Here is a 144,179-nt window from a genome sequence, read left to right as displayed (position 1 = left end):
GTAGGTATACGTAGGCGATTTCGTCAGGATGTGAGCTCTATTTATTTCGGCTCGGGGTACGAAAATGCGTGTACGAACATCCGTCACGACGAGCTCGAGAAAATGAACAGTATACTCGACCGGACAGACATTTTGAAAATTGCATAATATATTGTAAATAATGTATAATTACCACCGTCAGCTCATTGTATACAGTACGCGAGCAAGCGTGTGCCGACTTCGGCAGTGTATAAAAATAATTATATAGCTAATATATTCGTAAAGTACCTTATACCTACCGATTACCTATACAGTTCAATTTGCTCTCATAATATATTATACGATAAGCCGTGTTCGAGAGTACGGATTTATGAATACTTAATCAGACAGCTATACGTTTTATATATACAAATATGCGGCTGCGGTATAATACTTAATGTTATACTTTTGTTTAGGGAAATTACGGTTACGACCATTTTTTTTTGTATCGTTGATACGGTACCTAATCCGTGGGCGGAACCTTGTTACATGTGTACATCTAAATTCTATATCACTGCATCAAGCGAAAAAATTATTACTCCTTCTGCATATCATGCTATAATATTATAATACACCGCGGTTTTTACTATCTTTAAATGTACCTTTTTGAATATTTAGGTATACTAGTTTAAGTTAATAAAATATAATAACTATTTAATATCTAAATGTATATAATTTATTTTCAACAATGAATTGTTGAGGTCCCTAATTTATGTCTATCAAATTAGGTTTATTATCAATTATTGTTCATAGACTCAATTATTCAATGAGACGTAATGCATTTTTATATAAGTATTGCGAAAAATTGTAGTTGTAAATTGAAATTTTTTTTTTTTTTGTAAGAAAGATTAAATGTTTGTGTCACTGGTGCTATACTTTACAAATTAATAAAGAGGACAGTAACATTATAATAATATTTAATTAATATAATAATATATTAATTAATTTTAATTTTAATTTAAAATAAGTAATATACAAGTTGTTACTCAAAATATTATAATTCTAAAGACGAAATATTATTTTGTGTACCTATTATAGACGTAATAAAATAAAATACATAAATAAAATCATTTTTCTTTTTTGTACGCATTAAGTCATTAACTTTGTATATCAATATGGCAATATGCATAATACTTTAAGACCTATAAAAGTGTGATTTTAATGAATACTAATATATTATACAGCTTATTAAGCCTTAATTTTCTCAAGTATAATATTTTGGGAATATTGAAGTATTTTTTTTAAAGATTTAAAGGTTTGGCCTACACATAATTGAGAATTTATTATTTTTATATCGTATGAAAATTGTTTCATAAATATCCTATACTTAAAATAATAATTATTAATTTGAAATAAAAATATGCTTATAACATGTTAGATGGTGATATATTTATATAAATGCAATGCCATAAAAAGGGTAAGCAAGTGGGTACCGCTCTGCTGTATAGTATAGAGATGGAGAGTAGGTCATTATAATGGATGTGTTGAATTTGAATGCAATAACAGCCGACAGGTATCATTCAATGATAATCATTGAATACGAAAAACGATTCTGAACGGATATGATTTGTCAGTCTAGAATAATTAGTAGGATATTTTATATTATTACCTATATTTAAATTGTAATATATCGTTATTTTACGCGATTCTGTAAAAATTAAATTTCATACGATCATAAATTTTTTTCTATATTGATGCTTGAATTTTTTTTACAGTTATTTGAAGAAAAAGTTATGGAGAACCTCTTATTGGGTTTTTTAACCTTAGGTATAAATCACAAAAATGTTATGAATTTTCAACTTAACATTTCTTGCAAATGTTCGCAATTTTGAAATATTTTGTAAATATTTGAACTTTAAATGCTTATAAACAAAAATTGTGAGTAATGATTTTTGATTTTTTTTTTTTTTACTTCAATATTTACAACTTATAATAAACCTTGTATTAAATTTTAAAGATTTTTTGGATTGTCAATAGCTTAAAAAAAGTCAAAATATTTTGAAAATTTAATCGTAAATAGATAACTCTAATATAAATATTTGGTGAAAATTTCAAGTATTTACAATGGTTCGATTTTGAGTTACAGCAAAATAAATAGAAATCGATTTTATCGAAAATTGGTTATGCGTAAAAATTCCCGTTTTTCTGTTACTTTTTTTAGGGTTTTTCCTAACGCTTTTTTACTTTTGACCCCTCCCCCCCCAAGTACCAACTAGATTAATCGAAGCATTTTTACTACTCCAAAACGTGATGACAGACACAAAAAAAAAACCATACATTATTGTAAAATCGATACAACTTCATTCAGAATCTTAAATAAAACAGATTTATAAAAAGTTAGTAACTATTTATCAAAATAAATATATTTTTTTTGCACATTAATAGGTATTAACATTTTTAATTACATCTGCTTATATATAGGTATTTAAGTTAACTCATTTAAAATAATACAGTGAACAGTGCGATGTAAACAGTCTAATTGTCCAACTGAATGATAAAAATAATATAATAATTTATTATTTAATTGCACAGTAAATGCTTGAAATTTTCATTAGAATATTTATTCTTATACATTTTACAAAATAATTAAAAATGGTATATAATTGCTTTGAATACAAATATAGATATTAATAATTAAAGTAAGTAATTATAAACAATAAAAATCAATATTCCGAGTAAGTATAAATGAACATTTCAGAAGCAGACATCTTCATAATTATACCATGTTTTAATGACTCATTTGATAGAAGTTGAGGTCTGATACGAATTTGAATAGGTCCTCCATAGTTAAATGATTCTATCCTATCATTAAGGATATCAACTGTATAATAATTTAAGTTAGATAACATTCAAAATTATACCTTATAACTGTCAAATTCGTATTTGCAAATTTCTTCTAAAATATAATTTATTATTTAGTAAAAATACAAGTACAATACGCATATAACTAAAATATGCTTTATTGTCACTAGCTATTACAGTATACGCTAAAGAATATCGCACGATATTAAAATAATGTTCAGAACGTTTCACATTACCGTAATAACCGCTGGAAATTTGCTCAAAAATCTCTATAGTAGTTAAGCTCCTATTTACGCACAGGCTCGAGCACTCGTTTAAATATCACGTGCGTACACGGTACACGTATAATACATCGTTTTATGGTAATGGATAAAATATTACATATTATAAACAACTATCTATGCACTTTTAACTTTAACCATACCATTTACCGATGTCGCCAACGCTGTTTTATGTAGATAAATCACTGAATTTTGTGTGCCATAATGAATATGCAATATGCATGTTTTGTTATGATTACTATAAATTAATAAAAATAAATATAAATTATTCATTAGTCTTTTTATGCAATTAAGTATGTTTAAGCCAAATAGTAGTTCTTCGTGTACAGACATAACATAACAATGTTTTAATTATTTAGTTATGAATGACTTAAAAGTTTAATAATAATGAAAATTAATTATAAACAAGATGTCTATAAGCGAACAAAAACAAAGTAAGTACTTTTAATATTATATTAAGACATTAAGTTATCAGTGTATTCGATAATCTATGTTATAATACAGCTTGTCCTAAAACATTAATAAAAATAAACTAATTTCATCATAGTTGTGTATATTTTTTTTATAATTTTGAAAAACACGCCGAATGAAATATTAAATGCAGTCTTTGCGTAATAAGTAATAACTATTCAATTTTAAATAAAAACAACCAAATTAAGGAAAAACCAAGTCGGATTTTCTTTATCGCGAATGCCAGCCGAATGTCGTTGTCAACGCACATTTGGAACTCTATAAAATTCGATGTCATGTTTAAGTACGATTATTCGGATAGTAAATTCGAAAATCGGTGTTCTGACAGTCGCTTTCGATGTGCGGCACTAGCCATCGTTTTATACGCACACGTACGGGCTTGGATTAAGTGAAATGGTGGAAGATTGTTATCGACGAGGCGTTAGGTTAGGTTAGATTAGATCGTCACATTATTATCATTGCTGTTATTAGTGTTATTATACAGTCGTAAGTTCGAGAGATGACTATTTACAAGACACGTCAACACGATTTATTTCGTACGGTATCTTAAGAGCGATAAAGGCGCTTATATTATGGTGCGTATGCGTTGTACATATTATAAGCATACATCGAATCAAATATTTAAATATTGCGACAGTGTTCGGGTATTATGGTTGTAATACTGAGGAAAATCTTGTCGACACAGTACTTCACAAGAATTGTAGGTACGCGATAGGATTATATATAATATGTGTACTGTACTTATATGTACTATATATTATACGACCACGCACATATTATAAGTGACATATTTTTCGTGTGGAGACCGAGCAACGCACCATCATATAGGTCAATATTATTCAACAGAAAATTTAAATTTTTTTGACATAACTTATATGAGTGGTAAGCAGTTTCAGTCGTAAACATAGAGAGTGGTTTCTGGTGGAAAATTGGATCTAGCTTACTAGCTGTACTTGGAGGAAGGAGGAGATATCAAACTCTTTGTTCTATTTTTTAGTTTTTCTTTCTTTATTTATAATATAATACAGTTTTTGTTTGTGAATAAAGCTTATTGACAATTTAATACAAAATTGATTACTCGTAAGTTATTATCACTAACATTTTAAAATAAAGTTTAGAGTAGGTAAACTAGATCATTTATGATCGTGAAATTCCACATTTATAATATTGGATAATATTTAAAGGTATAATAATGATTTATTTAAAAGATATTGTAATATAAGTTTTTGATAAAGAGAAAGGGAAGTTTTAAGTTTTAACCAGATATATAAATGAAAAAAAAACTGCTCACTTTATTCGCCATTTGCGAGTTAATTTACAGTTACATTTTTATCTCAATACAATTACTATCTTGCAAAATTTTATTTATATTATCATTTATCTTAGGCACAAATAGGCAATACCCTATTTAATTTGGATAAAATGATATATTATATATAGCACCCACATCAATGTAGCCGGTATAGGTGTCATTTAAATATTTTTAATTACAAAATATACGAAATATATGTTTAAAATATCTACATAATATTTAATAAAAGTTTATATGTATTTGTTTTTATAATGTATAGTAATGACATATGCGATGTCTGGAACAGATTTTATTGGGTAGATAATGTTTTATTTTATTAGATATTTATGTGTGAAACTGTGAACATAAAATTTATCAATGTTCTAAAATTTAAATAATATAATTAATAATTATTCTATTTCTCTATAACGAATTTGCTTACATTCTATAGGTATATTGTGTGAAAGTTATTCAATAATGAGTTTTATAAGTTTAATAAAATATATATATTTTTTTTAATAATGCCTGATTTATAGTTATTACCGTTTTCTAAATCATATTTAAGTTGATAGAATTTGTAGTCCCCTTAATAATATTATGGATCGAAATCAATCGATCTTTAAAAAAATGTTTAAATGCAGTAATTGCTGCATATACTGTCCCCGTGTTCCCGCTTCTCTCCAGTAAACGCATTATTAATTTTATTATAAATTAATGTTACCAGTTATAACTTATACATTTTAGTTTATATTTTTATAACAATTATTTCTATGTATTTTATAGCTCTTACAAAATTTAAGTTTAAGCTCTTTGATCTATAAATATTGTAAAATTTGTGCTTAAAGTTACAATATACGGTAAAAATAGTATGCATATATAACAATTTTAATTTACCATACAAAATAATATTTTGTGATGATAAATAATATTATGATTGCCTTACATATTTTAAAAATATATGAAAATTCTAGTAGGTAAACCCGTAACAAATAATTTGAATATTTTATATAGACTATTGATTTTTTCTTAATTTTTTTTTTTTATTATAATTTAATTTATTGACAATGTTTAGGTTTAAATACCAAAAGTCACTTAAAAACTAAATGTGTTAATATCTTAATTGTATTTTTTATTATAAAATAAAAATCCGATTAATTTAGGTACCTATATGTTGTATTAAAAAAAAAAATTAATTAGAACTTGGAGCAAGTTGTGGTTTTATCACGCAGGGTGCTAATATATTTTTAAGTGTCATCACTTTGGGCAGATACCATCTATAACATACACATATAGCTAAAACACCGGATAATACTTTTTTTTTAGATTTTTAATTGCTTCATTTTACGAGTGAAAAACTAAACGAGATTAACGATATTAGATTTTATAGAATTAGTTTATGCCATTTATTACACAACAAATAATCCTGCAGCACAGTTGACACTAGACATAGATAATAACAAATAAATAAATATATATGTATTATATTATAAATAAATATATATGTATTATTTATGGCTATTATATTAATAGAAATATATATATTATTTTAAATTTAACTAACTACTAAATAGAAGAACAAAGTGATTTTATGTTTAATATATTATCTATTATAATAATTATTATACATTAGAAAAATTAACTATTTATCTATCTATAATTTTTTTATTTTATTAACTATTTCAAATTTGGCATAGGTAATTTTTAGCCTCGGGTCGAAATACTGGCTATTTTTAACCACATTTGCTCACGCTTATTTCACAGTTACTATGAATTTTTGTGAAATTAGAGAATCATATTATGGGTCATTACTTATTTATTGCTTAAATTTGGATTTTGTATAAGATATTTAAATATTCATGATATAATATAATAACATCATTTCATACTTTAACACTATAATATATACAAGAAAAAAACCGAAATTGTAAAATTAATGCATTTATCACTTTATTCAGAATTTAAAACAAGGAAAAACAGAAATTTTTACACAAAACCAGATTGTAATAGATTTTATTTTGTTTCAATTTATAAATAAATAAACGAAGGATTTGAAATAATTTATTATTACTTTAGAAATTATTAGCATTTATTAGATTTGGTATAATTTTTTTAAAAATTCTAAATATTTTTACTTTTTTGTGCTATTTAGGTATAGGAACTCTAATTTATTAAGTTTTTTCTATTTATATATGGTAAAATGTTTGTTTCGAATAATTAAATTTTATAAAATTGATTATTCAACACAAGTTACAATGGTAAGACTATCTTAGCACATTTAAAATATAATTAAAATATATTGTATAATTCATGCTATTAAATTTCATCAAAATCATGAAAATTTGCAAATTATTTTGTAGTTAAAAATTTATAAAATAATATAAATATTTTAAAACTAACATAACTTTAAGTAAAGCCAAACATTATATAAATTCAAACCGTGACTGATATATCCCCCATATGTTTTACTATACATAATTATTTTAATCAGACAACGTCCCGTATATGTGTATTTATACTATTTAGGTAACATGAACGAATAATGTGATAATTTTAACTTTAAAACAAGAAACGTAATTAATCGTATCGTATTTTAGACAATTTAATGTAGGTACGATATTATTAAATCGAAAAATCGTTATATTTATACTGATAAAAAAAACAAAAGATGTCCTATTCAGGACAAGTATGAAAACAAAAGCTATATTGGAGAAGGTGCCTACTTAAGTTTTTAATGGTTTTTTTTTTTTTGAACGAACTCATGCTTTAAATTTGTTTTGACTGTGAAATATGTTTATTGTGTATGGAATAATAGCATTATATACATATAACTATATAAGATATTATAATAATGATAAATTGTACCTATATGTTACATTTTTTTTTTAACTATTTTAATTTTTTTATTTTCGCAGTCGAGTATAGTTGTAGCGGTTAACGTATTATAAACAGTAATATAATACAATAATTATATATTTATATACCACAACACACACAAAAATATATATACTGCCACTTGCTACCCATAGCGGTTTTTCGACTATATATATATATTATATAGTATATAGTATAATATAATAATAATAATGCCATTTTTATTATGTTATTATATGTGTCGGGGAAAATTGGTCGATTTTGCGCGAAAACACGTCCACCTGCGCGTAATATATTCCAATTTCACAAATCATAATCATTATAATAATAATAATAATAATAATAATAATTGTAAACAAAAGACCTAACACTTGTTACACACATTCACGCCTAATAAATTTAATAGTCTGCCGGTGCTTACCGGCCATCACGCGAAACCTGCGAGAAACATAAAAAACATACACGAAAAACAAAAATTATTACACTACAACTATTTAACGATATTATATTCAGGTATAAAATATAAATTCATACGCGATTTGATATTTTGCGCCCTACGGACTGTAGTAAAAAACAATGTATATATTATATATGTGTGAATAATACCTGTATATATATAGGTACCTACGCCGTACAGCCTTAGCGCATATTAGGCGTGCACGAGGAAGCAGATCGGTGTTCACCGATTGCAGTTGGACGTGTGAAATTTATCGCACCCACCGGCGTTGTACTTAATGTGTGTATGGTGTTTCCATGGCTTCTGGGCCTATTTGTTTAAATGTATATATATATATATATGTATACAAAATTATTATAATGTCCAAGCGTCTCCTTTTGAGAATTGCGACTATATTATACTGCCTATATATTATACTATGATATGTAGGTACCTATATAATAGGTATATGGTATATATTATATGTTGAAAAGGTAGGTGCGGTGTAGTTGTCGACATTTATTTTTAATTTATAAATACAAATATATAGGTATATGTCAGGCACATCATACATATGAGTATATGTATGTATTTAATATATTATGTGGGTATCATATTATACTTGGGTAGGATTCGGAGTTCTGTTAAAGTATATATACTTTTCAAACATAATAATATATGTTTCCCTCGAAGAAAACATTTAAATTTTTTTCGACAACTTTTTAAGATTTAATAGAACAAAATAAAGATTGTATTTAATAATATAATATTATGTTTATTAAATTTTATTTAAAAAAATACCAATTATTATACAAAACGTTCTAATCAGTACCGTATAACTATCTATATAGAATTTACAATGATCTCGGAAAAATCAACGAGAAATATAATTAAAATAAACTAGAACTCGCTGTTCTATATTATAGTAAATGTCAAATGCACTTCGTTCATTATTAAGTATTTCATTAGCTGTAATTGATATGTCAAAATTGAACTCTGAGATGAATCGACATGATGAAAAACGACTCTGAAATGAGACGGTTTGTTTGCCTACCTATATAATTCTAAGGATATTTTATTAATATTTATTTTGGTATAGTATAATATTTCTATTAGTAATATAATAGATTAACCTAATACATTTGCCAAAAACAAATCATATACGTTACATAGTAATTATTACCATATTATTTCATATTTATGAGCAGCTGTTATTAACTTATATGTCGCAATACCGACATCATATAGTACCTATTACTATAGTGTACCACAAAACGGTGTAAATAGATTCGTGATATAATAGCTTGAAATTAGTCTAAATATTTTGAAAATTGAAATTAATATTGAGTATAGTAAATAATCATATAGTATACGTAGTAATAATAAAAAGTTTCAAGTCCTTACGAATAATATTTTTTGAATTACAAAACAATAACTTGTTGTTTAATATTAAAAAAATATTTATTCCATTATTGTAGGAATTTAAACTTCAATAAAATAATATACATTTTAAATAAAGTTAGTTTAATTATTTGCTTAAAGTAAGCCTAAATATTAAAAAAAAACTTTTTTTTAAAGGGTGATCGAATTTATGCAGCTCACCTCATATTACCCAATCATTTCCAATTATCATAAATAACTTTCCATAATGGAATGTCTAAAGCCATGGCATTTACAGAATTTTAAGTTATCTGATATAATTTTTACAGAGTGCGGTGAAGGGCAACTAATACATGTACACATTCAGAGTCAACCTCGGAAGCTCATTTGTGAGGTTAATTTAGAAGCCGGCTCATCATTGAAAAGCAGAGTGATTTTGACCGGCATGCGGATATAGTTATTGATAATAACTACATATCATGTTTGTCAAATGATCAAACGTGGCCTATTGGTTGTTGCCACCACCCGACCACCCATCACTGGTTTCAATTTTATAAATTAAAGTTCAACTGGATTTCGATTAGAATACAGGCTATAATATAGTTGTGTAAATTAAATTATCGAAATAATCGTAGATTATAGATTATTAGATAATATATTGATATATTAAGAATGTTGAGATATTTAAATATTTTCATACTTTTCAACTTGCTTAGTGTTTGAAGTATGTTGAAGTTTTACATAGATTTAATATATATAAAATACATATATAAGTCAAAGTGGATGATTAAAATTGGCCTATTTAAATGGGAATCAAAAGTGTGCGCTTACTTTTAAAAAAATGTACCCGTAATCTTCTTAAAAACACCCGTTTCAAATTTTATTTTATTCCGTAACAATACGATTAATACTATAAAATGAACTACTTTAATAATAGAGCAAATTCCGAGTACCTACTCGTTCGTCATAATATTGTGTAAGGACGATGAAAATGTGCTATTTCCTATCTAGGGCTTACACATACGATATACTTTGTGTAGTAAAATATCGGTAGGGTTAGCTACCATAATATTTTTAGACCAAAACCGGACATTAAAGTTTTGTTTTTGAGGGGGTTGGATAAGACCAAGGATATTGAATAAAGATTAAGGAGTTTCCATTAGAACAGTACATTGAAAAAAAAATTGTAAATAAACAATATTTTTATTTAATTTATAAGATTTTACTTAGATTTATGAATAAAATTCCATTAAACGAAGTATTAAATTAAATATATGTTACATGATTTTTATCAGTTTATCGAGAAAAACATTTAGGGATACTACTCGACACATCGTCGAGTGAATTATACGAGTCGTTATCCAGCGCTTTGTATTACATAATGTGAATAAATTATCACACGAACAGAAATAATAATATTAGTAAAATTACATTACAACTCATTTTGTGCCGACAACGATAATAATGGGTCGTTGCTGGTGACGTTCAAGGAAAAAATATGAACAAAAATAGAAATTATAAATTATTCATTTAAATACACAGTGTAACAGATCTGACATCTGACATAACTTTTTGCACCGATATGGCCATGTTTTTTATTGACTTTAGTAAAATACCGACATTTACCAAATTCTAGTAAACGAGAGGTGACAAAATTAATTAGTGCTTCCCTGATTAATTTTACTTAATGTTTTAATATTTTATAGTTTATGGAAAATGCCTGAGAATATAATCAACACAAAAAGTTAAATATGAGTAGTATAATGTATTTTTTATTTTTATTTTTTAAACTATTTTTAAAATTTATTATCTTAATTTTTATTTTATGTATAATTAATATTTGATTCAATTTATAATAAAAAGATTGGTTTTAATTTGAAAAAAAGAAATTTATTTAGTCACAGGATATTCTTTAATTAACAGTATATGAAATCTAAGTATTTGAAAAATACATAATCAGTTATGATTTTAAAAGTTCAAAACTCAGGATTTAATTAAATTTAATATCAAAGGAAAAAATAAGGATGAGCACCCTTGGTAAATTACCCTGTACCTATATAAAACATTACAATAATATAATAATAATATGTTGATGCACGGGTACCTACTAGATTTGTTAACTTTAGGTTGTTGTATACACATTATCTCTCGCTTTATAATATTTAAAACGATAATAAGATTAACTTACTGTCGCAGACAGGTACGCAATACTCTGCTGCAGTATTTTGTCTGCATTATTTTAAGTTGACAATGCTTATAATTACAAACCAACGTTTGTGATGCATTCAAGTTTATAAGTACCTAACAACACTGTCTGCAGTGTGTGATATTAGTAGCTATTATTTTTAAATGCAATTAGGAAATAAAAAAGTCGTAGAAACTAATGATGCATTATTTTAGTTACATAATATAGATATAGATTCCACATATAATTAGGTACGTAAATGCATTTGCCTATATATATGCATACTGTTTCGTCATTCATAGTTTTTTTTTTTAATTTTATTTATAACTGGTTTTCAGGGGTTAAATTTATGTTGTAATAATAAAAAAAAAAAAAATCTAATATATATTAAGTAATAGTAGCTAGTATTTATAATGCTAACTCAATAACAATAATAAAGAAATAAAATATTATCGCGTTCGGTTTACGCATATATTAGATGGAAATACATTTCCGGACATAAAAGATGTTCGATCAAAACTTGAAAGCTGTTTAAACTCACAAACAATACTGGAAATTTATATACTAGATCAAAAAAAAATTCAGTTGGATGGCAAGTTTGAAATAGAAACTAAGTATAATATTTAGTAAACTTTCCAATAATAATAATTAGTGCTGGTAAAGCAATACTCTAAAAATGTAGATTATTAATTTTTCCTCAAATTTTCGAATACATAAGTTTTAAAATAAAATATTTATAGTGGGGCGTACTATACTCAATTTTATTTGAAATCATTCAAGAATTTTGTTTGTTGTCTCCTTCAAAAGATTTTATGTATAGGAAATGATTTTGAATCCTTTGTTTTATCTAGAATCATTGTAAGATTTTTTCGATCTTATTTATTACATTAATGGTAGGTCACATTTCAGCATTCATTTTTTTAAACAGTTATACTGAGTTGTACGTTCGAGAAATTACTAAAATATATTGCAATATCACAATGATTCTTATTTTGTTTACAATTTTAAAACCCTAAAATTATCATCAATATGAAAAATGAATATTAAAATTAATCAGTTATAAAGTACGAAATAAAATTTCTTACTTTAAAAAAAAAAAATGTATATAACTATAACGGATTTGAAACAAATGAAAACCCCGTTTTTTACCGTAATTTATTTAGTGCATATTTTTTTTTAAATTTAGATGTACTCAACTAACAACTAAAAGTTCTATGGAGTAGTCAAAATGTTGTTTATTTGTACTAAGAACAGAAGTCTTAAAAATGATTAAAAAAATATAAAGCAGATGTAATATTACCAATTATTATTACCATATTGTATATTATATTAGGTACACTTGGACCTTGGACCATTTTTTTTTATAAACTATAAAAGTTCACAGAATAATATCAAATACTGAAATACTAAGACTTTCAAATCCTCATAGCCCATTTATTTTTTAAACCTATTATCGTGAATCTATGTATTCACCTTCTTATAATATGCAAATTTTGAGTACTCAAAAACTATCGATCGGATTTTGATTATGATAAGACAAAAAATGTCAGAAAAATTATCTGTTAAAGAATTTACAGTATACAGTTAACTCGTTCAGGGAACTGAAATGTTTTAAGAAATACATAATACAAATTATGTGGTTACACGTAAACTAAATATGTACATATTATGTATTGTAAATCATTATGCTCCAAAGAATCAGCTTTAATTGGATTAAGATAATAATTTTCTATTCATTTTTGACCTATTTCGTCTTATATTATTTGAGGTTGCAACGCCATCCAATTTTACGGAGAATCGAGAGTACTGAGTGTCTGAGTACTATATAAGGGGGCTTTCATTTGAATAACAGAAGTTGGTATCTTCACACACGATATCTATACTTTTTAATTAATACAAAAAAAATAATCTCAAAAATCATATATATTTAATAATAACGATTATTATTCAACTATTTTGCTCACACAATAAGCCGACGACATCCAAAATAAATTTTTCGTCTATTATTAATAGTCGAAGGAAGCCAAAACAATATTGATGTGAGACGGGTATTTGATATTGTGTCGGCCATAATGATATATATCATGTGGTTATATAAACGCCATTGAATGTCGTCAAGTTCTAGTGGCACTTATATAGGTAATTACGTCACGCAGACTTGACGCCGTTTTGCCATTTCGGTTTCACCTATAGCTCACCTAGCTCGCCGTCAACCCCCACGAACAGGTCAATTATGGCCGTTTGTTTTTGTTTACTTATTTATACCCTCGGGCCTCGGTACGAGTAATTACATAATGCTTAATTTTTTTATTTTATATCTATAATAAATAATAATATATAACTTTTTAATTATAAAATAAATCGTCAATTTGAAAATGTGACGTTTAACATTTGTACATATTTCTTTTAAATTTATTAGTATTATATAATGGTATAATACATTTATTTTTAACATTTTATTATTAATAATAATTATTATAATTTATTTATTTATGATATTGTCTATTATGTTATTTATGGCGAGGTGATAACAAACAAGTTCCAAAATTTCGTCAGATGATGTTTTTGTAATTTAAATATTAACAACGGTATTATCACACAAACTGGAGGGAACCTATGTTATTTTTTGACCATCACAACTTTTTTACGATTATTTGGCGAGTTCAATTTACCCATATTAGTGTATCGTTATAATTTATGTAATATTGTAACGCTATATAAGGTTTATGCACTATTTTATATATAGGCACTGTTGATTGGAGCGGCTTTTTACTGGAACTCATGGTCTCACTTGATGTTAATTTTGAATTTATTTATTTTATTACGTTTACATGATATACATTATACCATGTATAATTTATTGCCCACAATTGGAAACAAGCTTCGTATATGTTTTATTTCCCTTTTTGATACATGTCGGCAGCGTTGTCCGGTAGTTGTACTAATCGTAAGTGTGCATCTGTAGTTCGCAGGTTGTTCTTCTATATATCGCTTTACGCCCCCGAAGACAGTACCTACACACACGCCCGTACATATACCAATCCAACAGCTGTCTCGCCGCATGTGTATGTATATATATATATATATATATACCCATACGACTCTTCCCCTGCCAACCCTTTCGTTTGTTGTGGCTAAATAGACCGACACGGCGGGACGGTCGGCGTATCAAACACGATCTCAAAGTGGAAGAATTTACAGCGTTTAACGTTTACGAGAAATCCGCCCTTGTCCCGGGGGGATTTCACGAAATTATAATATGTTTAATAGAGCGTCGTCGCATGCAAATCGAACGAGTGTTTCCCGACAACGGAATATATTATTATGAACCACCACACGCGTCACCTTTCGTTATAAAACTACCATCATACGAGTATTATACGACACTGTATTATAATATTTCGGGATTTGCTCGCAATAAATTATTGTGTATACGATACATGCGAGCGGGTATTACCTATATAAATCGATCGTATATCATACTTATTGTATAATATTGCATAGTTTGGTTGCAGACGAGAATCGCGATTGCAAGCACGATTCACTCGATAGTATATATACCTGCATAAACATTAATAAATGCCTTGTACTTATATCCATTATATAATATAACATGATAAAACCAAAAACTTTGAAGGATTTGATTAGACTATAATTTTGGTAGAAATTCAGTGATGGCGAATAAGTGGCAGAGAGTTTTCGTTCAGCATTGGTCTTACCATTATTTTTATCGTACCTACTTATCATCGTTTCAATTGAAATAAATATTCAGGTTCAGGTACAATTTTAAAAGTGAATTTAACAGAATGTTGCGTTTTTCAACATTTTTAAAATCTTTATAACATCATAACATATCGTTAGAATACGCTATTCTTCAAGTCCTGAAACTACGAAATTGTCAATTTTACAGAGGAAATTTTAAACAAATAACATCAGAGGTATTACGTAATATTTTACCATTTAGATTAATAGTAGTTACGGTGATAGGTACACTATATTTTTCAATAATAATAATCATATTTATAATTTATATAGAATTTAAATATCTACAACATTTGATGCTATTATAATTATTTATAACTTAAAGCTGAATATATAATACTATCCAAATTAATAGGCAAACTAAATCATTCAACATTTATCTATGTTGAAAGCATTTCATTCGATAAGTCTATCAAAAATTACTGAATGTACTTATAGGGTGTCTCTATAATCTTAATCTACATCACAATTTATGTAGATACTCATACTCGCACGAAAAAAATAACTTACATAATTCTTGAAATAGATTTCACATACAACTCTTAAAGAAGGTTGAAAATAAATTTTCAAGAGGCGGTTTGAATTTTGCCAATAATGTTACTTATTTTCGTAAGAAACAATAAATATTTTCAAACATTTCTTGTTTTTTTCAAATTATTAAATTTATTTATAAATTGTAAATATATTTTTTTAATCAAAAAAAATGACAATTTGAAATATATATTATATACATATAACCGTCGTATTATTAAATCTTTAACTAATGGTAATGGAGTTATAAACATAACATATAACATGATGGTTGGTTAATGGTTTAAATGTATAAAATATTGTTGTTTGAATTCATATATCTGATACCTATGGAATATGGATGTTATCAAATTGTATTTAAATTGTCAATTTTTTTTTTTTTTATTCAATTGGTATATTTGATGAGTGATGACCGATGATGATTTAATTTGTCAAATGTAATATTCCTATTTTAGGATCAACAAACAATTAGATAATCAGTGTAAGTAAAAGCACTGTGGAAAAATGTAATTATAAAGGTGTCTCTCCATTACACGCTATACGATGTTAAATAATTATTCAGGGAACGTTAATTTTGTATAGGATTTCAAGTGTTCCACTTTTAGTTTTCCAGTCGTGAACTGCAGGGGGGTCGAAGTAGTTGCCTTCGTTTTTTTCTACGGCGGACATCCGCGCGCCTGCCCATAGTGCTTACCTATATTATATGCTATTATTATACACCTACGAATGTTTGGATTTTAATTGTTTTTATTGTTACATTTCCGTTTTGATAAAAAAAATAAATACAAACACATTTACGTAATATATACATATCTCTATATATACGGTTTAAAAATAGTCGGTATAAACAGTATAAATACCATATGTGTGTATAGTAAAAAAGATTGAACGAGGATATACCTAACACACAAAATAATAATAATAAAGAACCACTATACAATATTATAATATACGTAAGTATATTATGCGTAAATATAGATTTCCTCGACAAAAGTGGAACCGGTAACTACATATACACACTCACACACACACACGCACACACACACACACACACAAGCGCACACAAGCGCGCGCGCATATTCTTCCTCTGGACGATATAACGCTGCAAACGACGACGACGACGACGACGAAGACGATGAGAGGTCTCCTCTTGACAACCAGTAATTAGGCGGTGCGTTGTGTGTGGAACCCATAAATCTTGACGGTTGTTATACTATATTGTAATAGGCATTGGCGCGTAATTCATTTCTGGTGAATTGAGGGCCAAACACCGTCAGTTAGCTTTAATTTGTGTCGCATTGTTTCCGACGACCGGCCCCGGACACACACACACACACACACACACACACACACACACACACTCGCACGCACACAAAGTATGTAAGTATATCGCGGTGGAAGCGACAGAAATATAATATACGTATAATATTGTAATATATAATATAGTACACGACGTATGTCGCCGGCTAGATATATCGATATATACCTCTACCGAAATGAAAAATATATATAATATATATAACGTTATATTATGACAATGTTTTTACACAAACAAAAATGGACACACACACACACACACACACACACACGTCACAGGGAGCCACTAGTCTTCGTGCTCACACACACACACACACACACACACACAGACTAACGTACCTACTACACATGTGTAATTACACATTAACTACATGTACCTATATATTTGTCTATGTATATATATATATGTATATAGAGAGGTACACGAGAGAATTATTATTATTATTTTTTTGAATAGGTTTTAAAGCGTTTTCCAACAATACTCACGGTAGACTGTACAAAATTAACTGAGTCGAAAGCCGCTAAACAATCATGTCCTTAATTATATGGGCATATCGACGATAGCACGCATTTTGACACGTTATTATCGATGACCAAATGCGCGTGCGGCGTACGGGTGTTGCGCGGCGATGATCAGCTCTCACGGGTGGCTGATAATAATTATACAATTTTTTTGTTAATACGCTAGCTACGTATATTATGCAACGCACGCGCGTAGGACGCCTGTCCGACCGCCGGTAGTGCGTATTACCCGCGTGGCGTTTATTGGCGTCGCAGAGCGATGACCATCGCCCTCTGGCGAAAACGATGAGGTCGAGTATAGGATTGAGTTAATTGCGAGTATCGATAGTCACAGTAAATATTTAAACTGTAAAAGTTGTAGAGCAAAGAATTGTATTGGTAATAAGTAGAAACTTGTGGTAAAAAATGACTTTAACGAGTTATAAAAAAAATTACCGATTTACTAATATAATATTATCTAAAGCAGCTTTTCTGAATTTGAATCATCTATTGCAAATTGGCAATAACGTTGCCTTAGTTCGGTCACATTTGAACGACATTTTTCCTCGAATCAAAATTCTATGGCTGATAATCATAAAAATAATAATAATAATATAATAATATTAATATTATTAATCATAATCAAAATCGTTTCAATTCTCTGTCTACTCAGATGTCAAAAAATATTGATAATTTGATGAATACATTATTGAGAAATTTGCTGAAAGAATAGTCAATTAGTAATAATAGTATTATTTTTTGCGTTAATATAACAATATTAACAATTATATATATTTATTTTTGTTGGTGATAATATGGGGAGAGTGGTTTGGAGTACATGCAGCATCCCATATCACAAATATGTGTTAAAATAATATTTCCGCTCATTTTAATTAATTTCCGTTAATGGAACCACCGTGTAGCTTAAACGTTATATAGTAAGATTTTATCACTTGAAGAGCGTGACAAATTCGAGTCAAAAGTCAAAATATATTATTAAAAATAATAGAGTATTATGCGAACTTAATATTTTTTCTTATGGACTAATGAACTCAAAATAATTAATATAAAGCATATACCTACTATGGGCGACAAGCGAGGCGACATATTATATGTTTTTCCTCAAATTGTTATTGAACACATGCGCAACAATAATAATTGGAAAACAAATTTAAACGTGCATTATACACTATATATGTATACTCTTGTTCCGGAAAAATAATTATATCGACGAACGCTAGTTTTTAATAATATATTATACTGCTAGCTTAGTTTAAAAAAAAGTTGGAAGGTGTAGACATAATAGTGTGTAAGCACATACGATCTACCTAACCACAACATATTATTCTGTTCTATGTTATATACGCGTATAACAAATAGTGGTTTCCGCCTAAGTGGGAGCTGTTGGTGTGGTGTTTTTTTTTTATTGAATGATCTCCTCGTCATGACTTCATATATCTTATGTTTTCTACTGTTTCTTACTGTCATTCATGTTACATATTGTTTAAATAGATTAATATATTTTTAATTAAATAATAATAAAATGTTTCATATTTTTTCAACTATATAGGTATTTTGCGATAAATGAAATTGGTACGAAATAAAACGACGGTTTAAAATTGGGGGTTTTATTGGAAAATAATAAAAAGTTCACTGTTTTAAGTTTTAAATGTGATAATGAAAACGTCATTCTCATTAGTTGAACAGTTTTTAAGGATTAGTCTAGATTTTTATTGATATTGAGAGTATTCAAGTTCGATTGATAATTGAATTTGTCGCAAAAGATTGTTTTTGACATTTTATTACACAATAATTTTTTTTTTTGTTATGATGGCTCTAAACAAAGGGTGTTATAATAGTGCCTATCTTAAATGTGATATCTTAAAATGTGCCCTCCCCCTAGGTGGCATATTTGTTAACACGTTACTGGTTGCGGTGACCGCTGCAGTTGTTATTACCGCGATCGAAGCCGGGCGAGTGTATACATATACTATGTTACTATTATGTTAATAATATATCATACTATAATATAATTATCATACTGGCTAGTGCATATATAATCCCATCACGTGGCAATCGATTACTATTTTTCGGGTTTATATATTATATAGGTGCCCGCGTATAACTACGCGACGGAACGACGAACGGCGTTCACGACGGAATACACGCGGTCAAGTAGTTTACAATATAATATAATATATATATAATATGCGAACAAAAAAATAAAAAATAAAAAAATGGAAAAAGAATGCCACGTCGCCTTATTCGTTGGCCGACTCGGAGATTGCATATTATATTATTATTATTATATTTCGTCTTTCATTCTTCCATATATATATAATTCGACCGGGCCACACAATATATAATATAATATAACTATTACAATATAATAATAATAATAATATATATATATGTTATAATATTAGTAATATTACTCACAACACACACACACACACACACATACAACCACAAGTCATGTAAACGATATGCGCGTGCGTGCGTGCGTTTGACTGTGCGGATACCGAACAAAATTAACTGTCGGAACGCATATACTATTACGTGTATACCTATATGGGTACGCCGCGGCAGTCGTTGCACCTCGGCCGTGCTTGTGTGAAAGAACAACCGAAGCGTGCGCACATCAAAATACAGTAGCAGTCTGGTAGCAGTCCAGTCACCGCACCGTAGGAATGTCTTGTGCAAGGTAGTCGGCGGCGGCGGCGGCGGCGGCTGCGGCTGCGGCGGTGGCGGCGACTAGGAAAAACAAAACCTTCATAATATAATACATATTATAATAATATATTAAAATATTATATTTTTATCGAAACACGGATATTATCATACCCCTCGTGCACACACACACACACACACGTCACACGCACACAAACACGCGCGCGATCGAAGACTTAAAGGATACCATCGTATCGCGTTTACCCGCACCGGATCACCCGGATTCTCTCGCCCGCCCGTCGCCCGCCCGAAACGGTTTTTTTTTTTAAAAATATTTTTTTATACGTCGTTTTTTTCACGCAGATCTCTGCATACACGAGTAATATATATTTTTTTCTCCGACGGTTTCGGTTTCTCTCTCACTCTCTCTCTCTCTCTCTCTCTCTTCAATTTTCGGTAGCCGAAAATGGGTAAAAAAATATTGTCGATCACGCATCGTCGCGCTAAAACTAGTATATGTATACTTGCGGCCGCACACACAAAACGGCGTAAAACAACTAAAAATCAATATTATTATATCGCGTATACACACACACACACATTTTATATTATTATATAAAAGTGCGTATTTTTATGTTTATGTATAGGTACGGCTAAGCCGCTACCGGTCTGTAGCTGTCTGTGTAAAAAATAAAATGTGGTCGCCGAGGCGTCTAACTTCGCATTTGCCTCAGTCGTCAATCCACGGCTGTATGTATATATAATATTAATATTAAAGTATATTATACGTGTACGGTTGCCGACAAACTATACCGCCACCGTCGTCGCCGCATACGAATATTGTGTATATAATATCCGCGCATATACAGACGATACGTATAAATTCGTAGATACATTCTGAAGCAAAATAATATTTAAATATCCCAACAGTGGTCGCCGCTCGCTATTTCATGTGTGTGGTTCCTTTGACGACACGGTAGATATACCGAACGATGAACAAAAAAAAAAAAAACTCGTCTCGATCGACCATCGCCTTGCTGTTAATACGTACGTGCGGTCGTCTTGATAGATGTTTCGGAGGTCTTTTGAAGACACCGAAAGTCCGACACGTATATTAAATACGGCAGGTAGTATATATTATAATATATTTGTTTTTGACTTATAATATGATTAATAATAATATGTAAAACTGTGAAAGTGTGCAATGAATGATAATGTTTTATAGAATTCAATTCAAACCCCTATAATCGAGGACTACGGTCTATATGGTCGAACTATAGAACTGGAGATGTAACGGTGCACCAAAAAAATTAAAAAGTCCTCTTGAAGAAGACGATTGCTGCACACTGACATTTGTCGTTTCCGTCTCTATAAAAGTGAATTTATAGAGCAGTGTTTCTCAACCTTTGCATTATGGCGACACACTATTAAACATTGTCATACTTTGTGACACACGATAATAAAAAAAAATAAGAATAATACCTATTAATTGTTGTAAATATAGTGTCAACGAGGTTCGTGCATTCAATATTATTAGTACTTCCCGCGACACATTTGGACTTACCCGGCGACACACCGGTTGAGAAACACTGTTATGGAGTACCTATATTAAATTTATGTTCAGTATATAGTTTACGTTTAGTTTCGTTGGTTTTAATATTAGTGATATTTGTTTTGTTTGGTCTCGATTGGGGCTGTAAAACGGGTATAGTAATATGGAAACAATAAAAGCGGCGTTCTTTTAGCGCTCGAAATTTTAAAAATGGAATAATATATATTTTTAAATTAAAAAAAAAAATCGTTTAAAAACATTAAACAAGTTTGAAAAAGTGAGACTTTCTTACAATAATTAAATAAATATGGGTATACGTAGTTAATAGTTAAATTAATTTTAATATCTGAAGGTTAGGTTTTATTGTTTTAAAATCTATATTGCGCGATGTGGTTAATGTATCGATATTAATGTTTAATTATTTTATCGGAGTATATAGGTATACTTATATCAAGCGGCAGCCGAGCCGTCAACATAAATATTTTATCTATTTACGGTGTGAAAAATGTTATTTTTATACGCGTACACCTATAAATTGAAAGTAGATTAGCGTCCAAGACATGAATATTTCTGCTGAGCCCCGTGTATATATATAAAAAAAAAATAAACATTAAACTGTTTCACTAAAAAAAATAACTCCGTAGGTACATTTGTACAGTTATTAATAATTCATCCTAGTTGTGAATACAATATAATCTCGTTATCTGTCGACTGTTGTTATAACAGGGTATAATTGTATACCTTTTTCATTTTAAATTATATTTTATCTATACACCTGTTTATTATTGTATATAGTTTATGAAGGTATACAGTACTTACTTATTTATTCAATATTTTATCGTGAACGAATGTGTACCACGGTGTGTTATTATAGGCTAGAGTCCGGATTTGTATGATTTTTTTTTAGATTACGTTTATATTTTTATACAGTTTGAAGGGCTTTTAAGAAATGTAGACTATTAACATTGTTAAGCTAAGAATGCATGAAAATAAGTTCATAGTGCATATAAAAATATAAAATATAATTACATGTTTTAGCGACAAAGCGCGGTATTGCGACATACTTATAAAAGAATTATGTACTTGGCATATTTTGAAGAAGTTATTTTTTACGTCTGGATTTATTTATGTACTTGTATAATGTATATAAACAAAATATTTTGATTCGGCAACGCGACAAGTTGCTTATGAATAATGATAGTAATCCTATCTCTACCTAAACAGCTAATTATTAATTACGTATAATTATTATATTTTACATGTTAGACTATATCCAACTGATAAATGAATGTGGAACATGATGGATGAGGAGAATAAAACGACTACGTCTATATCATATAAATAGTTTGTCGAACATAAAACGGTCATGAAAATGAATTGGATCTTGCAAAAAAATTTGGGTTGTGAACCATATATAATATATATTCATATTATTTATAACTAATGGAGTTCATAGTACAAAATAAATAGATTGTAACATATATACGAGTTTAATGTAAACTAAATTTAGTTTAAAATGGATTTTTTTTTAAATTTTACTAAATTGTTTTTAAATACTGCTGGGAAAAGCGAAAAATTACCTTTGGGAAAACCGTGTATACCTAACCTAAAGGCTAAACAACATCATAGTAAATTTAATTAATAGATCAAAATCAAAAACGTCTTGTGCTCACAGAACTAACTAGATTTATAAATTTATAACGGCAATTTATAGTATAAGTTATTCAAGTATTATAGGAAAAGCAAAATTTTTTATGTTATTCTCCAAGCAAAATGTTATTTATACTACGTTTATATGCAGCAGTTAATGCGCATTAACGCAATGAGCATTGAGTTAGTCCGTGAGTTAGGCGCATATTATAAATGCATCTGTTATTTAATTCGATTCGTCAAATCGAATTAACTTTTACTCCGGGATTAAGAAATGCATGTAAACGCTTTAATGCGAATTCATATTTTAGCGAGAATTTTAAAATGTCAAATTATAATTATTTTGGTCAAGGAATCCAAATAGTATAAAACATGGATTAAAAAACATTCGCATTAACTTATAATTTTATTCAACATCTAATCTTGATATATTTTTAGAAGCATATAAACCCGTTCTCTAAGGCGAATCAATGGAATGCGCATTGAATTAATTCGCATTAACTGCTGCATATAAACGTATTAATTGATAATATTGATACTTATACCTAAATAATACTACAATATATTTAGTATATGATGGATGCTCATAATAATTATTAATTAATGGATTAATAAAGTTTTGATTTTATAAACGAGGTTCGATATTCGACTCGATTGAAAATATCACGTTTGAAGTAGGTAAAGTGTTAAATTTTAAATATTAACCTCTAATAATGTAGTATTAGAAAATTTCTAGGAACACATTAATGAAAAGTGTGACAAGAAAATATTTTCTAAATAAAAAAAAAATATTAACCGTGTTAAAATGAAAATGAAAACTACGAGTGTAGTGTATGAAAATTTAATGAAATATATAATTTTGAAATATTTCAATATTTTAATAAAATTTGTTTTTCTTTTTTAAATAAGTTTTTTTTTTACGAACATAATAAACGAAAACAAGACCGTAAATCGTAATATAGAAATTAGTATGTATCAATGATTAAAGCTATAACTTATTATTAATTTATTATCAATTAATAAATAATTATCATTAATATTTGTACATAAAAAAAAAATGTTTCATGTTTTTTGTGAAATATTTTAGACATTAAACACTAGTAAAGCATGATATTTCTATCTAACCATCAAAGAGTTTGCATAATGAATTTAAAAGTAGTGACATTTCAATTCTAACAATAAAAGACGTTATTTTAATGAAAGAAAATATTCACTATATTATGCTCAATCATTATATTTCAATCGAATTCACGGGAAAGTCGCAGATGAAAATAAAAATGCTTTACAATCATAAACCATAAAACCGTTATATGATTTAAAATTACTTCGATAACTCGATAATAGGTTTAAAATTATGTGTGATTATATATATATATATATTATATATATTGACGTTTTAAGATTGATGTCGTATTGATTTTTGGGCGACTAAACTTTCACACGTGGATAACTCTATTATGCTGAAGGGACTGAACTCAGACAACCAAAAAAATATTTGTTGGACTCAATTCCGACAACCCAAAAGTATATATTCAATTCGTTATCATACCGAACACGTCGTCTATACTTATGATACATTATAAATTATCATAATAATAATAATAATAATAATATGGCTATATGGATCCGCTATATAGTGCTATACCTACGAGTTAAATATATATATATACTAGCAGGTATGTGTGCGCTTATTACGTATATACCTACCTACATATGGGCTTACGCGTACACCTATATATACATATATACATATATAAAATATACATTTATAGGTATATATATATATATATTATAATTTATAGCCACGGTGGTATAAATATCAATCGCGCACAATCAGTGTGATGATTTCTAAACTCTCGACTACCGTCAATCACTGGTGATTATTATTATTATTATACGCCGTATGGCTTGTACAGCAGTCGAACCCGAGAGAGAAACCTCATAAGCATCATCACGGACGTCGTTATGATATAGGTAATAATATAAACGTATAGGATACGCATATTATATGATGGCAGTCGCGGGCACACACACATATGTGTACACGGTATATATGAGGTATATATACGGTATATACGGTATATAATATGTATATAATATCATCGCATATTATATTATTATTAATATGTGGGCACGCGGCGGCAGTGCGAGCTGCAGTCGTGTACATATAATATTATATATATTATATATGTCCACCGGGAGAATCTATCTGCCCTCTTGGTCCGCGACGTGCACCTGACAGCGTATTAACATTAATAATAACGACGGGCGCGCGTATAGGTATAAGTATATAGTATACCTACGCCGTGGTAACGTATAAGTACGCGCAACTGTGTTTATCGTTATTACTATTATTATGCATTTCGTATTGGAATTCGTTTGTTTGTATAGGTTTTTCTCTCTCTCTCTCTCTCACTCACTCTTTCCACACGACAGTAGTTAGTTACAAGTAGATCCAATGCACACACACACACACACACACACACATATATAATCGTATGTATAGTAGGCACGCATCTAGCTACATATGTATATATTATATTATTATCGAGTAATGTGCGGCGAGCGTAGATGGGTGAAGTCGGGTTAAACGTTTTTATTATTTTTTTTTTTTTTTTATATATGTAGAGCGAACTGAAAAATGATATACAACTCGCACGGACACCCTTATTAGGAGGTGATCGGTGATAAACTGCGGACCATCCGTCAATGTAAAATCAATTTGGAACGGCCCCGCGATTGACCGTTATTGGGCGACCACACCGTGCCCTCCATAAAATATTATCTATACGTATATATATATATATACTCAACAACACGGTATTGCAGGTATACATTATACACTATTATAATATAATCATATGTATAATATTATGCACAGGTCGAATAATACTAACTATAATATATAATAGGTAAACATGGATACGCGTTGTGATCATTGCAGTTAGAGGCATACGACGAAATCGGACGGCATTCCTACTTACACATTGCCGTGGTTATAATACAAATAGAAACTATTTTGCAAATGTTTGAGACGGCGTAGTCGTGGAAAAGAACTATTATATACTTACAAATGTGAGCGCGGACTTCATTGGCTGCAGAGTATTCAACTCAAACAATTGCACGGGCCTTGAAAATAATTTCGCCCTTGAAAAAATTGTATTGTGTAATAAAATCACAATTATTTATTGTCAATAAAATACAATATTTTTTTAGTTAGGTACTATATTAAAATAAAAAAAAATATATTTATTGATTAGCTCAAGACGTATTTTTACTAAAACACACGAGGGTTTTGAACTCGTCCATAACTAATTCAATAACCATATCTGCAGAGGAGACTATATTTTTAAAACAGAATTTTAAATCTATTGATATTGAGTTTTTTTAAGAAAATAAGTGTCTTTTACTCCTTTGAATCATGTCACAGGAATGTATAAATTACAAATATTTAAATATAGATATAATACCTTTATTATCATATACAACTCGTTCTATTAACTCGCATGTAATTTATGTTGTATTATTAATATTTAACATAATAATTAATAATATAAAGTACCTAAATAACTATTAAACTATCAGTAGTTTCAGTGTATAAAAAAATATTATAATAAATGGTATTTTTTTTCAAAGTTATAAATATTATGAGTAATAGGTAATTTCTGACTACTTAAATAAGCACGGTTATTGATTTAAAAATGCAATGTTAAATTATTTTGCTTCGATTAAGTTTTAATAATCTTAAATGTTATAACAATTATGTTATTATTATTAGTAATTTATTGATTCAAACCTTTTTTCTTAGCGAGTGGAATCTTTGTATTTTATTCAGTTGATGTTTCCATAGTATTTCATGTAAGTATGCCCACATGAAATTGTACATCTGTATATCACCTCAATTATCTGTAAGTACAATAAACCAACAAACAGAACAAAAAATAAAAACATAATAATAATAATTTATTGAAGACTATGATTGTTGCGTAAATTACTCGCTAAAAAAAATAAGCTGTCAATCAGTATGAGTAATATAAACACAATATAATACTAAAAAGAAAAAGAAAAATTATTCTCCGAAAAAAATAATTTTAATATTCTCTGGTTGGACGGTTCAATTATAGTAACTAGACGCGCCATGGTGATTTATGAAACAAGGACGAACCGTAAAAATTCAATACGTTATGGCTAGTTAACAGTCGCAGAAAGTTAATGCCCAAATTATTATATTATTACAATATTTACATTTTTTTGGCACTACTTTTTTGCATACTCAATAAGGGTAATCAGTATAGCTGGCATAGGAATAAAATAAACTAACTGTTAATTGTTGATAGTATATTATGCAGAATTGCAGACTAGTCCATTCACAATATAATACTAAAACTATTTGTGATTTAAACATTTTTATAAACATGCAATATTTTAAAATTCTTAGGCTGAAATATTTAAGGACTATCATCGTCCTTACAATGTTAGCGGTACAATAGTTATTTTAGATTGTAAACATAATGACATATGGCACATTAAAATTATTAAAAATTGTACAATAAATTTAAAAAAATATAACTGTATTATTAATTATTATTATTATATCAAATCAAATATAATGACAAGAATCACTACGAAACTATCTCTAACCACTAATGAGTGTTCTTATTGGTATCTAAATATATAACACACGCCAACCGCAAAAAGAAATTCAAAAACACTTTTAAATTATTTAATTGTATTTTTTTATTGTCAATTATATTAATAGATAACTTTGTCTAACGTTTAAAGAGACATTGGTGCTGCGACTCTTAGAAAATTAACTAACCAAAATAAAATATTAACCAATTAATAACATTTGTTGGTAGGGTTCTATTATTGGATGCCCTCCCTTTTTATTATTTTTTTTTTCAATTATACATATTGTTTTTGTTAAAATACGAAAATATTTTATTGCAGAACTCCAGCAACGTTAGCAACGTTAATAGGATGATGTTCAGAACAGGCATTATCACAGAAGACTTTAAAAGATCAATAATTGTTAAGGAAAGATTGAATGATAAGATAATAAGGATTAGGGAAAAATCAGAGTTTGTATGTAAATCAGTGTGCTATACATGATCGAGTATTACCCGAGTAACAAGTTATGAGATTTAAAGGTAACATCATGATGTTTTTTTAGTCAGTACAAGTACTGAGTACAAAAAATGTTTTTAAGTACATTATATTTAATTTCCGTCATTTCTGCATTCGCGTTTATTTTTATTTTTATTTTATAATTATTTTAGCGCGAGCATCACTAGAATATTCTTGTATTAAAAATCATAATATTTATCGAGGACGTATAATTTATTTAAAATTAATAATATTGTATTATAATAATTATAGTATGTAATTTGTTAATGATCGCATCTCCATAATATAATCAATGGACGATTCGAAAAAGGTAAGTAATACGCAACATTAAAGTATTTAATGTGTTGTAGGTGCTTAAAATACTTGTACGTACAGCATAATTATTATGAATGTCGATTCTGCACATTTAAATGATTCGTAGTGTACATAAGTATAGGAGTTTTGTATATGCACCGTATAGTGTCGCGTATATTATATACTTATTTTGCACCTATATATTATTATACGCGTACCTATTATTCATATGTTATTATGGTAGAACCAATCGAATGCTAAAGTGATGCCGGATGGAAAAATATGAACGGTTAATAAGTCAAAAAGTAACGTTCTTATTTCCGGTCCGTGAACACATAATATTATAGGTACACATGTATTACAGGCACTCAATATATAATGACCAGATACAACTGGCTCGTATATAATTAACATTATATTATATTAATATACTGATCATAATATTATGTATCAAGGTGAAGTAGGCTGCAGTCACGTCCCCGGCGGGCGAGTTTTGCATTGCTTGCTTGGGCGTTAACAATGATTAAAATTATTATAATAATTACAATACATAATTACATTATATTATAATGTACATATTAGAAAAACTATTACTTATCATAGCAATGTTTAGAGTAAACCTTTTCAATTTACGTATTATGTCTGTAACCAAATCATCTGACATCAACGATTGCATAAACCTGCTGCGACGACAAATAAAGGCATTGACAAAAAACAAATAAGTATAAAGAAGGAGCTTAAAGAATTTTCCAAAATTAACATAATGTAACGTGATTAATTTATAGAAAAGCATTAAGTAATGAATGCTATTATTAATTGAAATTTTTTCAAATCTCACCTATTAAAAATATTATTCTGAAAAAATATATTACACCTATATAAATCTTATTTAAATCTTGTATAAATGTATACCATAATGGCATAATGGTATGATAATAATACGATTAAACACGTTTTACTATTATTTTATTTTATTAATAAATAGGTACGTATATGCTTGTATGCTTATAATTATATTATTATTTTGGATTTTTCTTGACATAGTTGGTATGTACACCGTTTGCTTCTCTGCTTGTATTTATTAATTTTCAATCTAAAAATAAATAAATTTATTTTTATTATTTTTTGAATTAAATAGTTACATTTTACATTTATTTTACAGTATAATACAAAGCACGACCAGAAAGTAAGCAGCAGATTAATTTTTGACACCTGACTCGTAGAACTTTGCCACCACCTCCTTTGTCCACTTGTCGAAGGGAGCCTTCACCTTCTTGGGTGACATCTCAGACATCACTGTCTGTGGAAAATTATTTTCCATCTATATGTTTCTTTAAGGAAGTGAACAAATGATAATACGGGGGTGGGGGGGAGTTAAAAACATTCCATCCAAAGGAGTCCAACAGTTTCCAACTTGGTTTCAGACGTATACACTATACAGCGCACTGCAACCCAAGTTGCATCTTCAGAAACAATTGAGTTGAGAAAATTATCACCCACCAGTTAGGTAGTTAGGTTGGTCTTAGCGGCGACTCGATCGACATGTTTTAAGAGAAAAATTCCTGTGACCACAGTTTTCAACATACTGAACTCGTTATAGTCTTGTTCTAAAGAAGAGGAATAAAGCTATACATAGTAGTGTAGCGAACCATAGGCGTAAATTGGGGGGGGGGGCTTAAGGGGGATTAGCCCCCTACATTAATTAAAGTTTTTCAAGAAATTTAAGGTTATTTATTAGAGAAAATTATAAAATGTAAAATGCAATTCCTAATTAGGATATCTGATAAAGGTATGTGTTATATGTGAACATTTAAGCTTCATGCATGAATTTTGTATTGTAAATTTATAATAAAATTAAAATGATTGAGCTATTACACGTTATAATATTTTATAACGACAACGATAAAAAGTTATGTATTATACATTTATAAATAATTTTTAGAGTTTTTATATACATCTTATATAATAAATGTTACAATACAATTGTAAAATTGATATATAGGGGTATGGGCGAAACCCTCCGCGGGCATGTTCTATGTTTATAAATTTAGGCCCCTTCTAACTAGGCAAATTTACGCCTATGTAGCTATAATAAAAATATATTCCCTACAGTCGTGAGAGTCTTAATACACTTACTTCCTGGACATGTCTCATATAAACAGGAACCTTATCATCAAGGTGGTTTTTAAACGTATAATATTACTATTGAAATGACAATACTTATAATGAATTCCATGATACTTGAAAGTAATTTTAATTTACAAACGAATTTTTCAGTATCGAAGCCGAAGCTTAATACAATTATTGACAAGACGTAAAAAAAAAATATTTAAATAATATAATATTGTTATGCACACATTACCATATAATAAGTGACAACTATAGTATAAATATTAAAATCTATATCTTTTACTTATGAATGTAATGTTGATATTTTATACAGTTAATACAAGACATTAAAAGTTAAAATGCTATTTAAACAGACTATAGGTACATCGGAAGAAATGTCTAGGTACAATAATAACTGCAGAGTAATCATTTTTTTTCCAATATAAAATGTTATGGATACATCTACACGAGTATATAACAAAATCGTCTATATTATGCTTTACACGACTACTCACTGTTTAATGTGCATTAGATCGTTAACTGAACGTGTGGGCGCACTTGACTTGAATATAAAAAAAAAATACCTGTCGAAGCCGTACAAGTGTGGTTTTTACTAGGATCACGGGTGTATATATAGACAGTATATAGGTACATTACTCGTCGGTATGAGTTAAAAACGCTGCCACGGCAAGTGTCTAAGTAGCAATACGATATTATATTTTACGTCAGCTGAACAAACACGTATTTATATTCTATCATAAAATACGTTTTTCAGATGTTTACACTGCTGCACACAAGTACGTTTAATATTATCAAACCTATAGTCAAGATTTTACACCAATGCAATAGTGCAGTAAGTATATTTAAGTAACGACAGCTTAGTTAATTAACTCAGTTAAATTTTACATCAATTATCTTTTGTCAGAAGTTGTCAGGGATGCCGAGAACGCGTCTTATACACAAGAATCCTGAAATCGCGTATATTACCTAGCTACCCGTCATTTGCGATTACTTACGTTCTTCTCGTTTAGTTCATATATATATACCTACTATATGTACTATAATAATAGTATAATACGTCATATTGTGTGAGTTTGAACTAAGTAGGTCGAGGGTACCTATACCACCATATATACGTAAGTATATTAGTTCAGTCGCGGCCGATAGGTACATTATCGCGCGTAAACGGTTGATTAAACCGTGAACCGTTTTCACACAAAACGCATATATGTAGGTAAACCTAATAATGAAGTCAGAAAAGAGAAGAAAAAAAACGTTTAACCGCCATATTTTCCGTGTGTACGGGCCTACGGGGAGAACGTCGGAATGGGTTAATGGGTAAATTACACGTTTGGGACTGAAAACGATTTTTTCGTCCGTTTATATATTTTCTGGGGTATCCTTTTATTCGGATGAGATATTCGGTCCGCGTCTCTCACACGTCCGTCGACAACAACAACGCAACAACAGGCAATATAATACAACATCAGGAGCAGCAGCAAACAGCTATTCAAACAAACGCGACTCTCGGACACGATAAGTACCCGGGAATTAAATAATAATACGATACATTCGCCCCCGCGTGTCGGGCGTTCACTCCGAGGCGGAGGCGTCCCGCGGCCAAATCTACCGGGTACCTAACCTATATTATATACTCGATAATATATAACATGTGACGGGGCCCAAGGGCTGCTGGTCCGCCGACGGTATTTCCTATATATATATATATCGTGTGGGTACCTATAGTATGTATATTGTTCGAAAAACGAAAATAAATTTATAAACTATAACATAATGATAACGAGACAAGTCGGACGGAACGGTTTGTTCGGCGCGACTACGGCAACAACAATGTTTCGTGTTATACGACCCACCGTAGGTACCTATATAATATTATTATTATATATTGTATGTTCCGTGAGAGCGGTGCACATTAAATGCATATAAATACACACACACACACACACATCTGGTTATATATTTATGTGTGTGTGTGTGTAGTATATACATATAATAATATCGACGTCGTCGACGTTGTCGTTTCAAAGCACGCAATATTCCACCCGCTTGTCTGCGACCGCCGCGTGAATATGAACCGCCGTCGTCGTCGCACGGGAGATGATATCAATATATATATATATATATTATTATGTATAATAGGTACGCGTAATATATTATATTATTATACGAACGCCACGATAGCCGCGAGGAGGTATCCGCCGCCGCCGCGGTAGTTCTTCACACACACACGAAATTTCGTGGCTACCTGTATTACGGTCGGTTTTTTGGAATACCGGGGCAACACAAATTTATATGTCCAAACGGGTTATTTCATATTTAATATACGCGCTGCACCCGTGGCCGGTTAGGTGTACAGAACAGTCAATTCCGATTAGCCATACCTATTAAACGCGTGTTGAATTTTATAAATCGGTGAACAAATGAATATATAATAATATATTATACGTATAGGTAGGTGGTAGTATAATAAGGTACACACACACACACACGGCGATATGCGGCTACGCGCACACTATATAAATACGTATATATCGTATATAATATATGCATACACCCTATATAGTGTATGTATATATAGGTAGTGAGGTTCGAATGAGCGAGAGTATATTATTATTATTATTATTGTTTTCACGATCGTTATAATTATTTCTCCGACGGAACTCTAAATATATTATCATATTATATACGCGCGTATATACCGTACAAGTTGGGACGGTTAGGTCGACACGTGTTTTTCGTGTTATAGCCTATATATATATATTATTAGGCATACAATATAATAATGTCGTGTATCGTGTATTTTTGTGATGCGAGAAAATACGATGATCCGCCCTGCGCCCTGTTGTGTAGTGATATATGATAACGTCGTATTTATCATAACAAGCGTAATTAATAAAACTGTATGCTGGAAAAACTACCGCGGAACAGTGATCATCGATATCGTCTATACAAACGTATTAATTATATGCACACTGTCGTGGAACTTCCCGTCGAGGCGTCGACAATCGTCCCCGAACGGAGTCGTCTTACGTACTCGTCGACCGTGTTATATATTGGTGAAAAAAAATATACATTTGTCGATACGATTAATTTCAAATCAAATAGTTCTCATAGGTAAACAGTTTATTATACAGTGGTTAGCGAATGCTCAAAATAACGAAAACGTGAAACGTATTTACGAAACAGGAAAAAAAAGGTTTAATCAATTATTATGTTTTAAGAAGCTACCCGCAGAATCTTAGCTATTGGATGTAACATTGAAGTCGTTTATGTTTAATTTACGTTATTAATAGTATTTGCAAAAAACCTTTTGATTGACGAGATTCGTTCTAGATGTGAGTTATAGTGCAGTCTGCGAGAGGACGTAATTTGGTTCTGGGTTTATGCAGAAGATGCAACTTCTATGAAAGTTGGCCAAGAACTGCCAATCCGCTCATATTATACTTCTCAAAAGTTCTGCATTCAGTAAATATGTGTTTAACTGTCAGGGGGAAGCTTTCCATAGCTAATAAGAAGATTTTTATCATTTCATTAAGTGTCCGTGTGTCGTTTGTGAGAAGATTGAGCACTGAGGATTGGAGTTTAAGTTTGACAATCTTATATTTTTCTTTTATCCATATGCAATGATTTACTCAAATTTAACACATCCATTACAGTGACCAACCAATAATGAGATACAGTCGAAATTTACTTTACAGTAGAGCTACTACTATAGTTTTTATTTTATAATATATTATATTTTTGTAATATTCAACGATCTTACCTCTAAATAATATAACGTTAATTTGTTTTTATTCCTTCCGATAGCTTTTGTATATTATGCGTTAGCATCATTCTATTAATGTGTGGATTGGATATAATATAAGCACTCAAATTTCGAATTTCGGTCATCTTGATTATAGAATTAGAGTCACTTGCAAAATGTTGGTCCACTTTTCACTCTAAAGACATTATAAAGTCTAAACCTTAAACTGATATTAACCTCTAACCTAACCTAACCTAACTTAATTTTTAAAAATAAAAAGAATATTCTACTTGAAATAAAAAGTTAAAAATGTTTATTCTCATCAGTAAAAAAAAAACAAAAACTTTAAATAAAGGTAATAATAAAAAAATGTTATTTTGTGCCTATACCTAATTATCATAAATCATGTATACAATTTTTTTTCAAAAACGACAATACTTTTGTTGACTTCAATACTTATGCCTATTTACAAGTAAAAAATAAACCATAAAGAATCATTCCGCATGTTACCTATATATGTAATATATATAATACCACTACAGATAATCTAACCAGTAGCTAAAGTTGTTAAATTTAATTTAAAACGCACGATGAAATTAATGTAAAATTAATATTTACTTTAATCGTTTATGCATACCTACATGTAGGTATCTATATCGTGTATAGAAAAAAAATAGTTATAAAACCTTATTAGGTGTCCGTGATTAAATAATAGTAGGTATATAATATTATGTTATTAGACTATCGTGCGTGTTGTGTCTATAACAATATTATAGAATAGTAGAAGTTATACCTACTAAATATTTTGTCAATAATCTATATCATGCGCGTACATAATATATAAATTATATGAGATGTTAATAAATTATTAAAATATAGGTATTACCTATATAGATATAGTCAGTATAATAAAAGAGTAGGTAAATGTGGTTGGGCAACTTCTGTTTAATGGAAACACGACGATATCATGAACAATTTTCGAAATATACAATTAACATGTCGTTTAAATATTATAATCTTGTATAGGTTATTATCCATCAAAACTAAAAACGCACTTAATATTTAATTAAATAATTTTTTAGCTACTCGTATTATATTATAGACTATAGCTACTTGAAAATTGTTTTTAATTTAATGTTCAAAATAACATACATTATAAGACGAGGTTAATGTAGTTCTTTATTTAAATTTTAAACGAAAAATGGCAAAGCTATTTTCTTAAAAGCTAAATTGTTGTACATAACTGTCTCTATAAGATCCTTAATAGATTAAACATAATATACTAAAAGTGTGTAGCACGTGAACAATTAAAATGCTTATAATTATATTTTTTATTGATATACAGTATAATGTAATTTTGACATTTTTTTGAATAATTTATCCACTCGAAACCTACTGCATGTAGTACAGCATAGCGGTACCCACTGGCCTAACTGTTTTCTTACTATACTTATATAATATGTATATAATACTTTTCGTAAATTAATAGCACGCAGGAAAATAATTAGGTAATTTTTGGCACGAATAGTAATAAAAAAATGTTCCATCCCCGGTACTATATAGATAAATAATTTGGTATAGCAAACATTTACTATACACGGCGCGTACTTTCATATAAATCATTTATGTTTTGTGAGACTTAATCTCAAAATACTCAAATTTATGTTGTTTTATATCCCAATATACTCACTTTAATTTCTTGTCGAATGACAGTTATTGTCGGCAACGAATGTCAACATACGAGTAAAATGTTATGACTTATAATACACCGCAATAAATGTTTATTTTGACATTGACTTCATGAGTTGTGCCGCGATGCGTGATGTGGTTATAGCGTATTCTTATACTGTAAAGGTATATTATAATATTATATAAAACTCGTACGATGGGCTGATGTTATGCACACCGCGTGTCCGCGTACAACGAACACCGTTGAAAAGTAAACAGTAATAAAATAAAACACGCCGCCGGTAAGTTTACTTCGGTTGGATGGCGTGCATTTCAATGCGTGTTCTGCTGTACGTGATTTGTGTATAGTGTGTACGTCACATTATTATATTTTATGAGAAGAAAAATTAGCAGATAACTGTGCGGCCTACGGGCCCGCCGCGCACTGCTGTCTAAGTAGCGCTCGTTGCAAGGGTACGTCGTTTATAGCCGCGTGAGAAAACACCGATTAAACGAGCGTTATTATAATTGTGTGTATAAACGTAGTATTATCCCAACTACCGACAGCCACATAAACGCGCTACACGTTTTGTCAATAATAAATATACATAAACTAAAATTTGACGTTTTATTGATATTCATCGGGTCAAGAGGTTGAAATTGATATAATTTTGAATTTTGAATAATTGTGGGTATACCTATCTATATTCGATAGTATGCGCAAGACGATTTTCAAAGCACACTCACTCCCTTTTCTTCTTTTTCATAATACACAGTTATTCAAAATCTGATTTTTTAAAATTTTAAAATATACATCTTAAAAGATCATATTTTAAAAATTTTAAGATTTTTTGTATTAATTAAGAAATTTTCTATCGAAATAAAAGTTTCTAATTTTCTAATAAAAGACCCTTTTCGCAGTAAATTATTTAACAGACATTTTTCGGAAATTTTATGTCATATTGTATTTAAAATTCGAACAAGTTAATAATTAAGGATAATAAATTTATGTTAATGAGTTTGGAAGATATGAGGCTATGTGCATTTGAACATTTTAGTAATTAATATTTTTAATCAATCAATATTTTTTTATGATTTGTAAACATTTTTCAAGTATAATAATAATAATAATCTATACTAGATTCAATATTACATTTATTTTATATTTTTTTATTATCATGTTTAGGGATAAATATTATATTTATATTTTGATTACTGAGGAACTGTTGGAACTTTTTATTAGGTAAATCAAAATTTATGAGGGAGGTTCTTATTTTTGAAAAGCAGAAGTTTATATCGTTACAATAAAAATCAAGAATATTGTCTTAAACTATATTTAAAAATATCCAAATCATCCATAATTGAATAAATTCAGTATTGAAATACAAAGTGGAGGTAAAAACTAAAAACGCTTGATAAATTGTCTTATATATCACAATAAATGTAATATTATGTACTTAAATATATTATAACGAGTTGTGCGTTGAGTAATTTTTTATGTATTTTAATTTAATGTTTCCAACGATGTTTTGAGATTAACGGATAAATGATAATGAAATATGGCTATAGTCATATTATAATAGGTATAGTTTTAGGTAGGCAAATATATAAAAGTACAGTGTTCATTATGTATGTTTATTAGTTGTTTTTATTGTACGCGCGCATAATACCTATCTCGCGGTCATTAAGATAGAATTATTCGACTCAACGTCAAAAATGTTTGTGCTTATTATTTATACGTTTCGTATTATGCGCATAATAATAATAATATTGTACATCCACGTCATGCGTGTCCTAATGAATACGACGTATTAGGTATATTTATGTTTTACGTAAACATTTTACGCAATGTTTAAACAATTTCAAAATACTCCAAAGCTCGTTAAACCAGCCGATATATTATTATATTGTTATTTTTTTTGATTTTATTTCATGTCCACTTAAAAAGTAATTTTACGATATGAATTTTACAATTAAATATAATTCATTGGATTATTATAGAAAAGTTAAAAGTATTTAATCCTTTTAGTAAAAACATGCTCATCAGTAGGGTAATTTTAACACAAGAATATATATATATATATTTGAAGTCGTTTTTTATTTCGAATCGATTGACCTTAATCAAAGAATACGGGAAGCTAAAATGTGCACATGTTGTATGTACATCGCTTATAAGATTTTTCAAATTATATACGTATTACAACGTAAAATATTATGTATAATCGCTGCGGTTAAAAAGACTCTATTGTATATATCTATATCTACCGTAATATTTATTTATTTTTTCATAATTTGAATAAATTTTAAAATTATGAATATTAGGTAACCACGATAAAGCAATTTTATTATTTATTACAGAAATAATAAGTATTGTAACGATTTACTGTTTACCAAACACTATATAGAATTAAATACAAAGTTGTACCTATGTAGCCATGTAACAATAATTCCGTGCTAAAACCATAATTAACTGAAAACACGATTTATATATCATTATATACACACGCTTACCTGCAGACATAACAAGTTAGGTTACACTATTTTATACTATGTATTATAGATATAGATATAGTTATATAGTATAGTTTTTCTAGTAACAAGTCCAGTGGCGTTGAATCGTTTAGTGAATATTTTTAGACACCCACTCTGAAAAAATGTTCATTATAGCCACGACATTATGAAAAATAAGATAACTTACACGCGCGTGCAGTGTATAGTGCATAAATACATATTTATTTACATATATAAGCATATTATACTCGGGTATTTAGTTGGATACGTGTACATAGTATCCGACAAGGTCACAGAAACCACTATGTATAATATAGGAAATGGGGATGCGTGTTGAGCGCGACCACGGGCAAGAATACATTATAATGTCAGAGGATTTGATACATTCGATACACTTACACGAGTACACCTACATTAAATATGTTAATATGGATCCGTGTAAAATATTTCAATATACTGAGGCAGAGTTGATGACTATAACCACTAGCTATATGAACATTTCAAGTATATATTTATTATAGTATTATGTATACAGCGACTATATATAATACGAGTATATACACATTATAATTATATTGTATTAAAGCAATGTTGTATTAACGGGATTGGATGAGGGACCACAAATAGAGATTTATCTGCTCGCGGTTGGCCTTTGATTCAATGACCTACTTTCCGCTTAAATTTTGATCTCAAAGGTTATTTGGTAATTATAATTATAGGTACTGCTATAAGTATCATATAAATATGATAAACATTATAATTACTCAATACAATCGACATGTTAAAAAATTTCAAAAAGAAGTATATTTTTACCAGAATAAATTGCAAATATAATAAACACAGATTGTTTATGAAAATAAAAAAATAATTTATGTGTATTTGTGTATCATAATTGTATTGAATTATATTATAATTCATCTGTATGAATTCTCAATTGTAACATTGTAAATAATCTAAACGTATAAGGATGGTGTGGATTTTTTGTTCTATTCTTTCATTGTCGTCATTATTAATGTGAAGTGTATATTTTAATAATTTACAGTATTTATGAAACAAAATAAAACGTCGGTACTAAACTATAGTTGGTATATGGTATAATTTCAATGTTTTGTTGAATGTAAATATCTTTGATTTTGTAATACTACAATTGTGGGTCAGCAATTAGATTTCATCACAAAAGAATGAGAAAAAATACATGTACTTACCTATAATTTATAAATAATAATATCTACGTATTATACAGTTTTATATACATTTGAAATAGGCATCAAATACTCGTTATTACTTATTAGTCATTACTATCATTACTATTTACGATTGAGTGTATAATGAATATATATTTATTTATAACTAATATTAATCAATAGATATTGGTAAATTAATTTAAATAATAAATAAATAAATAATATGTACCTATTTTTTTTTTTTTTAGATTTAGAGCGGAACGAGAGAGTTAATGTGTTTATATCATCTGTATGTTATGTTGACTTTTAAGCATTAAACCGTCGTATTTCTTCTAAAATCTCTTGATAATTTCTTTAAAGCAGAAATAGACAATACGAATAACAAAGTTTCATGCACAAATTATTTGTATATTAAAATTTCAAATTGACTACAAATAACTGTAGGTGTAGTTGAAATTGAATTTAGACTAGTAATTTAATAATGTGGAAATGGACGTGTTTATTTAAGGTGTGATGCGACTTCGTTAATAACCCATTTCCCGAAAAAACTAATATTTATGAAATAAAATTAACTATTTAAATAATTGTGAAAAACATGCACTATAATCTTTGTCATGAACACGGAAATAAGAAAAAAGTAGATTTTAAAATATAACGATTAAGTTTTTTCAAAAATTATTTTTAAATGTATATTATTATGGCTAGTTATTAATATAAAATTACATAGTATGGAAAATATTACTTTTTAAAAACCTGTACTTTCCAATTCATCACGTCGTTTGATTTTTTAATGAAAACAATGAAGTTGCAAGGCTCCGAGTAGGTTCAACACTAAGTATAAAAAAATTGGCAATATAAGTTACGAAATTTTTATTACATAAATCTCTCCAGCCATTTTCAGTAAAATAATCACTGTATATCACTGTATATTTACGGGGCTAGGTAAATTGAGTCCACGATAATTGTTGTTCATTTTGAAAGCGGTAAGTTTAGTCCCAGGTATAAAAAAGTAGTAGTTAAGTTGGGTCCTAGTTATAAACCATTGGCGCAACTAAGTCTAAAATATTGAAAATTTAAAACTTACATTTTGTATTTATACAATTTACTTTTGAATAATTCTGTTTTGTGGATGAACTATTACAAGTATAGTATCAGACACATATTAAATTACAAAGTACAATAAAAAAAAAAAGGCTTGCCAAGTCAGAGATCGGCATGTAAACTTTCTTGATTTTCAATTATTAGAAATGTATTAATTGTATGCAATATATGTATTATGCATATATATAATGTATTTTATTTTCATTTTCATTTAGTGAGACGGATCTCCGAAACCAGAGAGCGGATTTAGTTGTTTGCGGTCTTGTTAGGTTCACATTGGCTAAAAAAAGTTCAGAACTTTATTTTTTATAGTTAATTCACTACATAGCTTCAAAAACAATTAAAACTCATTTTATTGGGCGATTTTTATGTTTTTCAGCTTTATAGCTTTGTAGTGAGTTAACGATTGAAGATAAAGTTCTGAAAATCTTCACAGCACTTCAAATAGCCATTGTGAATCTAATAAGACCCCAAATAATAAAGTCCGTTCTCCCGTTTTGGTAGTTTACCACGCTAAATGAAAATCTAGCAAAAAATAACTATTTTTTTAACTGTGAAAAATTAAATAATATTTTTGAAAATTTTTTATCTAATATTTCTTATCTAATTGATAATCCTTTTTTAATGAGCTATCGACCAACTTTTTAGCTATAATAGTTTTGGAGAAAAGTTAAAAAATAGAAATTTTGGGACTGTTCACGCCGACGTTTTTGTGGATTCAAATCGTTATACCACTTGGGTAGATGGGTGTGATATCGGATCTCTCTCATTAATATTTTATGTTAAAGCTAGCTTAATTATCCACCTACTCATTACAACTGAGTTACATTTTTATCATTTTATCATTATAAAGTTTTAAAAATTCAGACTTTTTTTAATTTCAATTACCAAAATATATGCTCGGTAAAGAAAAACAAATGACGAAATACTCGTATACTAATAATATTGTTAGATTAGAATTTATTAAATGTTTATCATTTAAGATTTTACCTAAAACATATAATGGTATTGATACGTATAGGTACTAATAACATTTTTTTCCAAGACTCAATTTTTAATTATTTATACCATATATTATTTATTTAGAACACGATGTTATAAAAACCACATAATATACCTTAATTTATATATATTTTTTCCGGTACTCAGCTAACCAACTACCTATTTTTTTCCGGGACCCAATTTACCAATCCCGATATTTACGTCTATATTATTATATTATATAGGTTAGCCAATTTAGACCTGAATAACTGTGAGGCTGTGATGTATGAAACACAATGTTTACTACGATATATTTTAAGCACAGTTTAATATAGATATACCTTTATCTATATAATTTAATCTAGTATATCTATTTATTATATGCACCCTAACTACTATACGTATCGAAGAAACTCGAAGAAATGTATATTACCCGAAAAACATCACTTCTCGACACACGCACACACATATAATAATATACACTCACGGCTATTCAATTACACATACATATTATAAACGTCCGGTGACACGGTCGACGATACGTATAAATGTTCATATCCTCGAGACCGGGTGTGACAAATCGGTTATTGAAGCATCCCATTGTCACGCATATTGAACTTTCTTCGTGTGTCTCGAACTGCTGAGCAAATAAACCGATCGGAAAACGAACCATTAAATCTCATTGACATACTCATTATCACGTTACGCCGCGTATGGGTGGACGAGGCAAAGCTTTTGTCACGAATTAGTCAGGATCCCTCGGATGGATAGACAAATAATAAAAATAATAATAATAATGTGAAAAAAGTAATGAAAAACAACACGCGTAGTCTCCCGCGGTTTTTTCTCACTGTGTGTGTACATATACACGTAAGTATATATAGGCAGGTAGGTGCCTCTGCACCTTTAATGGTTGAGTGGCGCCGAAGAAATGTTATACACTTGCAACGAGTTTTGACTTCGTGTGATTACGTTTTCTAAACACAATTGCGAATGATACAAACGCTTTTGTCTTAACACCAGTACACACAATGACGAATAATAATATACGCACTGCAGAGTCTATATATTATAGTATATGTATACCTATATGGCTTTATCACTATATAATGTATGTATAAACTATGAATATAGTTTACTACGTTGTGTATACCCATTGCCCACATCGGACTCGCGTGTATATTATATTTTTATAATACATATATAATCGTGTATGTAGGTATATTGTATACATTTGCAACTGCATCATGTGAAAACATATTGTTCTGTTTCGGACTAGTGCAGCACAATATAATGCATTTGTATGTATGCTCGATTGCTGTATGGTATATGTACATACATAATCTATAAATATACTTTTGACCGTCATAATATATAAGTTATCCGTACCGTATGTATACACACAACACACGTAAAATGTGACGAGGATAAAATATTGCGTTATCGTGGGAAACAGTTGTACATAAAATATATAATATGATAAATATAAATATTTCACTTTCCATAAATTTTGTTTTTGTGATTTCATTAAAATGATATATATATGTGCAATAAGTACATTATACATAAACATTTACCGCCAAACAGCTATTTTGAGTATTTTGACTTGTAAACTCTAATATTTTAAATCTACCTATATAATTTGCAATACATTAATTTCTATTCAATATTTTAAAATGATTATAATTTTATGCTAAAACATGTGATATATAAACAGAAAATGAAATATCCATTATAAAATAGCAATATAACTAAGTGACGACGTGACAGTCAGCTAACTTCAACTGCACTTATTTAAAACTATTTTCAACAAATATTTTTATCTTAAGAATTATATCTTTTTAATACTAAGAAATAATTTATAAAAAGTATAGTTTTAATATTTAATAGAAAAATTTCAATCGATAAAATATTTTACTTATATTACAATTTTGAAAATTATACAATATACTATATACATTATATGTACATATTAATATTTTTTAGGATAATAGTTTTTAAAATATAATTAATATCACTTTTAACGTGTAATATTAATTTAATTAAAAATACCCTTTTCTTGAAAGAATTTTTTCGACTTCATTACATTTAATATAATATAAATAGGTACGGTTATAATTTATAATAGATAATATAACATTTGGGTAGTATGCATACCAACTTTGTCGGATATTCTTTCGTGATATTGGTCAGTCGTGAATAATTAAATTATTACTACTATAATAGTTGCTATAAAATGGCCTATAAAATTAACGCTTCAACAATATAATATAGAAGATTCCGTAGTAGGTAAATAAAATCTCTTAACAAAAGAAAAAAAAATGTTTGTTGTAAATTCAATATAGTTTATACGGCACCTCTCAGTACACGCGTGTAGCACTTTTCAATATATCTATTTTATATTTTTAGTTTATAAATATTAATTAATTGATATAAATATGTACAATTATTTAAATTGTTTTCGCGCGTTTATATTCGTTTCCCGTAAAATAAAATATAAAAATCGTGATTTATTCTATATTCATATGTTTTATATGTATAGACCACCTGCATGTGCAAAATCGTTCGATATAATAATATATATTTTCTATTCCTATTTATTATTTATTGTTTTTTTAAGAATGCAATTTATTACTGGATCCAGAAATTCAGACATCCAGTGTTGTAATATACATATTACGATGAATAATATTATACATTTATCGGAAATAATTATATGCCACGTGCAATAAGCTAACTGAGAGCTCGTACAAAATGTTTTTTTACTCGTAACCGCGACGTGAACTAAATATAATCGATTTAGTAAGTTTTGGTAATAATGTATAAGTCATGAAACATATAAAAAAAACACTAACGAGGTTCCGGACTTCCGAAGTGCCATCGTTGAACTAACTAAATTGATATAATAATATGTTCCCCGTAAATCATTAAATATTATATAATGACGAATTTGAATATACCTAAATATCAAAATCCAGCCCTCTGAATTCGGTGACTAATTAATAAGTCGCGCGTGGACCCTAAAACAATCAATACATATACACTGGATCATATGGTACGACTGAGTCCCATACATAAACATCAGTCGAGTAGATGTTAATCAATCGGTTAATCGGTTGTCAGTCTGCAGCAGACATGATAACATAGCATTATACACATAATAATATTGTGCATATACATTTCCTCGCTTAAAATATTACGTATACAAAGTACGTAGATACTAAGTAGTAAATAGCCTTCTTACGATATAAAATTATTATACACAGAGGTACACGGCTTTATAATATTATATACGGATAGTCTAGATGTTATACATAATATTCCGAATGTACTTACGTAAAAGTAGAAGATCACCGGTGAAACGTAAGACGGTGGGTAACACCAAAAATCGAAACGCAGACACGATTTAATTATATTATTACGTAGGTACCTATATATACCTGTACAAAGATTACTTTACTTATATATCGATGGGATATCATACTATTATACGCAGTTGTATAAGTATATATATGTGTGTGTGTGTGTGTGTGTGTATTGAGTATATTGTGTATAATTTAAAATAATAATAATAATACGAAACGTTCGGGCTCCTGAAATTCTGTGCGCTCTCGGGGGTTAAGATGGGGAGAGTCGACGGTCACGCGAACATGTACGTGATGCGTGTGCTCCTGGGAACCCGTTACCGTTGCCGCCGCCGATGGTGAATCATGTCGTCCTGTGGAAGCCACCGCCGCCGGGTGCACGTCCAAGTGCGGTTTATTAAACCATCGTATATACAATATAATATAAATATAATAATATATAATATGTACAACTATAGAAGACAAGTGTATGTGTGTGTGTGTGTGTGTGTGTGCGTGAATGTGTGCGCACGTCGTATTTATGTGCCACTGTCTGTATATACCTCGGCAACTGCGCGGTTATATCATCCTGTCTGACTGCGCTAACGAACCGATGTCGACTTATGTAAGTGTGGCAGACGCCTCCGCCGCCCGCCGACGACGACGAGGATTATTAATAATAATATATAATAATATTATATAGGTATCCTACCTATATACAAAGTATACATATAATACAATACGACCATCGCGGCCGTGCGTGTGAGGTCCAACCTGCAGCATTATGATCGTGTGTGTGTATATATATATTATAATTTCACATGTATATATTATATTGCTAGGTATATATGTATATATAATATAATCGTATACCAAACACGTTTTGAGATTTGTTATTTTTTTTCAATACATATTATCGCGTATATATATATATATATATATAGATTTGTATAATATAATACATATATAATATTATGTATATTCGAATCTGCGCACCGCGGAGTCTGCGATCACCGCACGGCGAGGCGACGTCCGAATCGAATTCAGTACTCCGTCGAGCGTATAAAAATAATTAATCATTAATAATACACGCGAGTAATTGATGTGTATTATAGTGTTGTATATTATTATTAATTAAAACACGCGGTTATAATATTATGTGCAATCCAAACACGCGTGACCGACCGCAAATAAACGAATACTTATTTAGATGATTTCATATTTTCACAACAATATTATCATCATTATCATTGTGTTCCAATTACACTATATTTAGGTATATGTAGGCAATTGCAATATTTATAATTGGTACGATATTATGTACACGTGAACTATTTACATTATAAAATTTCACGTGTAAAATAGAAAAGTTCGTCGGTTGCCATCACACGGGTATAACTTCATCTTTTTCGCACGATCCAACAGTATTGTTATGCGATTGCGACGCGTTTAAAAATTCCGTACTACTATATAATATAATGCAAGTACCTATGTATTGAGAAAGTGATGAAAATCGTCATGTTATTATAATCATTTTCTCGTTAATATTTTCATAATCATATTATAATATGTACATGTTAGTAACTAATTAGGTAAAACGGTTCCGTCCCAATATATGCTTTTGAAACAATACTTAAAAACTATAGACTATATTATATAGACATATAGTCAATGTTTTTCTGATCTTATATTGAAATTTACTTAATATGTGTTGTAAATGATCCGAACTAGCATAGTGCAGACATCGCAGACAGTAAAAAATATTTTAATATTACAATGTTTCTCTTATGTTTGAGTACTGAGATGTAATATTTTACACTTTAGTACCTATAATAGCAAAACACTATGTCTTATTACTCTCATAATTCTCTTAAAAAATATGTAATTCGAAATTACTATAATATTATAGTGATTTCATAATAAATGTAATTAAATATAAATTAGACCAATTATTAGGTTACCTAGTAAATAATATACCAATTATAAAACGTTAATAAAAAAAATCATCAATAGTTATTAGATTGTAACGTTAATATTATATTATACACTAATATTTTAATTTTAAAATATTACTAATTTTTTGTTTCTGGACAGATATATTATTCAGTATTTCTTTTTTAGTACCTATCCATTACTCGAGAAACGATATCTACAATTTGAATAAAACTAATTTATATGGATGTATAATTCATATGATTTAAGATATTAATAGTTAACAGTTATTAACACAAGTAAAGACTATAGTTAAGTAATTGAAATTGCTTTTGCACAACCTTAAAAACTGTGAAAATCTATAACTCTATTAGGTTAAATAATAAGATCTATATTTTATAATAAACTAATAAAATAATACATTTTTGCAATAGGTAAGAAACTAAGAGATATATTAGTCTAACTATATGTTCATTAAATTAGTTTTTTAATATAGTGTAGAAAAAGTCATCTTAAGTAGTCAAAATATTATAACAAACATTATATACCTATACGTATATTATATTGTATTATTTATAACATAACATTATGAACATTAAATGGACCATGTTTCTTTGTATCTTGTCATCGTTTATTCATTCACATATGCTATAAGTAAGTATATACACATACCCAAGCTAATGATGCTGTGTTAATGATTTAATAATATATATATATATAAATAAATTGTTGTCGTCGTCCTGCTTTTATAAATGGTACAATGAACGATTTAATTACGAATTTATGATCATATTATAAACATAAGGTATTTTATTTTTCACATATTTACAAATAAAGTATATCTATCTAGGTATGTTATTTTTTCTATTCAAATTCATCTCATTAAAATTTAATGATTAAATGATACGTTCGATATCCATAATATATTTCAAATAATATTATTAATTAAAATTTACATTTTAAAAGATTAAATCAAAAATATAATTACCCAAGTCCAGTATATTATGTATTGGATTTTATTAATTAATTATATTTTTTGACAATCGCTTCAAGTGTTTGTGTTTACTTTTGTTACTTTATTAGTACATCATTTTCATATTGAATTTAATTTTATAATGTGCATTATTTTATATAAAAATAATACATCAACTTAATACACAGGTTTAAAATTTATCAAAAAAAAAAATTATGAAAACAATATTTTATTCAACATTTATTTGTAAAATTCTTTGTAGTGTTATTGAATAATTGAAATACATATTCTGAAAGATAAACTATCATAACCACTATGATTACACAGTTGCATAATTACATTTTCATTAATTGCAATATAATTTTACTATTTTAAAACCTGATAATATAATATAGTAGGTTGGTAATAAACTAATAAAATATTTATAAATTCAATCTTAAATGTAGAAAATTAAATACAATTTAGCGGAAGAGTAATCATTTTGGTTAAAAAAACTTAAAATTAAAACTATAGGGATAGATAGGGGATTAATTTATAAATAAAAAAATTAATTTGAATTAAAATTCCTTGATTATAAACAATTTTCAATTGGATGTACATATTTAAGTTTTTGTTATTAAGCTCAACATTTAAGTGTTTTTGCTTGTTTATTATTAGATATATATTTTTCCTTAGTTATGAATTTATATGACTAGTTAATTAGCTCACATATAATATTTATATGTAATTGAAAGTAGGAAACACACTGATTATTTATGGTAAAATTCTCAGTGTAAACCGGTTGATTTAAACCTACATGCACTATTATACACGTCACGCATTGAAACGTAATGTGTATTACACGGATTCCAAAACAATATATAAATGATATTATACATAAAGAAATGCACCTATATGTGAGTAAAAAAAGGTCAAATTATTATCGTCCTAAAAACTCGTTAAGCCCAATTGCCGTTTTGTATTCTCAAACAGCTTTCTAAACATCGAAAAGTGATTACCGGCTCATTGTTTTCAAATACGACGTATATAATAATATAATTATACTTCCGAAACTTACTACTAGTTGAACATTGTACTACCCATATATAATATTATCATAAAATATACTTTCCCCTCCACAATGATGTAGACCGATTTTAAATTACTTTTTGTTATTTGATTTTGTCTTTTCTAAGCATACAATTAAAACTATATTAGTATAGTTTTACATTTTATTTATTTTTTCAATAAAATTATAAAACGTGATTTATTTTTATTTAGTTTCCAAATATAAATAATTAAGTATAATTATTAAAAAAATGGACTTTTATTGAATGTTTGAATATAATTTAATGTTATCACTTAAGCGATATTGCAAAACACACTGATGTAATATGCGGTAATAATAATATTATTGTGTAGTATCTATATTCTATAGTTATAGTTATATAGTATATAACTGTAATTTCAATTACTGCTTCTTATTATATCTAACTAAATATTGTAGAACAATATATTCAATACGTAAATTATCTGAAGTAAAGACGCTTAAAAAAAACTATATATTTTTATACATTATACTCGTATTATACGTATATAATAGGTATATAATGCATAATAAAATGTATAATTCATTGTTTATGTAGATCGATGAACGACTGAAGTGGGAAAAATTTGTTATCGAAAACGACACTGTTTTGAAAAAGCTAAATAGATTTAGACAAAGAGAAAACATTTTTAAATTCAGTTATGGTAGATTTCCCGGAGGCGAACAATGGTTTTGGCCAAATTTTTTTTGTCATCATTAAATATACTAAAAATTATAATTAGGGCTTAAAAAAGGGTGATTGTCACAAAAGTCTCAGATTTTCTCCAAACAGTTAGCACTACTGTCGTTTCTGAATGTAGATGGACTAACATGTTTATAGGTAATTATACCAAATGTTGGATAACCAATGTTTTACTAGTCTGAACTTTGTTGTCCGTGATCAGTCATAACGGGTTATTTACAGTCTTTCTAGTTATTTTTTATAAGGTTCCTTTATACGTTATCTGTCTTTTATGGTATTGTGTTTTACATAATATATAGGTATATGTACCACGACGTAGGTATATGTACATATTTTAATTTACACATGTTCCAATGCCTAATAATTATTAATATTTAGCAGCCATTTAGTGGATGCACTATGTATATTATACATACGTATATATATATATGTTACTTTGATAAAATATCTGTTGAAAATTTGTATTTGTATTTATATAGTATTTATAATCATTAGTATAACCAGGGCACATCAAATAACGTAAAGTATCAATGGGGCCAAAAACATTAAATAAAATACTATATGCTGGCCGCACAAAAAAATTATCGAGAAAAACATTTTAAATATATTATTATAATTATCGCTGGGAAAGTATATAATATGTATTATTATTATAATAATTATTATTTATATTTTAAATTCTAAATTTTCTACATAATATATATGTAGGTACAACGAAATATATGTATTTTTCTGATATAGTTACGAGACAAAATAAAAATTGTATTTATTTATTTTTTCTCTTAATTTTCCAATGATCATATTACCGGACGATGGGCTGCAAAAAAAACAGAAATAGCAATCCAGTGAAACTTGTTTGCATGACTAATATAACACTATTCTGATCAAGGAATGATTTTTATCACCGTAAAATTGTCAAGATCGTAATTACTAAGTATGGTGTTGACGATTTTACTATAACCACCATACGATATATGATACATCAATAATAATATAGTTTGGTTTTAAAATTAAAAATAATGGTATACAGGTAATACTATATAAATGTTTTGCTCAGTGCTGAGCGAAGCGAAACCATTGAATAGTTTTATTGAAACCTAATGAGCAGTATGATTATTTTTGTTTTAAATTGGAAAAAAATTAAGTTTTGTGACTTAATAGTATTACCAAAACTCATATGTATAACGATTACCTCCCTTTTATAGTCTAAAGTTTTTATTTACATGGGTATTTATAAATTTAAAAATATACTATTCTATGTATGTATAGTACCTAGTATTAAATATCATGAATATTGTTGTATTTAAAATTATAAATAAATTATAAAAGTATGAACGTTATTAAGTTTACATAGGTATACTTGAATTTCAATTAAATTTTTTTGTAATTATTTTATAATAATGTAATGGACATTTTTTACTCTTATATTTTCCAAAAATACTAATTTACTTCCAGGAACACTAAAAGTTGAAACAAAAATTATTTTTACTGCAGAAAAATTTTAACTTGGGGTTTAAACACCGCTAGTCGAATTCCATACCCATGCCTCCTGACTCTCTCACCAGTAGCTCAACCAGGGTTTTTTCAAGGGGAGTGTTGCCAGTAGTGTATACAATAGTTTCCCAATAAATTTTCAAATTTGTTAGTATACTATGGACAAAAGTTACGGTTCAAGGGGGGTGTCCAGACTCCAGACACCCAAAACACCCCCCTTAGTTGCGCCACTGTCCTTCACTCAAATATCGGTTTTATTTATTGCCATTTGTAGTATTGTATTATACATTTATTTGTACAGATTATAAATTTTTTGTCTTAAATAAAAAAAATCAACCAATGTTTATAATATTACATGTAATTAAAACTGCAATAATGACAAAATAATTTATTATTCATTGATAAGATTCTGAATTAATTATTTAAATAAATATATAACACATGTACGTTACTATTATAATGAAATATAATAGGCGGTATGTGCGGCAATATTTTTCTATACTCATACTCAAAGTGACTATAAATGTCGTTTATAGTTATATAAACAAGTTAACAGTAGTAATTTAACTTAAAAATCTTAAAAAATAAACTTATTTTAATAATTAACATTAAACAATTATTTTTTTGGTAAAGTTAACTCTTTATTATTTTTTTCGTTTATAAGAATGAATTAAAAATCAACACAGAATACAGAAGTATATAGAGTTTGAATAATAAATGATATGTATATGTGATTAAAGGAAAGAAAACCATATATGTATAGGTATAAGAAATAAGCAATTATTATCTTCGATGATCGATATAGTGACAAATAAATTACCTATTAATATAATCAGCAACTAAATGTAGATATATTATATATAAAACGCAGTACGTAACATTGTAACAATTTATAAATGTATTTATTAAAATTAATAATGTTATAAAATACGTCAAAAAAAATTATTTAAATATGTTTTTATTTTTTAATCTAGCTACACCTTTAACATAAATCATAACTCATAAGTAAAACATATATATTATTAATCTTATTATATTATTATTTCATCACTATAATTCTTATTAATATATATTAATTAATTTATTATTATTTTAATTTATTATCATGAATATAGATACCTAGATACCTATAACCTATATAACAACTAAGGGTACCTACCTATTTTAAATTTGTCATAATGTTTAATTTTTTATTACTTATAAATACCCTATCTTTTTATTTTAATATTATATAATATAAATATATACGTATACGTATATCTATAACTAATGGCCCAGTCGCCGAAGCTAAATTGTATTCATATTATTCATAACCAGTAAAATTAAACATAAATCATATTATATCAATGTACAATTTATCCTTAGTGATTAATGATTAACATCATAATCACATTACCATCAATATTAAGTGATAACTATATATATAAAACGAATAAGAAATAATATAATATCTAATAGAACCTATTAAATTAGTAAACTGATTTAAAAATATAATTATGTTAACATTTTATATATTACCCATCTATAAAGTATGTATATATATAAATATACTTTGTATGAGGCTCATATATTTGGAAACTACAGAACCAATTAGTATGATATTTTGCATCCATATTCCTTAAAACTTCATCTTTTTACTCTTCTAGGCTATAGGACATTATGACTTATGAGCCATACATGTATTCGTATTGAATCAAAAAAATCGAATATTTTTTTTTGCTTATTTACAAGATTGCCGCATTAGTATATAATAATAAAATTGATTTAAAATAGCCGTATTATCACCAGCTGCTATCTTGATATGCATTGTTATGGATTTTTTTTATAAATAAAAGAAAATAATATTATTAATAAGGTGTTTGTTATTCAAATGCTCAACAAAAGGCAATATATTAAGACTTTAAGACTCGACCGATTTTTATAAGATTTTTGTGTTTGTTTTTGGAGATATTATAAAACTTTAAAAATTGCCTAGTTTTGAAATGCGTTTGAAAATAAACTAAGTTCTATATTTAATCCAATACAGACGAATTATTCATCTTAGTCGAATTAATTCACCGAAAAGAAACACCGATGCTTATTTTTCCATGAACTGAGATACCATATACGAGTATGTTCATTTTTTCCTGGGTCGGTACCTATTTAATATTTATACAAAATATTATTTAATTATCATATAACTTACCTTTAATAAAATATACTATATAGTTTAATAATAATCAGCCAAAACAAGTTTGGTGTGAATGATTTAATTGATGAATAAAATAATATGTGATTTTTGACTAAATGTGACAATAAATAATGTCTTAATATAATTACCTATACGTATAATTGGTATAGATTTCAATGACACATATTTTTAAGTTATCAATAGTTTTGATATTTTCAATATTTTAATTGGTCAATACCACGATTCGCCAATGTCTTATTTTATTGTTTTATCAACCTATTGCAGGGTATTGAAATATGTATATATTACGTCTATATCTTGTGATACTTTGTTTTAAATACTCGTATAGTCGTATAGAGGTAAATTTTTATATATATGATTATCATGATAATCATTTAAATTTCTCGCTTATATAGTACCTAAATCCAGCTAAATCTCCCCCGAAAGACACTTTTGAAGAATAAAAATGGATAAAACGTCAGCTATCGAGTGTCCGAAATTTAGAGGTTGCACTGTATATAATATATAATTAGTAATGACTACATGAGGGCATATGGCTATACGAAAAATGTAAACACGCGTGTATAATATTATTATAATAGATACCTACGATTTGTTGTTAAAATCGAACCAAATAAAAAAAACATTCCTTTTGATATATATATTTATATATAGGTACCTATTTACTCTAGTAGTCTTATGGTGTATATACCTACGCCGTAACACTTGAATGTAATCCAAAAAATAAACATAATATATTTACATCGTTTTTGGTACTTATATATCACGAATTAATGACGTTAAATAAAACCATATTATATATATGAAAAAAAAAACTAATCAAAAATCTATTTTACACACAAACACGCTTCGAGCGTTTATCATATTACAATATAATATGAATATTATATTATACTAAATAGGTATAAATTAGTATATAATAATATATTATACTTTTAAAAAATACAACAACAACAATGTGATATTGTGTTATTTGAATAATATTATTATTGTACACGATACGATTTAGGCTTATTATTAGACGAGCGCAAACAGGCGGCGAGCGGCGGACGGTCGACGGTTGTTTTGGTGGGGTGGTATAGTGAAAGGGTGCGCCCGCCGCCGCTTGGACTTTTTCGCGGGCGTCCGGTGGGCGGTCGGTCCGCGTCGGCCGGGGCGAGGTGGTCGGCGGCGGTGGGCAGACCGCGCAAGCGCGCGCACACGACGGGGACGGCCGATGGGCGGACGGTGGCCGATTAGCCGGGCCGGAAGGAGGAGGACACCTGTGCCCCGCGGGAAACGCCCGGGCGCGCGTTCGATCGACCGCCGCCGCCGCCCGCGTATACCTGTCGCGCGCGCGGATCATACCTGTTTTTTGTACAGCGTTATCGTATTAACGCGTGTGCGTGCGCGTGTATGTGCGTGTGCGTGTGTGTGTGTGTGTGTGCGCGCGCGCGTGTGTGTGAGTATACGTGTGTGTGCGAGTGCTTACCTATTCACACTTCGACCCGTCCGCTCCGCCGCCGCCTCCTCCACTGCCGCCGCCCCTTCTTCTCGCGCGTCTCTCTCCGCGTTCGATATCATACTCGAGACGCGGCGGTAGTCTATGTTTGACGAGCGGACGCGTTCGGTCGACGACCACGACCACGATCACGGTGACCGCGTTCATTCGTCAGTTTTCAAAATAATATATTACCTATATTATTGATATTGCGGGTGTTATATACAGATCGAGCGAGCATCGGTATACCGTTCCGTTTTCGTCGTCGTCGTTACCGAGAAATTTTTTCTCCTCCAGGTTTTTACGCCCCGTGACATCGCCGCCACCGCCGCCGCAGTAATAACCTCCGCTGCGGCTGAAGCCCAAATAATTAAATAGCTTTCACGCGCCAGTCGCGTATGGCCGTCGTCGTGATGCGTTATTGTGTTCCGTCGACGATCCGTTGGCGCGTCGATCGGAAATCGGAGTTCGCCGAGAAGACACGGTCGTAAGTCGAGTAAGTACCGAACTTAGTTTGATTGAGTATATAGGTATCTATACCCAGTGGCGCGCTGAACAGTCATTTTTTCAGGCAGTCGCCGCAAGGAAAAACTCCACATATTATGTTAAACTGTTATATAATCTTAAAATGGTTGATGTTTTTTCATAAGAATATGGCCTATTTTATCGTATAGATATCTTAAAAAAACATATTAATATTTATAATTTGTAATAATCGAAAAAAAAACAGCAAAAGAACTGATGGTAATGGGGTGGGTGGTCAAATTGTATGATTTGAAAAATGTTCAGCACGCCACTGTAATATCTGCCTACCGATGAACACTTCATTGAAGTACTACAAAATACATAGTACCTAATAAGTAATAGGTTGATATATATCATCGACGATGACGGTTGACGCTGCGGTGTCAGTTTTTTTATTTCGCGGAAAACCTAAGAACCGTAACCAATTTCATAAGTATTTGTGAAAATGAGTTTAATCCGTATGATTATCGCATCGCGAATTCGCGAGCAGTTAATATACTATATCGTACTATTGAACTAGGCGCGTTTAATAAATTGCTCGACAATCAACGAGTTCTCTCTTCCCTTCTCTCTCTATATATAAACTTAATATTTAACGGACATTTATATAAATATATAATCCGCCAAAAAAAAACAGTATTTTTCTTATTCTTTTTTTTTTTTTTACAAATCGAGCATATTATCGTTTAAGACGTGATGTCTTATTTTAGTACGATCATCTCATGATTATTGTTGTATAGTTTTTCATTTGGTTTAAGTGGGCTTTCTTTCAGTGCGACGTTTATTCATCAATATATAACGGCAGTACAATGGAAATATAAAAATATCTCATCATTGTGTAGGATTGACATAAAACCATTTATATCTTTGAATCTTTCCGTTGTTAGATTCCATCTATAGCATAAGATAGTATGTCATTAATTATCGATCGTTTCATTTAATTCAATAAAACGTCATCGCACATTTGGCCTATACCTAATATCATATTGGTGTATATGATATCTATATAACTATCTTTTTAAATTACAGTGTGTTTTTGAGAATTAAAGTTATTGAACATTAGCACCTATATAGATTTAACTTAATGATTTTGAAAAATGAGTATGTATCTTCATAATATACAACAAATACATTGAGAATACTTATATTTGTATGATGTTTTAATGAGAAATTTTTGAATTTAATATAATAATGTATATTATATTTCAATTATTTTTAGTTTTGATTATTTCTATAAAATTTAAGTATTGTGCCTTAAATACGTTTTTTAAATAAAAAAAAAAACATTGAATATGTTAAACTTATTATAAAATGTCGATGTCTATTCTTAAGATTAGTATATTATATATATACACTACCTATATACTAAGAGTATCGGATCCCTGTTCCTGATCCTGATCCATGTTAATTTTTCCATTTAAATATAATAAAATTTTACATTAACAGAAAGCTAAGATATCTCAAATTGTTATTAAGAAAAGTAGAAAAGTGTATCTTTATTAAAACGTCTTATCGTGCAGTTAATTTTCCATGTACGCATATTGTACATATATTGTATAATATATATTCTAATTTAAACACTTATACATTTTACATATTATCCACATACGCCCTTTTAACTCCTCTGTAAACCTCTCCGCAAATGGTGTAATTTTAATACTTCATTGTGCATGTTTTCCATGGTTAATACCTAATGCCTAATATTTTTTGTACATCATAATAATTACACGGTAAATATCACTAATGTAGTTTTTTTAACTATAATGAAAGTATAGTAATGTCAAACTTGTTCCGTCGAAATCCGTAAAGCCGTATCGACGTACCTATATATTATAATATGTAAACTTTAATCGTGAATTTATAATTATATTTTTATTATTTTTTATGAAATATATACCCATTTAAATATATTTTTAAACTTACTTAGATTAGATAGAATTTTTAGGTAAATTTTGATGAACAATACTTCTTAGTAAAGTTGATTGTCTGGACATTTGTCAATTGAACTTAAAAAAGTTATTATTTTCTAAACATTTCCTAAATAAGTTAGGAATATATTCTAAATGAAAAATGGACAAGTCGAACACGGAGGTAAATAATTTATATAAATGCATAAACACTATTTTTGAACTAAAATCCTGTAACAAACCCTGAAGCCCCTAATATGCTATTATTGTTTTTACGATTAATTTTTAAATTAGGTAACGTAATAACTAATAAATTCTTCTTTATCATTGATAAGTTTTAATATATAATCATTTTTTCCTAAGTTTGATCTGAATAGCATAAAACATGTTAATAAAATCTAAAATAGAATTAATGTAATAGAAAGAATGTATTAGTAACTATAACATTATTATATATAGATACAAAAATGTTTATCATAATATTGATAAAATTATGTTTTTTTGTTAGATGTTTATGATAATAGAACTATTTTTACATTATATACCGTAGGTAGGTTTTTAAAATATTATAGTTTTTAGTTTTGTAATTTGCGTTGTTTTATAAAATATATCAATTATAATTTTCTAAACATCATATCCACAGAAAAATTAAAAATAATTTTTATAATTTAAAAATAATATATTATGTACGATTATGATCAACGTACGAAACTATTATAGTATTATTTTTTTAAATAATATACTATAATGTTAGTTATGATGGTTTAATAGATATATCTAATAATCACTAACTCAATACATTTTTATTTGTTTAAATGCAAATTCAAATGTAAAGTGTATTATGTATAAAAAATTATAATTTGTAGACTTATAGTATTATTTAAAATGTTCATAATATACATGCATATTATATGTTACAAACTGCAGAATTATTTTGAAAGTATTTAAAATATAAAACTAATTAAATATATTATATTGTAATCATATATTTTTAATTTTTAGTTATACTTCTCCTCGAGAGAAAATTATAATAGTTGATACTCTATATACATTTTGGTTATTTACGTTTATTGAATGTATAATGATACCAATGAATTAACTTTATAGGTATAAGTGACCTATAGGGTAATAGGAATATAGGTTATCTATATATTGCTAAATTATCAAATATTAAAAATTTAAAACAAGTACTAATATTTTCGAACAAATAAGTTATTATTTTAAATATAATTTATAATTAATGTTGTAACGTATAATATTCAATTATGCCAAGTATCTATCTTAGTAGTCAACTATAATTTTAGTAAGTAGGTATATTTGAATTCGTCACGAAGATTATATAAAAACAATTTTTCCACTTTTTTTAACCTAAGAAACGATAGACAATTTCATTTTTAAATGTTAAATATTAAGAAATTTAAAATATTGATAATATTGAATTAAAATACACTATTAATGATCTTTCACCATATACATCTTAACACGAAACGTACTCACGCATATACTTGACCTATTGCCTATATTTAACTCCTTAAAAATGGTCAACATCAATTAATACCTTTAAATTTTGATAAAAATATATAAACTTAGTTTTAAAAAAACTTTTTTTTAAAACTGTATCATTAAATTAATATATGTATTTTTCTTTGAAGCTAGGTCTAGAGTGGGCACTTACCTTATCATTACTCTTTTTGCATTTAGAAACGATTATTTTACGTATATTATTAAATCATGGAATATATCATTTTTTTAACTGAATATATTTTTTTATAACCAGCTAACTATTGTATTATTAAAATGACTGTATGTATTATTCAAATTTTATATTTAATATAATTTTAATTATTTTATTTCAGAATATTTTGATTTTCAAGTGGTCACAATTATTAAAGTAATTCCTATATTAAAAATTGTGTGGCACCCACGAACAAAGCAGTGAACTAATTAGTTTCTTTATTAATCAATTTCAATTAAAAATAATAAAATTGAAAAAAATATGGCCAATTCTACGTCAGTGACTAAGTGTACTGATTTTTCCGTGTCCAGTCTATGTCGAGACATGAAGACTTCACCTCCTGATCCTGCAATCGTGGTCGGTGGAACCGGAACTAATATGAAATTAACACTGCCTCTAGCTGCTTGCGCACCGTTTTCATCCAATATAAATGGACCAACTGGTAAGTCTCATATGGTCATATTACTCCGTATATTCAAGCTTAGTTATGTAAAAACAATTAGATTTTTAAGAAAAAGTTCAATTCTAATAGACACTCGTAGAAAAAAAATAAAAGACATACAAAATTTGGTTAGATACATTATATAATTGTATGTATTTAAAGTTGTCTATTAGTCTTAATAAGCTTGATAATCAATAAATTAAATAATTAAATGACTTAGTCAGGGAAACTTAATAATAAAAATAAATAAATAAGCTTGATACATTTATACAAACCTAATTAAACTTGAATGTAATAAATATTTGTAGATAATTATTAATTCTAAAAATGGTTCCTATATTTTTCATTATTACTTTTGTTTTTATAGAATATGACATAATTTTGGCTAGTTTATATAAACATTTGGAGAATTGAATAAATTAATAACACAATTAAACAAACAAATAAAATAATAACAAATACAAGAATAGGGTAAATTAATTTTAAGTATTGGTTAAAGTAGCACCGAGTTCACAAACTACGAGTACGATCAAAACGTAACTATACTTTTTAACAATTTTACTATAGGTACCTATCCTAATATATAAGATAGTAGGTATCAATTGTAATTATCAAGGCTCGGGACTTAAAGCATTTGCTTATTTTTATGGATTGACTTAAAATATAGCAGAGTGCTATTATAGAAGTGTATGTCATGTTACAACCCGTTTAATTATGAAATTTGGAAATGATGCTTTTTTTTTATTTTTCAATGATTTTTTAAAAAGATGTTTATTTCAATATTTTCTGATTATTTTTTGGTTTTTTGACCAGTTTTTATACTTTTTATAGTTGTTTTCAGAAAATCCCTAGAAAAAATCTATAAACAATAAGGCAAAATGTTTCGAAAGTAAAGTTTGATTTTTTTTATAATATAAAGATTTATTTAGTTATTTTTTGATTTTTTAGTTAGAAACTTTTCCTAATCATTTTGTTTCAATATCTTTTGTAATCTTAAATTATATTATTATTATTATTATTATATTATTTTTATATTATTTTTATTATTTTTGTCTAGTACCTACTTTATCATGTAAAAAAAGTTTATTTTTTTATTTAATATTTTTGCTCAAATTTAAGATTTTTAAATGCTTATTTTAATGCTTATAATGATGTTTTTAAACGCTTATTTTAATGATTTTAAGTGCTATAAGTCCCGAGCCCTGGTTAATTATTAAGGTCTAAAAATATTAAAATTTTTTTGTGTTTTATACATACTTTAAAATTTATGAAATTTTGAATTGCCAAAATTAAATATTACAAATAATACTTTATAAAAAATCTAGCATTAGAAATCATGAAAAAACAATTTATTAATTTAAATCACCCGTATGGTATATTAGATATATCAAAAATCGGTATAATATTTCAATAGTGTAATTAATGATAATCAAGTACTGAAGAGCTGTGATACAAAAAAATAATAATAACTAAATATATTTTAACATAATTTATTATATGTTGGAATTAAAATATATCTAAGCAAATTGTTTATAATTGATATATTATAATAAACATCTCAATCTCATAAAAGTTATGTTAAACCACGTTTAAATCTTGAATTGTTAATACTTAAATTGAAAACTAATGTTTTTATTTTCTGCATGCATTACAACACTCATAAAATATTCACATATGACAATTCAAAACATTAATTCGTATACATGTAGTTTAAAAAAAAACTAAAATTTTACTAATTTTTATAATATAGTGAAAAATTATGCGTTGTTTGATGTAGGTATAATAAAATAAACATTGATAGCAGTTACATTATTTTTTGAGGAATGTAAAATCAAACTGGTTTTACTTGAAACACCATTTGGGCAATGAAACTATTATTTTACTCTAAATGCTACATTATATTAAACTATATAGTACATTTTTATTTCACTATAAAATTATTTTACTGTGAAAGTTATAATAAACACGCATTTCATAAAATAAATTGCTTATTATTAAAAATTCTATATTTAACATACGTAATATATATCCCTTTACATACTTTTTATTGAATTAGGTAAACGTATATAATATATAGTATATTATAGTATATATTATATACTTGAAAATTAAATCGTTACATAGTGTTTAGTATAATTCGTATATTACTATTACCGATAATTTATTATATTCATATAAAAATGATTAAATTGATGTTTATAAAATAAAAAGTTATATTCATTTGATTTTAATTAAAATATTCTATGTTGATAAAAATAAAATTGTACAAAATGAAATCATAAAAGAACATTGGCCGTATCTGAGTATTAAACTATTAACTGACAACTTAAAATTGTAAAGTTAATAGAAGTTTACTGAAATATTGACTATAATTGCTATATTGATACGTTAAATGTTAAATTAATTGCTAATCTATTTTTTTTATTTTATCGAATTTTAAATATTTTAAGTTAATATTTTAATAAACCTAATATTTTAGGTTTTTTTCTTTTCTTTTTGCTACATTATAGCATGTTCCTCATCAGTAAGTTTCAATAAGTGTGGCATAATTATTAAATGTATATTCAGGTAACTGAGGTAGACATTTGTAGTTAAATTGAATACGCTAGTGCTATACTATTATTGATACATACCACCTACTGTAATTGTAAACCTATATATATTTATGAATGTATATAATAATTTAAAACATTTAATTTTAAAGTTTTTTTCTTTAACAACTATACACTTAATTATTAATTTCATCTAATTTTAATCTAAAATATGGTAAATATTAAACAAAAATATTTTCTGATATACACATAATAATATTATTTATTTACTTCAAGTTGATAAGTATAGTTTTAATCTTTATTAAGCTAAATAAAATACAACTACATTATTTATTATTATCTTGCCATAACATTGGTTTAAAAAAATTATATTAACAACATACAATACGTGATGTATCTATCGTAACCTATGTGTTGAATTTTAATAAATCTATTTTTATAAAAATTCAATATTATCAATATCTTAGAATACTATGAGGTTTATAAATTCGCGATCATTAGGATTATATGTTATATGTAAGTACGTGATACAAGAAATCTAAAAAAAAGAAATACGTTCTATATATTATATGTATTAGGAGTATTAATTTCGTTTAGAACATACGCCAAGACTGAATGATGATACTCAAAGATCTAGATTCTACTACCTATTGCTAAAGTATATTTACTCAGTCAACCCGTAGGCGCCACTGTCTGACAGTGCAGTTCTCTCGTTAGATGACTGTAGAGATATTACAGCTGCATGAAACATTGAATTGTACTTCGAACACTTGACCGTAAATGTAAAAGGAAACAACGTTTTCAGAACATATTATAATCTTGAAACATTATACGTTATTTATACCAAGCTATACCTGTAATAGATATACATATATATGTACAAAAATAAAGTACGTCAAAATCATCTGTCAAAATCTATTGAGACATAGCGACAAGTTCAATACACGTGAGAAAACACATATCGAAATCGATTAACCCCTTCAAAATATAAAAACGCTAACATCTGTAAGATGGATGTAACATTTTAGTCACGAAAACTCTCAACAAAGTCGTGAGTATCTATTGAATCTCAATAGCGTACTGTGTAATATGCTCTGAATTCACAATTATTAATTGCATCGAATCGTTCTTATGGTATTTAATATATGATTATAATATATACATAATATAAAGATATGTTATGATATATGCATGAACGTTATCTATACAATCTGATTAATTTTGCACATACTATAAAGTCTCTTATCGGAACACGATTGTTCTCAATCCTCTAATAATAAAGAACAAAACTTATTTGTTTTTTATTTCCTTGTCGGACATCCATCATCCAGCGCAATAAAATCGTGGAATGAATTAACGATTTTTGCAGTAATACGTTTAATTTAAGCCGGGGCCGATGATGGAGATTGAAAAAATTAATTGTGCTTTGTTGGCGGCCTTTTGTGCCGACACAATATTATTTGAAAAATAACAATATGTCTACATTTCGCTTATTGATATGGTTATACATATTTTAAAACGTCCTCAAAAATCGTTTTTAAAACAATTTTAAACACTTTATACAGCTTAGCAGTGGGTATATTATGTACTATGTGGGTTCAGTAGTTGCTTAGGCCTCAACGCATATTATTATATCCTATAACCGTCAGATAAACACACACATTTTATATAAATTAAATATAATATACCATAAGAATAATATATACATTATAGATATAATATATTGACAATGAATCTCAAGGCGTTCGGGGTATCGCGGAACATGCTCATGAAACTCCGCTAATATCTCTGCGAGCCGATCGATTTGGCGTGGCTATACGCTATACGCTATAGCGTACACCATAAACATTATATTATGTATACAAGTTCCAAGCGGGACAACTACCTATATTATAAACAGTCGACGGCGGGTGAACATGTTAGCAACAGTGGCGGCGAGGGGAAGACGTAACATGCGCGCTGGTGCCGGATTAAGACATTTATTGATGCAAAAATTATTTTCTGCTCTTGCAACTAAATATCATCAGAAAAAATTAATTTCTCAGTTCCCCATTAAGTTCAAGTTCATATGAAACTTTGTCGTCATTATGGCGTGAAGCATTACGTATACAAATATAATATACTCATCATTATTTGGATTACATAAAAACGGTTACGAATTCAAACACAAAAATATATTTATATAAAATTAATTTTATCATAATATTTATTATGCATTTACGTACACAACAATAATAAAAATACAACGATATAATATTATATCGTCGGTCTACGTAAGATAGATATATAATACAAATTAAACGCAATTTATCATAGAAAATGGGAATAAAAACGGGACAACGAATTAAAAATATTGTAAAACATAAAAAGTAAAGTTTAATAATGTTAAAAATTATATAGACTACACTTACACCTGCGGATAACTGCCCTCTATATGCCTGCAGCCTTCCATTCATAATATGTTTCTTTATCTGAATTCATCGGATGTACCTGCCGATTGACAGACTAAATGGTTGAATATTATACACGATTCAGAGACGTATCAATAAATACGCGTTGGTCGTCGTCATCGTCATTATATACGGACATAATATATTATATATATAGTACCCGAAGGCTAAGACATTATATACCAATTCATAATAATATACGGTATATTCTCTAATGAAATAATTGTACATTTACACCTACCTATACGTATATAACATATTATATATATATATAATGGTATATTATTTATACATTTCTGTTTTATTTTTATTATATATCTCTGTCCCTTTCTCTAACTCGCTGTTTCTTCTTATCCGCGACTTACACACGCGTTTGATTTAACATGTCGTGTTATAAATGCTGTATTGACGTTATTATACATATATATACCTATATAGGTATATAGTATTATGTATTATACGCATTACACACACACTCACTCCGTAGGCAAGGTCGACCCGCGATCTTCGGCGGCGGCGGCGGCGTGCGTACAATATATTATTATACATATATATATATCTACTCTTTCGGTGGCGGCAGCGGGGTAACCTTCCTCCCCGGCAGACGTGGACGAAAGAATAAAACACATACCTGTTGTTGCGACGAAGACGTCGACGACGGTGTCAATGAAATTTGTAGGCGACAACTGGTCTTGTCAGATAATGGTACAACAGCCCCTTTGTATCCATACTATATTATATAGTGAGTGTTTACCATTTAATTTATTACCGTGTAACATACAATCCAGTTAATGTTTGTTTCAATTCAACGCCGTTCCTCCCGCCGCCCGCCACAAGCAGCCTGCCCCGTCGCCGTCCGCAACAGGCTCACAGCAACCGCCGCGCCGCCGTACAGGCATTATACGGCCGCGTGATTTGAATAGTTAAAAGAATACATCGAAACCGACTCAATTAAATTATACGATTTTTAAATTGACCCATCAACATGTCTCCGCCGTTTCTCTTATATATTATGTTACATTATGTGGTTGCGGCGGCGTGGCGGCAAGAGAGGACAAGTCCATGTTAATACCTACGTAAAACATTTATCAAAATAAAAACGAGGAAATTTGTTGTAGTTTATTTTGTTTTTACACTCTTCACCCGGCATAATAATAATAATATAATGAGTTTATAATTCTGTCTGTACACCACACACGCACGCATGCGCGCTGCGCTATACTATATACGTATTATGATAGGTAACGATGAGCAGGCCGCCGAATATTTAAATTTATATTAATATACTCATAGTATCGATGGACACGACTACACGAGCGCGGTATACCATATAGGTACGCGTATAATATATACGAATATACCTACTATATTATACCTATTATAATATTATAGGTACATTTGGTGTTTCGCGACCGATACCTGTTCGTTCCCCGTCGATGTGCTGTTGTTGTTGTTGTTATTATTATTATTATTATTATAATACACGTTTTGGATTCGTGTGTCCGAAGGCGCGGCCGATTTGCTCCGCGCGCGAGTCCCGCAGCGGTCGCTGTTAAAAAACAACGCATCGCCGTCGTCTCGCCGCAGACACCGACGGCGTGATTTACGTTTATACGTTTCTGCGGCCGGTGCCGATCGGTACGCGTTTATTCGCACGTTTATTGCGATGCTCGCGGGTATAGATAGGTGTATAATAAAATAAAATAAAAGCGATCTGCTACTATTCCAACCTGTGTCGATCTTGTCGCGTCGACGTGTGCAGACGCACGGGAACGGAAGACTAATTGATTTATTTTCCCTTATTGTTTGCACTCCGAGGCGAACACTTATGTAGGTTTTATCGCATAATTCGATGGTGATGACAATTTAATTGTATATTCGCTAATTTTTTCGTAAAAAAAAAATGATAAAATCTTTATAATAGAAATGTGATTTAATAGCGTTTATAATTGTATATTTGTATATCGTTAATTTTATTACTTTTAAAGTGCCTAAAGGTACCCATATAACAAAATTTTAGCTTATAAAATATTTTGACACATTTCGTTGCGAATTCCATTGCGCTATGAATAGTAAGAATACGTTATCATATTGTTATGCTATATAATATTATAGTAGTAGGTATCTCATAAATATATAAACTATAATTATTATCTTAAGAATGAAATAATACAATTTATAAAAATTTACAATGATAATATTAACAATTTAATGTAATATAATATTTATATTAGGTAAGCTAAACATACCACAATTTCAGATAAGTTGTGATGACATACTTTATTATACGGTATTTTCGAGAACTTGTGTATAGTATAAAACTATATGAAATTTTGCGTAATTTTGTAGATGTAATATGCAAAAGCTAATACTATTACTAAACATAATATAATAGCTTCACCGTTCCAAACTACATAAAAGGAAAAAAAGTATACAAAAACAATATTATACTACGTATCGTCTATTTTTCGGGTTAAAAAATGTATTAGATACATACTACATTGTATATAAAATACATTATGAACACGCGATTATATAATTTATAAATATATGGCTATACTTAGATCAATTTTATAAATATGCGATTGATTAACAACTCAACTGATATATTAAATTTTAAAATAAATACATAATCATTAATATTTATTAGCTAAGTAATTTATTTCTAGAACACAGAATATTCCATAATTATTAATTAGGTATTAATGAATTTTATATTTCGTATATTCTTACGTACACAAGAGTTATTTAGTTTACAAAAATTAAAATACATACATTTTAAAATTAAAATGTATATCATTATAGGCTTCTATACCTTACGAATATTTTATGTAGGTACATTTATAAGTACATTTAAACTACTGATTCAATTATTATATCTATATATAGAAATAATGTCTGCATTTTCTTGATTATTTGCGTTTTTTAAATTTTTGTTTCCTTAATAATTTTATCAATATGAAATTAAAATTTATGCACATCCAATCGGATAAAATATGGTTGCCAATCGGTACATTAGTGTTGCTTATCTTTAGCATATATTTTAATCTATAGTGTAGTAATAATTGTAAAAACAACTTCGTGATTCACTATAGATAAGAGTACACGATTCGGAAAAAGATCATTTAGCCGTTTTGATAAAATGTGAATAAATAAAAGTATTATTTATATAAATTCTAGATAAACCAAGTCTTATATTTTTTTTGTGCAAACGAGGAACTTTTTTTTTAAAAGACATTGTAATAAATCAATAATAAAATTTAGGTACTCAATAATATGCAAGAATGTATTTTTTTGGTGATACTTTTACAGTTTATACAACTTTTCTAAATTAAATTAGAACTTGAAAACTATATGCTTTTACTACAAATCCTTAATTAATTTATGAAATTGGATACTTAAATAATAGGTTTTCCTATAAAGGATTTAGTTGTATGGTAATTTTCATCGAGTATTTAAATTGAATTATACATACATACACAAGTGAATTTATTTAGTTTATTGGACATGCATGGAAATATTATAAGATATTTATATATTTTATATACTACTTTTATATTTAATAATTAAATATTCAAAGTGAAACATGATAGCATTTTGGTAGAGGAATTTAAAATATAGATATTTAATCTTAATAAAAGATAAAACTAGTCTACATAATATTATTAATATTTTCTCGATTGTAGTTATTAATCAAGAATATGCATAAAATTAATATTATATATTGTTTAACTAAAAAATACATAATATCATACTATAACATACTCGTATTATTATAAAATTAAGGTATTATAATGTATTATACTTTTATTGTTATATTATTAATTTTATATTAATATAAGTGCATTATAATATTTTTAATTTAAAAAGATCAAATTATATTAATAACCCTACAATCCGAAGTGCACTCAACTATAATCAAATAAATAATTATCATGATTAATAGTTTTAACTTTAATTCAAGAACATTAAGAAAAATAATAACATGATAATTCAAAATAGTATTAACAATAGTTTTATTATTAAATATTTTAAACAAATTACGTAACATAACCGGTTTTTTATCTGTATGTTTTAAATATATTTTAAATAAATTTAAAATACGGTATAAGGAACTAGAAAATTGAATAACATTACATTTATAATATACAATTTATCTCAATTGTATGTGTATTAAATTATTTTTAATGATTTCTTTAAGTTACTACCTATTTTCTATATATATAGATGAAATAAATGTTTATTATATTTCACTTTAAATTACCTACTTAAATAAATTATAAAACTAATTTATGTTCTCAGTGATAATATTAAATATTTTTTTAATAGTGTCTATTTTTAAATAAAATTTAGTTTTAATTTTGTAGGTATAAATATAATGTTATAGTTGTTAATTATTGTACTCATCATCAGTTATTAGTTATTTAATTTCAAATATGAAATTTTGAAATAAATTAATTTAAGTACTTATCTTTAATTTTGATTGCTTATCGTAATTCAATTTAATTAACAGTTGTATACATTTTGCATCATTATTAGTTAAACATTAAAGCAGTGTATTATATGGAACTATAATTTACTATTTTACATTTCATAATATAATATTATAATAACTAAGCTTGTTAATTATTAAAATGTATGTAATATGTATTATATATATATATATATATTACCACTTGGCACTCACGAGTTTTTTCCGTGAGAAGTCTATTTTTCAGTTACGATCAGTTGTATGTTGCGCTCATATTTAATAATTTTCTATTGTTTAATTAAATTTGTTTAAGCTTTCGGGGATTTAATAACTTGATATATTATTTAAAATAAACTGATGTTAGAACCGTGTTTTGAACGCTATATAAGTTTTGGTTTATAATAAATAGGTACGATTGGAATAATTAATTTGTAGCCCGATCGTCGGTGAATACGGTTTTATTTTATTTTTTATTTTCAACCATCGTGTCAGTTGGTCCTAATTTCCACACCCTATTTCCTCGTTTTAAAATGTACATAATATATACATATATACATACGTATATTGTATATGTGTATTCTATATTCTATATTTCTATGCACAAATTAAAACTTACTCTTTCCTGTTGGAAACCCATTCGTGCTGCATGCGATATGTGATATGATACACAATGTTTTGTATCATGCGATATTCACATTTATTATTTATCATCCTACAATAGTATGCATGTTTCTATAACCCTCCGAGGAACATGCTTACGTTATGTAGGTAGTGCTTTTCTTTTGCTGAAATATTCAAGCGGAAATTCTATTATAATTAGGTGAATACGCCCGAATGAAATTTTGTGACTACCTGAGGTCACGTATTTTCATCGAGTCGACGAATAAAATATTCAGACTATTGATTCTTCCGAGTTTATTGTTAGTATTATTTTATTTTTTAATTAGTTTTTTTATCTTGAAAACGTTTAAATAACACATATAACAATGTATCATTATTTAATAATTTAAATAACATTTACAACTATGTATTATAATAAGTATATGAATAGTATCTAATTTAAAAAAATATAACTGTCAAGTCAAATCGATTAAGTCCGTAATATTCATATTATTTTTTTGAAAATAATAAATTTGCTTATCTAATACAGGCATTTTAGTATTTTTTTATAAAATAAAAAAATGTTGAATTCCCATATTACTTGTATTAAATTGCTTATGTTACATCTAATAATAAATGCAGACTTTATATTTTTTATAAAATAAATACCTACTTATAATAAACATGCGCATACATAAAATACATTAAACTATAATAAATATTAGTGTAAATAAGTTAAAGTATTAAATACCAAAATATATTTATAGGTACCTTATAAATGTATAAGTATACTAAATATAATACTAACAATATTTTGTTGTCATGTTGTGTTAGAAAAATGTTTGATAATTTACACAGCCTTGTAAGTTTGAATAGCGAACGACAGACACATAGACACACACACACACACACACACACACACACACACACACACATATTCCACCGCAACAATTTTATGACAATAGCATTATACACAGCAATATCTATCACCAAGTGCACATACAATAAATAACCACCGTACCATAATGGACAGTAGTTGTCATAACTGCGTTTTTATAATAACATTGTTATATTTTATTACATTGACCTCGGTACATGTACGCATTAGAATTATCTCCTTATCTACTCTTGGACTCTATTATTATACTATTTTTTTCAATTAAGGGTATATCAGTTACACCTGTAATATACCTATGTCCGAAAAAACTCGATTATTCAAAACAACATCATCGCATTATTATTATGTAAGCTGCGTGAAGTACGTCGATATGATTATTACACAGGGTATAATGACAAAAACTTCCCGCTGCGTGTGAAATCTCTGACTTCCTACTTGGATTTCGTGCGGATGAAAACCCCGCCGAGCGATGATGTTCAGCCCCAATCGGACATTTATTTTATGATACATTTATACACTCGTTTCCTGAGTTTGATTTATCATGGGTTTCCGTTTTATATTTCTTTAACGTCTGTTTCAAGTGAGTGGTTAAACGTTTGGACGTAGCCATTAAAAATGAAACGGTTAGGTTAGGAAACGGGTGGATAGAATTGAAGGGATAAACCCGTTTTTAACTAAAAAAAATATATTACCAACTATAAAGCAATTCATACAGTGGAACAAAATATTGCTTGAATAAAATATTTCGAGTGATTACAATGTATAAAGTTTTGTATAAAATGTATAATTACTTATTCATTGTAAGAACAAAGTATGTTATTACCTATATGTTATGTACCTATCCTGTATCTTGACGAGGACTATAAATACCTAATTGGTACACAATATTAGGGAAATTCAAAAAACCACTGATAAATTGGTTATCGAAAATTAATTTTTCGGTTTAAAAGCTAAACAACTAATATAACAAGATTGCACTGGATATAAATGTGAAACAAAATATAATTAATAATTTGTAAATAAAATTAAGAACTGTTTATTTATTTTAATTAAATATGTGTATTTCGCACAGTTACAACAGTATACAATATTATAATACTTTAAAACACTTTAGGGTTTCAATTAAAGTTAGTATAAAAACCCATAAAACACGAATGCAAAAGAAAAAAGAAATATAATATGTATATAGTGTGTTATCTTAAAATATCATAAGTAACATAATAAATCTGCAGTTAAGTTTTACAATTCATAATTTAATTAGAGAAAATAGAGAAAAAGGGAACAAGTAACAACATTATAGCAATAGACATATGAGTACAGCGTACTTAGAATTCGTTCATATCATATTTCATTATAGACTAAAACATGAGTATAAGAATGATGCGACTTTCGGGAGAAACTTTAAAATATATGGATAAAAGATGAGTAAGGGAATGGCGCTGGAGATATGTTTTAATAAAAAATTAAAGTTAGAACCGTACTTCCCAGCTACTACCAGTTAAAAAGTCAAGGCCAAGCTTTTAAGAACAGGTGAGTTATCATAGGGGTAGGAGAATCTATGATCTTTCCTAATGGAGTAACTGGCGTACTTTAAAAATTTCCATTGAACACGTTCAAATAAAAAAACGTTCAGATCCCAAATAATAGAACAGTATTAATTGTTTCTCCGACGATAAAGCATTTAAGTGTTTTTAAAGGATATAGGTAGTAATTCAAACTCGGTCAGTACACTTTTGATGAACCCTAGTCTTGAGAAAGCCTCCCAACAATTAATACTTTCAATTTGTCGTAATTTAAGATTTGATGTGGGTCGTGGGACTAAATACGAAACTCAAGTTAGTAACATATTAAATTTATGAAGGAAGAAGTGTATATTTGTTCCATTTTTTTGTATTCATATAATGTTGTAACTTGTAGTTATTAAGACTGGTATAATTAACAAATATAATCCATGAAAAAAATGTATATTTTATATTTTTATTTTTCTTATTTTTATTAATATTACCTACCTATATACTTTTATTATTATTGCTTATTTGATCATGTTCCCCTTTGCTTTGTTCAATTTATAGTATTATCGAACTATGAACTTGATGACACGCAACACATCCAGCTTTTTACATTTAAATAATATTATATAGGAGCAAATTCTGTGATACGATATCTATCTATCTTTCTATCTATCTATCCATATATATATATATATATATATATATAAATATTTTAAATATATTATTATAATATACATTTAAATGAAAAACAAACATTACGGAAAATTATTCAAATAAATTTAAAGTATTTAATATGTTATACCGAATGGCGACTATAAATGTATTTACAATAAAAAAAAAACATAGATTGAAATTCGATATTTGCAAAAAGAATGTAGGATTCATATATTATTTATTTATACTAAATTATAGGTTCATAAATTCAAAACAATAATTAGAATAAAATATTATAAAAAGTTTTTTTTTTAAATGGAGTAGTCGATAAGTTGTAAAATAGGTTTTGAGTATTACTCATCATTCAGCATGACATTATAATATAGATTTGTTAAAATGAAAATTAACTGATAAATCATTGTATGTAAAGAAATGATTTTAACTTTTAAGTATACGAGTACACAGTGAAATTAATTTTTTATGGTAATACAATAAGTTGAACTAATTTTTTTAAAAATGAAAACACTGCATTTATTATATAAAAATTATTATTCCATATATTATTGTTATTGTACCTCGTAAATGCATATAATTTAATAATCATTTCAGTGGCATATAATGACGTTAATGTATTCTGAGATGTATAAATCTTTAAAAGTTTTCATTTTATTTTGTATCATAAATAAACAAATTACCGTAATTTTGGAATCCATTTATACCAATTTAATTTTCGTCAAAAGTGGGCCATGTAGGAAGCGTAATATGGTACACAAACGAATTTTAAAACCGTCAAAAATAACAAGAGTAATAATAATGACAATAATAGTAAATATGTATTATGCGTATTATATTATATTATATTATATATCTTCGCGAAGAACATCAGTGTTCCCGATACGTTGTTATCGTTATTACTATTAATGAAGTGTATTATTATATATTATTATTATTATTGTGGAAACATCGGTGACGACTGTTAGCATTCGCGATATACCTAATATATATATAATAAATACATATATATATATATATATATATATATATATATATATATATATATATACACACACATAATATAAATAAATATTTATAATAATAGGAGGTACCAATATAAGATGATAGTCGAGCAATTCTCTATTATTAGGTAGATACACGCGTGTAACACCTTTACGGTTTTTTGCGATCATTTGTTATTTTATTATATTATTTTATTATTATTACGTCTATATACATACATATTATACTTTATACATACAATATATTATTTTCGCATGTCGGTTGGATGAGAAATTCGCCTGAAAATTATCGTGAAATATCACAAATAAGCGCATAATAACGATATTGTACAATTCGAGGATTCATGTGTTTATCCTATTGTGTTTTCCCTTCATTATAATATATTATATCGCTTCAGAAAGAGACCGAGAGAGAGAGATAGAAAGAGAGAAAAGCGATTACTGCGTCCACATACACACGCGTAGAAAATCTATTGGACAAATATTTTACGTAGGTACGTCTATTATGGCGTGCACATTTGTTACCCACGGGGGCCATATTACGATAAATACCAAATCGAATGGCGCGAACGATGTCTTTTCCCCTACAATTGTCTACCCACACCTCTCCACCGGGACATAGGATGTTTTCAATAGAGCAGAGAAATACTTGCACGGTCTCTTATGGAGCGAGAAAAAACCACTCGTCGTATCCGTTTCGAATATATATGGAAAATCGATAATTGCGGCGGTTACGACGATCGTTGTTGTGCGTGTGTGTGTGCGGTTGCCATTTCCTCGTGTAATGGGCGAATCCGCGTTTGACGTACCGTACATAAATCTCCGCGTCAATTGGTCACCGCCGACTAGGGAAAAAAAACACCGCTCTCGGCTTTATAAACGCAATATAATATAATATTGTAGATAAAAGTGTGTATAGGACATATTATTATTATTATTGTATATACCTATTTACGATTAATATGACATTCGATCGCCGCCGTTTGCGGCATCGTATTATTATTTTTATTTTATTTTCGTGTGCGTGTGAGAATCGCGGGTTTTCGACATTCGCGTCAAAAAAAAAAAAAAAAACCGACCGTAAAAAAAAATATATGGATGACGATAATAGGTGGCGAATATAAAACACGACGACTCGTATTACAATAATAATGTTTATAAAATTATATATATTTTGTCTCGTTGGTAGATATAATATGTACCTGTACCTATGTATATATTTATATGTATGAGATATAACATTATAACCAATGAAAATATATCGTACAACAATGTCGCACAATATAATAATATAATATTTTATATTGTAATACGCCGCCGAACAGTTTTCGTTCAGCTCAAACATATCGAATTATATTATTATATTATATAGTCGCGTAATGACACATGCACACACGCACGCACATGAGAGTAAATAGGTACAGGTAGCGGGTACCGTCTCGGCGCAATGATTTGTATATCGTAGTAGGTATATATTATACCGGTTACGCGGTTTATATAGTGTTGCCGCCGTTGTATACTTGTATATATATATATATATATATACGTTTATTATAAATTATTATAATAATATAATATGCCGCGCAACTCTTCTCCGTCGCGTAATATAGCAGCCTCGTAGTCCGCGTTCAAATCCCGAACGAGACGTTCACTCCGGCTGCTGCAGGGTCGACCGTGTGGCCATAAACCGCCGCGATTTATTAATACGATATGCTAACTATGGATAGTCGTTTATACTGTTTATAGATGAGCAATATACGTTAATTAAAAGTAAAAGCGCGTGTGCCGAAAAAAATTAAGCAAACTATTCAATTTATACGCATAGTTCCTATAATGTTCATATACTTACGACCATGTGTAAATGTATAATTATATATGTCCCTAATAAAATTTTTGTGAATTGTTTTTAACGCGTGTGACACTTCATTTACCGACGGTTGGAATTTCGTAAAAAGTTTTCATTTCAGAACCAAAAATAGGTAAAACGATAATTATATTGTGTTTTATTTTAATATGATGAACACTATAACAATGTTATAAGTTATAACTATAAAATATGATGGGTGTAGTACATAATGCGTATAGCTACAATTACAAGGTAATTCACCAATCATGCTCATCCTTTTTTTAATTCAATGTTGCAGTTATTCAAAATTTGAATTTTAGAATTTTTAAGAATACACTAAAATCATCATATTTCCAAGTTTTTAAGATTTTTTGTACTACTTAAAAGCTGTCTTGTGTAGAGCATGGTTGGTAAATCACGTTGTATAATATAAAATAACGATGGAAAATGCCAAATTATTGAATATAAATGAAAACTATTATATAGGTACATTACACTGTGTAGTGTCCGTTTTTTTTAATATAATAAATATTAATTAGCATATATTGTTTGTAAGTAAAAAATATTATTGAAAAAAATTATTTGTATTCAATATTTATATTTATATTTGATAATGATGACGATAAATAAATCTATAATATAATATCAGTCTGGTCGTAAACATGACCAGGCCCTATTGTTGAGCAAATGTCTTATAATAGTTACCATCATTTTTTAATTTTCAATAACTAAATAGTGTTCCCACGTTAAGCTAGAGCTAGATAATAATATGATATTATATTGTGATATTATAAAATGCCGTATGCTATTTGTTTCAGTTATTAATTACTAACTAGTATAAAATAAACAGATGACATGTTAATTATAGTTTTTTTTCTTAGCAAAACTATCACACACGCTGTTTGTAATACAAAAATACTATGTTGTTTTGGCTTTTGATTGTCTAATATAAATTATAATACAAAATATTTAAGAATTATAAATTATAATGTTATTAATGAATACGTATAAGAGGTACATACATTATTTTAAAATTTCAAAGTAGTTTCCATTTTAAAAATCTTGAACAATAAATTTATAATACATCTAAAATTCCTAAAAAGTCGTTTTATTATAACTGTGGCTTTATATAAAGCTGTAATTAACAAATTAAATATTAAATAGTTTTACTTATTACAAGCCATCAGAAATAAATACTTCTTAGGCTTGTACTGAGAAGGTGAATGGAACAAGAGTACCTACATCAAATGCAATAACTATATGTATGTCAGTTGTATACTTTTCTTGTATCCTAAATAGGTAGTCTACTGTAAATGTATCTATTTGAAACTGTAACAACATTGCATATGTCACCAATTAATGATTTCCCAAAAGATCGATGTACATTTTTTTTTAATTGTAGGGTAGAGTTAAAATATAAGCCATAATATAGAAAGTTGTGTACACGGTACAGAAGGTAATAAAAAAATTAGTTCATAATATATTTGAAATTGTATACTTCAAGGTAAAAATCGTAAACGCTAATAAAAAAGTTCGGTTGATTCCCGATTAAAAAAAAAAAATGTCTATAAATATAATGTATATTATATATAGAGGCCATTGTAAATTATTATTATTATTATTATACAATACCACCCAATCGGGGAAGCACATCGCTCCAACGACGGAGGTGCATAATATATCGAATGTCATTTATAATTACGTGTACACGCGATCAAAACCGTATGCAAACATTGTACCTATATATAAAGGTCTCTCAGTGTGCGTGCCTATAAGCATAATATTATATTGTGTGTGCGCGTATATAAGGGTTATGTACTTCCGTCCAAACCAACATTTCCTATTTTTTTATTTTTTTGTCCAATAGTCTAAATTAATTTTGCGTCACGTGTCCGCATATAGTATAGGTAATATAAATAAATAATATAGTGTAAGTATATTATTTATAGTCTTCACTCTTCTTGCTATAGGTATGCTATGTGATTCTTTTATCAAAAAAAAACTTATTATTTTAAAAACTAGTAAGGATTTTTGAAAATGTTTTTTTTATATAATTTTAAGTTGTCACAAAACTAAATTTTTGAAACAAGAAATCATATTTTTATAATTTTTGTCGTTATTATTGTTTAAGTTGTCTTACTTTTTTCAGTATGACAACATATATTTTTAATTCCTGCTCATTCCAAAGTAGAATATTTAGAAACTTTGGACGAGTAATTTATTAGACAAGTATTATAGCGGAATAGAGTTGTATTAGGGTACCCCGCAAAACATTACCTAATCCATTAATCTTCTCATCAAAACTCCATATACTTGTAACTGTTATTAACTACACTTATAGCAAAAAGTCGATTTTCACACATTTATCGAAATTCTCTAAATAACAATAATGATAATTGCTTTGGAATAAAATAAAAAACTATTGAGTAGAAATTGTAAAATAATGGCTGGCCTGACATGATAATTATAATACCTATCAATAATTATGTATAATAGCTCTATAGCAGGGGTGTCAAAAACCCACATACAGTATACGCCAATATATATTATAAATATTATAAAATATATATTATATTATATTATCAATAGTGTACATATTATTAATTTAATATTTGTTCGTCTTATTTGTTTCGCCCGGTACAGCCATCACGACCGCAGTTGCCGGCAGACCGCCGCAGTCCACGTCGCCGTCGCCGTCACCGTCGCCAGCCACGCTGCGCGAACTGTACGCCATGGCGGCCAGCCAACAGCACCAACAGCATTCGCGACTGCTCGAGCTGTCCAACAGATATCGCGGGTACCCGGAAATCGCCCATCACGTGTTCAACCAACAAGGAGCCGTCACCAAGTTGCTAGGTAAGACTATACACAGCGCGCGGTCGCGTATTTACCGCGATAAACGTTAAGAATATTATCATTAATACGCGCGTATTATAACAATAAGTCGCAGTGTTCTACGTATTATAATAATAAAAATGGTTCCGGTGCCCGTGCGGTAGTGTTTATATGCACAGTCTTAGTGTATAGTTGTAAACGCAGCGTCCCCCCATCAGCCATCTCCGCGCGCCCACGTGGCAGGACGATCGCCGTCGCCCATCGAAAGCGCCCATGTCACAATATCACGATCACGACTGAGAATATAATATTATAAAAATATACGCGTAATAGGCCACCACTAGAACATTCGACGTTTGAGATAGATATTTTATTGCGTCGTGTTTGACGTCTTTTTTCTCTCTTTTTACAATCCATTCGCGGTTGTATTTTTTTCCACTATATATACCTCCTTTTTACATATTATTATTTACTCTAGATGTAACTTCAAATTCACGTTTATCATTGAGTGACAGTAATATGTATAAGGCGAAATTATTATTATAATACACGTACAGGTACACATACTGCAATTTGACGCGATGTGTTATAATTTATTCACTGCAAGTTCGATTCGCGCTAGGAAGGGTATTCGTTGTGCGATGTTTTGTCCGCTCGTGTCATCACAAGCATCATCGTTACTGATTATATTATCGTCATAACATAATAATATTGTGATATAAGTAATGTACACATACCGTAATTCAAGTATAAAAGTATGTAGGTAATATGGATATAATATTTTGATACGATGATGTATTATACGATCTACGAAAATAATATAATTATATTATCTGTTAGCGCGTTTGATTAAAACCAATAAGACTTTAAACAAAACAAAATTTATCGACTCATATTATTGTTGATGATTTGGCAATAACAAATTTATAAATCGTCGTTTTTTCTCGATTTTGATCTTTTGCAACACTATACGCCTACTTTTACGTCTACTCTAAGTTGTATGGCCACAAAAACTCTGTCTTTTCCTCTTTGGTAAATAATTATAAATGGAATATTGTTAAGACTTACATATTATATGCTATAGTAGCTATATGAAGTTACTTTTACAGCCATTTCTGAAAAATAATTTTGGACACTGTTTAGAAATCTTTCATATTTAAAGTTTAGCTTTAGTATATTATTCACTTTGAATAATTGTCATAACATAATTAATATTAAAGGTTTTTAAATATTATACTTCATAAAGTATAACGTAGATATAAGTATATGATGTCGGTTTTCATAAAAAGTAATTTAAGATCGAGAACAAAAATTTACGAAAAAGTGTTTTAAATAATTTCTCTCCAATTATTTTTGTTCTTAAATAATATTGATCTATTTTTAAACTATTTTGGTTAACAAATAAATTAAAGTTGGTTTACCGTATGTGGCGATGTAGTTGGTCGTAGCATTAAATTATGTAACAAAATTATATTTTAGAACGACCATCACATTCATATGAACAACATTATGTCTACTATACAGCTATATTAATTGTTTCTTCTGCAGTAGACCAACATAAAAGTGATATAAGAAAATCACGATACAAATTATAGCTATTTATATATTATATAATTAGGTGAATGTGCGTAACATAAAATATATCTGCAGATACTCAAAAATGTATAGGTAAACGCTGTTTTCAACACGGTTGACTCCGAAGTCTATACAGTACAATACAATTATTGCATGGCCATTAGACATAATTCTTATAAAGAAAAAAAATCGAGAAACGTCGTTTTATTTCACATTTCGATTCAGTATGAAATATGTCCATTTATCTTAATATTCTAACAAGACGTATGTATATAATATGTAGAAGGCGACCAGTTACGGTGTGTGATTGAATTCAGTATAGGCATACCGAAAATATGTTAATAATCGCATACGTACGTACTACGCATAGTGGTTCAATTATTATTCGCCGAGTATTTGTAACACGATAGGTATTACGTCGGGATGCTTCATTGCCGGTCGACTACTTTGTTACGCTGTTGGGCGCACACGTCCGTGAACGGTACAGCCTCTGCGGGTACAAAAGAAGCGAATAACAGAACGTGAGAAGTCTAACATGAGATTTAATTATTTCACGAAATTGAATTATTTCTGTTTGACTCGTACACGCAGCAGCGATTTTTTCCTCGGGGAACGCGGGCTTGCCGCATTTAACCAAAATGAAATTGTTAAAAAAAAAAAAAAGAAAAAAGAAAGTAGTCTAAGTAATAGTATAATATTATAATCAATACTTTTTAAGCCCATGACCACAACTACCGGTCTCATTTTGTAAATTTCACTCGATCATGCCCATTTACATTTTTGTAAGTCTTCAGTGGGCTTTGACAATCATTCATGAATGGGTACGATTTGTTCGATTAATAAGTATACATGATAGTGATACTCTACAATGTACAATTTCCATGAGGGGTCATAAAAAGCTTGTTAAAACAAACATCAGTAACTACAATATTACAATGTTTATTCACCGAGTATTTGAAAGAGAACATATCTATCTAAATATTTTGATTTTTAAAAGACTAACAGCAAGTTTTAACAGTTTTTTAAAAAGAAAATTATATAATAATAATAATAATAATAATAATATAATTTTAACATTCAAATAGTTAAAATTTGTAGACTAACCACTAACACGTAGATATTTGTACATTTTGTGAAATATACAATCACAAAACAATTTTAATAGCTAATATATTAAAATATATGATAAATTGACCTATCTATTATAAGGTAATGTTACTATAATGACATACAACATCAATATAATAAACTATTTATTTTAATTTATTTATTTTTTTTTATGAATTAACTTGATAAATCTAAAATATTGTTATTTCTATAACATACATAAACAATGGTTAGCTATATCTACTGAAATATTAAAGTTATATATAAAAGGTACTACTGTAGGTACTAGTAGGTATAATAATTTGCGATTTTCCTGATTTTTTTTCGAGGGAGTGCTTTAGTATTTTAATAGTACATTATTATACAATATTAATAGATACAACATTTACATTTGAATGTATATTGACATATTGAAAACTGAATAATATATTTTTATTATTTTATACTTTTTTTTGTTTGTCAAATATATACCTTCTGCAATTATAAATTTACCTAAACAGTAAACACAAATAGTTAAATAATTTGGACAAGATGTCGTGGTTGAAGATGATTATAGTAATTTGCGAGGATAAGAAAAAAATAGTAATAATAATCAACAAAAAAAAAAACCTGTTAGCTTGCGGCTGTCATGCAGAGTATTCATGCGTGTGAGTGCGTAGGTGCGAAAGCCAAATTGTCGCCAAATAATATATATATAAATACGAACGTATATATTTAATATAATAGTAAACTCATGTTTTGGTGGCGTCTTGTGTGTGTGTGTGTGTGTGTTAATTAGCCGTTGACACGAATTTAGTTTAACACGAGTCTTTAGATTTCGCCTGACTCGGCAGAGACCGGCTGCGTTTGACAACGGGCATGGCAAACGACGAGGGGAAAAAACAATACCAGAAGTCATTCGGAAGAGATTATTTTGTACAGGAAGTGCAGGTGGACGAAGCCGTTGATTTTTTTTTTTGCCTTTCTAAACTCCGAACAACCTTCCAACAAGGAGTAGAAAAACTTACTCGATAACCGTACACGATATGTCCATCGCGAATAAACTAATAAAAATAATAATACATTATTATACTATAGTATTTTGTTACTTTTTTTTCTTCTGCATTCGGAATAATAAGCTAGTAGTATGTATACCTAAACTCTATATGTACTTACGTAAATAGTATTTATGTGCAACGTATTGTTTTATTTTTTTATTGTACCGGGCGTAGTTCTATAACTACCCGCGTGTTTTTTTTTTTTTTTGAACGAAGAACAAATATTTTATTATGTAAATGTCCACTACAAATGTAATGATATCCATCTGTCGGAGTTTTTGTATTAAACGTTGCGAGCTGGAACAGTGTATGAAAAAAAAAATGATCTCTGAAAAAAAAACACATACCTACACCGACGGATATCTATGTATAATATACACACTCAGTTAAAACTGACGAATAAAAAGTCGAGTTCATGAATTATTTTAAGACGGTTGTTATTACGAGGAATTAAAATAATTACTAATTGTTGTCTAATTGTTTCGAAACGGTGTTTTTTTAATTTTACCTTTTTTTTATTGTCTACTGGGCATACATACAATAAAACGGTATTCGCTTTTTTTAGAACCTTCTATTTCCCCTACCGTTCTATACCGGACGTACTTTTATGAAATATTGTAATCTTATACATAATAATATCTCCTGCTTGAATAACGTATAAACACTTAGTTAATATAAAATTGTTCCTTTATACTTAACATATAACGCTATACAATTATGTATTATTTTTACTGGCGATCTCCTATACTTAATTCGAAAATATTTGTTTAATTAATCTTTTGTTAATCTAATTTTCCTATATAATTATTGTCTCATATTTTTTGTCAAAAATATCTTAATCAAATTATCAATTTTTTACAAATCACAAAAAAAAATATTTATACATTTTATTTGTGATTGTATATTTGTAAAATAATGTAGTTTTTAAAAATACATTTATTATTTATAGCAAAATACAAAAATCAATTCAATTTTCCATATTACAATATTTAAATATCTATTAACTATTTCTCTTTGCTATAATATCTCACACAATAGATATTAATTAATACATAACTTATTTCATGTGTATTATAGCACCCATATAAAATTATTTATTTTCATATTGTGTATGAACTGGTATATGACATAAAAAAAAAATATTTTATTAACTTATTTATCAACTCGATTTTCAATAATTGTATCTTTATAATAATATATTTATATACGTAATAGATATAGATATTATAATATTATGTTTGTGGCATTTATTTGATTTATCTATATCTCATATTCTCATTTAGAATAATTATTAAAGCTGATCCATTTTAATTATTTTAAATATATCATTGCTATTATTGATATATATATTTTTATCTTTCTATTTTTCAGCTTCATACATTTGCTTTCGATATTTTGCTATTTTTATGTTATATTTACTTGATTGATTTTACATACAGTTTTTATTTTTTAATTAATGTTATTGCGCTGTTATGAATATTTTCAATACTGTACCTTCTGGCATTTAATTTAAATAATATCTGTATATATTTAAGGGTAAAACGCTAAACTTATAATGATAGACTTTATTTAAAAATATATTTTAATATAATCATAAAAAAACTATACTTAAATATACACTTAAATGAGTTGTAAATGTTCACAGTAGCTAAAACATTCACGCACATTTAATGCAAATTAGCAAGTATAAAACTGTTCGATTTCTTTATAAAAATATACAATCTTTTTTTGAATGCAATAAAATCAAAGCTTATGACACGCACTTTATTTAACGGTAGGTACATGCCATATGATATTTCAACGCGTATATTAGTTTGATGATCAGATTAAAATTTAAGATTTTAAAATAAATTAAGGTGCAAAATTTTACTCTCGTAACTCTAATATTTCACATAATTTTATTTATCTTGTAAAATAGTTCTTAAAGTAAACACGGCATTATTTATCTTCTTTTATTTTGTTCTAGATAAATCAGATAAGCTATATGAATAGATGATGCACTTGTCTTAATGCAATTAAAATAATAATAATATTACGTAATGATATATTGAAATAATGAAATCGCGGTTATTACATTTTAACACGCGTTATTACTACTATAACATTTTTTTTTTTATAGGTAAACTTTTATAATTTCAACATTTTCAACTAACCAACTGAATAAATTAAAATTGTTCTTATTATTATATTAAAATTCTATTATATAGCTGCATAAATATGTAATAATTGGTATGTTTACTGTAAATTTATGACCTTATTTATTTTAATAAATGTTGCTAAAAATACAATATACCTACTATTTACAGTCTTACAGATAAGTAATGATAACTGAAAATATACGTATAATAATATTATGACATTAAGTCAGAATTTTTTTTTAATATTTTGCATCAATTGAAAAAAAACGTTTTTGATAAACAAACGTATTTTCATACATAAATTATTTATACCCTCTACATAAATCACTTTTGACGCTTTCTTATTATTAAAAAACGCGTATAGGTACAGTTCAACGATTTGACTAACAAACTAAGTTTGTTTTTCCCCGGAAATATACGTCACATCACGTTTCATTCAATGGTCAACCTCTAATGAGACACTTGGTCATTATATTATACACACATATGTACATTTCATATATAAACATTAATATGAGAATAAAAAAAATAGGAGCCGTTATTATATATTATATCCAGGACCAGATGCTCCTATTGTCAAGATGACCATACCTATTGAATATTGACTGTCTACCGCTTATTAAGTCTCACATTATTTAAATAGTACTCCTGCAGTATATTTAACTGTGTTACGAAACAATGTAACGTCGTTATGTGTACACGTATAATATACAGTATACACGCCTGGTGATCGGACCGTCCCTTATAGGTCCAGGTGTATGTTGATTTGTTGAATGGGCAGCGGTTCGAAGAATAACAAAAAATAAATTGTTCTTCGGTAATACGATATCGGATGACGTTGTAATCCATTATTTATGATTTTTTTTATTTCTCAAGACAAAAGACTAACGCGTAACATGTGAAACCTGTTCACATGTACAGCACGATAGGCGCAATAATAAGGACAAACGATTTGGATGGAAACCACCGGGAATCGGTATTATATAGATCACGAATTAAATATGTATAATATGGTATAATATATAGGTACCTATAAAGTAAAATAGTTAGATTATTAGCTTAATAATCAATAAAATAATATTATGGATTTGTCAAACTTTGTACTCAACCAATATTACCATTTTTCTAATATTTTTCTACTAATTATAATATTTGTTATTATTTATATATTTTATAATAAAAATATATATATTTTTTTAATTGAAAAATAATATCCTGTTGGCTAAATTTAAAATTAATAAAATTTATAGCGACTGAGTGTTAGTCTAATTGCAGCTATATGATTAAATACAGATCAATTTGTTGAATTTTTCGGTTTGATCTACAGTACCTATACTTTTTAATTAATTAGAAAAACTGTTTTTAATTCATCTATAACCTTAACGTACTTGTTTATTTCATCGTTCCTCCGTTTGCACGTGCACTTTTCTCATTGTATCATGAAATCAGAGCGGATACGTGGTACAACCGAATCATCGTTGTCGGAATTAAGCGGGTCATCCGTCTGCTCGAAATCCAATCGTGGTGTTTCGCGAAAAGCGACGAGTTTCGATTTAACGACGTGTGGTGGCGACGGCCCGAATTCCACAGAAACGTCAAACGAAATAGACCGGCACGCTGAGAAATCGCCCGCGGCCCAAACGAACCCACGGCGGTCGATCGATGACAACGTCAAATCCGAAAAACAGTCGGAAAACGCCTCGTTGAATGAAATGAACGGCAAAATGTATCTGATCGACAAGTTGTTGGGTTGCGAAGATCACTCGAAAACGAAATGTTCCATTGACGACCAGCTGCGGTCAACCGATGTGATGGTCGAGAACGATTCGGGATTCGATCGTTACGACGTAGAGGACTCTCAAAGTTTCAGCGGCGACCACCGTGACGGCGACACCGGATCGTTCTCGTCGTCTTGGCTGCTGGGCGCCGGCGATATAATTTCCGGTGGCCGTTATTTGTTCCCGGAAAAATTGGCCGGGACGGTAGCGGTAAAATTCAAAGGCCGGAAGAGGCACGGCCGTAAAAAAACGCTAGCGCGGCGGCAAGGGCGGTCAGAACGTCCGAAAAGCAGTCGGGGCTTGGAGAACGGAAACCCGTCAGAAGGACTGCCGTTGTCGCCACAGTTAATCGGGTTTGGCGAAGATTGCGGTAAGTATTTCGCGAATTCCTCCGCAGCGCCCAGCCGGCGAAAGAGGGAACAGCAGATCAAAGACGTATACGCGGCGACTGCGGGCGAAAACACTCGGGCGCCGGTGGCGATTGCCGGGCGGACGACCGACCGCAGTCACGAAGCGTCGTCTTTCATTAATCGCAAAATGAGGAGCCGAGAAATCACGCGCGTTAACAAAATAATCGCCGACAAGATATTGAATGTCCGGACGACCATACCGAAAACCAAAAAATAATCGATTACCGCACCTGCGAACGCACATCGTCATCATCATCATCATCGTCATTATCATCGCCCCGTTCGTTGAGTGCTTATTATTACTATACTATTATATTATAATGCGTGTGTGCTGCGGTATACTGTTTTTTCACCGGTATAAGATTTACGAAATATATTATGCATAAATATATTATATTTTATTCTTTTCGGCATAATGATAATAATAATAATAATAAATACCACGTGATATCGTATGTCACTTAAACTCATATTAGGTACCTATATGCGCCGTGTATATATAATCTATATACATATATATATATATACATATATAAATGAGTCTGAGCTAGAGATTGGCGAATATTACGCGTATATGACGTCGGAGACAATGTATAAGATCCAGCCGTGTTCGATTTCGTCGTCCAGGCTTCGTGCATTCGATGTCTTGTGCACGAGTCTGCAGTATCTTATAACCAAGTGTTTTCACGCAAAAACGAGCAAAAAAGCCTTCTTTGCTTAATCCTTTACGGCTCTCTCTCTCTCTCTCTCTCTCTCTCTCTATACAGAATGTACCAGGAGTATTAAACAAATATATATAGTAACATTTGTAATGCAAGTTTGTTAATTAGTCTTATTGTTACAACTTATATATATATATATATATATATAAATGTATTATAATATATCATATTAGTATAATTATTATGTACTTAAATTGTATATAATATATGATTAAAATATATATGTGTGTGCTTGCGAGTACACGTCATATTATAATAAAATAAATGTTGAGTAGGGCCGCTAAAACACATCATATGTAGGTACTTGCAGCTACAGTGTTTTGTTATTAACAATTAGATAGCCAGATAGATATATCAAAATATATAGAGCTTAATCCGGAAGTTCTATTGGCTATTTCTAAAAGATTGTTTTAGCATCACCTATATGCGTAAACAATTTATAAAATCTTCAATGACTGGCTTATATGCCGACATTATGTATACCATGATAAAATATTTATGCGTTAAGTATCTACTTGATATATGATTTATTAAATAGGGACGTCACTGTAGGTCCCCAGCTAGGTCATGCGAATACTGAAAAAAGTATCTTTTACTATGCACTATTTCACCCTATTTAAGGTCAGCGGTCTATAGATAAAGAAAAGTCGCGTGATGGTGGTTTAGATTTTAAAACATAGTTATATCTTTAGAATACTTAAAATATATTGGATCGTAGACATAATATAATAACGCTTAAATTGAAACATACAAACTAGTAATAATAATAATAATAGATAATGTTTAAAATAATACATATAAAATTATACGAGTATAGAAGTGACAGTATTAGATTAGAATTAAAAATGATATCTTTCACGTTTCCCATCATCAAATATGAACAGTGCAATGGGTTGTATATTAAGTGATGTTCATTAGTTATATGACTTATATGCGATTTAATCATGATTGACACATGAAAAAAACCTAATCCAATAAAACTGGGCTATTTTTCTCACTTCTTCCCCTAAATTCATAGATAGGTACATACGAGTACATTCAAAACAGTAATAAATAGGACATCGGGAAGTCCATAAACTAACTATATATACTATATATTATTGGTCTGAAAACTCTAAAACCACCAAAAAAATAAGGTGTTCGCGCGTGCTCCAAAAGCTTATAAATTACTTAAACATTCTCGAAACCCGTTATAGGTAATTTTTTTTCAAAAACACTTATTCAAGTCTATTAAACTATTAAAGCTATCTTATTGAGCTAATAGATAAGCTCATAAATAATTTGAAAAATATTTTAATAATCATCACCATTACCATACCATATTATTATAATTAATACTATATACACTTGAAAATAATAACTATGTTTGACATAGTTTAAATACGTAATACATTGTAAAAAAAAAATTATATTGAAACAATAAATATTACTTTCTTATATTACATAAAGTTATAAAGTCCGCACATATTTTAACCATATATTACATATATTATTATACATAATAACGATTTTAATTTCAATTTATTTAATTAATAATTTTATTTTAGTTGACAGACTTAATAAATTACTAATATTAAAGAGGTTAACACTTTACGTACATATATTATTATCACTTAATTTCTTATATTATATCCACACTGCAGTCATATTATATATCTAATAATATATAGTAAAATATCACAATAAAAAAATGCAAAACTGAATTTTTGTTAATCCCTTGAGAATATATTTTTTTACGTATATACTATATTCTGTTGTATAGACGTACCGTTGTCACGCATTTCAAATACCTAACTATATATAAGTTGTATAACGTATTATAAATGCGCGTTTCGTGCTCGCTCGTCGTTGGACGCGTTCGGCGGGAGTGTCAAAGGTCTGCCCGCGTGCACGCTAATAAAAATACATAGCATCCATTATAATAATGATAATGATAATAATAATGACGATGATAATATTAATAATAATAATAATATATTCGACAAAAGTTTGGGGCCATTGTTGTTGCAAAGCCAACCGACCGTGGCTTCGTTATACGTGTGCGAGTGACCGTGCGTGCGGGCGCGCACAAGCGTCGGGACGCACGTTATAATATTATTGCGTAATGGCGTATAGAGGTACCCGCCGCTTGTGCATACACGCACACACGAGCGCGCGCGCGCCGCTGCCGCCACCGGTAGGCGTATATTACGTACGCGGCCGGACGAGCAAGCGGCGGCGGCGGCGGCGGCGACCGAAGTCGACGGCACGTAACCGCAAAGCGGCGGATGGCGGCCACTACGGTGACTGCGGACGACGACGACGACGACGGCGACACGGCCGCCGGTCACAACAACGCGAGTGAGACCCGTCGCCATGGATACGTCCGAGCGGCCGCGCAATAACAACAATAACATTATTATTATACTATTATAATATTATAATATTATAAATACGTACAAACGAGCGCGCTCGCGCGCACCCATATGGCTCTCTCTCTATATATGTATATAACCTAGCCGCCGCGAACCCCTTTCGCGCAGCACACCCACCCACACACTAGTCGCACGCACGCACGCACGCCGCCGGTCACCCCTCCGCCGCCCCCCGACGACCCGGTCGCATGCTCGATGCTTTCCTGCATGGCTGCCCCCGAGCCCCGAAGGCCAGTGGTCGTCGCGTATATATAACGTATGATTATTATTATTATATACTGTCCTTTTTAGTTGTAAACAAACGCGAATATGTACGAGCCCATCTATATACGTATATTATATACCACTGCTATGCCCTCCCCCTCGTCGTCCCTCGTCCACCGAGCACACCATTAGCCCTGCGCTTACATACGCGATTATTAGAATATTGTTATATACATATATTATAATAGCCACCCGCCGCCGCGCGCGCTTACACGTCCCACGGGCGCCGCATACATTTCAGTAGCGGCCGGCGTGATATACGCCGCGGGTATATTATTATTATATTATTATCGTCATCACCGCTCGTTTACACGCGTTATATTATTACGACGGGTAGTGCGCGGCAGGCAGGTAGGACGAGATAATGTTTTAACGACCGCCGTAGATCAATCGTGTTGTCGTGTCTTTCCACACACACGCGCACGCGCACGTGAAATCAATTTTATTCGAACTCGTGAGGTGCTAAATTAATATAGGACGTCCGATATAAAATATTAATATTATAATATATTGTTCTGTGATGCGGAAGATAGTAGTAGGTACGCAAAAGTATTAAAAGCTATATACCGCAGATTACTGCACAATATAAACCAATACAACTGGACGTAGGGGACGTATATTATTATAATACCTATATAACGTGTACGGTATGACTCCGAAGATGTGTTCAGTGTCCTCCGAAAACAGCGATATAATAATATAATATTAAAAAATATATATCTTTTAAACGTATAAGACACTCATTATTTTGAAAACCACATATATTATATATTATTTACCTATTAATTTGTTTTTATAAAAATAGATTATTGATCAAAACTTAAAACTAATAGGAGACGTTTGACTCGTCACATATTATGTAGAAAACGAACATCAAGCATTACTCCTTATTCGTTGCAAAAAATGGAACGATATTTCTAAATTCGTACACAATTTAACTCGTACCTAATGATAATTATTATGGCTCGGATTTGAAAGCAATATAGATGATTATTTGGAATCTCTTATATGATAATATAAAATGATAATCCTTGTTCATAATAATCGCATTGTTGTACATCAATTTAAAAACTATTTGTAAATCAGGATAATTATTTATACATGATTATGCGGTATGCATAGCGGCAACCAATAACTGGTGGACGTTGATAGGTAATTTTTGATATATGAATAAAAATATTTTATATGTCTACGTTTTTCTAGAAAAAAAAACGTTAGAGAAAATAAATGTTTTTGTCAACATATAACCAATAAAATCCATAGAAAACCACGATAATTTGATACAATTTTTAGGTTCAGTTTTTTCACATTTTACATAATATATAAAAGGAGTTTTTCTGCAATTTCGAGTTGTTCTTTCGATCATTTATTTGCCTCGAATTCTGAACCCTAAAAACAATTATACATGCTATATATTCGTATCCACTAACCCCGACCACAAGCCTGTCAGCTCGTATTGCGCGCGCAGCAGATATTCGCATAACTACATAACTATAATGCTTCTATAACGCACGACCGCGCACCCCCGCAAATCGCATCACAATGATAATGGTAATATTATAATCGACGCGAATAATCGACTTGGCGGAGTGTACTGTAACGTCGCATTATGCAAGGTACGTGGGGATGAGGCACAGGCACAGAATATACATAGATACCTACCTATATTGTGTAGCGCAATATAACATTATTATACATGTATACGCAATACGCGCGCGTAATTGGACGCCCGAAGGGACACACACACCGATCGGCAGAATATTACGCGCGGACGGCCGACGCGTCGTATACGCGATATTATTATTATTAGTCGCGTCTTAATAATAATAATAATAATATATAATATTATGCGCACGAAGTCGTCGGCTCCCACGTTGAAAATTGCACCCTCCCCCCCACCAGTTAATTTTTTTCGCGTGATTTTCGCTCACCCGCTGACGCAGCAAGGCGCCATAGGTATCGGAAAGTCGTTATTTATGTGTGTATATATATTATAATATTATGTATACCTATTACCTATAGGTATACCTGTATTATATTATAATATGTATTATTATGCTGCGCAGCATCTCTGCCGCCGCCACCGCTGCGGGTGCACAATATATAATACACCTGCGGCAAAAACATCGGGTTCGTTTACTGAATTATTATTCATCCTCGAGATGTAGTATCGAGTATCTCCCGTTCAGCGTCTCGTGCGACTCCTCAATAAACTGTGTGCACTTGGAGGGTTCCTATAGTGTTATGACGTTATCATTATATTGGCTTGCGCGAAATATTGGGGCAAGCGTACACCCATCACGAGTATCGCGGATTTTACAAATTTCGCGGCACAAAATCTCAAAAATATAACGAGCTCACAAGAGGGAAAGAAAAACTACATAGATGTTTTTTTACGTCAAAATATTTATAATTTACAATAGTGCGACGTTTCACCTGCACGCGGTCTTATAATATACGTACAAACGTATAACATGGAAAATTTACGTTACGTTCAGCAGAACTAATTTTACGTTTTTAGTTGAAATATTAGTGTACTCTGGTCAATTACCAACCTTAAAGGTAAAAAAAATTATTAGTATTTATACAATGTTTGTTTTTACGTTGTTTTAATTTTTAAGTTAAGTTTTTTAGCTTTAAGTATCTATGTGAACTGTGAATCGTATTACAATACTTAAAAGTATTAATATCATAAAAAACCAACATATTCAAACAAAGATAATGTTCTTACCTTTAACTTATATGGTATGTAATTGGTCAGTTACTCTAATAGTAAAGCTAACAAAGTAACGAAATAAAATTAGTTCTGCTCAACACAAATTTCGTATGTAGTACATTTGTAATATGCAGACAACACACAAAGGTGTGACGTAGTCATCTTGATTTTTCTAATGCAACATAATTGTTATGAATCATAACTCATAGGTTCTTAGAATCAATTATATTTTTAAATAAATTGAAGATATTATTATTATTTTTTGTGGTATGAATTAGAAAATTTATAAAATAAAAAAGTTCCACTGCATGTATGATTATAATTCCGTGATTTAAAAAAAGTTAATCTACCTTCTTAACTTTCTATAGTCTACGATCTTCGTTGACTGCAAAATTAATATGTTATTCTAATTGATTTAGTAAGTTATATAATATGAGTATATTTTATTAATAAATTAAAAATATTAATTCCTATTAATGTTATTAATAATTGTAAACGTTATTTTTTATATAATACTATTTTATCAGAAAACGACAAAAACTATAATAGTATTATTATTACTACTTATTAAATTATTTTTAATTGTACACATACACAATAATTAAAAGTAACACTTCCAAAACGTTTTTAAATATTAACATGATTATTTTTAAACCAATTATTAAAAACGGGTATGATGTTATTTCAACATTAAATTAAGCTAGTTAAGTTCTTAGGTTAATGGTTAATTAGATAATTAACTACCTATACTTCTGTTAAAATGCTTTAATAATCAATTTTTTTTCCTAGTCTAAACTTTTTAACCAGTTAAAATGCCCACCTCTGACGATACCTACTTATTATTGTACCAATTTTTAACTATTATTACACATTCGTTATAGTATAGTTGCACGTGGTACATAATATTGACGCACTATTTCATGAATCCATATGGCTTCACGAGTATAATATTATATGTGCAATGTGAATGCGAACCATTGACATAGGTACACAATATCACGACAAACGGTCTGTTAAATTTAAACTGTTCATTAAAATTATATAACACACACATATATATATATATATAATATATATACTATAATAAATAGATAATAAGAAAAAAAAACTTATTACTCGTTCGTTTTTTTTTTTTTTTTTATGGAATGAGATTCAGAATCGCATTATATGATTTCAAAACATATCTCGGTGTCGGCTTTCATTTACAATATATTATGTGACGTGTGTGTGTGTGTGTGTGTACGCGCGGGCATTTTTTTTACACTCTAAAGCGCATTGATGGTTTTCTACGTCACAGTGATTTCAGAGAGCGCGCGATTCTACTTCAGCGTTATCGAATTTCGCTGCAAACGGTAGCCTTCTATGTAACCACCGGAGGAGCTGACATTTTTGTCCGGAGCTTAACATATGTTCGTGTGCAACGATCATGATTTGCGTTTTGTACTGTTGTCCCATACGCATATATAAATCATAAAATAATTTAATATATCTTATATATACCTACACGACTGCTTGTGGATATTTAAAATGGTAATGGCAATGAGTTATTGAACATATTATAATATTATAATCAAAATATATACCTACCGTTTTATTTTTTTTATTTTTTATTTATTTATAACTATAATTGTGTCACAATCATAACATTACAAATAATATTACGTAGTTATGGACGTAATATATATAAGGTGTAACAAGACTATTTGACAAACTTCGATTACAAATGTTACTATATTTATTAAATAAATCCGTTATACCCTGTGTATATAGACATTTTTTTTTATTCTACCTTTCACATCAAACATTGTGTTTGAACTTAAATACGTGATTACGATAATTAATTATTATAACATTTATAATACAATAAGTAGAAATCGGTTTTAATAAGCTATAGAAAAATTGAAATTATTTAAAAATGATTTTGTTGTAAACGATTTTTATATTTTCTTTTTGTACAATTAATTAATATTTAAATGACAGAAAAATATAATAATGTATATAAACGTATAGTGTATACGAAATAGCAGCCGTACAATTTAAATATAAACACAGATATTACTATGCTAGCTGCTATAATTAATTTAAATTTTATATTATTTTCAAAGTTATTTATATAGTTGTAGGTATTGGCTTGAAGTCTTGTACTTTTAAATTATTACGTATTTGCAATAAAGTATGTTGTAAGAACATTATCGAACGCAATTCAATAAATATAATTTAAACGTTTATTATTTTTGTTATATTGAAAATGTTTTAAATGTTTAACTATGATATCAAATTAAATTATGTTCGTTTTTTGACCTCTCATTGTTGATTATCTACAGGGACCCTAAGACCTCCCGGTTTGATTGGTGGAAGCAAACCCAAGGTTGCCACCCCAGCAGTCGTATCGAAAATTGAATTCTACAAACGAGAAAATCCAACGATATTCGCGTGGGAAATTCGCGAAAAGCTCATATCTGAAGGTAATAATATTATCGTATTATGTATAAGCTTATAATATAATATATTAACTATTTAATCGAGCTTAAAATTAATATAAGTCTCTTGTGGTTCATATAAATGGTTAGTTGATATATATCAATATACTTTTATTATTTTTTTATGTTTATTTAGATTATTATTTTAATAATCAAACGATTATAGGTATAGGTGAATAGGTGACGACGTAGGTGACTAAAACACAGTTACTATAATTATTACACAAATATAAACAGCTACTTTAATAATAATTTATTCGGGTCTTTAAGAAAACGTATACCTAATTATCAGTTAGCAGTTAGCACAGAAGATAGGTACGTTTCTTTTAATCAAACTATATGATATAAATGATAGATTGAGAAATTGAAGCCATAACAATTATATTAAAATAATAATACATACCAGTATCTACTTACAAGCTTTAACATTCACGATTATATTTGATACTCGTATAATTTTTAAAATATTTTTAATTGATCATTTTTTGTTATAATATAAATACTAACTCTTCTAGCGATCACTATAAGAATTGCTAAACACAAACAAGTATAAGTACCTATTTATATGGGTTTATTTACATAAAAATGTATTCAAATATGTTTTACACTTGGTAGGTACTTTCATTTAACTCGAATACTAAAATATTTTTTTTTTACAATAATTACACCTACAGACCAAAAGAGTAAAAATAAGAAGAGCACCAGACTAAAAATGAACCATCCTATTGTTAATTGCTATTTTGTCTGCGCCTATTCACGTACTTAATTTGAACCTCTTGTTAATAGTTTTAAATGTATACAAAACTACTAACACAGTTTTATACGTTTCATAAAGATGAATTTAAAGTAGTCGTACTCGTATGTATGTAACTCAAAAATAATATTGAAACTATTTTATTTAAAATTTACTACACACATACAGTTATCTTACATAAAAAATGAACTTAATATGTTAAATTAATTTTAATATAACTATAACTTAAGTTGGATTCATTTTTAATCAGTTATTCCAATATTATCTAGTTTTTTTGTGCGTAATTTAAAATATTAAATTACAATGATTCGATCTCGAACTTGACACACACACACATTTTAGGTGCATTATAGATACTATTTATCTTATAGTATCTTACGTTATCTTATAGAAATATTTCAAAAGTAGATTGAACGGAAAATATATTGTTATTACTTATTATAGGTACCTACATACACGTTAGACGTAAAATGTGAAGACATTATTAAAATATAAATGGTATAGGCAATAGAGTATGCAGTGTACTTACCTATACACAACTCAACGATAAATCGAAACAAATATGTATTGTAAAACATGGCGTTTATTATAACGTTGAAAAGAGAACAAATCAACTGCATGATTTATGAACGTTTGCGACCTACGTGTTTACGTGCATTCGCATTTGTCGACATTATTATTATATTAGCGGTCCGCAGACGTGTCACGATCGTCGAACGATATCATAGATGTTTAGGCACATAATATGTCCATAATCTAAGTATATTATTATATTATACCTGCCTATCTATATATAATAATAATATTGTATATTATTATTGTATATTTCTATAGTATGGTGTACCTACGTGACTCGCCAAGTCGACGTTTATCTTACGTTCACGTTGTTTCGTAACGAATCATTGAAACATATTATCGTTTTTAAAAACGACATCACACAGACGCAGGTTCGTAATTAAATTGGTCATGGGGATCATTGGGTGTTCGGCGTGTGTACAGCAATAGTATACGTACCCATATATACGTGTGTACGCGTTGTACATTGTACGCCTCCGACGGTAATTCGACGTGGGCTTGAAGGCGCATTTCTATCTCCTTTTCATCGTAATATTTTCTTTTACACATGGACTATGGACACATCGTGTACTCGGCAATAGTTGATGTGAATGTGTGTGTGTGTATATGTCATTTATACACAGAATACTTGTGTATAGTGGTTGTTCAACATTTATATTGTATTATTATTATTATTATTATTATTATTATTATTACCACTATTATTGTCGTCATCATTATCGCAGTCGTCAAATCGATCGGCGACGACAAATATATATAACAACGGGTAACGAATTTATCTTTTCCATTTTACCAATTATATGACGGCATAAAAGGATTATGTTTTTCGTGTGAACCGAACAGAATGAAAATTATTATATTGTGGTGTGCCGTGTGTCAGTCACGTCAGCGAACAAGCTACTTCTTGGGTGCTGCCGGTCGGAAAACGTTCACCTGAATGGATTTGAATCGTCAAAATCTTTTCTCGTCTCACTCGCTCAAACACTATTTCTCTCTTTCTCTCTCTCTTTTTCAATTGTGCTCGTTCGGTCCATTTCCTAATGACCGGGAGAATTATGAAAATGTAATAAGTATTACACGCTATATAATATATATATATTAAAAATAACGATAAATTGTGGATCAAAGAGAGATCGAGTTAGTGAAAATCCGATCGATTTGGTTTTAGCGACAACGGTGTAATAATATTTCTAATTTCTTATCTCTTTTAATCAGGTAAATTTTCACGTGACTATTATAATACCACAATTATCACAAAAACCACACTCTATATTACATGTTTAAAATGTTAATCAAAACAAATATATTAGTGTATAACAAAAAATTTAAATCATTAAATTAAGTTTCTTAAACATAATAAATACGAGAAACGATATTATGGTCACCAGATAATGATTATAGAATCAATATATATTGTTAGTAATTAAAATATATTTATCAATTATTTGTATATTTACTTACAAAATATAAATCGTAGTATTTATCTACAAATGGTATTCATCTATACCAAATAATAAAAGTTGCCGAAAAAAAGAACAAAATTAAAAAACTGAAATCCTTTAATACTTATACCGGTTTCACAACAACTGTCTCTTAAAATACAAATATTATTTCGGCTGTTTGGATAATGTCATACAATATTGTTTCCATTTTGTATTTCATATTTTTTACCGACTTTTAGGGAAAAAAAAATATTTCTGTTTTGTCAGTTTAATACACCAGTATAAAGTTGGTTACATACCCGTGTAAAGAAATTTGTTAATTTTACTAGGTATAGAAAATAATGTTGATTATTTATAATAATAATTTCGTATCTTTTATCAGTAATTTGTTTATTCTTGTTATTATTCTGGCAATTTCGTAAGATTTTTTTTAATAACTGTCAAAATAAATTTAAAAAACAGAACTTAAAATCTATTATAATATTACTTATCTTATTTGTAATATTTAATTAGTAATAACCATAAAACATTATAATAAACATTTACAAATATAATAAATATGAGATATTCCACGTATATACATATGTAAACTGTTGTTTATATAATTGTATTATATTCCAAACTTTTATTAGATTTTACTAGTAATGAAAGTGTTAAATTCAATCATGTATCTACCAACCTACCCTATCATTATATACAAAATATGATTCTGAGCAAAGATGTCCTGTCAACCTATACATTAATCAGTTTATTTAATAATGTATTGATATGATTGCTATTGGAATAATTTATTAATTAGTATTACCATAGGTTGATTTAAAACATTGAATTTATTTTATTATTAGTCAAAATAATAATAATAATAATATATATTTATACCATCATATTCGATTATTATTATTTACCTACATTTATTTTTGATTCAATACTACTTTACCGTAAATAGGTGCATATACTTTATAGTATAAATCTATGAATAAATAATATCTTCAAACCAATTTACATATTTTAAAAATGTCGTACCGTATACTAAAATTCATAATATGAGTAAAAGTTTTAAGTCCCCATAAAGAATATTTTTAAATTATTATAAACAAAATAATTAACAACGTTAAAATATGCAATTTCGTCTAAATTTGAATAAATATTTTTTAGGTATTTTTGCTTCAAGTATACAATATTCTTGAGGAATATTACATACAATTTTCAAATTATAGGCATGCATATCAAAAATTTATGACATTTTAACTAAAAAATAATTTGAAAATCTTAACGATTTTGACGGAGTTTGTTAAGATTCTATATAACTTAAATACAATTTTATGGTCAGGTTCAACTTTTTTTTATTTCTATAAATAACAACTTATGAGTAACCTTATATTAAATTTCAAGGAATTCTTTTGTTATTTAAATGTTGTTATATATTTATACTATCCAGTTATATATATTTTAACATGTATTATGTGTGTACTGGTTAAGTATAATACTATGTTATAGACACCTGTTATTCAATTTACCGTCACGCCTTTTCTGTCATCACAAATCTATATATTTTAATTTATTTATTACACCTACTTAACTGATTAATAATTCATTATTGATTCATCAACATAGCCAGTATTTGAAGTTAGGTTTAAAATATTGGGAAAATAGTATTTTCATTAAACTTGGAAAAATCAAATAAATTGACATATTGTGACATATTGAGTATTGACATACGGAATATTAGACTATAAATATGTCAATATTAATTGATAATAATAATAATAATATTATTTCATGCCTATAGAAACATTGATCTTTAGATGTTTACTTATAAATACAGAAACAATCTATAAGAATATAAATACCAAAATACACTTTAAATATATTAGTAAAATAAATATAAGACAAGTAATTACATTTTTATTAGCCACGTAGGTACCTATTTAATTTATCGTGATCTGTAGATATCTAGTTATTTATTATTAAAAATGTGTATTTGCAATGAAATATTGGTTTCAAATATATATATGATATATTTCTTTATTTGACGAATTTCAAATAATGTTTGAAAATATTGATGATAGAAACATCAAAATTGTAATGAAGACTTGCAATTATGCAAACCGTTAATAAACGGTAAAATGAAAATGTATAACTACTATATGATGATATTATAGATTTAAGTAAACATACAATTATAGGAATTCTTGGTATAAATGTGGAAAGTGGTCATTATAATAATAAATATTCTTTAGAAATTATTTGCTTATGAATTTATTTTGAAATATACATAATTTATGTAAATATTCATATATTTTATTATTTTATCATTTTCGTTTTTTAGAGTTTTTTTTTACTTTTAAGAATGAAATCATACATTTTCAATTCAATATTTCTAAATGAAAATTTTTCTGAATATTCCTATTTCCTACTTATAAAAAAGCATATTATAAGTAGTAATAATTGCTTAAAGCTTGATGAGCGGAATGTTATGGCACTGATTTAAACTTTAAATAGACGCCAATATCAATATTTATAACAAATCAGCTAATCGATGAATTCGACTTTTATACATCCAAATTCTCGAAAAATAAAATAAAGAAAAATATTTTTAAAAAAATAGCAATAAAAAATAGAATTCATTTTTTGTTATGAGTTTAAAATGTATAACAGAAATAGCTAGGTATATTTATACCAACACTTAACATTTTTAGTGATTATTACTGTTCAGCGTTCACTGTCGAAAGAATATTATCACCCATCTTATGATTTATTAACACTCCACGACAATAATACGCATAACATATTATCATTATATTATACGAAATCATTTAGATCGTGTGTGGGATCGATGCGGTGGCACATGTCAACCTAAACAATAGTATACCTATGTTGCGTATTACGTCGGCACATTATATTATAGGTACATACACCTGTAATGCGAAGGGAATAATTTGACTACCTATATATAGACAGTTGTTGAGCAGAATATAGATAGGTATATACGTAGATAAAATAATATGTAGGACATATCTACTCGAGTTGCACGACTGCAGCAGTCGGTTCCAAACATCTATGCTCAAGTGTTCCTTTGTGAGAGGCCCATCCTGAATATACAACCGATGCGTTTGGTCGGCATAAAATATTCCAAACCTAGTAATTTCAAACGCTGGCTGTAGTCGAAAAATAAAATTTACAAAATATTTTTAAAAATAATATTATATGTATATAAAAAAAAATATATATAAATAAATAAATATTTTAAGAAAATAAAACTCCTATACTAAATATTACCTATTTAATATGAATTTCAAAGAGGTTAACGAATATGGAGTAGTATACATACTTTTTGAGAATTTGAGCAGCTTACGCATTCTAAGAAATGAGAATATTCCAAGCCATTTGTGTATTTACAACTGCCCGTTTTAATTTAGAACTCAACCATAATGGTTAGAAGTGCCCCTTAGCGCGAGCTCTGCGACGGTGGTCACATCTCCTTATAATGGCTACAACATAGGGAAAAACAAATGAAATATATTCACTATCGTTTTTCCCTTTCGATAATTTTTTAAATGCCACTTCAACAATCGGAAAACGAAACACAAAGAGCGTATCGATAGTTAATCAAACAATGAACCGGTAAAAATGTTTTCTTCACGAAATCGCACATTATTACTAACTTAAGATTGAAATTATTAAAATAAAAAATAAACATATTTATCTGATAATAATATTCTAACTGTATATATTATGTAAATGTGGTATGACCGACTTGGACATGGACCCACTTGAGAAAAGTTCGTGGACCACCGGTTGAGTACCTACCACTGACGTACACTATATACGTATATCGTGTACATGGTTTCAGGATAATAAATAATATTATTATCGTTTGTCTGACTGGAGATGTTTTGTGCATGTTCGCAGGAGTGTGCACGAACGGCACGGCGCCATCGGTGAGCAGCATTAACCGGATACTGAGGAACAGGGCGGCGGAGAGGGCTGCGGCCGAGTTCGCCAGGGCTGCCGGGTACGGTCTGTACCAGGTGTCGCACCCGTACGCGTCGTTCCCGTGGCCGCCGCACCCGCACGGCATGTGGCCGGGTGTGGCCGCGGCTGTCTCGTCGTCCGGCGGACTTCCGTTGCACCACGGGCCAGGCGCGTCCAACAAGGCCACGCCACTGCAGCACATGATCAACGCCCATCAGCCTTGCGGCGTCATGTCGTCCAGAGATCTCATGCCCAGGCTCATAGGTGAGTGATGCGCCCTTTCTGTATATTATAATATGCCATATAGACCTTATTGCGCTATAGTTGACTGGCAGGTGATGCCGATAGACCTATGAGGACGTGTGGAGATTTTACCTTTGTAGGGCCTTTACTGTTGGTGGTTTTATTTTTTTTTATGAATCGTATTAAAAACAAATGCGATTATACGTCATAGTCTACAGAAGAAATAGTTCGGCACTGTTTTTTATTGATAAACACAAAAATGTCTCTTCTTCTTTTTTATTTAAATATTGCCGTTTTTTACACCATGGTGTATAGTTTCCTTCTGAGTCCGTGGAACGATGATGATTGCGGAACGAATCACTTTAAATTACAACTTTATATACTCTTTATAAACTATCGCTGGTTTATTAATTTATGGTCTATTGTCGATATTTAAGTTGCTTTTGTGTGGTGTAATAATTATTATGTTTTAACGTAATTTTAAGACATAGTCAAATATGTTATATGCGCTCGCTGGGAAGGGTCCAAATTTCATGATACTCGATTGGCATAATTTTTTTGAAAGTATTTACTCAATAAAGTATAGTCATATCTATATCATCACAACTCACAACAGATATTAACGTCTAGAAAATACCAGGGTTTTCGTATATAAGTACGAGATCATACTTGTAGATGGATGGGGAGATTAAGAGTTTGATTATCTACCCGTGAAAATGTATTCTGAGTACTACCTATTTTAGGTAATGGCATATACTATATTATCACGAATTACTAAATTAGTTATCGTCTACTCAATCCATTAGTATCGTTTAATTGTTATTAACATTTTTTATTTTTACTTTCGATGCAAATTTACTATCGAGTCCTTGCTAAGATTAATTTAACCATAAAGTATGATAACGACCGAGTTGGTACCTATATAAAAGAGCGGTGGCTTAATCGTTTTCACAGCCTCACTGTTATATAATTTCTAGATTCACCCATGTTTTGTTCATTGAATATGATGCCTACTACTTTTTTGTAGTGTAAAATTTAGAAGATCCTGCATTAATTGTTATTTACCGCATGTTTAAAATATATATCTATAGGTATATAGGTATTATAATATACGTAATGCACGTGGTCACAATATATTAGGCGGAACTCGGCATCGATTCCGAGGGGGGAGGATAAAAATGAATTGTGGTTTAGGAACCCAACGTTTGCTTCCCCCACGCCCACAATGTATTTCCTTCCGCACAATAACCAAAAACTTTCATTTTTAAGATAAAAGTAAAACCAAAATATTCATAGTGAAATTGCCAAATATATCCGTGGTAAAGCGTAGTCATATTATATTAGGCGGAACTCGGCATTGATTTCAAGGGGGAGGGCAAAAATGAATTGTGGTTTACGGACCCAACCTCTGCCTCTCCCCACTTACACAATTCATTTCCTTCCGCACAATGACCAAATACTTTCATTTTTAAAATAAAAGTAAAAACAAAAAATGTATAACAAAAATGACGAAAGTATTCAAATTTAGTTAAGAAGGTTCGAAAATCCTACAACGTTCAGTATCCACCGATATTCGTTATAATATATTATATCGTTTATATTATTTTTCTGTTATAATAAACGATAATAAACGTTAAATATTTTCATACTTTGACATTACCGGAGAATATAATGAGGAAGTGATTTGTATTAACCGTATTATACTAAAAAAATATGCGCTGTTTTTTAATATTTAGATTGGATATTGATAAATTATGTTTGTATTGACATTAGAATAAAAAGGACAAGGAATTAATTTCGGAATAAAATCTGAATAAAATATAATATATATATTTAAAAAGTGAATTATTAATTTTCATTAAGTGAAATCAAAAAATAAAATTAATTTAATTTAAACTGTATTGTATTATTATTGTATTATACAATACTTTAAATTGGTGATCACTTTCAATTTATTTTTTCAATAGTGATAAGAAAAGCATTAATTTACTCAACTTATCTCGCTTAATGCTATATATTTATTAACAAATATCAATATAAGCGTTTAATTTTTGACGCATTTTGTCAATTAATTTCTATCTTATGCGACATTATGAGAGAGTGGTACAATTTTATACGATATGAAACATTTTGATAATACTATTGAACATTGCGTTATATGAAAAGAAATCGAAAGTTATTGTCAAAATGAATTTAATATATTTTATTATTTTTAATCTTATTATTTTTTACTTATTAAATAATTAACTTTTTCATGCTATTTCGCTATTTGTTCTTATGCCTAGACTTTTTCACCGGATTTTTTCCATGAACTTTACATTATCTTTTTCCCAATTATAACATAACACTATATCAATATTCTTACGATTATGTTTTGATAATAATGCGTTTTATGAAATCATAACGATACTTTTGTAATAATTACTGTTGTAATTAATACCCATACTCCTGGGTTTGAATTTAAAATCCGATAACAATGAAAAGGTGGAACTTATACACATTACGTCCTGTTATTTGTCATCAATATATCCGTTGTAGCTATAGCTTACATAATACATAACGGGGGAATTATTTCAATCACTTGTTATATAGTAGTAGATATTATAGTGAGTTTTCTAACGATCTTGTAGTCTTTTACAAATAAATTGTAACAACAATGACCTGCAGGTATCGACCTTTTAAAATTTAAATATTTTACAATTGTTTTCATAAATATGTATAAACTAAAATAAGTTTTGTCAGTTTTCATTTAAAATCATCATTTCGATCGGTAAAATCTACTTTTGGTACAGTTATTGACTTATCGTATACAAAATTATAATAATGTCAGTGCTCTGCAGCTTTTGCATTACGTATAACCAAAAATAAAATACTCTCGCTGATTTTTCGTTTGCATTGGGTTTGCATTTTATTGTTGGGAAATCATACACGTGGTACTAAATAATGGCGTAAGTTGCATGTTTGCGGGTCACTATCGCATTATAGTAATCGTCAATAATAAAATATAATAATAATAACTACACTGTTGCATCCGATCGTGCAAATGAATACTGCATACAAGACCACGGCACATCGTAGGTACATTTATATTATATTATGTATGTAATAAGTATAAAACGTGTCTCGCGTCTGCAAGTATATATAATATTATACGCAGTGGTTCAAAAGGTGGTTCGTGCAACCGGTTGTTGACAAATTGAACGATTGCGGCGGGCAATTCAAGTATCTTTGAAATCCTACGGAGAAGAAAAAAATTCGTTTCGATTTACCTATCGTACGTGTTTTTACGTCGTTTTACAGCGCGGCACGAGTGAACCTATATATATATATATATTCATTTAAACAATATTATTACTATGGATGCGCTTTGCGAGATTACGTGTCAATCGTATAAAACGACAAAATGTACTATAAAGCTCTGAATTCTGCAAGCTCTGAGTATTATTCTTGTACCGAATATATTTATTACGTCTTATGAAATTCGATCGAAATTGGTAAATAATTAACCGTGTAAATGGTTGATTTATTTGTAATTATTCGAATTGTCGCCGTCATCGTTTAACTATAATACAAGTTACTTTATCAATATTCAATATTATTCATATTATTCCACTCCACGATTTATGATTATCATATTATATTGCAAATCTATTAAAAATAAATAATTCGTTATACGACATATTGGGTTCGACTAGCAGCCGCCGTGATATTTAGCCTATCACTGCAGGGCGATAGATAGCGATTTTCATCCTGAAAATCACTAATATAAGGAAACCCGTGAAGCAGTAGCTGATTTATCATCTGTGTGTTATAGTAATAAACACAACGAAATCGTATCTGTTGAAATTCCCATGAATAATAAAATCAGAAAATACCAGAAATGTTAGAATAACTTAAAAAAATAAAATAAAAAATACAATATTAATTAAATGCATGAATGATCATGAAAGAATCGTCCACCGTCTAGAATACCATCTGGATTTTAAACCAGTTTTCTACTCGGCATAATTCAATCTATTTTAATCTTTTTTTTTCTTACCATAAAATATAAATCCTCAGCTGATTTGAAATTAAAACCACGCGATTTTCAAAACTGTAATTCCATTAAAAACGAATTAGTCCACAATTGTATCATATTATGTATTATTTAAAAGTGCATAATTTAATCCGGCAAACTGGTTTCAAACATTCAAAATATTGTATTTAATTCACCATACTATGAACAGTATGAACGGCTCTACAATTAAATAGTCATTCATCGTGACTTATAATATTATACACAATAACCAGTTAATTATCTTATTAAAATTAATTTTAGATAATATATTATGAGATCCATTTCGTAATGTGTATAATGTATTAATGTTTTTCCTAATTAATTATTACACCATTCAAGTAATACAATTCGATTATAGTTTTTGTGTTCAATTAATATATTATTATACGTATTAATATTGCACGCTTTAATAGTTTAAAAAAAAAATATAAGCTATTTGTACATGATATTATTATAATTTTAAAACACTCGTAGTTCCTACTGTTTTTCCGGTAATGGATAATTAAATATTAATTAGGCGTAATTCTATACTATAATTTAAAGGTTAGGAAAGGTTAGTATTCGCAATTATTTGTGGTAGGTAATAATTTAGATCGAATAATACGAACCGGCTTATTATAATTTATTGTAAAAGTTTGAATATTTATTAATAGCTTAATGAAATATATTTTTTTAATTAGATATTATGACAGATCAATAGCTGACCCTATTGTACATGATTATATACCTAGGCCGTTTTAGTGACTGATTCGTGACGAAAAAAACTTGTTGATATTGTAACGTGGCCAGAGGGTGACTAGTTAAATACAAGATATCCAGGTAGAGCCGTGGGACCGTGCAGTAGATATAATTACCGTAGCCGGGAGCAGTCCGATATAAGGCTCTTAAATGCATTTAAATTACTAAAACTTAATTTAAGTTATTATTTGATTTTATTGCCTACTAAATACTTACAAATTAAGTAAATAGAGTTTTACAAGGTCGATAAGGTAGTTGTATCGAAGTCGTACGGAGTTCAGTAATATAAAATATGCCTATATGTCTTAAATGTGTACATTGAACTAACATTGTTCTTACATTGTGTGTTTACGATAGGCCTTATAGTTAATTGTGTGTGAATATATTATTGTATCGGTCAGTAGATAATCGTATTGTGATGCCTGTAATATATGTACGTAATTCAGAGTGAATAATATATACATATACATATAAGTGTCATGTAACATAATAGTTATAGTATACTCGACAGTCATAACACATACATATACGTATATAGCGTACTATTGCACTATAAATGTACTGGGGGTGATTTTTTTTTTTAGACAATACGTTTTTATAGATGTATGGGATCGTTTGTACGTATTGTCGTTTAGGATAAATAAATAAAATAGTAAATTTCTGTTTTAATTTTTTTTTTTTTTTTAAAGCGTGTATATATGGTTATTCAACATTATTTAAAACGTCCTCTATTGAAAATGAGTCATCCTGACACTCGTAAGTCATCATTATCAATTCATTCAGTTCTAACCAATTTCAGTTTTTTTATTCGATTTGTATCCATTTTTACCATCCTTAAAAAATGTGCACTTACTCCTTTCCCTTCGAGTTTTGACGAGAAATAGAATCTTCAATCCGAGTGACGCAACAACTTCATTTTGGCACTCGGAGTCTGGATTGTATACAATGCTTGTTTTTTTTGGCTTAAATGTAATAGCTTGATAAGTAAATGGTTTTAGGTGAATTTCTGCACGTAGAAAGTAACACTAAAAATGTAAACGGCAATTTTACGAAGAAAGAAGTAATAAATATAGTTGGAAATTTATTTAGTGTATTTATAGTTGTATCTACTGACTACTTTTAAATTTTAATATTATGGTCATAGATAATCTTATAAGGTATAAAAAACAAAAATTTATAATAAATAATAATATATTATAAATAAACCGGTTTAACTATAGAGCGTTTGAACTTACTTGTTTACATAAGACAACTCCACTTACACTTACATTTAGATCGCCATCGAAAACTTACTTGTGTATGTTTCATAGCGCTGATATACATGTGTGCTTGTAGAGCCACATTAAGTTTATTCTTATATTGTTAGGTTCCAGACAGTGGTGTTTAATTTTTCGCGGGTAGACATCCTATAGTTTGGGTTCATAGATCTACTTCCTTTTGGGAACTCCGTAAATACTTAGCTAGAGTACTGGACTCCCAGAGGCAAATGCATTTTTAGCGTACTTTGATATTTAAACTGTGCTGTATATTTGTCTAACATAACATGAAAAAAACATTAAAATATTTGATAATAAAATGATTCAAACAAACATGCAGTGATACGATAATAATATATGGTTTTATTATATAATATTATAATATATTGTTTAATGAGTGAAACCTCTGATCATGGACGCCCTTTCCCCACCATTAATTTAGCGGATACTCTTGAATTTTCCGGAAATAAAATACACGTGAGAACATAACCACATTTGAATTCCCTTTTATAGTTTCCGGCGTTTCCGCCATAAAGGATTTCCACTGCAATACTATTTTTCTAAACAGATTATATACGTATTTTATAGTATGTATTTCATATTATCTAATAAATACACGATTGAGGCGATACACTGCAGTCGCAATAGGGTGGTACTTTTACGTTACAATTTTTGTGCGATTTCGATTCATTAATTTTTAATCTGTTCAAGTTGAAAAATAATCATATTATATAACCAATTCAATTAAAATACTCGTATGGGTCTCGAGGGACGGCTCTATGTTTCGTCTATTCAAATAGTATATAGTATGTTATGCACTAACATCTATTGACACTACGGATCTCCCTGATTTTTCAACAAAACGATACGGCAATCGATTATCATAATATCCTGCTATTATGCAAATGCGCACAAATACGTTCAATTTGTATTACACACGTATATTTAGGTACTCGGTCACGGAATATAATATATATCGATAAACGGGCGCTTGCATACACTACTGCATATTATTATACGCATTATAATAATATATATTTTTGCATTCGTACTTTCTGCATAGTATAACGTGTACAATATTATAGTAGCGCCGATCGGTTCACACGCCGACCTGTTATGCTCGCTATATGTGTATACTTACCTATATAATCTATAGCGTATTAAACGAGAGCCTGTGGGTAATATTATTATGTAATGACAATAATATCATAATATTGCATGTTATACGCATTATACCGCTGACGGTACGTAAACAATATTCTGCAGTCTATATATATATAATATTATAATATTACATTATTATTATTATTATTATTATACTATCTCGGCAGTATCTGTTCCCGCGCGCGAGTTCCTCGACGACGATTTGCATTAGCGTTTCCAATTACGCGCGCGCACACCCGGTCGTCGGCCGATTATAATATAAAATATATATATATATATATATATATGCATATAAATATTATAAATTATATTATATTAAGTAGGTTAGCGTCTGCGCGTTAAAATTACACGTATATAAACACGTCCAGGACGCCGCATTAACGTAGTGCGTGCAGTAAACATCACGTGTGAGCGTAATAATATTATATAGCAATAATAATATAATACATGCGTATAATAATGGCATGGCTGCTAAGCGGTGTACGTAGGTAGGTAGGTATATATATGTATATTATATCCGATGTAGGTGCCGTGCAATTTCAATTATATATATATATATATATTATATACGAATAAAATAAAAGGAAACGTTGTGCAGGGTACCTGCGTTTTACAATTATATTTAATTTAATATATAATAACGATAATTATAATACTGCAAATATTATTATTATTATTATGTTGTGTTCCACCTACCTATAATAATAATACATATAGGTGTACGCGTTTAAATGACACGAAAAGCGTGTTTCTCGTATTTTTTCTCCCCTTTTGTTTTTACTCCAAAACTCTTTTGCGCGAAACACTGCCGTTGCATTCATCCCGGAACACGCGGTGGTTCGTGCAGCGCAAAACGATAACGATAATAATACGACTAATCAAATTGCACTTCCTGCCGCGTGTATACATAATATTGTTGTCGTCATTCGAGTCGGCCTATAATTATTATGTAATACAAACTCGGCCCTTATTATTAGTGCGAATTATACCCGCAAGTATAAGACATAAGTGCCTGTTAAAAACGCGTCTAGTCTAGTGACACAAGCGCCGACGATAATCTAATGTAATAGCATCGATAATTCACATAAAAAATTATTCTAGTCCTAATCTCAAAACGTCTACCCCGGATCTGATCACTAGATATAATGCATCATATAAAATAGCGTATAGTATTAAATTAGTAACTCATCAACCGTCTCGATCGCCATTTGTCAATGTCCTACATTATTTCACGTATTTTTGGATATTTTCAAGTCAAATTCAACCGGTTTTATAATTTGTTGTGATATTATATAATATGGTCACTTTAATCAAAAAACTGTGTATAAAAACTTATGAAAATAAGTCGTGTTTTTAAAATAACGTTACTTCCCTCCAAAAAAGCTTTTACAACAAAATCTCCGAGTATAACTAATTGATCACCATTGGTTATTTATTTAGAATTTCTTGTAAGGATGCTGGGTCTCATTGAAAAGTATCGTGTCCTGTGTGAGGGCCCCCGGGGTCATGAGTACTTATGATTTATGATGTTATTACCATACAACGTTAGTCACGAAAAGCCTGTCAGTTTTTTCGTATTAAAATAGTATTATATAATATATATCCACCACTATAATAACTTAAATAATTATGTTAGCGTTTCTGACCGTTTCCATTCTTTTGCATAGGCGACGGATCCGGAGGCGTCGACGGTTGCAAAGATGACATGGAAAGCGTAGGCAGCGGCAGCGGTTCCGAGCAACCAAAGTTCAGGCGCAACCGGACCACGTTCAGTCCGGACCAACTCGACGAATTGGAAAAGGAGTTCGACAAGAGCCACTATCCGTGCGTGAGCACTCGCGAACGGCTAGCTGCCAAGACCAGTTTGTCCGAAGCCAGAGTCCAAGTAAGTCGACTCAATATACTGTATTTGTTATAGTATATTATATAAATAAGAATACCCGTGTGGCCGTGTAGGTATAGAGACGAGTATGTATATACAGAGTGATCACAAAGTACGGCTCATCCTATTTTTCTTTAATTATTCAGTTATTTCACATTAGAATTTTTATAAATATACTATAAGATCATATATAATATGTTCAATTCTTGAATTTTTTTTATACCATTTAAGAAGTCCCTGATTAAATTTATTATCAAATAAAATAATTGGAGTTTGCAATATGGATGCTTGTTTAATCACCACAGAATACCAAATTATAACTAAGTATACCTACATATATTATATAATTAATATGTTCACATAATTCGAACTATAACTAAAAGTGTACACGACGTGCGCGATAAGTCATAACCGCAAGGCCGTGAACTATTATAATACATTCGTGTGTGATTTTTTTTTTATTTCATGATGTATGAACTCATAGTTCCATCAATCGAGTTCGGGCGTAATACGTTTCGCATAGCTCATTTAATGCGTGTGTGAAAATGTATTTTGCATATTTTTGCATATTTTAAATTTTAAGCGCATACAATATACCGACTGCATATTTTGTGTATTTAAATAATTGATTGTTTTTAATTTTTTTTTTTTAACAAACTTGCAGTCGTGATTAGCCTCTAGAGTTATTTAAAAAATATATACGTATATCTTTAGTGAATTTGATAATAGTTTGACTTTTTTTTGAAAATAGAATATGTTTTAGATTATATACTAGCTAGTACTGCAAATAATGATTACAACTATTTAATGAGACCACTCAAAAATCCGTTTTCTTCGTCTTAAAGACATAATATATAAGTTATAACCGTTACATAAAATGCCGTTGGATTAGATCTATCCGTCACCAATTTTCATTCACGACGATGAAGAATTAAAAAACATATAGATAGACCATTAATCAAAAATTCTTCATTATTTTTCGAAATATTAAGGTGGACCGGCCACATAGAGACAAAAAAATTAAAACTAAATTATGTTTTTCTATTTTTAAAAAAACAGCACAATCAAAAAAGATCAAATCACCGTATAGACGTACTAGCTATAGCAGGGGTGGCCGAACCGCGCGTCATAGACTTTTGTGGCTTGCTAGCCGCTTATCGTATATAACATTTTTACAAAAAAAATATCATTAATATGAATTTGTATATATTTATATTTATGTATGACCTTTTTTTTATTTTTACATTTTGGCTCTTCGATATATTTTATTAATATACTTGGTGGCTCGCGAGTCTCTTCTCGCTGGCCACCCCGTGAGCTATAGTATTACAAGTATATTATATTGTGTACATACATACGTCTCAATAATTGTTTTATATTATTATATTATTTTGATTTCAATAACTTTTATAATGCATTAAGGTAGGTACACACGTAGAGGAAATCCTCAAGGCTTGGACTGCGCAGTCCAAACCTTGAGGATTTCCTCTACGTGTATAGGGTCAGCCTTGAGGCCCATGTCGGCCCGCACAGTCCAAAAATCCTTTTCGAAATTTCAAAAGGAAAAACTGCGCGGGCCGGACTGTACAGTTAAAAGTTATTCGTGTGGTGGCACACTTGCGGTCTGCCTTGAGGATTAGTGCGATATCATTATTCATTATTATTACTTTGTTATTAATTATTGTTATCACTTATCATAATGCTCCGATTTTTGATTTCAGCCCCTCTTTGAATAGGAAATTGAATCTAGTTGGTACTTTAGGGGGGGTCAAAATTAAAATTTTCAAATAGTTTTCAAAAAAATCGAGAAAAACAAAAAAAAAATGACAGAAAAATGGCAATTTTACGGAAAAACCACGTTTCGACAAAATCGATTTTTTGATTTTGCTGTAACTCAAAAACGAATCATTGTAAATACTTGAAATTTTCACCAAATGTTTATATTATGGTTATCTCTTTACAGTTAAATTTTCAAAACATTTCGACCATTTTTAAGCTACTAATAGACAATTGAAATTTTCGACTTTTCTAAGTTTTTTTTTTCTTCAAATGCCGATAAAAAAGTTTTGGGTGGCTAGAAAATCTTGAAAATTTAATACAAGGTTTCTTATAAGTTGTTCTTAAAGTGGTAAAAAAAAATCCGAAATCGTTAGTCACGATTTTTTTTTATAAGTGCTTAAAGTTCGAATTTATACGAAATATGTCAAAATTGCGAAAATTGGCAAGTAATTTTGTGGTCGAAAAATCGTAAAAATTTTTTCTTTTATAACTAAGATTTGAAAATTTGGTACAAGGTTCTCCATAAATTTTTCTTCAACTATCTGCAAAAAAAACTCTACCGGACTAAGACAAAAAAATTTTATGAGTGATTGAAATTTAAATTTTTACAAAACCGCGTTAAATAACAATTTAGCCTCAAACGATTTTTGATATTTGTTGTTATTCAAATAGTATAAGTCGTAAATACTTGAAAATTTTACCAGTTATTTAGATTGCCATTTTCTTTACGTGATTTGATTTTCAAAATATTTTGACTTTTTTGAGCTATTTATAGACAAATGAAATTTTCAATTTTTTTTTATTTTTTTTTTATAAATGTTGATTAAAAAAATTTAGCTGGGACAAATTACTTGAAAATTTAATTGAAGGGTCCACATAACTTGTTCTAACTTTCATTCAAAAATTATAAAAATTTTTTTTTATTAGCATTTGAAATTCAAATATTGACAAAAATTCGTCAAAATCATGAATATTTTTCACTATTTGGTATTTAAAAATTTATAAATATTTTACTATCAAAAGCTAAGAATTGAAAATTTAATACTATGCTGTCCATAAGTTAAGCTTAAAATAATTATAAAAAAGTTTGAGGATTATTCAATTTAAAAAATTTTCCGAGTGTTTAAAGTTATAATTTTAATTTGAAATCAAAAATACATGTGTAAAATAACGTTTTACTAATAAATAATTTTCGATTTTTGTTATTTTTAAAAAATTACTTCACGTAAGATCTTGAAACTTTTATACTTAAATTTTTGAATTTGTTTCAAAATAGAATAAATGACAATATTTAAGTATAATATATCCTAGACTGACAAATCATCTCCGTTCAGAATCGTTTTTCGTATACAATGATACCTATCATTGCATTCAAATTTAACCATCCTTAAATAATTTTGCCAGTCTTTAGGGCAAATTCTGAGCTCATTTATCAGGTTGACATGTGAGTATTGTGCTCTTTTTGACAACCATTCCTTCACCCATACACTTCTTTCCATCTTTTTCACGCGTGTTTTTTTCAAGCAATTAACTGCTACCAAGCAACCAATAGTGGCCATTATATCATCATCTGATTTTTCCATGACGAATAAACGTATACAATAATATGCAACACAATATACGATTATACGAATTAATAAACTAAATTATATTAAATTAATAAATTAAATTAATATATATTAAAATAATAAACAATAAACTGTTGTAGGGTGAGTAGTATGTACGATGACTAAAAAAAAAAAAAAATAAAATAACATCAAAACAAATAAAATCCTCGATTAATTCCCGCGCGTGTGGCTGCGAGGCATTTCCTTGAGGAATGGCATTGAGGATTTGTACTCGAGGATTTCCTCTACGTGTGTACCTACCTTTACAATAACATATAGTATACATATTATTATATATATAAATAATGTATTCGGAAGGGACATTCATAACAATGATGTATTTCGCAGGTGTGGTTCTCGAACCGAAGGGCCAAGTGGCGGCGGCACCAGCGCATGAACAAATCGCGTCGGTCGGGCGTGGCGGCCGCGTCGACCGTGTCGGGCGGCAGCAGCGGTTCGGCAGCGGGTACGCCCACGCCGCCGGTCGTGTCGCCGGTCGCGGGGGCGATCGGCGGTTCGTCCGGTGTACCGGACGGCGTCGGCGGCCCCCCGTGCCCGGCCACAGTGGCCAGGTGTCTGGGCGGTGGCGAGAACAGCGCGTTCCGGTCGCTCATGCCGCAACAGCACTTGCACCGACAGCTCGTCCAGCAGAGTTACGCGGCGTCCGAGTCGTCCGAAGAGATAAACGTGACGACGGACGACGAAGACGACGACGGCGGTCGCGTCGGTGGCGCCGGTGGCGAAGAACCGATGGACGACGCAGACGGTTCCAATTCGTCTTCGTACAACGCCCATAACGACAACAACAATAACGACGGCGGCGGCGGCGGTGGCGGAGATGGCGACGATGTCGGTGACGGCGACGGCGACGGCGGAAAGACGTCGGCGGCCACCGCTCTGGCACCTCATCATCATCATCATCACCATCACAATAACAATCACCCGTCCCGTCCGCGATTCGGCGCCGACCGACTTCCGTACTTCGGTCACATTATGCATCCGGCCGACGTGAAACGAACGGTCGACAGCCCGAACAACAATCATCACCACCTGAACCACCTAAACCAACACCCTCACAACAACAACAACAACAACCACCACAGCAACAACAACATTCACCACCACAACAGCGTGCTGTCCACGATCGCTTCGTGGCGCGAAATGGCCGCCTTTACCGCCTTACACCACCGGGCCCTCGAACAGGGCGCGGCCAAAGCGGCGGCGGCGGCTGCGGCTGCGCAACCGCTGCAGTTAACCAAGTACGACAAGGACAGAGCGTAGGCGCAGGTGTTACGGTTTACGACCAAAAGTCCGATTCAAAAGTCTCCGTCCGATTATCGATATATTAATCGGTTGCAAATCGTATCAGGTAAACGCGATCAATATCAAGACACGACGTAACATTGTATATTATATATTTAGAGACAAGTAAGACGGTCTATATAGTATTAAGTTTAATTTTCGTCGCCACACTGTCATAACGTGGTGTGTCGTGTTAAATATAAATTATGAGAATATTATATTATAATGTCGAGATGGACGGAAAAAATAATATTGAATACGGTGGTACAGTGGTGACAGTGATGGAGGTTATATTGTACGTTTGTAATGCACTACAGCATAGATCAGCGCTCGATCAAAGACTTTTGAATCGCTCTGTATCATAATATATAAACATAGCGATAGACGATAGTATAATAATAGTATATTAATAAAGTATGACACAATAATAATGTCATCGCGTGTTTGCACGGGTAGGAATAGTCCGATGGCAGTTTCCGGTTTTTTTTTTTCATTTTTCTGCCTTTTTCTCCCAGATTATACCCCCATCTCTCGTCGTTATAATTTTTTGGAGGTTAATTTAATTTAACGCCGTCGAACCGATTCTCGTGTAGTCGACGGTAATAAAGAGTAATAATAAAGTACCCCTCTCGTCCTTCGGGGGAGCGTTTATACTTAGTACGGTTTATTTGCATTTGCAGGGCGTAGGTACGCAGGACGAGTTTATTTCCAATTAACGTCGTTTCGCATGCCGAACGGTCTCGTGACTACATACACTCATCGAATACAAGGACTTGAGGTGTTGCTTTAGGAAGAGGGATACAATATTTCCCCGAACACTCGAATATCGCATTGAGCTGGGCCGAGGTGAGAGCGTTTATTATTATTTTTTAATGACAACAGGGACCCATCGTTTCTGGCACATTAGGTAGATACATAACATTACACTAAAATCGGGAAATCGGGAGAAATATTTCCGGGGGACACTCTTCATCGCCAGACGACCGTCCATACTGCTGCTATTTTAGATTTTAGGTTATTTATTCCTCTTTTCGTTTTAATTATGACGTTTTCGTAACTGCGTGTGTGTTGTACACCATTTGTTAATGTATATTAATCGCGATTACTTATGTATAGTATTTCATGTAAGACGTGTATCCAGTAGGCAGTAAGTAGTTAATTTAAATCAATTATATTAATATTGTAATGTTGTATAATATGTTTAGTTCATGTTGGTCGGTTCAACGATCGGTATGATCATAATATTATATGTTTGTATATATATTACTGTGGTGTATAATAATAGTTTATGGTGTTCGAAATGTACAACATAGTCAATGGAACAAAAAATATGAAACATAGCTATACATACTTGTACCTAATAATTTAATAATAGGATGATGTAGGTGTAAAATAATATATATATATAATAATAATAATATAATAAAGACGAGTTTGATGTGACGTCTATTTTTTGTGTTTTTTTCGCCTATCGACACGGTTTACACCGTTTTGATTACATTTTTTATGTATATAAAATATAAATAGAGTGGCTATTGAAACACATAATATATGTACATTCAAATAGTTTAGGTAAGCAAGTGTGTTTTTATTTATTTATTATTTATTTTTATTTATTTTTTTTTTTTTGTAAATAACTATTGTAGACGATTTACAAGTACCGCGTTGAATGGAAGCGTTGTAAATCCATACCGTTTCGCGGATATTGCATTTATTTTATTCAAGTGCTGCAGATATCGATAAAACAATATTTTCATTACTTATTCACAATAATATAATAATATTATAGATACATAAAAAATAACATAAATATGAATTAAATAATATCCACCTCGTGGCTTACAAATGTTCAAACCCGTATTAAAGGCATAGGACCACAATGAATCGTGTACACTGAATTTTATAGAATTTTTCTGTACAAGTTGTAACCCGTTTGCAGCATTGTGTGGTGCTAAAGATTTATTGCATACAAATCATAATGTTAATATAATTTAATATTGTAATATATTTTATCAATCTCTGCAGAGACCATCGAATCATGATTTGAAATCTGTACGTATTTTATAACGAAACCCAATCGATGTATAATTGTATTTGTTTTTGGTAAAGGTTTCGGTGTATGATAATAAAATCGTCGATATCTTTTTATGTCATTTTCGGTCTCTATGCGTGTAAAATTGGGTTACTCTCATCCCCGACGTCTTTGAGTTTATATTTCCAACGATATCCGTACCACAGTGCTATGCGTACTATAAAATATACACGACAGGAGTGTTTTGAACCACAAAATCCTAAAACGCATACTTATTGAAGACCGACGTGTACAAATTATAATGTTCTGTGGACACGCAAACCACGCTCACCGCTAAGACCATTTTCTCGGATGTCTTTGTACATGACTTTTTTGTTTGTCGAATCACGCGTGCACTTATTTTTAATTGTTTTTCTTTTACTCGAACATAACTTAAGGTACACTACACTTTGGATTTAATTTTTGGAGGGACATCAAATTCTGTACGATTCTTAAACTTTAGGTTTACGTAATAATATTAAATATATATAGCTAAGATTGCAGTGATGTACATATTAACATAAATATATTTATTAAATGTCAAATTAGACACATTTATTTTAGTCTGGGAAGGTGAAATCTACGTGGGCGGTGCTAAAAGTTCATTGACATTAGACTGGAAATTAGATGTCCAACTGAAGTTTGATTGGGTCGGGGAGGGGGGCAATATCCCCTATTTCCTGCACCCCCAAGTCCACCTACGAGTACACATATCGTGCTTGACCGGAGTTAATAACAAAACGAGCGGGTGCGTTCAAATTCGTTTGTAAAGTAGTTCGAAATTTATTGATTTCGGCCCCGGTAGGTGTGAATAATGATATTGTCACCTTTGCCCGGGGAAAGAACTTCGACACCAGCAACGTATTCAGGTGTTGGAACCATATGTGTATCGCGTCACACGAATCGTGTTTATTTAATGCTTATGAACACATTTACTTAAGCGCTTTCGATCGAAAATAGATGTACAGTGTCGCGTTATATGATATATTATGTATATGTTTTGATATAACATTATACACACATAAAATATTTTTACAATGTAAACGTATTATAGTTCATAAGGTGTAAACATTTATTTTTAAACGGACATTTAGATTACATAGACAATTTTAGGAACAAACGCTGAGCATCACTGTCGATTTGAACAAATTATAATGCATTGTGTTGAGTTTATACATAATATATATAATTATGGTTCGCTTATTTTTTAATTATAATTTCAGTGTTATATTAATTTTTTTTTTTTTTTATATTTTATAACGACTTATCTGTGATATAGCCTAATTATTACAAGTTTAATTATTTTTCTCTTTTTTTTTTTTTTAATATATAAAATATATAACAATACAAACTATTACTGAATTTGTACACTTGTTAGCATTATATTTAAAGCGTGTAATATTGTATTTATTAATTGCACAATAAACTATATATTTCGAACAACTCGGCAATGATTGTACACATTTTTTATCACCATACTCTCTGTAAATATAATTTTATGTATAACTCGTGTTGTTTAAAGTCAAAATATAAGTCAGAAATACATTAAAATCAGAAAAAGTAATTTGGAATACAAATAAGACAAAACAAAATATGAAACATTAAACATTATTCAGGGTCATCGACATCAATATCGAAACACAAATTTAATGTATGAATATTCCTGTTAAAATATTCGAAAATTATATTAAAAGCACGACAGATAATTCGCAGAGTATTCGTTGTGTCAAAATGAAATCTAAAAAGCTTAAGGTAAGTAAACTTTAAAAATATAGGTATTGATTTCATATTATCTATTATTAACCGAAAAAAATATTTTATCTAGAGGAGTAATACAATTTTTATTATCGAACTATAATATAATTACTTATATTATAATTTTATAAGAATCCTATAAAAAAAATATAATAGTATACGTAACAATATTAAAACGTGTGTGGATAATACGCCTAGTTTGATCGGTTACAAAAACGATCTTTTTATGTTAATGAAAAGACAAGTATTTCCAATGGGTACTTGAATTTAATGTTGGCGCGATGTCATTAGTTGTATAATAGTTATAATTTATATTCAGTTTTGAATACCTATTTAAAATTTCTTAAGAATGTCAACAAACATATTCTATTTAGACGCCGTCCCATAAATCACAATCTAACATTAGCTATAGTCCATCTCAGGATGGACTAAACTCATTTATCACTCACATACACACATCTAATAATTATTCACGTCGTTAATTATACATAAACTTGTACATGAGTATACTTATATAAGTAGTTGAAAGCTTGATGGAAATTAATAATTTATATCTTTAAAGTACAAAGCTCTATACCATCTCAAATATTATTGACACAAAATATTGAAATTACTTAGTTTAAGTTGAAGTCAAACGAAATAAAAATTTATTCAAATTTATAATAAACGTAACTCCTTAAAAAAAGTGGTAATTTTTAAAAATATTTATTAAAATGGACGTCATTGATTTAGACAAACAACAAACGAAACGTTGTACTGTGTTTCAAAAGATTCCGTTTGTATTTTGCGAATGATTCATGAACGTCACTAAAATAATATATTAAATAGATTACGTGAACAAAATTCATATTTTTAAGGAACTTCGACGATTTTCTTCTCATAAATATGTATTTTTTAATTTTCTAATAGTTATCTAGTTACTTTCTTGCATTTATTACAGTATACATCATTTATATTTGATTATTATAATATATTTTATACTCATAAATTATAATTAAATACTTATTTGGTATTTATTTTTAATTATTTGTTACCTATGTGTAATTTATAATTATAATTCACTAAAATATACCCCTATATAAAAGGGACGATTATGACTTAACAAATTAAATTTTCAATCAGAATTTTTTTTTAATAATATATTTAACATTATATGAGTATTTATTGATTTTGCTTTGATTTGAATAAAAAATTTAATTTCAGTAAAGATATTTAATTTATTAATATGGTTATATGATTGTATAGCTACTATTAGATATTTATTAAAAAAAGCTTTTTTAAAAATATTTATTTCTCTTCTCAAAAGATTTATGAAGTAATAGTTAAAGTGAATGACCATATTAATCGTATATCTTAAATATTTTCAATTATATTATTTTTATTTTTATAATAATCCTAAATCTGTGAACACAATTTCTAATTTTTCAAAACAATTATTTGTTTATTTGGATTGAAATTTATTCCAGATGACTTACTCCAGTTGAAATTGAGTATACATTTTTAAATTTAAAAGAATTAGAATTAAGTTTTGAATAAAAACTTATAAAACTTCTGTTTTCCTCAAGTTGGGCAATAGTGGTAGTTGTTTTTCAAACGACTCATTATTGTTGTATGACTGCGCCTCTCTTGAATAAATTGTTGATCCACGGCAAAGCCATACATAATTCCAAACACAACACACGACGACGGTTTGGAAATATTACAACCGGATTGTATTTTCATTAATCGATTAAAATAAATGGTTCAAAATCTCGTTCTGTTAACTGTTTATTAAAACTTATCAAACACAGGTACACATCTTGGAGTGAATTTAATTAAGTTAACAGTTCTGAAGTAGTTAAATAATATTACACAATTCAATTGCTTAACTTTTTGTAAATAATCTGTTGTTATTTGTATTTTCTTGTAATTATAATGTGTATTTTGAAATAAGCTTAGTGAGGTACACTAGCTATATTAAATTGTAAGGAAAATTCAATTTTTTCTATTTAATTCGTAACTTTAATTCGCCTATAGTATAAATACCTTCTTCTAAAAAAACATCGTTAACGTAGTTATGTGTATAATATTATATTATGATCCAAACGCATATCAAAATCCACCGATCATTACTACACCTATATATTATAGTTTCTTTTTAGGTAATTCATTCAATTTATTAAATCAGTTTTGTAATTTTATTATACTCAAATACTACGATTAAGTAAATAAATAAAAATACTATTTTAAGTTCAGTAATACTTAAAAAAATATACTATTTAAATTAACTTTTAAAAGTAGAATCAATGAGGACTTTAATATATATACCTACCGGCTACTATATAATTTTTCTTTTAACTTCTCTACATTTTATAAGAGTACACAATTTGCTGTTTCTGTCTTAGGTCAGGAACTTGTATAAATTTAAATACTACCTCTGCACGTCATAGCAAATTTACGCAGTTCACGTTTAATTTCGTATGTTTTAATATTAGAAAAAAATTACAATCAATATAGCATATATATATTAACTTAAAGGTAATAAAACTGTGTATGTTAAGTCGATTTTCGATTAGTTGTAACATTTTATGTTTGCAATGAATATGACGTTAATAGTATATTATACTATACATTTGTGTAATAACATAATATAATATTAATTGTATATTTACATATCAAGTTTATAAATAAAGTCACTAGTAAGTTCCTATAGTATTTATGCGCGCATTTAATTACTAATTCAAAATACTGATTACTATAATCGAAATTTGTGTTTATCTATAATGAGGTATTGTATAGGCAGTTATTATGTTTAAAATTAAAAAAAAAAAAGATTATTGCACAACACCGAGAGTTAAATGATACACACCATTCGGTGCAAAAATAGACCATTGTAGCTACGATAAAGATTAAAGACACACTGCAAAGATTATTATATTAACGATATTTCATAGTATATAATATAAGTATATAATAGAATATTATGACGATAATACACGTCAATACGCCCGTATGTGCGTAACGAGCGCGTGTTGATGATATTTATCGCCTTGAAATAGGTTCGAATTAAAGACGAATTAGTCCAGAAAACGTAATGCGAAGATATAATAATGATAAAATACCATACGCGTCACTATTTTTCTATTTATTATTATTTTTTAATAGTTCCGATTCATCGTATAATAGGAACGCGTGCGCACCTACCAATATAACGTAATCCTGTACGTGCACATATATATATATAAAATATAAGCGTACCAATACTCGCCTGTTTTATTATAGTGTACTTTCATGCGATCGTCGCAAGGCGTTGCAATGCCTACACCACAATGTTATAATATGATAATAATATAATATGCTATGTCAGTACACGACAGATATACAGAGTGATTCGCTAAACGTATTCATTTTATCAGCCACCCCCCCCCCGGCATTTTTATTTTAATAATTTGTTTTATTCGACAGCTCTAATGTTTGCCATTTTTATGTTAACAAAAATAGTAGAATGTCATATTATGTTTGATTACTTATTAGATTGTGTATACTGCTAGAAGGAGTCCGTGGCGATACAAACTTTTATTTTTCACATAGAACCATTATTTTTTGCTATAAATTATTTATCCGATTTGATAGAAATTGTTATAAACTTGTCTAAATTTAAATTCTAATAAATAGTTTCTGAGTTATCAAGTATTATTTACCAAAAATAATAGCCAATGCTGATTAGTTAAATATACGAGGACTTTAATTTTATGGAGATTTTAGTAATAGTTATTAATTAATACTATATAATATATAACAATAACTTATAACTTTTTAAAGTTGTCCAAGTGTAGTATAACTAATATAAGTACTAGATTTAATTTTACACATATTTTATACTTTAAGGACTATATTATTATCCATATAACATAAACCTTTTAATAATTCAGAAACTGTTCGTTGAAATTAAGATTGAGATCTATAAAAATTTTCAAAAAAATATCCTCTTGACCGATTACATTATTAAAAGAAAGGTTTTTATTTTAAAAACAGAAGTTTATATTACCACATAATAATGGTGCTTAGTGATTTGTTACAAAAAGTCCAAGTATTTAAAAATATGGATTTTAAGCATATCTGAAGATTCCAAAAATCAGAATTTGAATAAATACTTTATTAAAATAAAACGGGGTTAGCGTGTTCGGATAACCTCTCCGCATATAAGAGTATACTAATAACGTGCACGAGTTTGACTTTGATCTAGGCCGTGAATATGTCGTAAAAAGTTCCATTGATGTGATGGTCGACCGATTTACGATTATCCAGGAAAGTACACGATATTATACCACGGAATATAATATTATTAGATCGCGTAAGTATGTGTATTTAATCGTTTTTCATTTTTTCGTTCGCCTACCATATATAGGTAAGTATTATTATATACATTGCGACGTTTCAGTCGTTATTAAATTCGATTTCCCACTATAGGCCATAATTATATTATTATACTCGTATTATATATAAATATATTAATAATTATTATTTATTATTACAGTGCGTATAATAATATATACGTATATATAATATCATTACACGACGGTGCTGCAGTGGGAACATTACGTTTGTTTAGGCGTTGCTGTGTGTGTGTGTGTGTGTGTGTGTGTACATTTGACGTCGATCGACCTGCAGCACGTGTGAAATTAGTTTTGGACGATTTAAGAAGAATAAAAACGCCCGTTATTGACTGTTACACTAAAGGTGAGTGTGTGTGTGTGTGTGTGTGTGTACGCGTGTACGTGAAAAGATTACCCGGCCCGATAATAATTAACGTTTCCAGGTTCGGGTGAAACACGCTCTTTGTACGCGATGCAGTGTATCTATACATTATATGTGTGTGTGTGTGCGTACGAATATGATATTGTGTATTATATATATATATATATATATATATATATATAGGTATGTGAATGGCGACGGGTGGGCGAACCGTCGTAACGAAAGACGATTGATGTACGACGAATGACTTGTCACAATAATATAACGACAAAAACATTAGGAACGAAGCGCTGCCTATACAAATTAATAATGACGATGATGATAATAATAATAATATTGCAAAACCGCGTGTATCGTAATATTAATATACAGGTACCTATATATATGTATATATATATTATCGTTGTTTATGTGCGGTCGTATCCCCAGACACCGTTTCCCGCTGCGATCCGCGTCAAAACGAAACGCCGGCGATGGTGCGTATAATATATAATATTCTGTAAGTGTTTCTCGCACCTTGCAACGGCGGCGGCGGCGGCGGCGGTTAAACGGCGGTAGCCGACGTACACAATGCAACTACCTGTTTTACCCTCGATTTCACAGGTAGCCAGTGAAATAATTCACTCATTCCGATCGACTGCGAAGAGGATAGGCGCAGTTTGTTCGTCATCGTCGTCGTCGTCGTTATATAATATTATATGCTCGTCCGGCCACAAATCGAGGGGGCGCCTGTATAGAGTACCCACTCGAGCACCCTCTAAAACCTGCAAACGATTATAATTTATTCGTTTTTACGTGGCTCTTAAATTGATTGATTAATTTTCTTCGTATTATTTCCCAATCGATATTACACTCGCCGCCGTGTACCGATCTCGCTTTGAATAGACTATATATAGATGGGTGCAACGCCTTGTCTGTACGCGTGTAGAGATCGCGACGAGACCTTAAGGGATTATTAAAATGTGTTTTGCCGAAAGCGCGAGGGAAAACACTGTCGCCAAAACTGCGGTTATTATTAGACCCCGTCGAGGAAACGCGAACGGTCTTGACCCGAACTCCGCAGCGGGAATCGTTACTCGAATCCGACTATATATAATAATATATACTCCTCTTACTTACTGTTATTGCGTTCGAATTCATTTTTTTATGACGACAACGACCAGCCATTTCCCGGCGCCCGGGTGAGCGAACCGAGACGAGCGCACAATATATTATACCCCGTCTAATTATTATCCGTCCTGCTTTTGTTTCTCAGACATCCGCCATCGGTTCCCGGACGCCTTCATATCGCGTGAAATCTACGCCTACACACCGAGACTCATCGCTACGATTCTCGGACGTGAACGTTTTGTTTGTGTACGTCTTCGGCGCGCTGTCAAAAAAGGGGTTTATTTCCATGTTTTGATCGCTCCGCGTTCTTATATATTTATAGCAGTGTAACAGTGTCTTGATTAGTATATATATATATATATATATATATAAAAAGAAGCACATTACAATAATTCAGTAGTCGTATACAGTTGAACACACGACCTGTCGAAATGTAGAGCAAACAGATTTAAACGTGGTATTTTAGCGTGTTGTTATTAGGGTTCCAAATTTGAAATATTTCACTATATTTTTTCTTTTTTTAAATGTGTTGTGTTCGGTTATAGTTGATTAGAAATACCTAATATATTGATTATATACAGAAAATATTGACAGTAAATATGCAAAAATATGCACTGTACATTTTTGATATTTATCACTTGTATTATTTTTTTTTTTTTTTTATTAAAGCCGCAACAACTAAGGTTATTGGCATAGTATACAATATGAACATTAAGTTAGATGCTGACTAGCATTATGAATATTAAATACAATGTAGATAATTTACGTAGGTATATAACGTTAAAAAATATGAGTACAACATAGGTAGTGAGAAAAATAAAAAATAAAAATGTTAGATGAGGTTATACAATTTAGTTATTTTGAGAAACTTTATGATTTTGATAGTGTTTTCGTGATCGGGTCCGAGTGCTTCGTAAAGATGCTACTTGTATTATTAATTGGATCTTTAATGGTTATTATTATTATTTAGTATACATATTTTCTTTGTTTCATACAATATACACCAACTTTTGAAAATTTTCACTTGCGAGTTGACGTGATTATAAACTTTAAGACATAATAATTTATATTTTATTTTTCATTGCAATGAAATATTTCAAGAAAATAAATTTCATGAAATTTTAAAACCCTAGTTGTTATATATCGAAACGCTTTCGGGGGCAATATTATATATTCTCTACGAGAATCGGAGATTGCGTTTTGTACAGTATTTTTCAAATGCGGTGTTCTGTAACGTTAAAACGAGAATCGTATCGTTGAACTTCGGATGTGAGCGGCGGTAAGGAATTTCGCCGCAGTCCGTCATAGGCGAAAAAACAGTATAATGATCGTGAGAGCAGGCATTTTTGTGTAACCTTGCACAGGGTATTATTGACAAATTGATTATTGCGGAGATTATTTAAATGTACGATAATAATTTTTGGGGTGAAGGTTGCTGCGTAGGTCGTATATAATTTGAAAAAAAAAAACCATAATATATTATAGTATGAAATCGATGTAATATATCAAATTATTTTAACAATACTTACGTAAAAATATTATGCTGCTGTTAAAAGACATATTTTATATTATGCAATGTATTAGATTTTTAATCAACTTTTAGTGTGCTTATAGACCTTATATAGTAGAATTTCAAACCAAAGAGAAAACTATTATTCTCTTATTATAAATTCAAAATGATTTTTAAACGATATATTATATCGGTACAATTCAGATGATCCTTCCGAATTTCGGAAATTTTTAAATTTTTACATTATAAGTATAATGACTATAGTGAATTTATTTATTAAATTGTATAGTTGTAACTTATGTAAATAAGGGTGATTCTTTTATCATTAAACATTTAATACGCCTATTTTACGTATTTTTTTTTTAACCTCGCGGGACTAACACGTTCAATATTAACTGCCAGGTCACTGCATGTATACACTTTTTCATCGTTTGTGATTATTATTATTATTATTATTCGTATTTCCGTTTAAATTGTACATCATATGCGATGCGCGCGTGTGTATTATGTATAAAGATATGCATACAACGTAGTTGTTTTAAAATATCATCACTTTAATTCGAAACACAAAAAAAAAATGCACAAAATGAGTATCGTTCCGTTTTCGTTATTATTATTATTATTATTATTATATCTAGGTACGTGATATTTGAGTGGGCGTGCGCGCTCGCATTTCACCATTATATCTATTCGGTTGCGCGAATCGTATAATGACGGGTGTGCGTGTGTGGTGGGCGGTGGTCGCAAACGGTTTTCGTACTTGTTATTATATTATCGTTATTGTTATTATTACGATCATTATTGAGGCTGTTGAGGTCGAACCGTTTAATGATATAGGTACCCGTCCGCGATGTAGGTATAGCAAAAATCGACGTTAATGCTAATAATAACAATTTGTACATTTTGCAATCGCAACGCGTCAACCACGTCATCGCTATATATGCATATTTTTTTTTATATTTTACGCGATCGTCAAACATGTATGTTGTCTGGGTGAAATCCGTTCGTGGTGACTTTAACGCCGTCGAATCGCTTACCGCTCGGTTGACTGTACCGCAGTGATATATACACATTTGGTATACTACACAAATAATAGGCATATAACTATTATAGCCGTACTTTTCCGTCATTTGCCTACCATGTGTACCGTGTACAATGTACACCTACTGTTTTAATTTTTATCGCCGATATGATGAAGACTACTCGTCTATAACATGAAAATCGCAACTCATTTTTATTAAATATATATATATATAAGTGTGTACCTAATTCAATTTTATAAAGGTTGAAAGCATATTATGAATAATTATATACTTGTTTATTATGCAAAGTCAGTCGATTTGAATAATAAAAAAAAAACCATCGTTTGATATTATTTATAACACAAACTCAGATCTTCGGACGACCATCTACCAACAATAACGTCCATATTTTAATGTACGCGCCTAAAAAACCTAAAATTGTACTATATTATTTGTATTTTTATATAACTGCCGTATTTTTAATGGTTAATCTGCATCTTGAACGGTGTCAGAAATTATTATCATGTAACGTAATATGAAAACGAAAATTATAAGTAATTTAAACGTTTCCCCCTCATCCGGCACGCAGCCACGATATTCATTTGGCGCAACCTATCCCGACAACGAAACTAAAAAAATGGAATAATACGATGAGCGATAAGTTGATATAATATATACGTACATGATAGGTAATATAAGTGTGTATGTATCATCGGATATAGGTACATTTAATCTTAAAAAAAACACGTGCGTGATCATTTCTATACACTCGTTTGTGGAGTTCTATAAAGTATCGCATTTTTAATGTACATACTTAAAAATAAATTACCATCGTACATAATATAATACTATATGTCTTGCGTGAATGATTTTAATTTTTATTCCAAAGCCTCGTGGATTAAATTAATACCACAAAACAAACAAATCCCGTTAAATGTCTTCAATTACTAAAATTGTTCCCAGTCGAGTGTACGTATATGTATATTTTTGCTTGGCCGCAAACACATCATACTATAATACATTATAGTCTTATATTATTATCGCGCTCATAGAAGTGTAATTATTTACAAAAATAAAAATTGAAAAAACTACCTACTTGTGGGTACATAAATTCATTTACTCGTCGAATGTCGTGTTTGTAACTTCCGTTTCATTTGCTTCAGTGAAATAATTAAATAACCTGTTACAGTATTTATAAATATAATATTTATATAGGTACATAATATGAGTTGCCACATTATTATTACAAACGTTAAGTATTCAATGCGTGGCGAAACTAGGTGAACGTTTTCCAACGGAAGTGAATAGTTATTATGATAATATTTTATAAAACAAAATATTCAAAATTTAATCAACTCGCGTGGTCGTTATAAATTATTATGCCGTTGCATGATGTATAGGTATACTCGTAAAAATAAACGATGCATATAACAATGGTTTTTATAATAATATGGTATATTAAGAAAACAAAATGAAATATATTTTATTGATTTTTCACGAATCAAAAATATATAATATTGTTATTTTATTTGATTGTTGATAATTAATTATTTAATATTTTTTATTCATATTATCACAAGGTCATATCAAATAATTATTAGGTATTGTTACACGATTCACGATATCAAGTAATTTACACGAGTTTTATTCAACGAGGTAAAAAAGTTGTAGATGATAAAATTGCGAGATGTGCACAAAAATAATTTAATACACATTCAAAATAATTGGATATGTACAAATCAAAATTTTACGTGAGCCAAATAAATGCAAAAAAAAAACGATTTGTTATATTAACAAGTATTAAATTGTAATAATGTATGATATAAATTGATAGGTAGTTAGTGCTTAAATATTTATATAAATTATATTTAATATAAACGAATATTTCTCCGTTCAAAATTTAATAGACGTAATAAAATAAACGATAATATTTTCAATTAACAAAAAAAAAAATTAAACCCTTAAAATTTAGTTGATGGATAAAACAAAAATAAAATTAATGATAAAAAGCGGTGAGCCTAAATATTATCTTAGAATGTAATGTAATAAACTTTGATAAGTAAATGAGATTATACCATCATCTATCTCCGATTTTTATTTTAATATTATTATTTACAATATTATAACTACACTTCCATTGGAAAACATACACCTAGTTCTTAAAAATGCGTGAATATAAATTTTAAAAGAAAATTGTTGAAATATAAAAAAAAAACATATTTATTCTTTAACGATTATGACTTAAATTTATAGCATTGATAGTTCTAAAATGGAGAATATTTATCTGCTCTAGTAATTTTTCTTACAATTTATTTTTGATATTTAAACATTATTTTTGTAAAATTATTACACCTATACCCTGTGTGCAAAAAAGATTCTCAGAGATGTCATATAACAGTTATTATATATATACATAATATTTCAATAAATTACATTCAAAACATTTTTTTAATGTTTATTGGATAATTTTCACGTTTTACCAAAAAATGAAACGTTATAAACATATTAAATGACAAAAAATTGTTCAACACACGTTTTTGTCCCCGAATGACAATCATTCTAAGTTGTTAATTTTTTTTCGGATGGGTAAAAAAAAGTATACAGATTCTAAGGGTATTTCAGTCTTGTCAATTAAGGCATTGCACAATATACAGACAACAATATATGTAGTTTTATCTAATAATAAAATATTGAAAATAAGTTTAGTCCGTTTAATATAGTGTTTAAATAATATTTATTAACTAAAAATATAATTATTATTATTCCATTATTTATACCTGTGTAATGTAACGTATTGTAACTGTCGCCAGTGCACAATTCAATTCAATCTCGGTTGACGGTTTAGCACATAAAGTCACACACAGTTGCTGTAGGAATATAATTTATTATATTATGATACAGACTAATCACTTGACTTAATATTATATTAAATCGTTTACTCTAACATAGTGTTTTGGCGAATTGAACAATTTAATTGAATAAAAACATATTATATTATGTATAGGCAGTATCATACGTCATGAAGAAGCATAAATAATAACGAACCCACAACGGTGGTGTACCTGATTTGCCTATCTATAACGCCGCGTGCCAACATCGTATCAATAAAGTGATAGCCCGTAGGATAATAATATGCCGTAGGTCGTTTAAAAGTCTTTGGGTTTGTTTAACGTACCTATTTCACGCAAATTTAGTCTTATAATTTCTCAAAAATCTAGATCCTAATTATCAAAACCTTATATTTTGATATAATATTTAAAAATAGTTATTATCTTTTAAATATATTCACGAATCAATCAATTTAACTTTGTGGTTTTTGAAAGTCATCAACAGACTTAATTTGCATAATATTAAGTTAAATGACTTCAGCGAAACACTGAAAACAACAATGCACAACTCGGTTTAAACTAAAATTTTTATGAATATTATTAATTCGACACTTTTAGTTGAATTTATATTAGAGTATTTTCTTTGTAAATATAAGCTGCGATTCTGTGTAATATAATAAAAAAATAATTATTAGACAGTTGATAAAATATTTTAAATTTAAAAAGTAAGTAAAACAAAAAGTGCATTTCCCTTCTTTTTTCTATAGTCAAATACAAATCATTTTTCTTTAAATAATGTCTTAGCACAGTAAGCTATATTATATTTAAAATTTAGTTTTTATATTCTTTAACCAGGCATAGTCTATGTAACATATACGATATACATTATAATAAATATTAAATACTTCATTGTAAAATATTATCAAATTGTATCTGTTGAACATTTTAAAATATATGCATCATCTAAAACAAAAAATAGACTATAACCATCAGACGAGATCAGTTTTAAGAATTCAATTTCAAGAGAACATTTTTAATTTATTATTGCAATTTGATAAAAAAAAAAAAAAACGATTAGCTTTCAAACTCACAAAGACGATCATTTAAACAGACTACGATTTAAACACGGTATACACATATCGAGTGTCCCGTTCGATTACGCAGTATGCACATAATCTGTTTCAAGTGTATATAGAAAGTATAGCATCAGCTGCAGTTATCTGTCATATTATTACAGACTTAAATTTTTCATATCTAGTCATCACGTGTTATTTGGATTCAAAACTAAAAGGTGGAAATGTGAACTTTCGCATTATTGGACGATGGAAACCAAGCAAGTGTGTCATTAAAAAAACATTTATGTGGAGTAATTAACTAACTTGTAAATAAACAGGTACGACTGGTACGAGTTAAATATTACGCATAAATAACGTATTGCGATATAGGTATTAGGTTGAATCAATGAATTATTACCGACAAAATATCGCCGGTAAAATATAGCAGCAACTTTATTATAATCAGTGGCGGATTAAGCTATTTTCCAGTGTCTCAAATTATAATATAATATGTTATAAATATTTTTATTTTTTAAGTGCGCCAAATTTGCCGCTCCAATCACCTGATTGTTTTGCCTGTAGGGTAACCCGACGCTGATTATAATATAATACATAAAATTCAAATATAGACAATTTTGTATATTTCAAAACCCATTATATAATATTGTTATATTATTAGATAGTAGTAGGTATTGTTAAAAACGATAAAAACATGTATACTAATTAATGTATAAATAGATATTTAATGCAATACCGTGTTCGAATGTACACGAAGCAATACAAAAAGTGACTGTGGGATAACAAAAAAACAACATAATATATGTGAAGGGTTCAACAATAGATTTGCTCATTATTACATTCTGTTCGACGTCCTTCAATTAATTTATAAACGGTTCGAGAGACGTCAATCAAACCCAATTGAAATTAAAATAAGTCAATTATAGTAGGGAATTCAAATACGCGAAGGAATAAAAAGAATAAGCAGTCAGTTGGACTGAAAGAGTAAAAAAACTAGTCGGAAATCATCCATATCTTGAGGGTTTATAAACTGTTTTCGATGTGTTGCGTTTAATATCTACTTACATACTAATTACTAATTAGTAGGTACAAATATTTTATTTTCACTACTTAACACTCATATCAATTGTATTAGGTATATTATATATTTACATATTTTCATCATTTTTATCAATACTACTTTATATTAATAGAACAATATTATATGCTATGAAATATATAAAATTGTTTATTTGAGTCTTATACATATAATATCATGGTTAAATTGACGCGATGTTTTATACCGACGTTATTTTTATTCCGTGTGGTATACTGGTATATTGGTTCCGCGATATTTTAGTTTGCAATATTTTGGTCTCGTGATATTTTACCGGCGATTTTTTGTCGGCATATCTAAATAATTAGTGTTTCAATAGCCATAAATAATATTCTCATAAATTTACAAAAGTAACCAATTTTTTATAAAATAAAACAATTATTTTCAAATTGAATATTAATAGCCATATAGTTATTATTTCTTTTAATACGCGGTATTTAGTTCTTGGTTTAGCCTTTAAATAATAGCCCTTTTTATAATAAATTATAATAATTCGTACTAAAGATATGTATGCAAACTACAATACCACGTAACTATTATATGGTTAAGTATCAATAATTGTGATTCTTAAACGCGTAGGAATACAATATACGTATTTAAAAACAAACATAATAATTAAACAAATAATTTATAAATAGATATTATAATAATAGTTCCATTGATTTTCCTTTTTATAGTCTAAACATAAATCATATCTTATACTACCAAGCTACGCGGAAAAAAAATAGTTATTTTCACTATTTTTTGTTTAATTTAATCATAATTTATAGTCATATATGTGACATCTATAAATATAGTTAAAATAATTTTTTTTTTTTTTTAATAAGATAATTATTGTTATACATTTATGGTAAGTTAGAGTTAATTTGAATAATTTGATTCACTTATAAAATGTTAACTCAATTTTCAAAAAGAAACTATTAATTGTACAGAGAAATTAAAAGATTCTAATATACTATGATTATATTACGATAGTCAGAGAATAATTTTTGACCAAAAATTCATCTTACCAAATCCTTTCATAGTCGATTCGTATATCACTCAATATTTATTTATTTTTATTTTTATTTATTCTTCAAGAAGATAATGGGCCTCACTGAACATGTTTTAATATAATACATTAAATAATATATTAAGAATATTATTTATTACATTCTAATAATTACTCTTAAAATCATTTACTTTAATCCGAATACAATTTAGTTAACAAAGAATATATCATTTATTTTATTTTTAGAATTTTTTATAATTTCAGCAATAGGGACATATGTATTTGCTTTTGGAGAAATTTAAGTCCATCCCACGTACATTCGAAAATTGCACTCGCACATCATCATTCATCATATTTTAACATATTAAACATTTTTTCCAATGTTTTCTGAAAACCTATTAACTACGTTTAATGTTATATAATAATATTATATATTATTATATTTATATATGTACATATAATCGATCAAAAATGTTAATTTTTCGAAACTTGTATAAATTTGTAAAATTATTATTATAATTTCGTGAAATTTCTCAATCGATCAAACAACATTAATTATACAGTTCTAAAAATAAGTGTAATACAGAAATTATCTTGTAGCTGATACTTCCGGTCTTCGATTTTTCACTGATTATATTACCTCTTCACACGCGTACACACTTATTTAACTTTGTATCATATTATAATAGGTGTTCGTTTTGCGATATAATTATTATTGCATGATAATGTGCAAACATTCTACTTTTTTCACTTCCTTTACTTAACTATAATATATTTAAATAATAATAATTGGCAATAATAGTATTAACAATAATAATAATAGGTCTCTAGTTTTCAGTTTATTAACATGTCTAAGTTATTATTATTGCTGTACAATTCATGATGCCATCGACATTTTAATCTCCAATACAGTAGTAAAATTAAAAACTATGAATATAATATTATATACTTAACGAAAATTAAGTCTCTCTAACTACATTCAAAAATTGCACTTATACATCATAATATAAAATATTGAACAATTCTTTTTAATATTTTCTGGAAACCTATTACCTACGTTCATCGGTATATATTATTATTATATTATAGCTGACTATTTTATGAAATAGAATCGACTTTTCTACATCTCGTGAAAGGCAAAATTACTATCACAAAAATGAATTATACGGTATAATTGGTGTATTTTTTTCACGATGTAGTTAATAAATAATTATTTATACTTTTTGTACTCGAATAAAATATTAAACACACAAATCTATAATTTATTATTATTTATGATATTATATTTAATAGCATACATTTATAGAATAGAATCAAAAACAACTGGACCGTTTTAAATATATATAAGTTAAATCAATAGATTCCTTGAAATTCGGGGAAGGAAAATTGTATACAGTGACTCATACATGAATTTCGTTTCAACTCACAAAAGTTGAATAATTTTTTTTATTGAATAAGATGCAATTGGTTATAGACAATTAAATAAATGGTTACGTATAATTGCTATATTATATTCTATATTTATATCCTGTAATTTAGGCTAATAAAGATGTTCTATACAAACGTAAAATTGAGTGACACCTATTATATATATTATAGAGACAAAGTGTTTGGTTGAAGTTTATATATACTAAACAAATACTCGACCAATTTTGTAAAACAAAAAATACTACTGAAATAAAACAAAAACGATAAAAAGATACATTATAATTTATAATAAATAGTCTGTTAATATATTTATATATATATATATTATTATTATTATTTATTAATCGTGTTATATTTAAATTACGCATATTTGTAAATTCACAGTTGTTAACTGATTGGCAAAAATATTGTTTTAGACACCCGATGGATGATAAAACCGTAAATGTATTAGAATATAAGACAATGGCAACAACTATTACATTTAAAAGGCGAAGTATATGACTAAGTCTTAGGTATATAATAAGTAAAATAAAATAATTCTCTTTCGATTTGAACGATACGAGAAAGATCCAGATAATAGTTTGAACCAGGTATTTTAGTGTGGCCAATCCATTTTTAATAATATTAAAATCATAACCACGTTTACGTTTATTTCTGCTTGCAACTTGCAATTGGTATAATTAAAAAAAAAAAAGTTACTTATTACTATAAAGTAAAGCAATAAGTACTAAAATTATTAGTTATTACTATCTTCTGCAGATAGGTTTTATCTAATAACATTTATATCCGATTACGACGGTATACTAACTGGTAATGATTATACAATATACAGTTAAGTTTACGAAGATGTATACGTAAATACTATAAAAGTAATTTTAAATTTAAATAACAAAAAAAATTATTGAAGTTTGTTCAAGTCGGAAAAAACTTTTCATATCACCAGGTAGTATAGGCCATTCTATATAATTATGTAAAGCATTATTTGGTTGTGATATTATGATTGTATCAACAAAATTAAATTTACCACTAGAAGTGTTTAAACAAATAACGACAGAAAGACTGAAGAAATTCGCAACCAATTTTAGAGGGAAATTCAAGAACAACCAAATCTACAACTTATTAACATACTGCAGAAATGTATTTTACTAAAGTTATCTAAAGATCTTAACATTTACACAAACAAATGAAAATTTAAAACAAATTTCCCTTAAATATATGTAATTGAAAAGTTTTGTTACAAAATAAATAATAATTATCGTAAACTTAATGAAAAACATATTTTATTATAACACTAACATATTATTCAATATTCGTATTGCTTTACTCAGTGCGCAAAACATTAAATCATAATAATAAATAGTATAATTACATAGTATAATATCGATCCTTATTAGTCATTATATTAAATACATTTTTAATAAAATGTAATAAATCATATTTGCTATAATAATGCGATGCATAATGATAACGAAGAAAACTTGGATGGTTTAATACTATTATCTATAGGTATTGTTTGATTATATTTTATAACGTTTAAACTATCAATAACAAATGTAGGAAACAATCACTTTAGGCAAAAATGATTATATCACGATTTTCAATTGGTTTCATTTTTTCTATTACAGTATTAATCATTAAAAGTAATTAATCAATTGTCAATTAATTGATTAAATCGATTATTAAAGATAGTGACTAAACAATTGATTGGTGACTATAATAGATTTAGTAAATTATTAATCGAAGTTCATCAAAAAATCAAATATATAGTTAACCATATAGTTCACAATGCCATTACGTTTTTTTTTTATATAATCATGCTTAAACTATTTATTTATAAAGAATGTTTAAAATGTTTAAATGATCTATTTATAAAAAATGTCTCCGAACCATAAAAAGAATTGTCGAAGTACCTACCGAAGGAATATAAGACAAATTATTAATAATCTCTTTTGAATTGTATTTTCAGGCTATAACTATATTTTAACTAAGATTTTGGACAGCTGTAAATACGGGTATTGTTTAAAATTCTCAATCATCAATACATTTTCGGGCTTCTTTAAATCTCAAGGTATTTGAACTATAAATATAGAACACAATGATTTGTTTTTAAATTATTATCGAATTATAAAATAAATTTAAAAATAATGAGATGCCTATAATATATTATATTTATTATAATAATATATACCTTGTTGATAGAAATTATTATTCCTTTGGTAAAAATGCTTAAAATGTTAATACACGGTTCCTCGTGAGTTTTTTTTATTTATCAACTAAAAATATAGAAAATTTATAAGTCTCAGTATTTTTTTATAAACGTATAAGAGTAAGAATTTCGAAAAAATTTATCAAAATCTTGTAAAATTACAATTTATTTTAGTTTAAAATTTTCATTTTATATCGAAGATTCGAAAATTTCTCATTCATTTTTTATCTAAAACAAAAATAAAAAATTATAAGATTGTCATTTTCGTTGTTTATAAAAGTTTGAAGTTAACATAGCCATAAAACCATAAAGGCATACAATAACTATTTCTTCACAAAAGATTATTGGTTTTTGTTGTAATTAAAAAACAAATAGTCAAAATTACTTGAAATTCTCACAAAATGTTTATATTTAGATTTCCTACTCAAAGTGCAATTATCTAGATACTTTTAATTTTTATGAGTTATTATTAAAAACATTTGATATTTGAATTTTTTTATACATTTCTTTTTCCATAAATGACGATAAACAAATATCATCGGATCAAAACTTTTAAATTTAATATAAGGTAAGTTAAAATATTTATAGCTTCTACCAAATATTATTTAACATAAACGCATATTCTTATTTTTTTATAATTATTTCAAGTTAATTTGTAAAATTTTTCAAATACTCGAATATTTTTAGTTAAAAACGTATAAGTTGTATTATAGCTAATAAGGTTTGAAACTTTAATACACGATTTCTCACATAGTAACAAACAAATATATAAACACAGTTTTTTTATAGACATTTTAAACTTTGACAAAATATACAACTAGATATTTAACGGAGCATGAGGATTTTAGTTATTCTATATTTTATTGTAATTTAAAAATATTATTCTTATAGGTATTTATAACGTTTATTCTGTAAAATATTAGAAATGCAAAATCAAAATAGCCGATGATCGTAAAAAAATTTTAAAAAAAAATGATCCTATAAATGCATAAAAATTACGAAAGTACCGAAATACGGTGTTGTCGATGCATTATATTATAATATAGTGGTCCGGTCATCGGCCCCGTTCACTATATTTCTCTCCGATAACGCGAACATTTGCAAGGTCGTACACATTTTAAAAATTGTCGTACAAATTCATATCGTACGTAGAATATACGTACGTACTGTAAACACGAAAATTTCGCAATATCGCTAACGCGCGGGCGATGTGCGTTTTTTATTCGCTATTATATCGTGCACATGTGTTACGGGACGGTGTACGGCATCGTCTTATCGTTTTTCGCCGCGTTACAAATAACACAAAATAATCAAAATATTATTACGCGCCTATGTGAGATTGGACAAAAAAAATAAATTTAAAAAAAAGTAACATCGTCATTGTGCGCGCGTCCATCGAAACACGCGGCGCTGTACGTGTAGTATATAATATGCATAATATGCGTCGGCGTCTAAGCATCGCATCGCACACGCGCCGGTCATAATATCATCATCATTTATGATGCGTTGACGAAAATTTAATTACACACACACACGCGCGCGTACTATATAATATTTTGGCTGCTATAAAACATAATATATTATTACACGTTTTCGGCCGACCGCGTGCGGGTTTCTTCTCTCTCTCTTCTCATTAACGGGTGGACAATTTTTAAATCATTATTTATTATATTTTTTTTTATGATATTATTATAATCAATGCTATAGCCGTACAGCGCGCCATCATCACCGCCGACGGTATAATATTACTAATCATATAATATACGTATTATATATAAGTACGCGGTGCACAGTTCATGTAATTTTATCATTATTATAATAATAATACGATATAATATATGTACTATATATATATATATATATTGTTGCAAGGTTAAAGTCATTCGTGTGTACCTACCTGCGCGCGAGCGTGTGTGTTTGATGTCGAGCATTGTACACGATAATATTACCGTGTGTGTGTGTGTGTGTATTTATCTTTACAATATATATCGATCCGTTTTGTTTTTTGTACAAAAAAAAGGTTACAATATATATATATCGCATCGTATATTATGATGTGTAATGCAATATTATATACAACGCGGTTAAACGTTATTATGATATTATATGCACTGTATTATATATATTATGCGGATTGTGGACGATTATATGATGTGTATATATACCTGTGTCCTACGCCTGTCTTAGTTGGTCCTAGTCGGAAACGAAGAAAATCGCCATCGCATCATATATAGAGACTCCGCGCGAAGACGATACCCCGCGGCCTACGGGGTTAACGCGCGAGTGGAGTGAGAGGAAGAAGATTTTCTGTGTATCGTCGCGATTGAAAAAGAATAAAAAAAAAAAACAAAACATAAAAAAAAATACGATAGCTTTATATTATTAAATACGCGCGTCATAAAATCGCATTAGTCGTTTTTTTTCCTTCGAAATTTCTATCAATTGTACGCGTCGTAACGCGTTTTTAATTCGTTTATAAACGCCACCGTTTAACGAATACACCAACTGTATATTGTATTATATTCTTATAACGTATATGATCGCAGAGAGTAGGAATTATATATAATATTAATATATTTATTGTACAGCCGGACACCTGCTGTACAAGCGCATATTCGCATTGGCCTATTGATAGACGGTCGTATATATTATATTTTTATTCATAGACCAAAACAGGGCTTAGGAATTCGAATTTAATCTCAATTTTCAATTTCCAAAATCGATTACTGATTTTAGTTTTTAACTATACAAATAATATCTTCTATGTTGGTTTTATTTTTCTGTGATTTGTTTTTTTTTTTTTATTTAAATCGGTGGATCCATAAGAAAACAAAAAGTTAGATATTAGTAATAATATAATAATAAGTGATTGAATTGAGCGGAGAATGTTTCCTTCTTTTTAAAACAGTGTTTATTTGGTACCCTTTTTAACCATATTCTACTCAATAGGACATTTAAATAATATTCAGGTACTATCATTTCATTTTTTTACACTTTTACATTTCCTTTCTAATTTTTTTTCCATTTTAAGCACTGGTTATTACTATTTATAACATACCAATGAACGATATTATAGATATTATATTATGTCTGTTAACAGATCAATATCCAAACAAACAGTTTTTGTCCACATTCTACATTCAATATTTGTGATTAACTTGTACTGTAAGAATAACTTTGGAAGGTATTGAGCACACACCAGCCGTAAATGGAACACAACATTTTAATCGGGTGGTGATGAAACGCAGACCTCCTGTTAGCGTATTATTATTAAATTTTTTTAAATTTTAAATTGATTTGTATACTCCGTATGATACAATTTTTATAATTTATTCTATTGATATTTGATTCAAACGACCGGCTTAGAGTATATCAAATTCCTACACATTTTTTATGTCGTTAAAAAAATGTCGATTTTGATACTATGCTTTTGATTTCTCAAAAGATTTTTAACGATTTTTATCGATATTCAACATCGTTTTTTAAATCTGTTTCAAGCCCTAGATCAATATTACAGGTACACCATTAATAATGAGCTTACTGCGCAGTGGCGTTTGCTATAGCGAAGGGCATCATCCCATTCCGTGTGTAAAATAATAATTTATAGCACGATGAGTGTTATATACTAACGATGGTCAGTATTATATCGATACGACGATAATACATGTACAAATAATACATCCGGTTTTTTTTTTTTTTCGTACCTACACGTATAGAGTACCTATTTATACGCTTCTCGCGTGTACCTACCTATTTGTCGCACGTCAGGCGTCGTATACCGTCAATAAATATACGTTAAATACACATGTACCCCCCTCATTATAATATATATATATGTGTGTGTGTGTGTGTGTGTGCATAGGAATAATATTATGTATGTATATATATACATAATGTGCGATCGGAAAAGATTTTTAAGGCCATTTATATTTCGCTCGAGAAGAATTAAAAATGAAATTAATAATATATAGTTTCCTCTCGCTCTCTCTTTATACAGTTGTACCTATATACACCTCTATGATATTATGTACATAACGCCATGATATTGTAATGAGCAGAAGCATTTCCGCTCTGAGGTTCGATAATAATATAATAATATAATAATATGATAATATCATCGTAAACCGTCCATTATAAGTACTTACCTATATGTGCCTATTATACTACACAAGCATAATATTATATTGAAGATTTGCGGGCGCTACGTCCGGAAATGGCCGGATCTTGTGTATCTTCGTCGCGTGTTTAATCACAATATAATATAATATTGAGTCTTACAGTGCATGTGTGTGTGTGTGTGTGTGCCTCTTTTTCCTCCTCCGAACGCTACTTTGTAGCAGTCTGCGCACCTCCTCCATACGGTACTTTTGTGCTCGGTGTCGTGTTACGAAGCCCGACAAGTTATAATATTATATATGTATAATATATTACTCATACTTAATATAGTATAGTTGACCGTAACGCAAAGACGCTGCGTGTTTGGTTTTGGTTTTTATTTTTTTTTCACTTTATTTTACTTGTTTGTTATCAATCCGTCTGCAATCGTACAATTCGTCAGTGTCCCACGATTTACGTCACCAAAGGATTAGAATTTTCGATTGCTGCGAATTGCAATCATATATATATACATCCTAAACCGTCACGTATAGATATTATGGTAGTATATAGTACCATATTATTATTATACCGTGTTCACTGTACACGTATAGCTGTTGTGACCATAAAAATATAAATAATAAATACGCAACACAGCGGTTGAACTTTTATTTTGTGATATTTTTCTGTATCAGTTTCGGGTCGGTTTCTACAAGAATAACCATTTCGGTTTCTGTTTTTTAAAATTGACGATTACGGCGGTCGATACCTAATTTTAATCAGTTGCCATACAATATAATATTTATATTATACATGGATTATCAGAAGAAAAATAGTACACATCAAAACGATCAAAGCCATCGCATTGGACAATTGACCATATTACTCTGGACATGTTACAGTTTCAGTTTCCAAGACATTTAAACTAGTGTTCTGGTGTGTTCTCATTCTCTACTGTTAAATTAGTAACATAGATACATCAATTAAAATATTCTTCTATTCAAATAATATAAGATGAGTAAGTCATTTGACCTTCAATGTTCAATAACGACCAAGTACATGAAAAAAAATCTTACAATTACATCAATAAAAATTAAGATTTTCAAATAATTATAGATTTTTAAAATGATTCTTTCTATTAAAATAACTATTTGTCTATTTACGATTTGTGAAATATAAATTCACATATTTTATTTTGTGAAGCCTCTCTCGTCAAGTCAAAGTCTCTCGGTTAAACAGTTGCTAACCGAACGATGCCATTGCTATTGTCTACTTATCAGCACCACGACAAAAGCAACATTTAAAAATATCTCAATACTTCTTTCTTTCCTTAAACCAAATCGCTTTTTTTCATTAATTGCTTAATTTATATATTTTATATATTTTATATATTTCTATATCATTATTTTATTACAGTTGTATTATAATACAGCTAGATTAATGATTATTCAAAATTGTATCATCAGATTAACTCCATTTTGAATCCAAAATAATAGTTATATATTAGTTACTAACTATACTATTAAACTTGTTTATAGTTATTATAAACACTTCTTGTCATAATGGTGTTATCACATATATTTGTTTCGTAGTTGGCTAAAATACTATACTATACATAGTAACTCTACCGCGGGTATTGACTTCCATTAATCGTGTATCTTGTTTTAATAAAATTATATTATTTTTTTTTAAATCAAATTATACATAATGCGAATACAATTGTTAATAAAATATTAAATAACATTTAAACACTAATT

General features: G+C 29.0%; 2 protein-coding genes across 2 annotated transcripts; both read left to right on the top strand.

Moving 5' to 3' along the window:
- The first annotated feature begins 55,712 nt into the window (after nt 1-55,712).
- On the top strand, nt 55,713-120,013 carry LOC132927065 (protein gooseberry-like). The gene is made up of 7 exons (XM_060991513.1): nt 55,713-56,138; nt 59,931-60,251; nt 78,893-79,105; nt 95,570-95,710; nt 102,410-102,736; nt 111,598-111,815; nt 115,547-120,013. Exons 2-7 carry the CDS (start codon nt 60,071-60,073, stop codon nt 116,477-116,479), a joined length of 2,013 nt encoding a protein of 670 aa, XP_060847496.1. The 5' UTR covers nt 55,713-56,138; nt 59,931-60,070; the 3' UTR covers nt 116,480-120,013.
- LOC132923801 (uncharacterized) lies at nt 86,381-87,409 on the top strand. Its single transcript, XM_060987773.1, has one exon. The coding sequence runs from the start codon at nt 86,381-86,383 to the stop codon at nt 87,344-87,346; it is 966 nt and encodes a 321-aa protein (XP_060843756.1). The 3' UTR covers nt 87,347-87,409.
- Nucleotides 120,014-144,179: the final 24,166 nt, after the last annotated feature.

This window comes from Rhopalosiphum padi, chromosome 3, assembly GCF_020882245.1.
Source record: "Rhopalosiphum padi isolate XX-2018 chromosome 3, ASM2088224v1, whole genome shotgun sequence".
NCBI lineage: Eukaryota > Metazoa > Arthropoda > Insecta > Hemiptera > Aphididae > Rhopalosiphum > Rhopalosiphum padi.
Note: the sequence above shows the minus strand (reverse complement) of the source record. Positions and strands in the feature narration are given on the sequence as shown.

Bases quoted from the DNA above. Each gene is read 5' to 3' on its own strand.
- LOC132927065 (XM_060991513.1), top strand. From the start codon at position 60,071: ATGGCCAATTCTACGTCAGTGACTAAGTGTACTGATTTTTCCGTGTCC. The intron at 95,711-102,409 runs GTAATAATATTA...GCATGTTCGCAG, and splicing joins CGAAAAGCTCATATCTGAAG to GAGTGTGCACGAACGGCACG. The intron at 111,816-115,546 runs GTAAGTCGACTC...TGTATTTCGCAG, and splicing joins TGTCCGAAGCCAGAGTCCAA to GTGTGGTTCTCGAACCGAAG.
- LOC132923801 (XM_060987773.1), top strand. From the start codon at position 86,381: ATGAAATCAGAGCGGATACGTGGTACAACCGAATCATCGTTGTCGGAA.